This window comes from Hemibagrus wyckioides, linkage group LG01 (genome assembly GCF_019097595.1).
Source record: "Hemibagrus wyckioides isolate EC202008001 linkage group LG01, SWU_Hwy_1.0, whole genome shotgun sequence".
NCBI classification, from domain to species: Eukaryota; Metazoa; Chordata; class Actinopteri; order Siluriformes; family Bagridae; genus Hemibagrus; species Hemibagrus wyckioides.
Genome location: NC_080710.1, coordinates 14,814,910 through 14,916,331, shown reverse-complemented (window position 1 = coordinate 14,916,331; position 101,422 = coordinate 14,814,910). Strand labels below are relative to the sequence as shown.

Genomic DNA, 101,422 nt, shown 5'->3' with positions numbered 1-101,422 from the left:
TTTGTCAGTTTGTTTGTTTGTTTGTTTAAGCAGATTTACTCCTCCAGATAATGAGGGTAGGAGACATTGATGGCTATATGTAATGCATATTCTGCTTTGGAAGACTTTGCTCATGCAGTTGCCACAAATAGCCCAGAACAACAACGTGTATATGACCAGCTGTTTAAAACCTTCAGGTTTACCTCTGGACCTCTGGAACACTTAATCTGTTATATAGGTCTGGCTGCAGACATACCTAGACTATAGATGGATCAAGTAAAATAATTTATCAAATACAAAAGTATATTTTCCCTATATAAATGTTAAAAATGCAAACAAAAAGTGCTTATTCAGTTTTAGATTAAAACTTAAAAGTGCTTAGTCAGCTTTAAATTAATATTAAATTTGTGTCCAAACCTAAAAACATTCCATTCATATATGCTTTATTACAATTCAAATAAGAGAGTTTACTCATAAATAATAATGCTCACGTATCTGTCTTTGTATCTATGAGTTATTCTCACTTTTACTCATACTGTAGATAAGAAGAACTGGGCCAAGGCTTTACGAGGTCCTTGTCATTACAGTAGTATCCACTAAGTGGCGCAAAATGCATGCAGAATCACCCACAGGCTGAAACATAATGCTGTTGCACAAATTGACTGTGAAATGATGTCTTATTTCTTTATAACCTTCGTTCAATAGGAATTTGACCTCACTACAGTGAGAATATTACTAATGCATTAAATAAAGTGCTTGATTATTAGTTTAAAGCCAATGCAATTCAGGTTCCCGGACTACCAAAACCATTAGTCTCTATATCACTCATAAAAAATACACTGCTAGAAATTGCTGTTAATTTATGGGTTTTTGTTCCTTTGGTAAAATGACGTAAACAAAATAAAAAGGCACTTTACTGTATTTATTGCTAGGAGGAAAGAAAAGAGTACTTAACAGTATTTTGGAAACAAAACTGCAGTGAGTATAATTAAATACAATAAAACATTCCTCTTTGCATTTGTGTAGTTTCATTCTTTTATTATACCTTGCATAATAAATTTTATATGGGTAAAATCAGTTTTGGGAATTCTGGTATAATATTGGTCCAGTTATGGCTGTTTTGTGGACCCTCTGGATAAGTTATGGCTGAGCTCTTGGGTAAAGGTGGTGACATTTTGGCTCTTGTCTGGCTGACACATGTGGAATCTGGCACTGTTGCGGGCCAGTTATGGCTGATTTCTGGTGACATTTTGAAGTCGTGGCTGAGTTTTAGTCTGTTTCCGGTATTGGTCATTTTTTGGCAAACCGCGTTTGGGCCAGCATTGTGCTGTAATTCCATGTGGTATGTGGGCCAAACTTAAAGCTGAAACTCAGCCAGGTCTGGCCCAGAGCCAATTTGCTATCTGGGATATAAGCTTGCTAGTTTTATTTGAATTCCAAAACCATCAACCATTAGGCAAAACAGTTTCGGTCTTGTTGTGCTTCTCTAGGGTTTAGTACTAATGTTGCAGTTGCTTTGTTATTTAATGCTGTGGATTGAATCAATCCAAGTTAGTTTGATAGAATAAATTTAGGTGAAAGAATATGCAGTAAAGAATAATACTTATTCAAATGTTTAAGTGTTGCTTGTTTGTATTGTAATGTTCCTTTACCCAGCACAGAATGCTAATGTAAAGGAGTTTTGTTGTTTTTATTGAGATATTGTTTCATGCCCAAGGACTGTACATTTTGCCTTGTCAGCATGTTTCGGTGTCAGTTTTGTGGACATCAGTGTAGTACTACTGTGGCCTATGTGAAACACATCAGGATTCATAGCAATACCCCTAACTTATTTCTTCATTGTTGCATCAAGAGGAGGTTAAAAAAAATTAATTGTTTTGAAAATACATCTTTACAGACATCACCAGGAGTGTGTAGTGGTGCCTAGATCACATTTTTGCAGGTCTGCAGTAGACCTTGTATGCCATGTAAAGCCTTGTGTAGTGCCAAATGTGATATACTGACTCAGGTTTATTGTCGTCTTAAAGTGCACATTAAAGAGGGACAAACAGTGCCCCTTTAAGCAGTGTGATAAATCATTTGCAGTAATATCTACATTTACCTCTTACCTATCAAGAAAACATAAAATTAACTGTTTCAGTTGTTGCCACAGCACTTCAAAATATTGAAAGTGATGTGATAACAGATGAACATATCAGTGTAGTTTGATTGAGGCATTATTTCTGAAGAATCTTGCCCTGTTTTATCTGAAATTACAGGCAAAGTTATTGCTTCCATCTTCAGTCATTCAGACTATTGACTGTTGAATATATGCAATCAGTTCATGATCTTAACCAGTCACACTTACTTTGCAAACTAAATGAGAAAATGGTAACAATTGGGGATCCAGATGCTTTCATTAATGATGTCATGGACAGTCTGAAGGCAGACGATGTCTTATACAGTATAGCCACACAGATCAGCGCAAGAAAATTATGCTCAATAACAGTTTTAATTATGTTGAACTTATGCCCATTTATCTAGGACATAATGAAGCTGGCAAGGAGTGTTTTTCACAGTATGTCCCTGTAAGACAGATGATTGAGGCCTGTGAGTCTGTGTGGAAACAATTCATGGAAGTACACAGCCATATCCAGTTGAAGGATATCTTTGAAGATATGTGGGATGGGGAAAACATCACAAAAAACATGGCCCAGACAGAGGTCCTCTTTAGGGTTGATATGTTATCAAGATTCATTTGAAGTTGTAAACCAACTGGGGTCAGGAAAGAAAAAACACAAAATACAGATGCAACTTTTTCTTCTGTGTATAGAACAAGATTTCAAGTATTTTGGTCAGGAATTGATAAGACCTTCAAGATCTTGAGACCAATAACATAGTGTTCCCTGACGGACAGGTATGCAGAGGAATCTTGTGAGCCATTGCTGAAGACAACCTGGACTCCTACAACATCAGAGGTTTTTTTGAAAATTTCAGTAGCAGTAATTACTTATGTCGATAATGTAAAGTTGACAAAGATGCCTTTCAGGCAGATTCTCTGTCCAGAGCCAACACTCAGACACCAGAGTCATACAAAGAGCATGTTCAGAATCTTGATGAACAGTCTGCTCATAATGGAGGTATCTAATTTGAATCCTTATTCAACAGACTGTCTTTGTTTTGTGTCAGACTGCATTGCCTTCTTGTCTTGGGCATGATTTGTTTGAAGGTGTTGCCTCTGATCTTGCATTGTATATCAACCATCTTGTCACTGTTGATAGACTATTAGACAAATACATTAAATTGAATTGAAAAATCGATCAGTTCAAATATTTAGGTAATGACAATAACAAATGACAAACCTTGTGAGGTGAGGCCAGGAAGTGATACACTGAGTGGCCATGCTGTGCAGAAATGGTGTTTACTGAGACTGTTAACAGTGTTGATTGGAGAGAAAATTACTCCTATAATCTCCTTCTGACAATGAGATATGGCAATTGGTGTAACAACTGAGAGAAATTGTGGCATTGATTTGCGCACCAACCATTTCAGCTGAGCAGATAGGTTATTTAAGAGAATGAATACTTGTATTCCAGAAAACAAGCCTTTTTCCATTATCAGCTTAAACCTAAGCATCATTACATGAGTCATTATCCAGAGCTTATCATTCAGTTCAGGCCACTTTTGTGGACTTTGCTATTCGAAAGTAAGCACACATAATTCAAACAGTACACAAGAAAACTGCATAACTTTAAAAATGTGTGTTCAAGCCTTGCAGAGAGAGAGAGAGACATCAGTTTCTTCAAGCATATCTTAGTGCTGGCAAACTCTTCCCATGAGCAATTGTAGTAGAAAAGTTAACTGAGTTTTTTCCAAGTGACTGCAATGATGGCATCAGGACCTGAAAATACTTTCATTGCTTATGAAGCAACTGTAAAAAGAACCAAATACAAAAAAAACATGTTTGTTATCAGTAAGGATGAGAATGGGCTTGAAGCTGGTAAGATTATCAATAATAAATATTCTGCAGTCTACTTCATTACTGAAAAGTGTTAGGCTTTATGTCTACATGACATAGGTGTACACACCAGTTAAGAGCAGTTAATACTGTGTTCAGGTGGACCTATTGAATTATTAACCTCTATCTCAGTATACAATTTATGACATGGCACTTGTTCTTCTTCACCATTCTTTTCCCTCTTTGTAGTGCAGTGAGTATTGTGAGTGAAGACCTGAGGGGCATCATCCTCCATCAACCAAAGATATTCAACAGGCATTCATAGATAAGCTATTAAAGGACTGGAATCTACACAAGACCTGAAATATGTAACTCACAATGATATTGCTTATCTAATGCCAGCCATACAGCTGCGTAAGCTACTGGAAGCATTTAAAAAGGGTAATAAAGCAAATCATACAACATCTGTTTTGCAATATAAAGTGAATTTTTACACAGTAGCTCTGTCTGGCCTATTTTTTAAAGCTTTATTTACAGTACAGGGCATTGTTTTTCGAACATACACAGTTTTAGAAGTATATTTGTTTATTTCCAACACTTCCTCTATATTTACCTACTGTCTTTGTACATTTTTTAAATTATAAATTGAAATATGGTCAGTCCCATGCAGTGTTTATACTCTGCTTTTCCTATTTCAGAGACAGAGGTGGTCACTTTGGATCTACAAATACTTCCTTCCTCTATACCAGCAGTCAGCACACCTTCAGTCTTTTCTTTCTCCAGTCCATCAAGTGTATTCTCAGGCTCAAATCCAGAATCTATCAGTGCAGATTACTGTGGTCCATTCTCCTGAATAAAAAAATAACAAGCAAGAGACAGTCCAGGTTCCATGGACCATTATGCCTGTGGACATTCGTTTAGCAGTGGCAGATGGCAAGAGACCTTCTCCAACTGGACGGCAATAAATGGTCAGAATTTTGGCAGATGAGATAAGAAAGCATGAGCTAAACCCAACACGCATACACTGTCTGCCGAAACATCATCCACCAGTACCCTCAAACTTTTGCTGATCTCTGTGACAATGGTCAGTTACAAGGAAATGCATATACTTACTTACTCTTAATTACAATCTAAAAGCAAACTGAAAATCTGAACTGCACCAGCAGTTTTCGACAACACATGGACTAAAGAGAGGGCCTACTGATACGTATGGTATGGCTGCCCCAGATTCCAGCCTGACCTCTCTTAGAGGAGACAGATAAAACAGAAAAGCAGAAACGTCAGTGGATGGAGGAGATATACCGTCGACATGGAATAAATCAGCCTGAAAGAGCAGAAGTTAAGCAGCTCATGGAAAAAAGGTTGTTTGCTGTTTGCAGCATTAGCAAATAAATGCATTACCAGTACCAGCTGTTGCAGATTTAAGTGTGCAGTGACCATACCTTTTTACTCAGAAAGGGCTTTATGCTTATTTTGAGCTTCTAACTGATATTAAAGTGCCACATGCACTTGAGCTTGCCATGCAGGTGTGTGGAAGAGCCATTGTGGAGTTCCTCAGCAACAAACCTACCAATGCAGATATCCGGGCAGTCCTTTCACTGTGTTAAGACCTTGAGCTGTCTTTCTGCGTCATCCAATTTCTGATTCCTCACTGATGGAAAGGCTGATACTTTTTGTAAATGTAAGTTACTTTGTTTTATTTTGTACATGCTATTGTCCTGACATCCAAAATAGACATGCTCTTCTGTAATTTAAACATTAAATATACAAAGGTATTTTTGTTAGTGTGTTGTGTCCTTATCACATCCTTTTCATTGTAACTGTGTTATAGGCATCTTCCACTGGGACACATGTACTACCTGAAACTCCTGAAATGATACTCTTTGGTATGCACAGAAGTACACACACACACACACACACACACACACATATACACTACCAGTCAAAAGTTTGGACACACCTTCTATTTCCATGATCTTTCCTGATGTTTATTTCTTTCTACATTGTAAAACAATGCTGAAGTTAGCCGAAATACACAATAATGTCCTTTGAACAGTTGATATTGAGATATGTCTGCTACTGATGCTCTGTAAAGCCTTCATAACGTCTCTAATCTGAGGTGCTTTTAATTGGTGATTTCTGAGGCTGGTAACTCTAAATGAACTTCTCCTCTGCAGCAGAGGTAAGTTTTGGTCTTGCTTTACTGGGATGGTCTTCATGTGAGCCAGTTTCATCATGGTGCTTGATGGGTTTTGCAAATGCACTTGACAATACTGTTCTTGCAAGAACTATTCCAGAACACCTGACCTTCGTGTCTTAAAATAACAACTGACTGGTTTTTGTTGTCATTACATATGGATTACTTAAGTCCATGTGTGTTATTTCATAGTTTTGAAATCCCTAAACAAAAAACATTGAATTAAAAGGTGTGTCCAAACTTTTGAATGGTAGTGTGTATATTTATATATATATATATATATATATATATATATATATATATATATATATATATATATATATATATATATATATATATATATACATATATTACACTACCGCTCAAAATTTTGGGATCACTTGCATATTTCAGCTTGATTTCAGCTACAGAGGAAGACTCCATCAAGTCAATCCATCTTGTGGGAGATGCTCCAGGAAGCATGGGGTGAAATCTCTTCAGATTATCTTGAACAATTGACAGCTAGAATGCCCAGGCTGTAATTGCTGCGGTAGTGTGTATATATACAAGAACCACTGAGAAGCACTGAGGTTTGTTCTTGCTTGTCACACGTTTGAGCTTCCATTTACTATAGACCTGACTGGACATTCAATAGATAGACAGAAACACTGAAAGAATATTGAAAATATCTTCATTTGTGTTCTGAAAATGATTTGGAAGGTGAGAGTGAAGACTAAAAAAATTACATTGTCATAAATCATTTATAAAAATGGCAGTAACAATTTCAGAATCTACATTATACACCGATCAGACATAACATTATGAGCACTGAGAGGTGAAGTGAATAACACTGATGATCTCCTCATCATGGCACCCGTTAGTGGGTGGGATATATTAGGCAGCAAGTGAACATTTTGTCCTCAAAGTTGATGTGTTAGAAGCAAGAAAAATGGGCAAGCGTAAGGATTTGAGTGAGTTTGACAAGGACCAAATTGTGATGGCTAGACAACTGGCTCAGAGCATCTCCAAAACTGCAGCTCTTGTGGGGTGTTCCCGGTCTGCAGTGGTCAGTATCTATCAAAAGTGGTCCAAGGAAGGAACTGTGGTGAACTGGTGACAGGGTCATGGGCGGCCAAGACTCGTTGATTCACATGGGGAGCAAAGGCTGGCCCGTGTGATCCGATCCAACAGACGAACTACTGTTGCTCAAATTGCTGAAGAAGTTTATGCTGGTTCTGATAGAAAGGTGTCAGAATACACAGTGCATGACAGGTCAGGGCTGTTTTAGCAGCAAAAGGGGGACCAACACAATATTAGGTTGGTGGTCATAATGTTATGCCTGGTCAGTATTATTACATGTTGACCTCAGAACAAGGTTCTGTGACTGGATAAAATGATTTCTTGCATTTATTTGCAATCTGGCTATAGAAAATCAATACATTATGTGATTGCTGACATGGGTTTTTCTTCTGAATGGTTTAAGTGAAAAACCTGGTAGCTGCATTCTCTAATGGATAGTCAGTCTTGAAGGGCACATCATTTGTGTGGGCATCCGGCCAGCTTATCTACCTGGGCTTGCTGCTGTCTTTTGTACTTTACAATTTCACTGTGAGTACCAAGCTGAAGCTGCATGCACGATGGAATTCACTGAGGGGTTAGATGCTTACATTCAATTCAATTAATGTCTATTTGTGTACATATTGGTTCAAAGTAGCTTTATAGAAAATGCATGTTTTAATGTATCTACTGTCTTTGAACCACATTTATATATAAATTTACAGGTGAAAATATCAAACTCCTAAAAATATGACAGAATGCAGCATTACCTGAACCTAACAGTGAAGGGCAGTGCTTTTGATATAAGAATAGACTTTGCTATATTTATAATATCTCAATGAGTTAATTTTTCCCCTGCACAAATTCTAAATGTACACAACTTATTTTTCAGGCACTTTATTGGGATTAATCCTGAGAGAAGCACCAAAGCTGCACGAGTCCTATCAAAGCGGACAGGGAAGGTCACCCACAAAAAGACATCAAGTGTACTTTATTCTCACACACATACACACATACACACTCACACCATACACAAACACCACACACACATGCTTTTAGTATCTAAATTGCACCATTTTTTCAAGTATGTGTTGAAGTGTTGAATACCTACATTTTAAATCAGGTATTCATTCTTAGTATTTCTAAATTATAAATGTTTGTAAGTGTATTCAGTTGTTCACTGAATAAACTTTGCCACAGTCACAGATTTTGAGAATATTTTGTTTAAGCATTTGCTGTTCAAGAAGGTTTACAAACCTGTAATAAAAAAGATAGATGTTTTGAAGTGACAGTTTTAAGCTTCATTATTTGTGTTAAGGTTTCAAAGGCTGAATTTATACACTGTATTAAAACATTTTTCATTGAAAGACTGCTAAAGGTTAATTCATAAAATCAAAAGTATTTGAAAAGATATACTTAAAAAAAATATTAGCAATCCATAACTGAACAGACACTAGAATAACGTGTAATTGTACTTTAGTTTACAGTAGAATCCTGCAAAAACACGTTTTGTGAAGAAGTGCAAATTAACATTAATCAATTGTTAATGCTTTTGACAGTATTTTACTGTAAATGTAAAAAATAACAGCAACCGACTATAAATTTCAGCAACAGCAAGACACGATTAAATTAACAGTAACTTGCTGACAACCGCGCCGCCAGTTATTTACTGTGCTTTAATAGGAAAGTTTTTAACCCAACATTACTCCTTTCTTCCACCAGAGACTCTTTATCGTGTACTGAATTTAAAAATAATCTCACTGCAAATGAGACTGAAAGTCTGTTTTCAAAAATATTAAACAAATCAGACATATGCCTTATTTACATGTAAATTATTGGGGCCCATCTGAATACAGTGTGATGTCCAATTCCACAATAGTTAACAGTGTCATTATACTTTATATAACTTGAAACTTTAATAACTTTAGTCAGACAAATAAGTCATGTAATAGCATCAAGGCATTTTCAAGTATCATCACAACTTCAAGCAATATAAGGAAAGTATAATTCATTGCCAGGAGCTACCAGCAGCAAATATGCAAGCATAAAAAGTATACAAGAGCCTCATTCATGCAAGGAAATTTAAACGGCAACTTTACTAAACACTCATGGAAAGCTTCCTAAATGGCTCTAGGAGTAATTTCTTAACATTTGATTAAAAAAAAAGAAAAAGAAAATGTCTCCACAAAAAAGGCAGTCCTCATGGACAAGCTGCTGCTGTTTGGTTTTAGATGCTTGGATAACTCTCTACACTATAGTTTGGCCTTTATATACCATTCAGGAATAAAATATATGTCTTCAAAAGCCTTCTTTGTGATCTTGGTCACCTGCTGAAAATGTGATAATGCACCCCTGTAGGCTACCTTTTAATGTTGTCTCTCAAAAGTTATACTGCTTTTCACTGCAATTACATCAAAAAATAACCATTTCTACACTGTGGATATGCATCAGATAAGAAGTGAAAAAGATCAACAGCTGTTGCTAAGTGATGATTAGTGCAACAGGTCAGAAAGAAACACTATTTTATTTAAAAGCCACTAGAAGTGCTATAAACATGAGATCTGGTACCTCAATGACAATTTGGTTCTACTACTGCCTACCGAGGGAAAAGTCATAACAGACAAAGTACCTACAGACCTGTATTGTGCCTTTAGTTTATTTATTTATTTATTTTAAATCTGAACGCTGTCCATTCTAGGCTGACATATACTGTTTCTGTCTACTTCTGGTTTATATACAAACCACTCATAAATATATAGAGCATTTAAAGCAGTGGCTAAAATACTTCAGCTGTTTAGCCTCCACTTAAATAAAGTTAAGGTAGTGAATGTTGCTGTGAACATAAAACATGATGCATTACACTCACATTAATCAATGTTCTCCACACTGAGCAAAACTGGGCCCACAAAGACCGATATTAACCAGCACCTTAATTAAAATGTCTGTGGTTGTTAACTAGATAAATTCTGAGCGCAGACTTTAAAGCATGAACATGACATCTGTTATTGTTAATATTAATTCTATCTTATAAATGCTGAAGTGCGGTTGATGTTAATATTAGTTAAGTGAACTTGAGTGTAAATATTTTAGTAAATAATGGAATTATCTCATTATGGGATTGCATTTTATCATTTTTCTACTAGACTACTACTCTTAAATATGTTTGCAACAGATGAGGTACAGATGCTCCTAAATGCAGCTAAATACATACCTTCACCGGGAACTACACTGCTCAATAAGGAACCTTACACTGTAAATGTGGACAAGTTGTTCTTACTCAAGAAAATCTAGGAAACCGATTGCCTTAAAGTTCTGTTTACTTAATATCTACTTGTTATGTTTACTAAAATCTTTTTTTCACTTAATTGTTTTTTTTTTTTTTTAAGTTAAAATAACACCAGGTACACTTAACTTGTTCTCGTAAGTGTTCACAACTTAAGTCAATTAAGTTAGTTTCACTTAACTAAAAAGTTTAGTTTACTCAGCAGAATTTAGGAAACCGGTCAGGTTATTCTGTGTAAAAACAAAACAAAACAAAACAATTAAATCAAATCAACGTAGAAGCCTTATCCGAAATTGTTACCAAAGAGATGTTATTCTGTTAACTGAAATATGACTATTGGGGCATTTTACATTTCAAAATAAAGACAAATATATAAGACATCTGTTCTTCTGTTACCTGTAATAAAGCTGTAAAACTTAACTTTATATAACTGCAGAATATGGAGAAAACACTTTAACTGTATTTGTTCATAGACCATCTGAACCATTTTGCTTGTGATGTGTCCCTAGCCAAATACCAAACATTCAATCAGGCATCCCATCTTATTTAGGCTACTCATGACGGACATAAACCTTCAACCTGTATGATACAAATAAGAACAGTGCACAATGTGAAAACAGACACAACCAAAATCAACCATATATAACTGAATGTACATGTATGATTTATGCTGTGGATGCTAGTTTGAGTCTGACAGATAAATAGAGGACTACTGCAAAAGAGTGTTTTTCAGGCTCTGAAGTATTTGCCTCAGATTTCCTACTCCCAAGTTTAGCATCACTCGCTGAATGAAGTCAAAAGTATTCATCATTTTTGTTGGATAATCGAGATGAAGAGCATATCCAAATGTGAGGGAAATTGCTTGAGGCTGATTTTCAATACCATAATGATGTTACCTTCCAGTATTATACCAGTACTTGATGGTTCAAAGTGAAGTGCATTAGGACAAGGCTTCTGGGTGTCATCAGGTATTACTGTCAATACCCCAACAGGAACCTGTATGTGATCTGTGATGACATCTGAGTCCTGTAAACATAAAGGAATTTTGAGACAATAAGGTGAAAACTGACCACAAAGGCCTTTTGGTTTCACTTAATAAATGCCTGCTACATAATAACTACAATGCTTACAAAACACACTTTGAAGAATTCACTGCTGTCATCCATTAGATTGAGTTATTTAAAGAGATAGTTTAACAAGTTTGGAGAGTTACGTGTTTACATTCATACTACTGCCATGTTTGTAAGTTATATACACCCAGTTATCAGTTTATTAGTTGCAACTAGCTAAATTTGAGTCAATCTATCGATCCTGTAATAAATCCTTCATGAAGGTCATAATGTTCAGTTTTTCTTCAGACCATTTCAACTCATTATTTTGGAGGTTTTAGTTTGAGCTGCTATCAAACTGTATTTTATATCTTGCTGATATAAACTGGGCAGACAAATTAGTAGAAACACCTGTCAACAGTACAACAGCAGCCAAAATTACAGCCTCCAAAATAAGCATACAGTTGAATCAACACCTCTGAAACATTTTTGCAGGACTGCTGGATTAGACTGCTTTAGTTTGATGCACCTAATAGTGAAAAGAAACAAGAACTTGCAGTAGTTCCTGTACTTAAATGACAAGAATGAGAAAATAAGTATGTGTACCCTTGTTTCAATTCCACATTGGCGAAGTTTGGAAAGGAGATTTCCCATTTTGAATTTTAAACTATTTTTCCATCCGTACCAACCTGTGGTTGATCCTGGCTCAGCAAGGCAAGGGTGCTTAGCAATTAGTTCCCTGGCAACATCAGTGAAATGTTCATCTTGTGGATAAGCTGAGTACTTGTACATTTCCTCAGCTAACTTCTGCAGAATGTCATGCTTCATGTCTCGTGAAACTGACATACGTGTGCCATCTCTCATGTAAATAAGGTTTCCTTGTCTTAGCCTATATTCAATATCGACCGAGAAATATGGTGCCTCGAATACAGATGGCCATGCGTCACTTGAGGTCAATTGTGGGGTTTCCTCAGTGCGAGGCAATATTTCTGTGTCAGAAGAACTAGCTATAGACAAGGTGCTGGCTGAAGACAATGTACTGGTTGAACAAAATGTTAAACTGACACTTTCTAGAGAGACAATCTTAAGCGTTGCTCTATCAGGCAAGTCAGTAATATCAGTGAGGTTGTAAAAAGCATTGTTGAAGTCCGGGTCTTCATAGTGAAGCATGAAGTCATACTGCAGACTCAATTGACTTTTCAACTCTTCTATTAGTTCTTCCAAAGTACCAGGCTTTACATGGAAAATTACCTTTCTTATATCATTTTCACCAACAACTACTCTCACTGGCCAGGACTGGTCCATAGTTCTGGGGGGGAAAACAAAAAAACAAAACAAAACAAACAAACCAAAAAAAAACATTTAGCACAAAAGGTAATGCTTCAGGGTACAAACATCTTGCCTTTAATCCTGTAGGCAGAGAGTGGAAAACCATCATTAAAGTCATTTAGTTGGGTTACAAGCAAACATGAGCTACTTTTGCAAAGTTCATAGGCTCTGAGGTGTTCATGATACCATGCAAAAATTTGCCTACAAATGAAAAAAACACTGGTACCCAGAACCAAAACCTGTTGAGTCTGCCTGAATTCTGGTAGGCCTGCACATGAACCAACGGACACCACCATGTCCGCTGCATACCTGACACCATCAGTGTTGACTGATGTTGCTGAAAGCACTGTGGTGTTTGCAGTTCTTTCCATAAGCTGCTGCTGTACACTGACTGGAAATGAAGAAATCATGACACTCTTCACTTTGCCAAGTTCTAATGCTGGTTTAAAAAATGAAGCTGAATCTAAATGGTAAGCCATCATCTTCTGATGTCTGTCAGCCAAAGTTAGAGGTACGTTTTTGAAATTTTGGGCTTCACGAATCACTCTTTTAAAGAATCAGTGTTTCCCTTCAAATCTCATCGTCCACATATGTACAAGTGGTCCAAATACTTCATAATAATAATAATCAGATAGGGATAATGCTCCAAATAATGGTGCTTTGGACAGAGTCTATAGTTTGGGAATGCCTTTTGAAGTAAGTGTCTATGCTCTGACAATTTGAAATCTAGATAGTGAAGTGTCTCCTCAGTAAACCTTGTGGACATAACTATTTCAAGCACATCTTTCAAGCACAGTATCACTTCCCAAGTTTCATCACCCTCTGGGACATAATGACCAATCATCAAGTGAAACAGCCTGAGTAGGGTCCAGTTTTCATGGCCATTACCCCCAACTGTACCTTTGGTAAGAAATGCTTTAGAAATCACCTGAGGTTGGTTTGTTTTATCTGAGTGTGTGTAGGGAAATTCTTTAATGGCATTATTCAGCATGTCAAATGTGAAGAACTTCTTTTTGATGAAGTGCTCAAAGCAAAGACACAACTCAGAAGGGGTAACACCTTCAAGCAAATCATGGAGGATATCTGGGGGAAAACCATCAACAACATGAAAATGTTCCAAGTAATTACTAAGAGGACAGCTCCGTTTCACACCATATTGTTTTGACATCTGGGCATCCTGCTGGATTTCTGCAACATGTCTATCATGGGCTTGTTTAGTTCTCAAGCTGAAGTGACCAGACCTTACTTCAGTATCTGGTATTTCCTGCCGTGTAGCCATGCAAAAGTGGCAAATCTTATTAGACACAAAACTTTCATGGAATCCTGCCAACGAATGAGCAGCCAGATTATCTGCTGCAACATACAAAATGGTTCCTCTGACACTTGATCTTAATTTTTCCACATATACACCATGCTTCTAAAGAAGCATCAGATCTTGAAGGAGAGGACGAAGGATTTCAAAGTACCCACATTCTTTGACTGTGTTTACTTTACACAGGGGGGCTAACTGTATTGAGTTGAGAGAGGAGTGAAGTTTGGCTGCAATATTTGCAAATACCCAATATACTGCACAAATCTTATGTTTCTTTTTAGAGGTCCCCAAGGGGTTTGATACCTCAAACTCATCGATGTAAAGACCCAAGGCAATTCAAAATTCCTCTTCCATCAGTAAAGAATTTTCTTTGAAATGTGACCCATCCCTGAAGCTACTGTATCCATGCATATCATTATCATCAACACTGAGAGCCTTATCCAGGATTTTATCATTGTTTTAAAGTGCCTCGAGTATTTTAAGAACAGGTACATAAACAAATGACTGCTTATTTTGGTCTGTAACAAACACAACAGGTTCTACAATTTTAGATTCTTGTAGCATGTAAGAGGCTCTTCTGCAAAACGTAGACAGGGAACCAGCTTTCTGAATGTGTTTCAGTATGACATTGTTCTCCGAGATGCATTTCTCTTGCTATAGAGATGTCAGTATCAGGATAATGTTTGAGCAGCATTTTCTGAATTGCAAAAAAAGCAAAGGTTCTGACAGGTCCATTATTTGGTTTATTTGCTGTATGACATCTTGCAAAGCATTCACAGAGATATTAAGTATAGTCCGCATCCTGAGGAAAAGGGCTGCCAGGTTATGCTCAAGCTGCAACTCTAAATCATCAACATTATCAACATTCACGTCCTCTTCTTGAAAATCAGTTGTATCTTGAATGTCTTCATTTTCAGTGTGGGCAACATTCCCCACAGTTTCAGTATGTCAGTAAAAATCCTAGCTTGAACTGCAGCTGGTTATGCATCTGTCTGGCATTGTGGTTCCTGTTTTTCTGGGCATTAAAAGTGGTATAGGCACTTGTTTCAAAATTACAATCCTGAAAGGGACACTGCACTTTTTGGTGCATACGGATGTGAGTACGCAAATGGGAAAAAAAATTATTTTTCACATTTTTTTTGAGAGTGGAACGCATGTTTAGTGGCATGACTAGGATTATCACTGATCTGGGAGTGTATCCTTGATAGATGTAACTTAAGTGCATTGAAGGACTTAAATGTACAGAGATATTCTTCATGAAGACATGGTAATGGTGATGTTCTTGTGAAAGCACCATGTTTTAATCTGTAATGTTATAGTAACTGCCCTCTCTTCTCACATAAGAAGATGCAAAAACTTAAATTTCCACTGCATCAGTGCAGTACACAATTTCCACTGCATCACTGCATAACACAATTATGGTTTTAAAGATATTTAACACAATGTAACTATGACTAAACAAAGAGTCTCAGTTTGGCATTAGCTGACTAAATATAAAAATTACCATTCGTGCACGCAAAATAAACATTGTGCCCATTCAGCTTTTGATATTGATCTTATATGATCTTTTATGGAACCCTCTTACCAGCTGCAGTCGTTATTGACCAGTAGACTATGTTGTTTCAGTCTTACCTTTTGGTGCTTTCTACTTTCAGACGTTAACATCCAGAGTACAGACAGTGACGTGAGAAATTTCATGGGTGCTGTGCAAATCCCACAACTTGTAGCGCTTCCGGACTAATATAAACTTGCTGGTCTCATCAGGCAGAAACTATACTTCAGACTATACTTCAGATTAAGATAAAATTCAACAATTACGTAGCCATCAGGGGACCAGGCTATTTCCCATTTTGAATTTTGTAATATGGAGGATATGTTACCTGTCGTGTCGTTTGCAGCTTGAGCTGAGCGGATGTGACATTGTCATCCAAAAGGGAATTTTTCTGTACTAAAAAACAATTTAAAACAAATGTTTATTTTGCGTGCACAAACGAACTGATATGGTATTATCGTCACACATTGCACCTCTTTTTGTATGTATGTATATATGTATAATATATATAAGTGTCATGTACGTGCATTGCATATACAGATGTGGCATTTAAGAATGCGCGTCAGAGGGACAGGAATCCCGTGACGACTCGCGGTATTGTGCGGCATTGCGAGTGACGCTCTCGCGCAGGAAACACGAGACCAGTAGGTGGCAGTCGTGTTTCATGTACATTGAAATCGATCAACATAACGTGGCGCTGCGGAGAGCAATTGGCGTGTGATATCAAAGTACCACAAAAGCTATTAAAAGCATACGGAGCAGTCTGTTCCTGCAGTAGGCTACTTTGAATTGAATGATGTGCTTGGCCACGGAATTTCTCTCAGAAGCAGATTAAAACAAGCAACAAAGAAAGTAAACGTGTGGAATTCATATTTAACATTTTCTGCCATGAGTTTTCAATGTCATAACTTCATGGTGTGAGGTTTTATTGCGTGTGATGGAAGCGGGAAGTTGCCCTGCAGGCAGCTGAACACGGAATGCGTATATATGCAATGCGTAGAGGACACTTGCGTGTCACGAGTCTTCTGAATTTTTTTTACATTAAATTATTCTTTCACGTTTGAAGCCGTTTTACCTTCTTATGCCTACCTGGCTAAGGTTAATATTCGCTAACATTAGCTGTAGCCCGCCATAAGTTTTTACTTTGCCCCTAAGATGACGCTATAACGCTTTAGCCTGTATTTGTACAAAATTTAAAGATAAATTACTAAATAAAAACCTAATCATATTAAATATTAATTCATGTTGAATAACTTAAAAAGAAACCTATAAAAAAAGTTTTTGCTTCTAGACTGCAAATTCCAAGTCCACGTGGAAGGTTCCAGTGAGCGGAGACTCGTGCTGCACTACTGCGCGTGTGCAGACCTCAATTTGCTTTTTCTCTCCGGGAACGCAGTTTCACGTCCAGTTTACTTAATTAACTTAGTATTATAATTGTTTGATGTCAAATTAACAGGATAATGAGTTAGAAGTAAAGCATACTGATATATTTTAAGGAAACACAAGTGTTGCCTTTTACAGTGTAGAGAATATTGACAAAATGTGGAACGGAGTATCATCATACAATTTTGTAGTTTCATATCAACTTTTATTTACCTTGCTTATTTGCCACACACACACACACACAAAGAGAGAGAGTATTGAATATAAAAAATGCAAAGGAAGTGATATAGACTACTCTTTTTTTTTACAATGGTACTGATGAGATCTCACAGAATAGAGCATCTCTCTCTCTCTCTCTCTCTCTCTCTGCATCTCCCTCTCGCTCTCTTTCTCTCTCACACATCTTTCTGTTTAGGAATGTGACGTGCAGCCCGGCTTCCTCTCAGAGAGCTGAGAGACACGCGCACTCAGATCAGCACCCAGGTCCGTACTGCGTATTAAAACATCAGACCTTCACACATAAAGCACTGATTTGTTTTCCCCACAGTTTTCTTTACCCCTGTAGTTTTCAGGAGAAACTTTTCCTTCTGTTTACAGCATTCGATATTCACGCATTTCAGCATCATGCATCCAGCCATTCTTTGGGCAGCCCTGTTTTGTATAGTCTTGGCTGAAAAATCCCCTCGACTGAAATTTACTGTGCAAGGTAAGACCCTGCTTTTCTTTCCCACTTTATTTTCAAGTCGTTTTTAGATAAACATGATGAGCTACGTCACCTGTTTCGGTTCTGATAGCGCGCGTGCTGCAGGCGGACAGAAACGCCCCGTTTTCGCCATCATTGCCTTTGTATTGTGAAGTAGCCTGCTAAAATAATAAACAGCGCTCATTTTTATACTTCGCTGGGAAAATGTCTAGGTATATTGGAAATGTATTTTGTTCAGAAATAAACGAATACACGGATAAATGAATGATGGCGTGCCAAGCTGATGTTCACACACTTCTGGAGCGGCTTGCGTATAAGAAATTGGTATTGATTTACTGGCCCTAGTTCAGAGATTAAGAAATGATGTTTGCATTGCATAGACCCTGAATATATCAGTCAGCCAGAGATTTGTTCCATGGCAAAAGAGCTTGGAAGCCTAATGCATATCTTCAGTGTTAAATCAACACTTACAGTATACTTATATTTGTAAACATTATCGCCATATTAGAATGTGCACAGGTGGTAGGCACGTGCGATACGGCTGTATTAATGTTGCTGAAACATGTAATCGTTTTAAAATAGCTTATAGAAACATTGTATCTTACAATTTGTCCATCACAACACTACGCACACTGCGTCTAATTAAAAAAAAAATAAGTGAAATGCTGAATACAGTCATGCAGTGGCTATGTGTGTAGACTCCAATAAATAGGTGGTGTGTACTTTAACAGCGGATGGTGCTGTGTAGTGCTGTAGTCATGACATCTTTAAAGACGAACGGGATGATTCATATTTTTTATGGGTTCGTATCCATGGTAACGACATCTTGACATGCGTTGGTGATTACTAATAGCCTAGTTGTTGTTGGAATGAGAATGAAAGGCAGACCAGCCTACATGCAACCTACTGACATGAGCACGATTGGAAGAGGGTCGTGGCTTAACTGCAAAATACAATATTCAGCTGGCTACTGGTCAGGTTCAGACTGCCCCAAATATGTTTGTGTGTACAACATTACACCGTTTTAATTCTTGTGCTCTTAAGGGTATGAGCAGTAGATGCGCGAGCTGCAGCGCTGCATTGCAGGTAGTACGAGCTAATGCAGATGATGCCATTGCAGCAGCGAAAAGGCATTTCAGAGACAAAATAGAAGTACAGACGACCTAGTAAAGACACACGCACGCACGCACGCACGCACACACACACAACCATTAGATATTCTATGCACGCTCACGTCTTCTTTAAAGCTATCTCGGTAATGAGAGCCAACTGAGATGGGATGTTAGCCTGGATAATTATTTTATACAGACTTTTTGCGCTGTTTGAGTTCTCTTTCAATCCACTCTACTAAGAATTTGTGTTTTATTTCCATCTATTTTTATTTATATATTTATTGTTTCTTTTTTTTATTATTATTATTTTTTACATAAGTCTCCTAGTATGTGGGCTGTTTTGTGGCTGTCAGGACCATGGGTAGTTTGGCTTCTACTATTCAGAGCACGTCGGTATTCACAGAGGAGGGGCGATGCATGACTTCCACTGTGGAAATATATATCCTAGAGTCAAAGATTGGCTGAAAGCGTCATTTTACTGATCTTACTAACTAGATGTTACTTCTGATATGAAACACAGACCTGTTGATGAGTACTTTTAGATAGGAAACATTGCCATATTTCAGACATCAGTAATATAAAATTGCATGCACCATGTATTCATTTGGGCCACTGTACCAGAGAGTGTTCCATTCGATGTTGGCAAGTGTGACCAAAGCATGTGTCTTCAGAAGAACTGTGGGCAGATTCTCGAAAGATGTTCTGGAAATCTTATAAACCAATTTAATTAGAAAGCTGCACAAATTGTACCTAAGTCTGCTGATGTTTTTGTTGTTGTTTTTTTCAAAGCAAATGATTTTCACACTTCGTATATATACCGTCTGTGTGTGTGTGTGTGTGTGTGTAACTATGTATATTCATAATTTTTGAAGGCATCTAATATCTCTTGCATATGCATAAGGCTTTCTCACAGTGCCATATGCCAATATTGGTATTGTTGGTACAATACCAATCCCAGGTGCAAAATTTTAAGAATGGTCTGTACCTGTACACTTTTTATATCCATTATATGTGTCTCTGATCCTCTATAAACTACCTTTCAGAGCCTGCAAGGTTTCACTTCACAAAGCCAGAAAACTACATGACGATGTACCACCAGCAGGGGAGTAATGTTCTGTATGTGGGGGGGCAAGCTGTTATTTATATGATAAACTTCACCCAGAAAGGAGTGCAAGAAAAACAGGTATGGATCTTAAACTGACACTGAACTGAAACACTACCCTAATATAATAATATATGACAATATGTAGAAAAACTGGCTATAGAAACTAGATGTTGGAATGTAGACTGCTGAAGATTACTGTTATACCAAACATAGTGGTTAGTGGTTATGTTCAATTAAAAAAAGAAAGAAAGAAAGAAAGTATTCATTTGAACTCTATTTATAATGTTATTTATACACACAGATATCTGCAGTGCCTGATGAAAATTCCAGACAAAGCTGTTTTGCCAGAGCAGTATCTAAGGTAAATGAGACACATACAGTACAACTAACTGCTTACATTGTAGCATTTGTGATCATATCACACATTCACACATATGCTACATGGATAACTACATGAACTTTTAAGTTTTTTTATATATAATTATTACTGTATCAAAATGTAAACACGTCCAGTATGTTATGAGTATAGACCCCAATCTGGACTTTTCAGAAGGTTGAGTCACTGAGCTGTGTACAGTGGCCTCATTCTCATTCGACAGAAATAGTCATATGTGATGGGAAGCACATCACTCACAGTGGATTGAATGAGGTTATGTTTTAGGGTCAGTGACAGACACAGTTTTGCTTGGAAAGATTAAGTCTTTTTTACAAAGATCAATCAAACATTTGAAGAAAATCTGACTGTACAATAAATCTTGAAAATTTAGTTTTACAGATTTTAACACTGCAATGTGATTGTATGTGAGGAATGCATTACTAAACATGTACAGTCCAGAGGTTAAGTGCTCAAACATTCTAACTGTTATTATGTGTTCTTTCCTCCTGTAAAGATTGAGTGTGACAATTTCATCACTGTCATTGAGAAAGTCAATGACACCTTTGTGGTGTGTGGGACAAATGCCGGTACTCCAAAATGTTGGTTATTGGTAAGGGGCTAAATATTTAATTCTTCTGGTATCATTCCCCTAGAAGAAATCATTTTATTTGGCTATTTTATTAATACCTCACTATGACCATAACTTTTACCAAACTCACATGTTTAAAGTGAATTCATCCAGTAATGTTGCTGTTATTCCAAAGCCTCACACTTTCTGGTTAGATATATTTTTATTACATAATTAATATTCTATATTAAAAATGTTGAAAGTGTATAGATATATCAGATAAAACCTTGCGTAAAAAGTATGGTGAGATTTTTACTGATTTTTTTATATTGAAAGTGTCTAATGAGTCTTGCATACATCTTTTCATCCAGTTGAAGCTTTTTCTGTTTTTGCTGACACTACACCACCTTGAAAATGCTCATAACATCTTTTAGTATAATGCGGTGCAGGTGGTGTGAGTGCAATATATATGTTAGGATTTTGTATTCTTCTAGAGGGTGGCAAATCCCAAGTGGGAATGTGTATAAAATAAGCACAACAATTGCTTTGACTTAAAATTCTCTGACTTCAAATTTACATTTTTCTAGGTGAATAACTCTGCACTCACCGACCTACCTGATAATGTGCAGAGGATATCAGCCTCAGATATTTCCCCGACCATCCCTTCTCAACGCTCTGTCAGTCTCTCAGCAGGTAAAGAAAGTGGTGTGAGTGTTTACTGGTCATGAATGAAATGCCAAACAAATTAATAAAGTTGTTGATCTGTATATTAGTATAATTTTATTAGACAGCTTTAAATGCCCAGCATCTCATTTGAGCATTACATAATCAATGTTGCTGTTGCACAGTTCTCTCTCTTTGTGTTTTTCTCCCTTTCTCAGGTGGAAGCCTGTATTCTGCTTTGTCAGCTATGGGAAAAAAGCTTGGCTCTATACGTCGCACATACAGCTCTAACAAGCTGCTGAAAACTGAGAACAAATGGCTGTTGAGTGAGTGGGCTGAGGTGTTACAAACTGTATTAAAATGTGCTAAGGAAAAACCAAGCAGTTAAATATCTACAACCTGGTGACTGCTTAATGCACAGACCATATTTCAGAATTGATAATTATTCCCAGTGCAGTTCATGATCCTGCTATTTATATTCAATTTACAATATTTTTGTTGATAAACCATGTTGCACAAACTGCAGGAAAAATGATGATGAGTGAGATGAAAGGATCTGAAACTGGATATAATGGATATGTAGGGAGGACTTAGAGCTACTAGAATCTTCAATCTACCAATAGTACAAATCTACAGACATGATCAGGTTTTATTATACAAGTCTCATTAGGTTTTCTGTATATTGTGTGATAGATAGATTTTAAATGGGTTTACTTGACATTGCTGCCATCAGTCTACACACAATAACCAATAATAACAAAGCAATAAGCAATGTTTGGATATTTTCTAAATTTTTTTTTTTTTTAAAAACTTTTAATTATATAAGTCTCAGCTGGATAACTATAAAGACCCTTGACTAAAACACTTTGTCAAGTAACTAAGGAAAATTGAGCTCATGGTTCGCCATCATTTAAAAATCGAAGAAATCTGGAACCACCAGGACCATCCCTAGAGAAGGCAGTCTGGTCAAATATCTCAGATATGCAGACATCCATTACTGATTACCATTTATCACAACATCAAACAAAGTATCTAAATATACTTAGAACCATAGAACATCTGTGAAGAGACCTAAAGATGACAGGTCTAAGATATGAACCATGCAGTCTGATTAAGATTCAGAGAATATGCCAGGAAATCAAAATGTCAGTACCTGCAGAGATTTATCTAGGAAGAACTTCACACTGTATTATTGCTGCCAAATGGGCTTTTACAACGTACCGATGAAAGGCTCTGAACAGATGTATGATTGAGAGATTTCAGCTTTTGATTTTTGACAAAAAAGAGATAAAAACCTATTTTTGCATTGTCATTATGTGCTATTGTGCATAGACTGTTGGCAAAAAAAGAAATAAAATATTCAAAGAACTAAAACATTCAGATGTTCTACCAGATCCATTCAGATGTTTTAATTCTTTTGTCGTCTAGTTTTTCAAATTATTTATATGCTGAAACCCAAGGCTTTCCTCTTTCTCCATGGGTTTGTATATAAGATTGTGTGTAATTATATTCAAGGTAATCTGCAGTGGCATTAATCTGTCCTGAACTCCCTATTAAAATGTGTGTTTTTGTACATGATAATATGTATATCTTCAGGTATATTGACATTTTGGTTTGGAAATTTTCTTCCATTCTTCCTGGATTCTCTCAATCTTAATCAGACTATATATATACACATATAATGTTAAACTTTTTCTTTGACGGAAAAAATGCATCTCATACAATAATACAAATTGTATCATTGCACTGACCTTACCACAGTCCTAAAAAGACACTCTCTTACAATATTTGCTGCAATCCTTCATGTCAGAGGATTAGATAGCAGCTGAGCATTAGTGAAATAGGTCTCCTAGATATTTGGGAGAAGACAACAGTAGACAAGTCCAAAATGGATGCATCTGAATGTAGATTAGATAACAGTGGAGAAAGTTAGAATGTTTTTGTTTACACAAACAACATCAGCTTCTCTCTCTCTCTCTCTCTCTCTCTCTCTCTCTCTATCAGACCCTCAGTTTGCTGGAGCTGCTGTCATTCCAGCAACAGAGAAATTCAATGAGGAGATCTACATTTTCTTCAGTGAGATCAACAAGACAGCTGATCTCGATGAAGAACCATACAGGGCCCGGATTGGACGAATCTGCATGGTAGGCAAGTCTAGTGAATTTACTTAGGTTTACTGGATATACTGTGTTTGTTCCAACCAGCATATGTTTGTAATATCTATGTAATCCATTTAAAACAACTATTGTAATTTGAAATGTAAAAATAGTTAGATGCTAAAGGGTTTAAATGTAGCTAGTGACTGTTTAAAATTTGTGTATGTGTGTGTGTTAGAATGATGAGGGTGGCACAAAGACAGTGCTGCCTGACTCTTGGACTACATTCCTGAAGGCTCGTGTAAGGTGTGGGGCAGGCAGCACCCCTCAGCAGTACAATAACATCAAGCGAGCATTTGTGCTTATATCCCCACATCGTATTGGTGTCATGTATGGACTTTTTTCCAATGCATGGTGAGTGAAGTAGCACTGTCCAAATACATATAATAAACATATGCCAAACATTTTATTCATTTTAACTCAGCTCATAACAATTGTATGTGTCTTCCTTTGGTTTTGATTTTGCAATAGGGGCACAACTGTAGTCTGTGCATACTCAATTCAGGACATTGACCAGGTGTTTGTTAAATCAAAGCTTACAGGGTACAACAGCCCACTCAATGGAAATCGACATGGAATGGTACACAGTGTTCACTTTCACATCCTCAATAACTTCCAAGTTTACATATGCACAAGTATTTGCAAATACATCACAGTTTTACCTTTGCATGACAATTTCATTCTATACTTTACCATTTGAACCTCATCAAAACGACTGGATCTCTTCCCGCAGTGTGGTCCTAAGAATCATACAACAGCTCAGTACCCAAAAAGGCTGGAAGTGATCAGGGATCATCCTGAGATTGAGGATGTGATACTGTCAGTGGGAGAAGCTCCTTTGGATCTGCCCACTGAAGACCATTTCACACACATTGTGGCAGACAGTGTGCTCGCAGTCAATGAAGAACATTACATCGTCATCTACCTGGGCACAGGTGGGAGAAAAGACAAAAGCTGTAAAGCTCTTACAGATTTGCAGTCTTGACAAAGAAAAGTAACTGACTATTCATTTTCTGAAAATTATTCGACATATTGAAAGAGAATTGTCCTTGTGAACCATAATGCCTTGGCTTTCACAATGCAGAACATTTTTAAAACCCCACAATAAAAATTAATCTTAAGCATCTGAATGTTATTGTTTCTTGTGCCAATTACTGAAAGATGGTTTCTTTATGGACGTCACTAACTCACCGATTAAGAACGATTAATAAAATATGCATGTTTTGCTCTATTTTACAGAACAGGGAAAGATTTTAAAAGTACTCCACACCAATGAAGATGTTTTTATTATATCCCAATATTCTCTGTTCCACAACGAGGGGCCCATCATTAACATGGCCATCGACTCACAGAAAGTATGTGTTCACTTTTCTCTTTTGTAGACGAACATTTCTACCCAGAAAACAAGCCATTTTAAACTGTATCAAATTTTAAATACAGGTTGGAGTGCAGGATGAGAGTGTTGAGAGAGAGTATTTTTGACTCATGCACATATGTGAAAACTGTTTTAAAACAGCTTGCAGGGTTTTTCATACTTTAATTTCTTCCAGGGTCACCTTTACATTGGCACTGCGATGGAAGTCCAGCGCCTACCACTGGCTGACTGCAGTCGATACGGAGACACTTGCAGGGAGTGCATTCTCTCCAGAGACCCATATTGTGGATGGGACTTGACTAAAAAGCGGTGCCTAGCTATTCCAGCAAACTACAATGTCACTACTGGGTATGGTTATTGTTGCTCCTTGTTTAAGATAATACCAAACATGTTTTACAAGACAGTATTTATATATGTTCAGTGAATGTACTGTAATAGTTTTTTTCTTTCATACAGTGGACTCTTACAGAGTCTTGATCAATCCAATGCATCTGTTTGTGGAGACACTGCAGGTAAGCAATAGAAAAATGACAAGACATGATTTTGCATAAAAGCTGCCTATCTTTGCTGCTAAACACATATAAGCAGTTATGATTGCCCTCTTGTGGAGCTAGAGGGCTTCTTTGTGTTGTAGATAAAACATCATTTACGTCATGCACTTTCCTTACAATGCAAAAAATATATACTGCCTACTAGGCAAATCCAGGCTTCCAGTAAATTCCCTGGAGTCATCACTAGAATGCTTTTTCTCAGAGGTGATCTGAGGATCCACCACAAACTTTAATAAAATGTGACTATGCCCAGACTGTTTATTTCTAGTCTAATTGAATCAAAATTCATAAGTAATAAAAACTGTGGAGATTTGAGATTAAGTAAAAAGGAAAATGAACAGATTTTCAGTTCGAGTGGTGTAACAGCAACATCTTTTTTTTTGTCTTTACAAAAAACCTAATTGATTAATTGCAGTACAATTGTTAAATAACATTTTTTACAAAATGCTCTTCTTATTATGTATCAGCTTTAAAGATACGCAGTACAATTCCTAAGGAAGTGCAGATGCACAAAGATGGCCCGGTCCTGTTGCCATGTCCCGTTCGCTCCTACCATGCCACGTACAGCTGGGAGAAGGACAACTGTATTAAGCGATACCCCTGTACCATCTCCGGCTCATCCTGTGTGCTTGGCTCAAACCCTGATCTGCCCTTAAAGGAGGGTGTATTCCGTTGCATGGCCACAGAGAGTGGCCTGAAACAGGAAGTGGTGTCCTACAGGCTGGTGTTTAATGCTGGGCCTTCTGCTACTTCATCGGCTACCACACTGGCTCTGTCTCTACTGCTGGCCATGATCGGCTTCTGCCTCCAGTAGCCTGCTAACACACTACCTCAGGCTCTTAGTAGAGATGATTGGAGCATTATTTGATACCAAGGTTAGGTTCACATAGACTGTACAAGGCCTGTTTAGTCAAAGACAAGGAATGTAGGTTATAATGTGTAATTCTATCAGGTAAAGCAATTTTATTTTAGCATCAAAAAGATTGAAAACCTATCTGAATGTCATTTCGTACATATCAAAGATTGAGATTGAGTGAATAACTTAATGCACTGAGGAACACAACGGTCTCACTGCTTTGTGAACCTAACCTGTGGAACAAGCAGCAGGCCTATGTATTCTACATACACCAGATGCTTTATACTTCTAAATTATGGATCTGGAGCTGAAGTATCACTGTAATTCAGATATTCTGTTCAGTGTTGATTATGCTATTCATTTATTCTATTTATTTCTCTCTTTTTTGTGCAAACATCACAGAAATGACATATACAAAGCCTTAAAAACATGTATTGGGGATCTCCCTAAGCACAATTTACCATTTGAGCAGAAGCTACAGGATCTGCCTTGGCTTATTTTGTGTGCCATCTTTTTGCTGGGCAGGTGGAAATAAACTATAATGGCAGAAGACGGATCATCCAAATATGCCACTGTGTAAAACAGCATCACTTCAAACCTATACATTCTTTGATGTATACAGAGACATACAGCATTTCATACTTGTGTGAACTTCTGTGATAATTTTTTTAAATAACAATAAGCATTGAACTTTCAAAAGTTATGATATGATGGCCAAATATGCTTGAATAGTAGAATTACATTTTGTAGTTGATGTGGAAAAAAAGCTTGTGATTAATCTTATATCGATGTAAATTTAATGCTCTGCATTTGCTGATCTCCACCATTGCTGCCTATGTAAATGGAGGGAACACCTGACAGTTTTATAGTGATGTGAGTATTGTCTTTAGAGCATATCATGTTTTGGTTTAAGTGAATGTCTCAATGTTTGATCTAACTGTTGTTCATATGGGACTGTGATTATTATAAGCACTCAAACAGTCACTGAAGAGAGGAAGAGAGAGACAAAATTTCATTCATTGTGTCATTCCCAGAGCAATCTCTCCCAAAACAACTGACCCCATATGCCATTTATAAATGACTTTAACCTCATTCATTTTAACAATTATGTCCCAGAGATCAAGTAATACTAAAAGCATTAATTACTAATCTAAAAAAATGTGTAATGTGTGCTGATTGCTATCATTTAATTAAATTTTTATGGTTGATGTTAGTGTTGTTTATTTTGTTAAACTTTTTTTTCACATGTTCCACTTCTCTAACAAAATACAACTACCACTGAGAGGTCTCGAAACACAGATTTGACCTTATCTGAACTAAACATTAATAAATGTGGTTAAAAGAGCATTTGAGTGCATTTTTTTCTAGAACAGAAAAATGTTTGCTTTTAATTTTTACAGGTTCATACAATTAATTTGTCGTAACTCAACCTAAAACATCTGAAATGTTATTTATTGAAAATATAGTAACACTGACAAATTGCCAACTTTTTAATTATTCCAACTTAAAAAAGGGAATGTTGTCATTAGCACCACATTTTATCAATTTATCTCTTTTAAATAGAATGATGTCTCTTCCATTTTGAAGATTCATAAACTTTTATTTGTCTATATGAACTTATATTAGGTCTAAGATGACTATAGGGATGAGTCATTTGTTAATTTTGAATCATTTTACAGATTCTATTTTACATACATACATATGACAGATTAAAGGCAAAACAAATCATGTGTCTTAATAAGCAGATATTCCACCACAAGTCACCAGAACAGCTTCAGTGTGTCATGATACAGTCTGTGCTGCCGGAAATCATGAAACACCATTTTCCTAAAAGATAGCCATAGCATAAATTGAGACAGTGAAAAACATTAGAATAGATTATTATGAAATATATTATATATATATATTATATATATATATATATATTATATATATATATAAATTATTGTTATGAAATATCATTTAATCAAATGATATCAGTGATAAGATGTACATTTAATATGCAGTAAACAATATTGTTGGCAGACATGAAAGACGTAGAGCTTCTAAATGTCCTACACCTTAATTTAACCCCAAGACTTAATCAAATGTATTAAAAAACATACTGGATATCGTAGTATTCATAATTAAAATTCTAATGTGCATATTATTATTTTTTTTAAATATGCATGTGATTGTTTTTTATGTATCTATACTTATTTTGTGCAGTAATTTACTATGTATACTTGTATAGTTGCTCTATATCCTGACCCAGAGGTTTCACCACCAGGAATGAAGTGTCAGTCAGTTCTCCTACATTGATTGCCTTCAAATTGGAGGGACTACTCCAATTCGAGCAGAAAATAGCCAAACTGTTTCCAGAGCATGCTCCAATATGCAAGAAAATTCTCACCAGGGAGTCATCAAAGTGCATGCAATCAAAACTTGTGCTATGCACGTCTGGCTGTAGGACTTCATCTGGTGACGACATTACACAAACACTAATGGCAGGTATATAGCCCAACCTGACCTCTTTGTAATCAGATTAGTCAGTGTGCCAAGGAGTCTGAGAATGGGTAAGTTAACCAACCCAAACACCCCTGAATTTGTCAGTAAATTTCTTGCATGGTCATAACAGGTGCTCTGTGCAAAAGTGAATTTAATGTTGTGGGTTGTACTGCATTAGTTAACCTTATTCAGACTTCCAGCATTATTAGAATGACTGCCACAACTAGTTTAGACCCTAAAATTGCTGCCCAACTGGTAGATCATTATCATAGAAGACAAAGCTTAAAAATGTGGTTGTAAACATAGTATCCTTGCGATCATCTGATCAGATTGCACACTGACCTATATGGACAGCTATGTTAAGAAGCCCAGGTTTCAGCTCCTAAGTTATTAATTTCAGCAGAGCCATGTCTGCCACCAAGTCAATAAATCACCTAGAGAGTAACAGCACAGGTTTTCTGGGCTTCCTCTTATGCTGGCAGTCAACTGCATTACTTAGGCATTTGAGACCAGAAAGGTGGTTAGACTGATTTACATGGGCCAGATTTGAATTTAAGCCAGTTAGACACCACGAAAGTCAGAGTTAGTCAGTGCAGAGCTAACTTCACATGGCCTGGTGCCCATCTTCATCTTCCATGAAATTCAACAAACATATTCTGTAACACTTGCTTCCTTGCTGGAATCCCCACGTGTTAGACTGCTTTCCTGACATGTCTATAATTTTGTTAAATTCAGCCTCGTACCATGAAATGGATTTCATTTACTCTCATGTCTATTTGCTCTTATTGAACTTCAGTAATTCTTGTCTGTTGTTCAGGTTAAACTCAGTTTAAACATGTAAAATATTAACAGTCTATAAAATTACCCACTATTAACACTATTTTATATACTGTGCATCCTGAATAAAAAGTTAAATTGAAATAAAAATTCTAGAAGAAAGACAGAAACAAACAAATAATTTAAAATCCATTGATGTGAGTAATACATGTATTGCAGCTTCACTGACTGTGTACTGATGAAGAACACTGGTAATCCAGCTAATGTATTAAATAAAATTTTAATAGATTGGCATACATTTGAAATCACAAAGCTATTAAGAGTTAGTAAGAGTCTTCAAAAGGGCAAATTGTATGTTAAATCCAGACACTAAGTGTTTCTTCTCCCATGGTGGGGTAAAAATTAGTTCTTTGAGTACAATTTGTGTGAATGTGTAAATTGACTAGAGTGATAATGCTGTTGCCCTTTCTGTCTAATGCTCTACCCAGAAAAGTAAAGTCAAAACAATATAAAGCTAGACAAGTTTGGACCACAAATTTTATTTAGTCATATACTCTCTGAAAATACTGCACACTGTAAAAAATGTATGTGAAAATTACAGTAAAATACTGTGAAATAGCAACAGTAAAAGACTGTAAAGTCAAAAATAGCATATCACCGTAGAACATACATCAAATTACCGTAAATAAAGAAACAGTATGTACTTTTACTTTAAAGTATGTAATTAATACATTTTTACTGTCCTAATATGTAAAAAATACACATTGTTACTGTGAAAATAGAAAATTTTAGTAAAATTAACGGTAAAATGCCATAACTTCATAAACAAGTAATTACCCTAAAATGAAAGATATTACTCTGTCTAAATTACAGATTTTGCTGATATGTTTATTTAAATTTACGATATAAAACCTTTCACCATTCAGCAAAAACATACCTTCATTTCTATAGAAACAAGATGTCAAAAATATGGAATGTGTTTGTTAAATTAGGTTGATTTCAAATTAAAATGTTTAAATATGTGTTGAATCTGATAATTAATGTGCTAATCCAATTAAAAAGATTATAGGCTGTAATTGTTTGGGTGTTTGTGGTTGTTTTGTGGTTTTGTGTTTATGTTGTGTTTATTTGTGTCTGATATTGCCCCAGTTTATTTTTGTTGCTGCAACTTGTACTTCATTGAAGGCTTCACAGAAATGAACCACGTTGTTGATTTAAGTGTTTTGGAGATGGTTACAAACATATTTTGTAGATATCTATCGTTTAAGGTTCATTAAAGCCTGAGTTCATTTAAGGAAATGTTAGGTGAAATGCACACACACATGAACGGAACATAGTTTTGATTTTTTTATTTTAAATAAATTATTAAAATAAAAAGAATTTGAAGTATTTCACTAATGCAACATTTCATGTATGCATTTAAACTCCTGAGCGGTTATAGAATTGGAGGAAACAACATGCTGCCTGCTGTGATGACCAGGAACATGGTGAGATTCTAAACTCTTTATCCAAGAAGCAAACCATTTTTTTGTATTTTAAAGATTGTAATTTTCGGTGTGTTTTTTTTTTTTTTGGCATTTTTGCTTTTTTGGACAGTGGCAGTAAAAACACAGTGGAGAGGGATGGGATGATTTGCAGCAAAGTGCCTAAGCTGGAACTGAAGCTTGACTGCCTGAATAACAGTATGTGGTACAAGTTCTACCAGGTGAGGCACTTGAATAGCCATTTATTTATTTAATATAGCCATTTGATTGTAGTTTACAACCTACATCGAGATGCTTGAGATGATTTTACTTTCAATTAAGGCAATATATTTCTTACTGTCTTTGTTGCTGTCATCTGCCAGCAGTGGACCTCATCAATCTCTTTCCTGTTCTACAAATCCCCCCTTTTGCTCAGATGCTGGTCTTGTCCAGGATAAATATTGGTAAGTGGTTGTACATTTGACTGGTTACTGGTCAGTGTTGTAGTAAATTTGATTATTGCTTCAGTGGAGGCAACTGTGTTTAGACTTCATGTCAGCAGACATAAAATAAATGCTTATGATGACTTGTATGAAATGTTTCTGAAATGAGAACTTTCTCCTTGAGACCATCAGTTATAAAAAATAACCTGCAAAACTATATTAATTATTTAATTAATTAATAAATATTGCCTTCATTAATGTATAATTCATTGGAGCAAAGTTGAACATATTTGAACCAGTTACTGGACAACTAGAAGGCTGTTTATCTCTCTGTAGGCATCATGCTTAAACACTGCATCAATCTAACATGTGCTTTGTCTATGTTTTCTGGCTGCAGAGAGGATCATATCAGCCCACAGTGGACAACATGCAAGTCCTCAAGCTGAACTAGTGACAGTACATTCTGTAGCTTCCAGTTTCTCGAACATCATGTCCAATTCTATCCCATGTCTTCACACAAGTCTGGACTCAGTGACTTATTCCTCTTGTTCAACCAGGGCAAGTAAGCCCTGATACATAATGTTTATTTCACCATGGATTATCCATCATATGGACATGTGCTGTTTTTTCAAGATTTCATTACTAATTTGTGAGTGTTGGACAAGGTATTTGATTAATTCAAACTGTTTTTAACATTGAATATGTACATGTTTTCTTGCTTTAATCTGACAATGATATTTTTGTGCCTTGGTTTACAATGGACCTTATTCACTTAGTAATTAATCATAAAAAAGTTGTTGAGGCAACTAGGCAAACCAACTGTAATGCAACCACAGCTGCCAGTATTTTACCGTAAAATATACAGATTTTTTTTTATAGTGCAGGTGCCTGATTTTGACAAACACTAAATTGTCACTGGAGATATTTTTTCTCTCACACAATGAGTTGCAAGTGTACAAAATACTGAAGCTCATGCTGACACGGCTCGCATCAAATTTCACTGAGGTAAGAGAAATATGAGGCATCTAAAAATGTTTATATATGTGTGTTTGGTCACTTGTGGAGAAAATGCAGCACCTATTGGTCAAAGTCCAGGAAAACCATTGACAAAACCTGATATTGATTGTCACTTTGACTACAGTAGGCCATGAGGTGTGCTACAATATGTCTGTTGCCAAGTACAGTACATAGAGTATATTAAACACATCTTGACACAGTAGATTATAATTAAGTAATTGCTATTACTGAGAGTTATTTGTCAAGTCATTCAGATTCATTTTTATGACATTGGTTACTGTACTGGCTAATAATAATAATAATAATAATAATAATAATTTAGTTATGCCCTTTAGCCATTGGGGTTAAGGGTTCAATTCCCACCTTGCCCTTTGTAGAGTTTGCATGTGTCACAAAATGGAGGTCAAGGTGGGAGCAGATTAATTATTATATAAAATATAAAACGAACCAACAAAACTGTGAAAAAACAAGAACCATAAACTATGGGTTATGGGTTCAAGACAAAAACAAAGACTGCTAGCCATACTGTGGCATGCACAACAACACAAGAACATTACAACAACAATAACTGACAAATAGACACTGAAACACAGGATCTATGTAATGGTGCTAATCAGGGTGAGAATGAGGCACATGTTCAAGTGATTAGGACATGTGATATGTTGGGACTAATAGGAAATGTTGTTCAGCTGTCATGGCAGCATGTTCTCCCAGTGCTTCAGAGCTTTCTTCTGTGTACTCCAGTCTAAAGACATGCATTGTATGTCTTGACATCTCTAAGCTGTTCAAGGTGTGTGAACGGGTGCGAGAGTGTGTGTGACTGACCCTTACAATGAGTAGGCACTCCATCAAGGGCGTCCTCCACCCTTGTGCTCCAAGTGCCCTGGGATAGGCTTCAGGTTTCGTGTGACCCAGCATAGGATAAGCAGCACAAAAAATGAGTGGATGGATGATAGTTGCTGCCATATTGGCCACCTCATGCCTATTTTTACTTTATGCGTTTAATCATTTTAATTATTTTAAATAAGTCTAGACTGCTAATCCAAGGTGGCATTTTTAGGACACAGCTCTTATATTGTTGTGTACTACATTTATATCTACATCTAGATCTCAGCCATTGGAGCTGAGACGGGAAAAGGAAGGATTACACCCTGCACACAAAACACAGCATACATGAACTAGGCAGTGCCATACAGGACCGCACTTACTCACCAGTAATCCTTGTCACATGTGTGACGTTTTTCAACACACCGACGTTCCACAATAATTCTCAAAAAACAGAGAAATCCAAGGGTGCCAGGAAGTCGTCTTTTCATGCTGGTCTCAAGTCTTTAAGGCGAGTGTCCAGGCAAATATTTATTTCACAAAAGGATAAAGAATGCAAAAAGCTCCCTCCTCCCTTCAACTAATTCAGGAGTAAGTACAAGTAAGTGTTTTATTCATGATTCAAAAGGTTTTGTTCAAAATGTAAAGGACAAACACGTTCAAAGACTTGAGGAACGAGTAAAACGTGTATCAAAATTTAAGATGAGAACATGTATTCTGACTATAATAACCATTTATAAAAAATAATATATACAGGGTTGTTTCTCTGAGAGCCATTAGAACTGTATTCCATTCTATTCCGTTTTTTTTTTACTTTATTGTGAATTAATAATTTTATTAAATCGCCAAACATTATACCTGAGTGTCTTTCATACTATACCAAAAAGGTGGAGCATATGCTACTGACGTCTGCGAGTGAACATGGTGCGTACAGTAAACTGAGTGTGTATTATACAGATCTGTTTTAAAGGCTCAAATGACAGTTTAGTATCATGTACGCAGTGTATAACCTAAATTTGATCTAAACTTTTCTTCTACTGCTTTAATTCACTCGGTACATTTGTTTCTCCTGGTGGTAAGTATTTCAATCGTGCTTAAATCTTAAATGCTTGAACTATGTGAGAATACGTGAGTAAACTATGTGGTACTGATTTAGACAGAATGAATATTTTGTAAACAGATTAAATAGCATATTGTAGTCAAAGCTTTATCTGTGTTCCTTTTGACTTAATGTATTCTTTTTCAAAGATATCCATTAAAATAGAAATAAGACAGTTCATTTCATTCTACACACCTTTGTTTAATTATACAGTATAGATAGAAATGTGTCTGAGTGACCCAGACTGCTGTCTTCTGGACAGACAGAGACAATGCTAACATAAGATTTATTGCAGAAGAAGTTAGCAAACAAAATATTCTATTTTTTTTTAAGGTAATACATAATAGTTGATACGTGTCATATGTCATAGTTGCCATGCATCATTTTGACTGCAGGGTACAGTACTCTTATAATGTGATATTAAAAATGTATTTATGTATACTGTGTACTACAGTGTAAAGATATAATTTTTATAAAATTAATAATTATCATTTATTTTGTTTAATAATTATCATTCATTTATTATAAGAACCTTAAAAAATGAAAGCAAATGTAGGCAATAATTTTTACAATTCTTTAGTCACCCATCTAATGCAAGATTTGTAATAAATGTAAGATTTTACATTTTTATTGTTTGTTTTTTTTATTCTGTTTTAAGATGTATACAAAATGCTACAGTGATAAGACCATACAAACACCCTTTGATAATGTTTATGCAGTTTATGTAAAAATTACAAATCATGCCAATAACAACCTATTGTTATGTCTCTACACAGATCCAAATGGCAGATGTGAGAGTGTTCATGCTTGTGTTTGGCTTCCAAATATCACTCCTCATCTTACCATTTCAAGCTGAACAATCCTGTCTGATATCTGCTGACCAGCGCACCGCAGACTGCCGAGGCCAGCGATTGGAGCAAGTGCCTGTAGGGGAACTGCCTTCATCCATTGAGATGCTAGATCTCTCTTATAACTTTCTACAGGTTATCAGAAATGATGATTTCATTGAACTGCCTCTCCTCAGAGCCCTCTGGCTTCAGTTCAACAATATATCTTTGATTGAGGATGAGGCTTTTCACAAAAACCTACTACTGGAGGAAGTAAATCTGTACAATAACTCATTGACTTCTATTCCATCAAAAGCCCTTGCACCACTCAGCAGGCTGAGAATTTTAGAGATTGCAAATAATCTTTACAGCGATGCAACTCTGGATGATGTGTTTTTGAATTTCAAGAATCTAAAACTGTTGTCTTTGGGTGGTCCTGTACTCAGCCTTCTGAAAAGGGGGCATCTTGATGTGTTAACCAACATATCTCTGGAGAGGATTGCTATTAAAACTGCTTCGAGTCTGGACATTTATGATCCAGGATATCTCAAGAACATCCAGACTGCAAACTTGTGGCTGAATATACCCATTGATAACAGAACACATGCTCTTCCTCTGTTGCTAAAAGACCTTAAAAACAAAACATTTGAAGCCATTCGTTTCCGTAATCTCTTTGAGTTTGAGTACTATACTGACACAGAGGATATTTTCTATGGCTTACAGTATATAAACTCCCAGCAGCTGACCTTTCACTATGGGAAATTCAGCGAGGACCTGCTTAGAATGGTTCTTATGAATTTAGAAAAAAGTGTTATTAAAGCACTAGGACTGTTCTTCATTGACTTTGCCCGGTCGCAAACATTAGTGAGTAGTGAGGAGGGAGCCAGTATAACAAACCTAACACTGGATATATTGGTTTTGTCGTAAGTATTTTAGCTATTTGTTTATATGAACAAGGACATCTACCTCTTCTTAATATCCCAAGAGCATATAAAATTGCCAGAATGAACAGTTCCCCTGATTGATATGTTTGATTTTACAGGGATATCAGCAACCCAGACATCCTACGCTTTGACTGGAGTTTTACATGGTTGAACAAGATTCGTCACCTGCGCATAAACAACATGAATTTTAACATTGTACCCTGTGATGCGTGGGAGGAGATGAGAGGGGTCGAAATACTTGATGTATCCAAAAACCGTCTAAAGGACTATTTTCTCTTTAACCAGCAATGTGACTACACAGATGCAATGTCAGCACTTCACACTTTTAATCTCAGCAATAACAAACTGACCAGCCTCAGCTCCTTTGCATCTCTTGCTGGGAATTTCAAAAACCTAAAGGTCATTGATATCAGTTACAACCAGTTGGGTTTTAAAGGAAACAGCCCCTGCTCATGGAAACAGAACATCACTACAGTCATCGCTAACCACAACAGTATGGTTGTTGACAGTTTCCGATGTCTACCAACTACTGTATTATACCTCGACCTCTCCTACTGTAATTTAGACCAGTTAGATGTGAACTATTTCAGGAAGGCCATTCGTCTGAGGGAGGTCCACCTCAGTGGTAACAAAATTAAGTTCATTCCCTTTGATTGGAAGAGCCAGAGTTTAAAGTCACTGACTTTGGACGGAAACTCTTTTGGGGTTATTAGCATGAGGTCTTTCGAGGGAATGCCTAAATTGGAGCAACTCAGGGCAGGTAACAACCCATACCACTGTACCTGTGAGCTCCATAATTTCATACAGGAAACTGCAATCAAGGGCAGAGTTAACATCACAGACTGGCCAGAAAGCTACAAGTGTTACCACCCACAAGACCTGCTCAATACTATGGTATCTCATTACCTCCCTGGTCAGATAGGGTGTGATATCAGACTGGTCATCATTATCTCTGTATTCACCACAGCAGGAGCCGTATTAGTACTCATGCTAATATGTTATTTCTTTAATGTCCCTTGGTATGCTAAAGCTACATACCAAATCATCAGGGCAAAGTATAGGTCTCATAAAGAAGGACTAGCACATTCTGTGGACTATACTTTTCATGCCTTCATTTCCTACAGCCAACCAGATGCAGACTGGGTAAGGGATGAGCTGTTACCATGTCTGGAGGACTCCAAGCCCCCTTATCGACTTTGCATCCATGAGAGAGACTTTATGCCAGGAAAATGGATCATCGATAACATAATTGAGAACATTGAAAATAGTCGGAAGGTATGTACAGTTAAATTTAAGCACACAGAGGAAAGAAAACAATTAATTACAAGTCCAAATTATTTTATGCCATAAAAAAGTAAAATAATGCATACTGTACCTCAAATTATTAACTTACTTATTTGTTTAAAACCTATCTGAATTTATACAGACACACATAAGATTGTTTATCTAAACTGTAAGACTGTAAGACAAGTTGACAGATCACATGTATGAGAAGACTTTAATCATTTTGTGAAATTTTCTAACCTCCTGTTTCATTTTTAAGGTTATCTTTGTCCTCTCACAGCACTTTGTGAACAGCGAGTGGTGCAACTATGAGCTCTACTTTGCCCAGCAGCGAGCCATGGGCAAGAACTTCAGTGATCTCATTCTAGTGGTGAAGGAACCTATCGATCCAAACTCCCTGCCCAGCAAGTACTGTAAACTCAAAAAGATGCTGAGCAACAAGACCTATTTAGAGTGGCCTAAACAACCCAAACATCAAGCCTTCTTCTGGGCACAGCTGAGGAGCGTCATGGGAAAGCCTAATCTCACACAACAGTTCTCAACCTCCATGTGCAAGCGTTCCACAAGAATGAAAACGGTGTCTGTAATTGAGCTGGCCCAGGAGAATCAAAACTCTGCAGATTCTGGGCCAAAGATAGATGAGGCATCAGAGATTAAACTTCAGATTTTAGGAAATGCTCAAGGTCTTCCACAAAAAATCTCAGATTAATAATAATGGACATTGTGTGATGGTGAATAAGTTTGTTGGGCTGAGTGTATACCACAATGAAGTGCATCTTGAGAGACTTTACTATTAGTGCTTTTCCATTGGATGTTGTGGCACTGCTCAGTGTAGAAAACTAACCATGATCCCGCATGTTGTCGTTTTTCCACTGTCAAGCAAGCTTTGCTGCATCTAATTACCTGTGCTGAATTTGTTTACCATTCTTGCCCACATACAGTGCAAGCCAAGTTGGTATATATACAGAGAGCTGACAATTTAAAGGGAAAAAACAACACAAACCACTAGGTTCATTGTTCCTTGGCACAGATTCTACAAGTCTCTGGAACTGTACTGAAGGGATAAGCAGCATTTCTGTAAAGGATATTAGCTGAATTGGTGTATTGATGATGATGGTTAAGAGCCCTGTCAAACACATCAGTCCACAATCTCCCATATATGTTAAATTGCTTTAGATTAGATGACAGTGAAGGCCATAGCATTTGATTAACATAATTTTCCTATCCATTAAATCATTCACTTTTCTCATTCACATATCATTCAGATACCACACCCATCAGGATTAAAATGTCTTCTCATGGGTTAAATGTGATCAGTCAGAACAGCAGTATTTATTTGCAATGGCCCTTCCTTTTAAGAAGACAGTTGACCAAAACATGACAGCAAAATACTCTCCACAACATTAAAGAGCAACCACTGATTGGTCATCACAAACTTTATTGATTCATCCTGATGTCTCTAGCTAAAGTCACTTTTCTGCTAGCACAGACATTTTCAGTAGTGACTGACTTTCTTCCCCGTTTAAAATGTGTTTTATGATGCAACATTTTCTCTAACAGTGTACTGTATGTGTCTTTTTTGTCATAAATCAGAGTAATATTTTTTCTTTTGTCATATTTTACATTTCCTATTCAAGATCCGAGTAAAACATAGAATATAATTTAACCCTACCTTGTGTCTACATGCATAGTATGTTCTATCATGAATCATTGAGATTCAGCCATAGAATAATGTATACAGTCACTGGACAGTTTATTAGGAACATTATACTAATAGTGAGTAGGGTTTCCCTTTGCTCTCAAATCAGCTTCAATTCTTTGTAGCATGGATACCACAAGATGTTAGAAAAATGCCAATGGTGTTCTCTTGGATTCAGAACTGATGACTGTAAAGCCGCTAAAGAACACCAAATTCGTGTTCATGAGCATGGCCAGACTGTGCTCAGACTGCTTTGTGACATGGTGCATTATCCTGCTGGAAGTAGCCATTAGAAAATGGGCAAGTTGTGTTCATGAAGGGATGCACATTGTCAGCAGGGCCATGGTATTAACAGGCCCAAAGTGTGCCGAGAAAATATTCCCCACACCATTACACCACTTTCACTATATCCAGTTTTGGTTTGTTTGTGCCCACTGCAGCCTCAACTGTCTGTTCTTGGCTGACAAAAGTGGAACTGAAATGGTCTTCTGCTGTAGTCCCTCTGCCTCAAGGTTTGATGTGTTGTGAATACTGAGATGCTTTTTTGCTCACCACAGTTGTACAGAGTGGTTATCCGACTTACTGTACTGTGTACTGTCTTTCTGTCAGCTTAAACCAGTCTGGCCATGCTCCTCTGACCTCTCTCATCAACAAGGCATTTGAGATTGTTGAGTCTAGAGATTTTTGTGTGTGAAAATCGGAGGCAATTAGCAATTATATACTCAAACCCGCCTACCTGGCTCCGACAATTATGCAAATTATGCAGTCAAAATTCTGATGGTTGATGTCAACAATAACTGAAGCTGCTGGCATGTATCTGCATGATATAATCCAGTGCACTGCTGCCTCATGATTGAAGAGCCCTTTAATGTGCTTATATGTCTAATGTAGTTAGAAATAATGGTGTGGTACTGGTATTTTACAGTATATCTGTTGTATTCTATAAGGAATTAAAGCCTGGTATAGTGATCAGCAGCTTTAAGAAAAAACTACTGACACAGTAGCATGGATGACTAGTGAGCATAAGTCAGTGAGAAGTGTGTTTGAGAGGCTAGAAGCAAAAATGTATTATAAATATAAGCCTCTAACATTGATATATAAAAGGTAAAAATAACTCAACTAATTTTGTCATATTGGTCCTTACCCTAAACTGGCTATATATTAATTCAGGGTCTGGAAAAACTCACACTTCACTCATTAACAATCAGATTAAAAAGTGAATGAGAAAACCATTCCACATCTACACACTCAACAATCAAAATTAACAGGTATTGTAATAGTTGTTGATCCTCAAAATTTTTAAATTAGTTATTAGCTCTGCAGTACCACCATGACTCACTGGGTGGCCCCAGCCCACAGGCCTAATCTCTGTGTCACAGCAACGCATAATATAAAGAATCACATCCCATTGTATCATCATGGATGTGTGTGTGTGTGTGTGTGTGTGTTTGTGTTTATGTAAATCTTTGTGTCTTCATCATAACAGTGATAAATGAGACTGTGATGATGGATAATGTTGCCATAAGGAAATAAAATAGATTATAAAGAGAAGAGGGCCAAGAACAGATTTGCCCTAAACAGAGAGGGGGAATAGGGGAGGATATGTGTTTCTCACCTGAAATGAAATATTGTCTGTCTGCGTGGTGGGAATTAAACCAAGAGAGAGATAAAGTTGTGGTAACAATTGCTGACAATCAGGTAAGGAGTATGTCATGACATATGGTCAGGTGCCAAGCTCACATCAGGGATGATAAAAGAATAGTAAAAGCACCAGACACTTAGGGGTGTAGAAGGCCATTAACAATCCTGTTGCCTGAGTGCTGAGATAGGCGAACACCAGATTGAAAGTGCTCATAGTGATTATTGTAGACTCGGTGGACTTGTAACTGGGAAGCAATAACTCTTTTCATGACCTTACTACAAAATGGAGATTAAAGATGGGTTTGTAGCTGTTCCCAGAGTGGGATCTGGCTCAGGCTTTTAAAGAACAGAAGGATCTATTGCCTTCTTTAGTTCCAACAGAACTGGGACTGAGGCATCTGAACAATTAATAAAAGGAGGAAACTGAAGCAATCAGATGATTTTAACGAGTGTGGTTGGGTCAAGATCTAACTGACAAAATAATTGCATATAGTTGCATATCATGATTATCCTAATAACAGAGGATGGGTTGGATTGAGTAAAACTTGTCACAGCATGAGCGTGTGTAGAAATAATTTTACTTTGAAAGAAGTTAGGAAAGGTTTTACAAAAACATTTGCAGGAGGCGGGGTAAGTTTATTTGTGGCAATGAGGAGTGTTTCCAGCTTGCATTTAAAAAAAGAATTCTAATAGCAGAGGAGAAGTTGGGAGAGTGGGCGTCATTAAGGGCAAGCCTATATTTAAGCAGTATATTTTATACTGCAGAGTGAACAGAAAAGTTCAAAAGCAAAATGAAAATCACATGATCAAGACATCATGGACCACAATCGTTCATGGTTCAATACTAAAACTCAGATCCCTATAGAATATTGCATGCTAGGACGACTACGACTTAAAATAATTAACTCGTTTATATATATATATATATATATATATATATATATATATATATATATATATATATATATATATATATATATATACATACATACATACATACACACACACACACACTACTCACAAAAAGTTAAGGATATTTGGCTTTTGGGTGAAATTTATGGAAAATGTAAAAAGTTCACGCTACAGTGATATTATATCATGAAAGTAGGAGAATCATTTTCATCATGCTTTAAGTAGAAGCATTCAATGGTGAGGTTTTAGGCCTATGTTGTTCATGCAGGGGCACAATGACTGGATTAATGATGTTATTCATGTAGTATTGGCTTGTCACTGTACCATTCACAAGACGTAGGGCAGTTCTGTATTGAGTAGACACACCTGCCCAGACTGTAACACCAGCACAACAGTGGCTGATGGATAGTGCTCTCCTTGACATCTCCAACATCGTTGGCAGCCATCATTTCTTCTCAACGTGAATCGACTTTCATCAGAGAACAGCACTGAGGCCCAATGGTCCCTCGTCCAGCTGGCCCATGCAAGATGATGACGCCTGTGCCTAGTGGTGTGGTCAGTACCCTTGCAGGTCGTCTAGCACGCAGACCATGCTGATGTAAACGGTTTCAAATGTTCTTATGTGACACTTAGGTGCCTCTCACCTCCCTTAAATGTGCCTGGAGTTGAGTGGCATTCATCATCCGGTTCTGCAGGGCACTGTTCACAATGAAGCGGCCATCTACGTGGGATGTGGCCAAAGGACGTTCACTTCTATGCCTTTCTGTGACTCTTCCTCACAGCAACCTGCTGATGACACTCTGTGACACTCTAAGCTCAGTGGCCACTTCCCTCTGAGAACATCCTGTTTGAAGCTTCGCAATGGCGAGGTCCTGTTGATCAATTGTTAGGCGTCGTCTTGGTCTCATGATGTCAAAATGTGAGCAGCATGATGAAGAGGACTGTTTAAATACCAATTCTAATTTATCCAGAAATTTATTGGTCGATTCATGGATCAAACACCAGTTGTGAATTTTGCCCCTTGTTAGAGAACAGCAAGTTATGCAAAAAGCACTGAAACACTGAACAGTTGGACATGTGCATTCAAAAGTGTAGAGGTCAAATTAAGTTCACCTGTAAAGGTTATAGTGCATTTTAGGTGCATCCTGCAATTTCACCCGAAAGCCGAATATCCTTAACTTTTAGTGAGTAGTGTATATATATATATATATATATAACATTTGTTGACTTTATAATGTTTATTCTTTTTTAGAAGGCGCTTTAGAAGGCACCTATAGGGGGCGAGAAGTGACCTGGGGTCTGACACCGCTAATTAGAGCACGCAGGTGAACCAGCTGCCATTTAAAGCGAGAGAAAGGGAAGGTAGTGAATCTCCTCAGGTATCAGCTACAGCTTTTATTTTCTTGGTAAGATAATGCATTTATCCTTTCTTTTTCATTACTTGAAAATGCCACGATCAGAAATAATTTTTAGCCTAGAAAAAGTTTGCAAAGGCAGGCTAATTAATGTGAAATGGGTTATACTCGCGAACACTCAGGGGAATGAGTGCTACTCTCTTTCTTTGCTTTTCAACGGGGTTATAACTCAAAGTATCTATCTATCTATCTATCTATCTATCTATCTATAATATGGAAATTTTAAATTTAATTGGAGCACAAGTAAAATAAAGGTTTAATACTACATTACATGCACTGTTCTGGTTCAAGATGCATACTAAATATTGGCTATAATTTAGTTTATCTATCACTTTTCGTAGAGTTCATGTTTTTGGTAGTAAATTTGCTGTATATTTAAATTACACAATCTTGCCTATGTATGTACTCACACGTAGCCTAGAAGGATACAAAGCAAACAATTCTTAAATCATCTCATTTGTTGTAGGTTATGGCATCCTGTAAATGGCTTACTATTTTAAAAAATAGATTTAATTGGGTATTAAAGTGATGGGTGATTTTGATTTCTGCTATTTCCTAGTAGTACATTTAAGAACATTACTTAATTTTAGATGGTCATTCTCAACCTGTTAAACTGCAACAAAAGGTCTAGTTAAATATTTGATGCATGCCAGTCCTCCTATTCCCTCTGAACATCATCAGTCTACTGGGGCCAAACAACTTGTTACTCTGAGACACCGGATATCTCCATAGCGGTGAGAAACTGGTCAGTGGATCGGAGTTGTAAAGGGGTCAGCAGGTGTTCATAATGGGTAGAAGAGGAGAGGATGTAATAGTGGAACAAATATCCTATTCCGGTGGAATTACATTACTCTTTGAAAAGAATTACAAATGTTAAGTTACTTTGCCTAGGGAGTTAATTACAAATGTGAGGTATTAATGCACCTTCATTAATTTAGAATGTTGTCGATGAGAAATCAGAGCTAGCAGACTTGATTAGACCTTAATGCTTCATGTTTTACACAGGGAATCACTGTAGAAAAATGGTTTCTCAGTTGGAAAATGCAATGGACAGCCTTATCAAAGTGTTCCACACTTATTCGTCCAAGGAAGGGGACAAATACAAACTGAGTAAAGCTGAAATGAAGAGTCTTCTACAGGGAGAGCTAAGTGACTTCTTGGCTGTAAGTTTGTTTTTTTTTTTTTGTTGTTTTTTTGCCATATAAAAAACAAATGCATAAAAATATAAAATCTTGGCTAAAAGTAGTTTGAGACTCCTGCATTTGCATTCAAATCATTTCATAAATCTAGATTGTTATTGATAAAGTTTGACTCTCAATTTCATTCTAGGCCAGTAAAGATCCGCTGGTTGTGGAGAAGATAATGTCTGATCTGGATGAGAACCGAGATGGGGAAGTGGACTTCCAGGAATTTGTAGTTCTGGTGGCAGCACTTACTGTGGCATGTAATGATTTCTTTGTTGAGTGTATGAAAAACTGATGCCTGTTCAGGCAATCTGGACTTCCTATTCTGCTTTAATAAATGTGTTGCACTGAGCACATGATGATTCTTTTATATAAAACAATTTGGTACTTGTTTCTTTAAAGAATTCTTTGCTGTTGAAGGGACCTGGATGTAAATCCCTAGTATGTCTTCAGGAAAGCTGCTTGGACAGCTTTTTCCACCAAGGAAAGGTTAAACACATTGCTTTGATTTGAACTGAGGTAGCCATTGTTTTAAAATTGCTAGCAGATTGACAAATGCGTGTCATTTTGAAGGCAAGTTTAAAAATAAATAAATAAAATTGTGCTTACCTGGTCAGGATGAGCTGTTTGAAAAGTAAAAAGTGCATTTGCTAGCATTGCACACAGTTTTTCTGACCAAATGTGAAAAGCTTTCAACAGTGGGTACTATGAAACATATTACATGCATAAATCTGAGCTCATGGTAATCACACACATGCATATTTGGTGATTGGACACAGATTTCACAGCAATCCAGTACTGGTGCAAGTACTTAAGGATATAACGTTGAGGGTTCAAATTCCTGCACTGCCAAGATGCCATATGTTGGGCTCTTGAACAAGAATTTGCTTTGGCAGAGCATATTTTTAGCACTGTGCTCTAGAAAATGGGTTTTGTTCTGTACACATTTATGTAAAGATGATCTACATGATCTCAACAGCCCAAACACTTTTCTGGGTGTAGCTGAGACAAACAAAATACCCCACAGCCCTCATGAAATTTTACATAACTATTTAAAGGGGATCATTTAAAACCCCAGATTCAGGATAGCACTAATGCAGGTAGTTTGAAAGCTACAGTTTACTAAAATAGTCTTGTTATAGAAATTCAGTCAGTGTTTGTGTTGAAATTGATTGCAAATCATTCACTAGATCAGGAACACCAAACAAATTACTTCAAGCTTATGGAATGTGGAAAGATTAAGGGTTATGAAAGAAATTGTCTATCAATAAGCTGATTTAAGAATCTGTTGAGGGAAATGTTTTGTGAGAAAGCATGATTAGCAGATCCAGGTTAGTCAAGTAACAATTAAATAAACATATTAGGTGAGGCAAGTGGTAGGTGTATGAATTCAGTATTTGTTAATTGCAGTGTAATGTAACTGAGTTTAAACTGGTGTAGGTTCATGCTCAGGTTTCCCACTTAGAATGATGGTGTCAAAAAAATCTATTTCAGTGGTAATAGCGCCACCTTCTGGAGAATCTTAAGCTTGAACAACACGTGTGAGTAAAAAAATGCGGTGACGTGATTAAGTGTAAGTGAGGTCAGTTACAAAACCAAGACTATGTGGTGCCTCATATACCTAAAGAAACCCTTACATGGGGTAGCAGTTGTAATTGCTTAAGTTCAGATAGTATATGATTTTTGGAAAGAATCTGTTTTCAGCATTGTGCATGATATTTAGCACAGCAAAGCCTTTTACAATTTATTACTATTTATAATAGTTTCTGATACCTGACCTTGTAATAGGATACCGTTTTCACTGTAGCTGTGGTCTACGTATACAATTTATTATAAATATTTAGTATAGAGGTATGTAGCCCTTCTAATTTTTTAATTATCACTGGCAGTAGGAGGTGCTTAGTCCTATAAGGAGCCAAGGCAGAGGTGCACTCTGAGCCGCTGCCATTTAATGCATGAGATGCTAGAAAGAGGAGACAGTGAATCTCCTCAGGTGTCAACTGCAGCCTTCCCTTTCTCGGTAAGATAACAAATTTCTCAATTTGTTAGTGTAACTCAATAGACCGGATTACATTTGCTGAGATGTAGGCTAACTAGTGTGAAATGGATTAGATTCACAGAAAAAAAGCAAAGTTAATTGCAAATGAATTTGCATAGCATTTATTATATGGATTTGGCATTGTTTTACTAGTATTATTTAAAAAAATAAATAAATACAAACTACAGTAAACTACACAATGTTGGTTGTACGTTACTAAAAAACTATAGGTAAGACATTTTTCAAATTAATTTAAGTATGGCTTATGTGATACATTTGCATAATTATGTCTTGATGGTTTTACTTTAATAAATATCAAGAGCCATGTCTAGATGTTAAAAGGGAAAACTTTAATTTCTATTCTTTGTTTAAATTAGGCTACACCAACTTTGGATATTTTATAGATAACAATTGCATAAAAGAAATATCTTTTTTTTTTCTTAACTTTTATGTTTTATACAGATCGTCATTGTAGAAAACATGGCATCTCAGTTGGAAAATGCAATGGAGACCCTTATTAAAGTGTTCCACACATATTCGTCCAAGGAAGGGGACAAGTACAAACTGAGTAAAGCTGAGCTGAAGAGTCTTCTACAAGGAGAACTAAGTGTTTTCTTAGCTGTGAGTTTATTTTCCGAAGAATTTGCCTGGCTTGCTGGAAGCAGATTATTACTCTGAAACATACTAAATAGTTATAGGTAGTAACTATTAATAGTTATATTAATAATATTCTAGTCTATTCATGAACCAGATGGTTTAGCCTTTTGATAAATCCTTTACAAAACATTTCTTAACTGTCATTTAAATCTGGATTGTCTTAGATTTAGTGTGACTCTCACACTCTTTCATTCTAGGCAAGCAAAGATCCACTGGTTGTGGAGAAGATAATAAATGATCTTGATCAGAACCGAGATGGAGAAGTGGACTTCCACGAATTTGTAATTCTGGTGGCAGCACTTACTGTGGCATGTAATGATTTCTTTGTTGAGTGTATGAAAAACTGATGCCTGATCAGGTCATCTTGACTTTCTCTTCTGCACTGAAATATATGTGATGTATAATATTTGAGTGTTCTTTACTTATAAAAAATGAAAATGTATGTGACGACTTGTATATTTTTTCAGTTTTAGGCTTAACCTTACAAGAGTTCCTTTTCGGCTTTTGAAAGATTTGTTTCACAATCCTAATAACATATGCTTGACTGTGTTTCTCACCAAAGAAATACAAAAATGTGGGACATCATTAATCCAAACATTTTTAAAAAGCTTTAATCTGAGATGCAGCATGTACTCCTAACATGCTGAATAACTGATGGGAATGTAGATCATTGTTTTCACCAGCTCTGCTCTGTCTGCAGGTGAAATGGCAACCAGGAGTGGGTAATTATATTATAAATATGTGTTTGTTTGTAATATGTTCGATCAGGAAGATTAAACATCTGCAGCTATTTTTGTGATGAAATGCTGCTTTTACCAAACACTAAATGTACATTCACATGGCTACACATACAGTGAGAAGTGAGAGATCCTGTAATCCATACGTGATAACAATAAATTAGTTTTTTTTTTTCTTCCAAAACAGGCAGAGGAAGCAGTTTATTAAATAATCTTTTACTACCTCAGTTAAGCGGTTTCTTTGATTCTGCCTAAAACATTATAGTAGGTTCATATCTGTGCCGTTCTAAATGTTTTATGAGGTGCACCAGAGATCCTGAGCTCTGATACCTTCATTAATACTATTAGATCTCAGGCAGAGCCTGCTAGTCAAAGGCCACCCACTCAGCAGCTCTAATGTAACTGAATACACACATAATGGCTTAAGTACTCCCCATATGTTAATTGTGTATCAAGACTGGTAATTAATCAGAGGCATTAATGTAAAACAACCTGTATAACACATTCACTTAGGTAACTATGAAAGAACTGTTGGAGTCTGTACAGTTTCCTCTGTGGGCCAAAAAAGAGTTTTTTGTCCTTGATATTCACTAAGAAAAATGACAGACAGGCACAACAATGTGTTTTAAAAAGCTATATCAAAATAAAATCAATAAGATCACAGTCAGATGCAATTTAGACATAATTGACAACAGGCATAAATTTACAGGGAGATTTAAAATAAATATCTTTCCTGTTATTAAGGGTTTTTGCCAGTTATATTGAGTTCCAGACAAAGTTTTGTTGAATGAGGCTAATAAAAACATAAAATGTCAGTACAACTTAGTGGAAAAGACTTGTCAGCAGGTTTAAAAAGTTATTTAAAATTCAGAATGCTGAATTTCAGCAAAACAATGTCAAGAAAAAAAAGAAAAAAAAAAAAAAGAGTCCCATCAGTGCAATTTCCCTTTTAAGCAAATCCAGCCTTGGATATTTTGGGCATTCTGGGCAGTAATTGAAGAAGACTGTTGTGAACTGTTCTACTGAATGACCTCTTCTCCATCTTTTTTTGGTTTCACTGCCACCAGCACAAGATTTCGGGGCGAAAGTGCTGGATCAAACAGTGGAATCAGCTGGCTTTGAAAACCTGTGAATATTAATTTACACATATAAAACTGCATTTAGCCACAGGAGCATGCCACTGAGGAAAATATATATAGATCGTTAAATGGTGATCAATAATTATTATTGTAAACAATGATTTGAGCTGAGCAAAGTAGTATACCAAACTAGTTAACTCAACCCCCTGTCTGCCCTGAATGCTCACCTCTCTCCTGTAGAAAGAGCATTCTGTCTAGAAGAACCAGAGTCTCCACAACTGGAGCCAGCAGCAAAGCCAGGCTGAAATATACCACCACTCTGCCCTGTTGCTCCAGCAGGCCTTCCACACTGACAGGGTCAAATGTCAGGTCAGCAGGCAAGCCAACACGGGTGAGCCCCAGACGGGCATACCTATAAAAACAAGTAAGCAATAAGCTCTGTTGTCTCCAAGGATGGAAAACCCAAGACTAAAAATATCATGGCACAATGTCTCAGAGAAACCAAATACACTTGCACTACACTACACTTGCAAAAATCATCTTCAGCCCATGGTTTTTTCAAATGGTTATTTTAGTAATTAGTCCAGGTTACTGGATCTGTTGTACAAACTTGGTAGACATTTTCAGACATGCCAACCCTGAAGATGAATAATGCAGTCACTCCAAGGAGGAGGGTTGTGAAGGGACACTTTTGACTTTCGATATTGTCATTTCACACATCACTAGCCTAGAAGCTGGCATGTCCTAATATACAGGGTTGAAGTTGACCTCAAGCTCAGTGGGTAAAAAAGCTTTCTTTCTATTTTAGAAAAAAGGTTGTGCAGCAATTAATAAGAAAGTGGGTGTATAAACTTTACTAGTGTCCACAACATAACTAAAATAGACTAGAGGCTCCATGAGCTTAACTGCTTGACTGAGCACTGTCTGTACATGTCTGAAACAAACAGCCTTTTTAGCCTTTCCTTGATCTAGCCCGAAGAAGTGGTAAAATGTCATCAAGGTTACAGAAAAAGATCAATTCTGCTTGCCTTACTATTGCTACAAAATAACAAATAATGTTTTTGGAAAGATACTGACTCTGCGAAAGTTAGCGTATGGGCCTTTTTAATGGTCTGGATGCCTGCTCTGCGTAGCTGAGGCTTCTCTGCTCTGATTATACTCTCCAGGGCTGCTCGGTAGCAGTGTGTTTTCAGCAGCGAGCTCTCATCTCTCAACCTATGTAGATAGTCCTCGATTGCATGGCATGCTCCCTCACGTGCCTTATAGGATAGCTCATGTCCGGGCAACTGCCTCACCCACTCGCTCATCGGGTAGCCATATTCTGATTGTGATACTTCATTTGTGTTATCAGACAAACAGGGAAGGTTGACTCCAGGTGGTGTAGGGTTCTCCTTGGTTGTGATTTTCATATAGCAACAGGCTACAGAGGTGATTCCTTGAACATGGGGACAGTTAGCAAAATGGCGGAGGAGAGTAGCACTAAGGTCACCACAAGCATGAAGTCCAGTCAGTATGAAATCTGAACACACTGATTCTTTACCACTAGAGCAGACTTCAGGATGCATGGATGAAATCCATTCACAATCAGTTTGAAGGCGAAATTCGGCAGTCACAGTGTCCGACCGAGCTACACAGTCATCGTTTTCCCTTTCAGTCTGCTGAAGAACAGACGTAGCAGGATTCTCATCAACATAATCTACCAAACTGCAATCCTCTGTGCACAAGTGCTGGCTTCCACAAACAAGCTCCGTTTCAAGCTCACGTTCCTTGTCTGATGTCATCGATACCCGCTGTCTCTTTTTACATGGTCCTGCCGTGCCTGGGTAACTCTCACTGTTCTTCTCCCTCTTCCCCAGCTGCTGAAGGAAAGACTCCCAGGTGTCTCTGGGGTTAACCCAGCCAACAACATGCCGGAGTACAGGATCAAGCACTGTGTGAGTGATGCCTGTCTGAAAAAATGAAAAATTGCATATGCAGTTGACTATTTATTTCCCTCTGTTTACTTATAGATGAAACATAATGCGATGGTAAGTCCTTACAAACAATACCTTACGACTCTCTTTGGCCAGGGTCGACAGGAGCTGTCCATCAAATTTAGAAGCCATAGAAACTAGATTGGGATCAGCCTCAACACCAGTAACATCCATACCAAGTCCAAATGACAGGAAACGGGTCAAATGGCCCTGTGATGAAATAAGATGCTTATTAGGTCTCACCAGTCCAAAAGTATGACAGACTCAAAGGGCTGCTTTCACACCTTATTCACTCATTTCTACTACATAGTGGAATGTTTTTATGGAATGTTTTATTCATTTGGACAGCTTTGTTTTACTTAATGTCACATAAGCACAAGAGTGCTATTGTAGAACCACAGTGAAATAGTGAGTATGATATTACTTTGTCTCAACAGTTCTGTAAAAAAATAAATTAATAATGAGTAACTCACATCAGATGCAATATGGGTAAATATTTTGTTTTTTTTTTGCTCTGTCAACAAAAATAGTTTGTAAAGAAGCCACACTTTTATAGAGGGACAGACTGACATAGTAATCATATTATTTCAAAGTAATAAATTATTGCTAGAATTGTATTGTATAGAATTTAATCATGCTAAATACCATGCTAAATACCAGCACTCAGATATTTAGAACACAACTTGTCCAATCAAATCAGAAGACCAGAAATACTTGATGAATAAACTGGAAATAAATTTCAACTGCACCATATTGCTTTCAAATAAGGTCTTTCCTTGAGTCATAAGGAATTTGGGGGACATTTTATGAGTTTTCAAAGATGCTATATCACCTTTGTCAGTCATGCTAGTTCATATTTACAGGAGAAAATACAGAATGCTAGAGTGAAAAGTGAATACGCACTTGCTGTCCATTTTAATAGAAACCTCTGTATATCTGCTCATTTATGCAGTTCACCAATCGGCAAATCATGTGACAGCAACACAATGCATAAAATCATGCAGATACAGCTAAAGAGCTTCAAATAATGTCAGCCAAGAACTGAGGCTATCATGGGCACAGGCTCACCCAAACTAGACAGTTTAGAGTTTAGATATAGAACTACTATATCCTTCCTGGCAGCTCAAACCAACCTAACCATTTCCCTTTGACCTTTCTTATCAACGAGGTGTTGAACCATGCGATGAACCATGGCTCAGATGTTTGGTGAACATCCAAATTTTTTTTAGTACTAAAGTTGAGCAGAAAGAGATAGAAGATTTACCTGCCCAGACCCAACATCAACCACGCTGCTACACTGAGTCTGGTCACACAGCCGTTTAACCAACTGAAATAAAGTGGAGAAAAATGTTTTTTTTTTGTTCATGAAATAATAAATACACGTTATCAAATATATACTAGAGCCTACTTACTATGCCAAGTTTACGAATCTCATGTTGTTTCTTGGGTTTCACATGTTTGCGGAAGATATGGCCAAGCAGAGAGCTTTGACTGCTGTTCGAGTTAAATTCATCCAGCTTTCCTGTGTCCTTGGACCGGTGGGCTGGAGGCATCCGAGGAAATGCCAGTGTGTGAGCAGTGGCCCGCAGTGCCAGTAAAGATAAAGGCCATACAGAAGGGTAGCTTAAAAATATAAAAATATTATTAAACACTATACTGCAGCAAAAACATGTTTGATGTGGCAACAAAATGAAGATTGATGTGGGACAAAATATTGAAAATATTTTTGTTTAAACCAAAAAAGAAAAGAAAAGAAAAGAAAAGGCATTTTGATATACAACGGCATTTTAGGGAAAAATATTATATAAAGTAATCCACCTCATTCATGTACAATATACCAAATACACCTAGTAAAATGCAACCCTAATTCGCATATGTCTTTTCAATCAATTCTAATGGCATGTTATGGATGAATCAGCAGCATGACTCATGACATGACATTTCATTCTGTGTAATCACCTGACACAGCTGTCATCTACAATCTGGGCTAGAAAGAAATCAGGCCCACCAGGTAAAGCTGCAGCCTGGCCTGCCGCTGAGGCTATTGCACACTCAGGAGGAGTGATAATGTGATACTGAGTGCTAATTTCAGCAATCTGCAGAAGGAGAGAAGATGAACAGCACTAACAAGACTGTACATGGCTGGCGAGGACACACAAACCAAGTACACAATACTGCAGTCTTTTAACTGTGTTTATCTTTTAATGTACTATTATGATGCTTAAAATCAATCTTATAAGTGTGACCTTTATTATGGAAGAGTAATAAGGGCTTAGGTCTGTTTTCAAAAGGCTTTTCCATATTTAGTTTGACATTGTATCAGTCATGTAGTTGTTATTCGAATTTTGATATTATGCTATGCATGGACCCTATGGGTTGTATACATCACAACATAATACATGCTGAACAGTACATGCGCAATATCACTCCTCATGATTGCAGCAGCCTGATTATACACCACTTAGTATTTCTTCCAAAAAACCCGCTGGTGGTGCTGTTGCGCTTGTTCCCACAAAAGTATAGTATAGTCTAGGCCAGACCCAAGAAGTTTGTTAATGTGGACACCAAAAATTAAAAGCTGAACATTGAAACTGATGTCCTTTTTAGACAGGAGTTTTTAGGCCTCCTAGAATATACACTGATCAGGCATAACATTATGATCACTGAGAGGTGAAGTGAACTGATTATCTCCTCATCATGGCACCTGTTTATGGGTGGGATATATTAGGCAGCAAGTGAACATTTTGTCCTCCAAGCTGATGAATTAGAAGCAGGAAAAATGGGCAAGTGTAAGGATTTTAGCAAGTTTGACAGGCAAAATTCTGCAGCTCTTGTGGGGTGTTCCGGTCTGTCTATCAAAAGTGGTTCAAGGAAGGAACAGTGGTGAACTGGCGACAGGGTCATGGGCGGCCAAGGCTAATTGATGCACGTGGGGAGAGAAGGCTGGCCTGTGTGATCCGATCCAACAGAAGAGCTACTGTTGCTCAAATTGCTGAAGAAGTTAATGCTGGTTCTGACAGAAAGGTGTCAGAATAAACAGTGCATGACGGGTCAGGGCTGTTTTGGCAGACAAAAGGGGGACCAACACAATATTAGGCAGGTGGTCATAATGTTATGCCTGATCAGTGTATACACAAGTTTATACTTACACTCTGTTCTTGATCTCTCTTTCCAGCAGCAGGTCTGCTACCTGTGGTGGTGATAAATCTCGCAAGGCTTTCTGCCATCCTTCAGGTAGTGTTTCCCACAGGTTCTCACTGAAAAACTCCTGAGAACAAATAATACAGTTAAACAATGTTCCACAACCAGCATGATCTCAGATATAACCCATCCCATTTAAAGCACCACTGGATGTACAGACATTTAGCAAGAATATTATGATCTGGGACGGAATAAATGGAATAAATACATTTTTTAAATAACCGATTTTAATGAGTCTGTTTAAAAAGTGATAATTACAATGATATAAGAGTCGGATATGTGTTTATATCTCGACAGGAACGATACAAGGCACTTCGCCAAGTCCTTCTGCTGCTGCTCTGAAAGTGTAACTGAAAACATTTTCACTTCTCCTCCTGACAACATCTCCGATTCCTCTTCATCCCTCTTGCTTTTTCATTAACGGACTTTACACCAAGAATCTAGTTTACCATCCGAAAACCATAGCTAGTTGCTAAAACCACGGTTCAATCCGATATTGCGCCCTACTGGCTCACATTTATGCACTACGTAGGCTGTATACCATAACGCATCTAGTGCACTTACATAAGGAGTAAGGACTTATTTGGTATTTGGCCGATGAGGAAGCCTGCTCTCCAACCCGGAAGTGTACTTTAGCTCGACCTGTGCACATGGAAAGGTACCGTGGTTCATTTAAAATAGCTTAAGGTCGAATTTTGTCTATGTTTTATTTTATTGTAAAACTGAAGCAGTGGGGTACATCGTTTAGCAGAACAGACATAAACAGATTATAAATTAGCCTGAGAGCTAAACATACAGAAAACAATCGAAAGATTTGTTATGTAGAAACTAACCATTAGCCTGCCTGTGTTTGTGTTTATGGTTTGTTTAGTTAACTCCTCTTGGGACTCTAGATCATCTCTTTTAAACCTAGTTAGCTAACTGGTTCAGTTATGCAAGACTAACTTAATAATCATTCAGCCAACAATAGTTTTACGCTTTCGTCTATAGACTTTGCTGTAAAGTTGATTGTCGTTGTTTCACACCCGAAGTATTAATTTGTTGATTTTAACACGCTTTCTAATTGTGCTGCATCAGCATTCATTTAGATGTTCATGTAATTACTTCTTGTCTCTATTAAATCAATACTCATGATGTGGATACCGTCAATGGACTGCCGTTACATCTGTCAAGGAATTAGTGTTAAGTCTGTACACTACCCTGTACAAACTACACTGACCTAATAGTTCCTCAAGAGCTCTTGGTTGAAGTTGTAGAAAGGACAGTATTTACATTTACATTATTTTACTGTCCAGTGTCACCCAAATGAGGATGGGTTTCCTTCAGAGCCTGGTTCCTCTGAAGGTTTCTTCCTCATATCATCTCAAGGAGTTTTTCCTTGTCACCGTTGCCTCAGGCTTGCTCATTAGCGATAAAATAGAGATAAAATAATTACTTAACTTTAAACTCTCTATGTTTCTGTACTTCTGTAAAGCTGCTTTGCGACAATGTCCAATGTTAAAAGCGCTATACAAATGAATTGAATTGAATCATGGCGAAGAGCTCTGTTGAATGATGCTGCTGATGACACATCAGTAATAGCGTTGTAATGCCTGCTCCCCTACACACCAATTTATCTTTTTAAGGCTTTTGTGTTGACTTGGTTACAATATACTCAGACTAGCTTTCTACAGTCCTGCTTAAAGATAGCACCAAATAAATACTATGTTACATTTAACTGCTTATTAATGTCTTCTCAATGTTGTACTGTTATTTCTTTTCAAGGTGCACAGATTGTCCACATGCAGGGGCTAAATAAGCAGTTCAGCTAAGCATCACCACTGGATTTCACATTTCTACCCTGTAATGAAGATAACTTCCTGAAACATTGCAGTTATTCCTCTGGAAAATTCTTCTCTTTTTCTCTTTTTTTAACTATGTCCGAAATTACTCTTAACTTGAACTTTAGTGGCCCTGGCCATAATGAGAGCCAAGAGAAAGACAGCGGAAATGCCAGACATAAACAATTTGTTAAAAAGAGGCGCTACCTGGAGCATAAGGGTTTTCTGAAGAAAAAGCAAAACAAAAATAACAGTCACAAAGGAGGAGATAAAAAGGACAAATTGCAAAAAGAAAGGAAAAGAAAGGACCATTCACAAGCCAATGCAGTTTTCCCCAAATTTACTACTCTTCAGCCTGACTTGTCCACAAATCCCTCCAGTTCCATGCAGTCCCACCATGGAAACTCAGCGACCATCAAGGAATTCACAGTGCCTTCAAAGTCAACATCTAAAACAGGGTCCAGTTCAGTATTGCACAATCCGTTGAAATATGTTGCCCTTGACTGTGAGATGGTAGGGACAGGGCCCAAAGGTCACTGCAGTGAGCTAGCCCGCTGCAGCATAGTCTCCTATGATGGTAATGTAATTTATGACAAGTTCATCAAGCCGGTTAATCCAGTCACAGATCTTCGTACTCGCTGGAGTGGAATAAGATGGAAAGATCTCCATAAAGCAACACCCTTCAAACAAGCCCAGGGAGAGGTACAGAAGTAAAGCTTCTTAATTGCTTAATACAGTAATCCCCCACTATATCGCTATATGTTTTCTGTGTGTGTTTAAAGAGTGTGGGTGTAATTTGTGGCTTAAACAGTAAAAAAAAAAAAAAAAAAATGCATTTGGGGGTGGCGTCCGTGTATCATGGATTTTAGTTTATCTCTGGTGGGTTTGGAACGTAACCCCTGCGATAAACGGGAGATTACTGTAATTGCCAACATTATAAACTCCTGCACTTCTCCTGAATTGTTAATCTGCAGAAAAGTAATTTCAAATACCTATTTGCCCACAGATTTTAAAGATCCTCACTGGGAAAGTGGTTGTGGGCCATGCTGTTCAGAACGACTTAAAGGTTTTGCACTATTCTCATCCTATCCACCTCTTGCGAGACACCTCAAGAATTCCCATTCTGAATCAGAAAGCTGGTCTCCCTGAAAAGCAACCTGCCTCCCTGAAGACTCTGACAAAGGTTCTGTTAAACAAGGAGATACAGGTTCGTCAGAAATAAAAGAAACCAAAGAATATCCTGACTGTTAGTTCTGTCAAATCAATTAAGTTGCAAATATTTGGGGATAGTTATAATCAGTCACTTTCAGTTTTATATATATTCAGATTTGCTACCTCTGCTACTGTTGGGTCTGTGTAGTGTTGATAGTTTTTCATGTGCTGCTTTATCCTGTATCACTACACTAATTCAGGAAATACAGATGTTCTTATCCTCCATCCAAATGATGCAGAATTAGCTAAAACTCTTGATCCAGCTAGACGTATAGATTTAATTTAAAGTTATATATATATATATATATATATATATATATATATATATATATATATATATATATATATATATATATGTATATATATATATATGTATATATATATATATATATTTATGTGTGTGTGTATATATATATATATATATATATATATATATATATATATATATATATATATATTTATATATATATATATATATATGTATATATATATATATGTATATATATATATATATATTTATGTGTGTGTGTATATATATATATATATATATATATATATATATATATATATATATATATATATATATATATATATATATATATATATATATATACACACACACACACACTCTCACTCAGGACTGAACTGTTCTACACTCTCTCACATACACACTCTCACTCAAGACTGAACTGTATATTAACACTCTGTCTCTCTCACACACAGATACACACACTCTCTCTTAACTGTGTGGACGCGCACACACACACACACACATAATTTATACTGTTCATTACTTACTGCACTACCTCTACCTGTCATCCGCTGCTATAGTTATATTTATGTTTATTCTATTTGCACTACCTCAACCGCTGCTGTGTATTTTTGCACAATATTTTTGCACAATACTTTTTTTTTTTTTACATCATTTCACTTTATCTATTTTATTTCACTTACATTCCAGTACACGTTCTTTTATTTCTTTTTGGTGCTAAGTGTCCTGTGTTCTTTTGTGTTGTCTTTATTGTATTTATTGTCTTTTTGCACTGTCTTGTCTATGCTCTGTTTGCACCTAGCTGCACACTGTGCACTTTACGTGGCTAAGACAAACTTCTGTCCTAGCTCTGTGGTGGTGTTTGTTGTTTTGTGTTGAACTTGTTGTTGTATGTTTATGTAGCACCAGGTCCTGGAGAAACGTTGTTTCATTTCACTATGTACTGCGCCAGCTGTATGTGGTTGAAATGACAATAAAAGCTTCTTGAATCTTGAATTTTTAAAATCTTTCAAAGCTTTAACTAAAAAACCCTCCCTTGTGTCCTCAGACTGGAAAGAAGGGCCATTCATCAGTAGAAGACGCAAAAGCCACCATGGAGCTATATAAAACAGTAGCAGTGGAATGGGAGAGGACTTTGGCTTCAAGTACTTCTTCCTAGAGAAAAAAAAACTGCTGGGTGATGCCAGGTTTTCTTCTTAATTAAAGTTCAATGTTTTAAAGATGGGATTTCAGTCTTTAAACTGTACCTAGTTTTAATTATTGCAAAAAGTTTTACAACCAATTTTTAAACATTTTTATGCTACTTCCATATTTTGAAATGATTGTTGTTTTATAAGACATTCTTGTTTGTTAATCCACATTTGCAACTTGTTGTTTAAAAAACAGTAAACTATAGTCAGTGAAGATCTGGTGAACTTTTCTTTAGTCATCATTCAGGTTTCCAGGTTTGTTTAATCTATTTGTGGCAAATACATTTCTGCATGCATACAGTTAGTGTGTGTGTGGGGGTGGGGGAGTTCGGAAGCAGGTTGTTAGAACATCTGGAAAGGAGGTGGTGCTGGGAAAGCAGGATGGCAACATGTCTGATGGCACGTCTGGAAACGTCTGGATGGGTTTGTCTCCACACCCGTTCTACCTCTCTCTTTTTTTTTTTTTTTTTTTTTTAAGACTGTGGCTTGCATTTTTCTAGCTCTCATAAATTCTGCACGAGAGGAGTAAACTACATTCAAAGACTTCATCACCAATCCTTCAATAGATCATTCATGCAGCTCTCCTGTCCTCAAATCCTACTCATACATCACTTAATTATTTGTTCCATACCATGTATCACTGTCTTTTCTGCTTTGATTTTTGGATAAGAGTCAGTTTGTGTAGAATGTGGTTGCTAAACTTTTCTTCACAATTGGCAAATAGGGTTCTGAGTCAGCTATTGGCCATCAAGTTTCACAGGGTGGTCAGAAAGAAAAGGCTGTTCAGCATTTTTTTCAACACACAGTACACTAAATTGTAAGTTCTACTTGCCAAACTGTTACAAGAGGGAACAACTGGATCATATATTTAATATCACAGTTTGTGTAATGAATGTCTGAAGATTGTCTTATATTTCCTTTAGAAGAATCAAATGATTTTGCCTGGAAAGCGTCTGGTGGAAGATGATGGCAGATACAACTGTGCATGTGGTATGCTAAAGCAAGGCGCTTTTGATGGAAGTTCATACTTTCCTAGTAGTGGTTTGGAAACAGCGGGTGCTGATGGAAAGGTTACCAGTTAGACGTACCTATTTTTAACCGTGCACCAATCTGAATGGTGTGCAGATGTTTTGGCTTTGGTAACTGTCTGAAATAAGCTAAATGTTACCTAATTAGTAATTTTGCAGAGATTATGTTAGTATTTTAAAGCTAGGCTTGTTACCCCTGAAATCATGTAGTTTTTCAGCATTCACACTTGCACCACTGGTAAGATGGACACTTACTTTTGAATTGTTTTAAGGCTGTGCTTTGGTTTTAAAACTATGCTTTCATCAAATACAGTGCAAGATATCAATTACGGGAATGTCTTAATAGTAATTACTGATATAAGATAATTATATTAATGTAAACCAATGTGAGCTAGCATTACATACCATTTAATAATTCATGATTTAAAAAAAAAACCTTTAAACCTTCATAATAAAATGGGGAGCTCTTTAATTTCATGGGACTATTATAGTGTGGCAAATGGTGAACAATAATGAATGTCTATTATGAGTTAAATCAACTGAGCCACAAAGTGGTCCAGAGCAGGGCTGCAGTTTCAAAATAGAAAGTCTGAAAATTTGCCTGACCTTGGCTGAAACAATCAGTACTGTGTTCCAAGTGGCTTGTGCAAGCAGCATCAGCGCAATAACTGTTCGTCCAGAGTTAAACAACGTTGGTTTCCATGGCTAAGCAGCTGCCCAGAAGCCTAAAATCAACATGTACAATTCCAAATGTGAGCCAGAGTGGTGTAAATTATTGCCACTGATTTATTGGAAAGACTTTTTTCTTCTGCAGTGATGAATGGTCTAGTGCTTCACTTCTCAACAGTCTTCCGTACAAGTCTGGGTTTAATGGATGCCTGGTAAATACTCTCTACCTCAATGTATAATGCCAACTGTAAAGTATGCTAGAGAGTGTTTTTCCAAATATTGAAGACAATGCAAATCTTTCAGTGAAAGTGAAATAAGTGGTTTATCTGTTCAAGAAGTAATGCATTTAAATTGCAGTAACAGTCACTCAAATTATAGGTCCAGTATCATTTGTGAATAGTCATCACTTCAGATGTAAGGAGTGACTTTTTCCAGCAGTGAAACACATTAGCAACAATAATTATAATCAATAATTCAGTAGCCACTTTTTCCTTGGTCAGGGTTGTGATGGATCTGGAGCCTGTCCTGGGAACACTGTGAGTCAGAAATATACCCTGGATTTGATGCCAGTCCATCACAGCACACACACACAAACACCTAAGGAGCAATCTAGTCTAACCATTCCTGCATACATTGATGTTTTTGGGAGCTGGAAGGAGACCCCAGATAAATCCCAGGGGTAAAAAAAAATAACTTTGCAAGGAAAATAGCCCAGGCATAAGATCTTAACCATAGGCCGTAGAACTGTGTAACTCAGCAAGAGCTTTAGCGAAGATGTATTGCAATAAACTTGGGATATTTAGGGAAAATATGGAATGTCATTCCTTAAACAGACTAATAGAAACCTGAACGGCAATTATGTATTCAGAAGCACTTTGCTTACACAGCTGGAAGACTTCTGTCTGAAAAATTCAGTTTCTACCTTGTAAATTACTCTACTTTTTCCAGCCTCAAAGTGTAAAGGTTGTGATCTCTTGAGAGTATGCACCTGGCTGCTTAGCCTGGTTAAGGGCACTGCTGACAAGGAAGCTTCCCTGTCCTGTTAGCCTTCCTGTCTAACACTGCTTAACCTATATGTTAAATTCCTCTAGTGTCTGATATTCAGGCTGCAAGATTAAGGATACAAAGCTGTATTCACCCTCCTCCTTCTTTTTGGGATGACCCAGCTGCAGCCAGGCAGATTCACCCTGCTGTTTCATTCATTCTATTTGTCACTAGATACCTCTATTTCCACAGACATGAATCACGAATGGATTTCTTTTTTTCCACATTTGCAGACATGAATCTCAAATGAGTCAGCAGCTGGGCATCAGCATGAATGTGAATTACATACAGATCAATGGATTACATGCTTCTGTTTCCCCTCTACTAAGATGCATGATTATTTTTTTAAAGCCTGGCAGGGTATGTGGACAGGAAGATGTTGGTGTGTACATGATTCTCTCATGTAGATGTAATGATCCGGGTTTGTGTGCTTTTCTGACAATGACTGATTTTCACTGATGTGTTAAGACATTTGTAGGATTTGTGACTACTCTATATATAATTGTTTTCCTGGCAAGGAATTTGAAATATCCTTGACATACTATGCACATGACAAATAAAATAAATTGCAAAGGGTCTAAGGGGCTTTATTGTTTTTGTGTGTTTACTTGTTTTTTGTCATGGGATATGTTTTTGTAGATTAACAGGAACCTTAAGTGTCACACTTGCAGTTGTTCAAAAAGTACTACAATTAGGGCAGCATGATGGCACATTTGTGTGGCGTTGCTGCCTCACAGCTCTCTCACAGCAGTTAACGTGCATTTGAGTTTTGTGTGTTCTAGAGTCTGCATTGGTTTCCTCCTGGTTCTCTGGTTAACTCCCACTTCCTAAAAACATGCATGCTTGGATATAGTGTGTGAATGTGTAAGTGCATGCTGAATTGGACTGGCATCCCATCCAGGGTGTATTCATTCCTCATTCCTCCAATTGGGATGAAGTGGTTACTGAGTGGTTAGATAAAAGAATATATGCACTTTTTTAAAGGAACGTCTGAACACATGGTAACGCCTGAAAACAAAAATATCCAGTGAGCAGCAGTTCTGCAGGTGAAAAAGCAGTAAAACATCCCAGAAAGCACAACACACCAAACAGAAGACCACAGTAGGTTGTACTGTCAGATATGAACAGTAATCAGAGGTTAAAGTGGGCAAAATTTTCACCTGGGCTTTTTCCACAAGAATTTCAGTATGCAAATATCCTTGTCATTCTGTGCATATGACAAATCAAAGAAAGATAGCTAAGTAGGCCTATTTGTTTTTACTGTTTTGTTTTTTTCCCATCAGGATTTACTTTGTGGTGGGTGATCAATAGGGACCATTAATGTAATTAGGGCTTGTCATTGCTCGAAGGAGTTGCAAATAAATAAAGTCTCAGTGATTTTGCTGAATTGCCCCCCAAACATTTGCCATATAACAAAACCTGACGCCTACAGAGTAGATCAGATCAGATCGTCTGAATTACATCAATATGACAAAAGTCATGCTTGATCTAGGCGTCGTTTGCAGCTCCTCAGGTAAATGAATATTTCCCCTATTTTGCAAAATAGTATGGTCTGCTGCGTTTTAATGGTACGAGCCTGAACGTTGAAAAAAAACTAGCTAATTACCGACATTTTCTTCTATATATAGCATCTCTGGGGAGTAGTTATTTCTATTCACGCAAGTGTGGTAAAGTGTCAAATAAACCGGTAGCTCAAAAAAAAAAGGTTAGCCCAATTAATGAAGTGTATGGGCAAAGTTTTTCTTTTTTTTTTACTTTGCAAATGCAAATCGTTTTATGAAGAGCAGTAATGTCCTGTTATTCATTGCCTGAGGGTCAGCATCAGCTTTAGTGAGGATGCGCTTTCTGAATTTTATCCCTCAGTTCAAAGCATGCTCATCATCATCATCATCACTCACTTGGAGACTGGATGAGCTCACCTGCCAGAAACTAGCTCTCTTTGAATCGGCCGCCTTTTGGACCTTTTTGTAGCTATCCGACCAACCCACTCCCGTCCTACTTTTCCCGAGAGAGAGAGAGAGAGAGAGAGAGAGAGAGAGAGAGACTCCACACTTCTCCCTACGTGCTCTTTTCTCCTGCTTTTCTCTTCTCTGCTCTCACTCTCCGGGTTGTGCACACACAGGGCACAGGTTCACCTTCTTTCGCCTTTCCCCTGCAGAAAAGCACATTACTGGACCAAGATTATAACATCGTATCTCTAATGCAGATTGTATAGGGATGCGGTAGGTAACTGCTTATTTCTTTTCTTTTTCCTGATCCCCTACCCGCACAGAGTGCAGAAAGTTCTTTTACTTATTATATTATTATATTTAAGAGTGCATTTTTAAATAATATGTTTCAAAGTAGACTATTATATTATACACTTTTAGCATGGTGCACATTATTCTCATTAGTTCTGCCTGCATATTATTAATTTTCGTTATATTTGCTTTTGATGGGGTTGTTGTTTGTTCTAGTAAGTTTTAAAAAGAAATACCTGATATGAGATGATATTAGTCTGTGATTAGAGTACTATTGTAATTACTGTAAAATTGCTACACCATTTTATAAGCATTCCTTAACCACTTGAATCTCTTTTGCTCTTTTTGGCTTTTTGATTCATTGCTAAAAAATTTTTTGCCATTGCTTGGGTTATTTATAGGCTTATGTAGGTCATAGTGTGGAGGCTATTCGAGAGCCTGTCAGTTTTGCTTACAGTTAAATGCTCAGAATCAGACTTTTTAGAGAGCGGCCATCTGTCCTTGACATTTGAGAGTGAAATGACCTTACATAGATTGTCCAGCTCTTCAAAGCTGTCCAAAACATCTGCAGCCAAATTAATCTATGCCAACTATCCACTGCTTGCATGTTTCCTATGTATTCCTGTAATTAATATCTTGAAAGTTTTCCCCTTTTTAATAGTGCCCAATATTTTAGTGCAATGGCTCCTAATGTGAAATAACTGGGATATTAATTTCTCCCTCATTTTCGTCTTCCTTACACATGGTATGGCCAAATATTTCCTGGCCATTACACATATATACATCACATATGTGATCTATAAGATATCTCTGTATGCTGTAGCATTGCAGCTTGCTTCACTGGAACTAAGAGGCCCATACCTGTTCTAGTATGACAATAACCCTGTGCAAAATGCAAGGTCCATGAAGACATGTGAAAGAATTCTGCACAGAGCCCTGACCTCAACTCCTATTGAACATCACTATTAGAACGCTGAACGCTGACTGCACCCCAGGCCTCCTCACCCAATATCAGTGCCTGAACTCATGAATGGTCTTGTGTCCAAAATACAGTGTGGTGTATATAACACAGCACAGGGGAAACTACATCTAAAATAGGATATTCCATCAGCACATATGGATGTGATGGTCAAGTGTCCACAAACCTTTGGCCATATTGTGTATCTTCTTTCACAAAGCCCTGCTTATAAGTGTATTTAGCTTAGGTTATTGTTTTGAGTCTATATGATAGAATGCAAAAAAACAAAATGACAAGTCTGCCTCAGCATCTTATTGCAATTCTGTTGCTCTTTCAGATGAAAGAAAAATGACTACATTACAGAAACAATAATTTTGTTGAAATAATGTGTTTATGAAACGGAAGCTGGAAAGGATGGACAGGGATTCATGAGGAATTGCCATGGCTAGGATGGATTGAGATTGAGAATGCTAGCAAAACAGTACACAAAGCTTCATTCCACAGTGTTAATGGCACATGGAGAGCTTGTGTGCTGCATTTTATAACACTCCATTGAGAGAATAAGCCGTGATATTTAACTCGGTATATAAGGCTTTTTGAGAACTGTCTGGTGGCCTTGTGTAGGAGATATAAGTATTATATCTGATGTAATGGCACAGCAATACTTCTCTTCCCCCTATTTATTTCTTTGCTCATCTTGCTCCTCCTCTTCTCTCTGATGACCCTTTAGGAAAGTCTGGGCTCTATCATTGACTTGCAGTTTTCCAAAGTCATTCAGTATTCTGTCTAAATGCTCCTGAGGTTTTTGGACTGTGCTTTCCCCCACTAACCCTCTGAACAAGCAGTCTGGCTCCTTTTCTCTTGGATTATGGAAATGTGGTCATGGCTATAGGCCATACACTGAGAGCATTGGGGAGGAATGACTTTCAAGAAAAAAAAAAGGTAGATCAAAGCTGACCGCGCTAATGCTTTTATTAACAATTTAGAACCAGACAATCTTGCAAATGTTAGACAGACTGAGAAAGAAAGACAGAGGAAGCTGCACATTTTGTTGGGAAATAAATTGAGATAAATGAGGAGAGAGCTGGCAACATGATTGTAAGTTTAGGTGAGTCTCTCCTAGCATTTGGTTTTTTCTCTGAGGCTTTTTGGTAACTGGCAATGAAAATTACATCTTCCTCTTTAATTTTCCCCCAAGCCCAAGCTGGGCATTAAATCCAAGATTCACTCTGGTGAGGACGACTATAACACACCCAATGATTTTCTGCTTAGAGCAGCACTTTCTTTCTTTTTTTTTTTTTTTACTTTGTTAATGCCAGTTTCCAGTGTTCTTAGACACTAACTCCCTCCCTGTTGTCTACCCCTACTCTTATGACCTGGTTTGTCCACATCATTTGTAAAGAGCAATATGATGTCAAGATGTCCTGCCTGAGGTTTTCTAGTGGGTTACTCTGGGCTTTGTTACTGACTCACACAGCTCCCAGTATCTGGTTTCTTAAACTGTGGCTTATTAGGCCCTGTCCTGTAATTTGAAGCAGTATTGTTAGTGTAACTATAAGGATTTGTGGTTAAAAATCATTTCACTATTATCAGAAGCAGAATCATATCAAATGATTTTTGTCCTTGATGTAGTGTGATTCATAAAACAGACCCAACACTTTAGGCCTATTAAATAAATAGTAAATAATAAGGCTGGGATTCAGTTTTTTGCTCACAGCAGCAGTAAGATGTGTGACATGTTATCAGAACCTCCCTGTATTCCTGATCCCTGTCTTTTTGATTAATTATTACTCAGGCTGATCAACTGAATTTAAATCCAGTGACTTCAGGCAATATTAGCTTGCAGTATCTCAGTCTACTGGCTCATCTTTTCCCTTAAGTCTTTAATTTCACATATGGTTAGTTATACAAGACTGCAAGAGACAGAAAAAAAGAAAGAAGAGTAGAGATTAGACTTCTATAATTACACTACATGCTACTGTAATTATTATACACTGTTGTAATTATGCTGTACAGTATATTCATTCTCGGTTTAACTACAGCCTAAACTGACTGACCTGTCTCTGTTAGTGTATGTTTCATGTACATAGAAATGTAGACAAATGTAATAACATGAAAGTTTACATACTGTAAATGTTGCGTACTGTGCTAAAATTATCATTCATTATCCTACTTATATTTATCTATAGAATGTAATATAAAAAAAAAAACCACAAAGTTTGTAATCTGTTAATTTACATTTTTGAAATGACTTATATTTATTTTAAATTGCATATCCACCAGGATATGTCTAACCTGGTTTTCAGGCACTTCATTTTACAGCATAACCATGTAGTTCATTTGCTTTTTACAAATGCTAGTGTACTCAGACTGGCAGGTGGTCCTTTCTTTATTTTGTCCAGTCTTCCGTAGCAACTACCAATGTCTGATTTAAAATGTCCCCCTGACTGTTAGAGATGTATAGTAAGGATGCAAGATAACCTATAAGAAGTATTAGTAGAACTGCAGTGAAGAATAGAGAATAAAGACATCTGAGCCAAATAACAGGTTAAAGAAAAATAACTAGTTTCATCATCAGAATTCTGCTCACACCCCAGAACACCAAAAGCTCACTGAGTCCAGGCTGATGCCAACTGGAAAGCACACAGGGTTGCCAGGTTCATTATCCAGTAATCCCCAACTGCTGAATCAACAGGCATATATGAATGTAAATATTATTCAAGATGAAAGCTTTTAAAGTAAAGCTAAACACACTAAATGATCCAACATAGATGATACCTTTGCAAAGTCCACTTCTGTAAAGGAAGACCACACATAATGTGAAGAGGGCTGCTATTATGAATGTCTTGAGCCAAGTGTATTTTTACTGTTTCACTGACATGCATGTGTTCAGTTCAGAATTTCATTTAATACAGAGCAATGATTAAATTATATAAGTTAAATTTGTCTTGATTAGTGTCAGATGTACTGGAGATCAAATTTAGGAATTGCTCCAATCTGGCAACAGTAAAGGGACAAAGAACACACACTTAGTTTAGCTCTCTGTTCTCTCTTTCTCTCTCACTCTGGACCATTGCATGTGAAAGAATGCTTTAGTTTCTTAAATGAAAATGCTATTACAAAGTAGAAAAGATCCAAGTTGAAAAATGAGTGTGTAAATCAGTGTGTTTGCATCCTTTGAATTAGCCTGAAAAACTGGATCTTATTTTGAAGTTCTATTTTCGTTAAGTGACCCAATTATTCTTTCATTTTTTATATGTTCCGCAAAATAGGCATTACTTTGCTTGGAAAATGTTTGACTTTATCTTTGTTCTTCCCTGTTCCCTTCTCAGATCAATGATGTTCCTATCTCTACTGCTGTGTGCCATCTGTCCCTTTGTCCTGCTGTCCTCTGCTGTCCCTGTACCAGGAACAGGTGTGTCAACTCCACACACTAAGTAGGCTTTGATTAATGAGGCTCAACACATTATGCATGGGAGTGGAGATCACTATTTTACTGCTTTGCCTCCCCAGAGGCTATGATATATGTTTAAGTCTCCTCACAGTAGGAGCTAAAATAGGAACTTCAAGGTCAGAGCTGAATATTGTCACTTATCAGCTATGAATTTGCTGAAATAATGCTGTTACAGTCACTAGGCTAGATCTTCTCCAGCTTTCATTTGTCAATCAGTTCTCAATATTATGATTTTTCTTATTACATATTTAGATCCAATTGGTGTTTTGAGGAATTGGTAGTAATTTTTTTGTGTTGTCATATATCACAAGTTACATCATATATTTTTTTTCAGATGAAACAAGGCTCTTGAAAGTTACAATCCCTGACAGCCATCCTGTGCCTGCCGTTTTGGGAGGATCCTTAACCCTGCAGTGCATTGTGTCACTGCCACCAGCGTCCGTCTTGGGCCGCGTGGCTGGGAATGCCAATCCACGGGTAAAGTGGAGCATGATCTCCACAGGACGAGAGACTGAGATCCTTGTAGCACGAGGGGAGAGGGTGAAAATCAGTGAGGCTTATAAAGGTAGGGCCTCTCTGCCAAACTATGACTCCTCTCCAGATGATCTGACACTCCAGCTGGACAGCCTGAGACACAATGATACAGGATTCTACCGCTGTGAGGTCCAGCAAGAATTGGACGATGCTCATGATCTGGCTCAGATCAAAGTAAAAGGTAATCACCCCATGGCCACTTAGAACCATAAGACATGTAACATAAAAATGCCTGTTAATTGTAATCTATGAATATTTTACCTGTGTACCTAATAAAAGTAATTTTCCACATGAGCCCACAATAAAAGAAAGATTTGCTACATCTGCGCTTCATCAGACCTAGTGGGCTACATTATATATGCTAGGTCTAAAGCTAGTATTATAATGGATACTATTAATATTCATAACACTTCAGAGGGTCTCTGTTTTTAACATTTGATATATGATATCCTTAGGCGTTGTGTTTCACTACCGACATGCCTCCAGCCGCTATGCTTTCTCTTTTGATGACGCCAAGAATGCATGTGAAGGCATTGGAGCTCAGATTGCCACTCCAGAGCAGCTTCTGGCAGCATACCACAGTGGTTATGAGCAATGTGATGCTGGTTGGTTAGCAGATGGATCCGTCAGGTCAGAGGATGACTGTATAACTAATTTTGATTACCATATAACTATTTTTTAATATCTTAAAGCATTTTTGTACCAGTATACTTAAACAAAGGTGTAATTTTAACAATAACACAGATATCCTATCCATATGCCTCGTGAGGGCTGTTTTGGAGATATGGATGGCCTGCCAGGGGTCCGGAACTATGGCATGTTGGAGCCTGATGAGCTTTATGATGTTTATTGCTATGTTGAGAACATCCATGGTAAATAATGCTATTTAGTTATTTTCATTTTTTAAATTTCCTTTTTTGCCTAGTTTCTGTATTGGTTCTATATTGTTTCTACTTCAGGTAAAGTGTTCTATGGATCTACCTCAAAGCGATTTACACTGGCTGAGGCTGAAGCATATTGTGAGCAACAGGGTGCTCAATTAGCCAGCACAAGTCAGCTATACGCTGCATGGAATGATGGTCTTGATCACTGTAGCCCAGGTTGGCTAGCTGATGGTAGTGTGCGCTATCCTATTGTAAACCCAAGAGAGCGGTGTGGAGGGCCTGAACCTGGTGTTAAGACAGTCTTTCGCTACAGCAATCAGACTGGCTTTCCTGAACCTCACACTCGCTATGATGCCTACTGCTTCAGAGGTAACAAGCATGTCTTCATTTTAATATTGTTTTTTGATTCAAAAGACACACATTGCAAATACTGCTAATTGTTGTGTTTTGGTGCAGTTATATAGTATTTGAATTTCGTTGTGCTTTTTGTTATTTTTTTCACAGGAGAGCTTAGTTCTCAGACAGTCAACCCATTTGATTACATGGCCACAGAGCCAGAGGACATTGTGACTTTAACTGACACAGAGGAAGAGTTCAGTCTAGGTCATGCGACCCAGAAGACAGAAAATGAGGCTCAAGGGGCTGTTGAGATTTTCTCATTCTCCAGCAAACACACAGTTAAGACAGAGGGGCATGACCCTACACCATCCCCATTTGATAAAGTTCATACAACTGCTGCTAGCAGAAATATTCTCACCACTCCAGGAGTATATGGACAGAAACCTGAGCCGACTCAGAGCTCCTGGCAAGAAGTGCTTATAAAGCCCACTGACTCTGAAGTAGTGCCAAAGATACACCTGCAGCCTAGCTGGAATCAACCAAAGTTAGCAGACGACCAAGATAAAGAGAATACAACAGCCGATTCAGAAGTGAAGATGGACAATCATACATACTATCAACCAATGCCAGACACCAGCCTGGAGCCAGTAGAGCAAGTGGAATACAAAACATTTACAGAAAGTAAACCAAACACAACCACTGACAACTTGGAGCCATTGTATGAGTTTACAGAGATAAAAATATCTAAATCCATGACTGAGACCAAACTTGATCAAAATGGAAGCCATGTGGATGAATATTCAACTGTAGTAGAAGCGCAAGCAGGTAACATCACTGTGGGCCTGGAAACTGATGTCACTGTGGAATTCAGAACTCAGTCTACTTCTTCAGAAATCACTGAGGGCTCAGGAAGTGAAATGACTACAGAATTTGCAGGGTCGATTAACCCCAATGTCACCCTAAGTCAAGAAGATTTGTATGAACATTCTTCAGCTGAAGCCACAACAGAGAGTTCTTTGCTGGAAGATCTAAGTCACCCTACACTGAGTAAGTGGAAATAAAAACAAGATGCATTAGATCTTTTTCCTTTTTGAATAATGACTTGGCAATTGTGAGTGAAAATAACCATTTTTTATTTTGTCTTTTGTATTAGCAATGCCACAATAATACCGTTAAATTGCACAATGATTAAAAGGTTTTATTTTCATGCCACTTTACAGGTTTTCCTCAAAGTCTTGAGCAGACTGTTGCAACAGACACTTCCAGTACTATAAATCAAGTGGAGCAAGAAACAGGGCATACTTCAGCTGAATCTCTAGTAGTATCTCTTGGTTCAGCTGATAATGACAGTGAGTCAGAAGTGACTGCGACACCTGTATATTTACCTGAGAAACAAACAGAGCCCATTGATGGTTCTGGTGATGATGACAATGTGCTACTGTTGACTCGTCGGACTACACAAGCACCTCACTTGTTAGACACATCTATTTCCCCAAAGCCACTGGATATCGGGCTGGACTCTCCTGTTCCGGAGAGTAGTACTCCATCTGGGATCACTATCATAAACGAGGAGGTGAATCAGTTTGTGCATGAGAGGGTGGAAAAAGCACCGGTCCTGCATACCACGGCAACAACTCCACTGACTGAGACTAAGACAATGTCAAACAAAGACAACACTGGCGATGAAGATAACTCATCAGGAGCAGAAAACTCTTCTGGAGGGGGATCTTTGGTAACAGACCTCCCCCATCTAAATGCTGCTCCAATCATACCCTTTAACTCCACAAACCTGCTTCTCCTGAACACAACAAAGGTTAATAATAGTGAAAATGTTTCCAGCACCACTCATTTTACTGTGGAGGTTACACTGATCCCAGACATGACAACACCAATCTGGGACATTGTGACTCCCCCAACTCCACCACAGGAGTTCCGGGCAGATGTGGAGATCAGCGGTGATTTCCCAGTAACCACAGATGACCCTAACTCCTCAGACGAGTCAGACTCTACTGCAGCTCCCACCACTGAGAAACCTAGGGAGACCCAGAGTCTGACATCCTCTATGGCAACCAATGACAAGGAGCATGAAGATCAAGACTTGACTACCACCCAGAGTCTGACATCCTCCATGGCAACCAATGACAAGGAGCATGAAGATCAAGACCTGACTACCACCACAGAATCTCCCAACAGCAAGGAAGAGGATGAACTGACAACCCAAACCCACCATACATCCTCCTCACCCCCCAGACCAACTGATAAAGTGTTGGACAGAACAGGCATATCAGGTCTGAGAATTTTAATTAATGTTTATTTATTCTATAATTTAATATGTCTAGTGATTTCAGGTTACTTCACTATATATGCAAATTGCCATTCCCTAATATAACACTGGATGCTTAATACAAATATTACATTAATAAATAAAAAATAATGCATTAGCATTTTCCACTTCCTAATTACAGTAACCTCTGTAACTCCTTGTAGAAAAAAAAGAATGACCAAACTTCTTTCCAAAATACTAAGAGTTTTTGCTTACAGTTTCACCAGCAATTTAATGGTTCCACCTAGTGGACAAACTAACACTTACTGTAGCTCTACTTTCAGCTCACCGTTAACTGCACGTTATACACACGTTTTAAACCAAACTAGTTCAATACTCCCATTAATCCTGCTGTTATATTGGGCAAAACAAGTCAGTATAAAAGTAGGAACTGTGTATTTTTAGATGGTTGTTTGGAGAATCCATGTTCTAATGGAGGCACCTGTGTAGACATCAGTACTACTGTCAAATGTCTGTGTCTGCCAACCTATGGGGGAGAATTCTGCCAAATTGGTGAGTTGTGTATAACAAAATTTTGTTCAATTTTTATATCTGCTTTCTATATCTAACCACAAAATTGTTAAAGACAAAATTTTCATTGTCCCTAACCTACAAGTTGAATGGAATTGCTTAAACGTATACTGCAAAAAGCTCTCAAATTCAGACCACAACCTAAGAGGGAGATAATCATAATAAGATCTTCACAGTGAATGCTGATTCTAAAGTTTTATTTTATTTTATTATCTTTCTTAGATCTGGAGCAGTGTGAGCTAGGCTGGGAAAAATTCCAGGGCAACTGTTATAAGCACTTCTCAAAACGTCAGAGCTGGGAGGTGGCAGAGCAGCACTGTCGGATGAGCGGCGGTCACCTGGTCTCTGTTATGTCACCTGAAGAGCAATATTTCATCAACTGTAGGTCTAAACTGACTTAAGGAAGTGTTTATTGTACCTAAAGTGAAATTAATTTAGTTAAATTTTTTTTGATATTTTTTTTTTTTAGATGTGTACTTACTTTGCAGTTAATTTAGCAATTTATGACAATATATCAGTTTGCATTTACTATATTGTATACTAAGCTCATGGAACTGAATGTGTGTAAGATAGGAGTTCCAGGCAGTGGAATTGCTCCAGATGGCAGTCACATAAACTGTGGAAGTAACACACAAATGAGTTTAAAGTTTAACTGCTGCAAATAATCTAACCATAAAAAAAGTAGTTGATAATAATTTGACACATCATATTCAGATTGACTTGTCTGAACTTACAGAATTGGACCAGATTCCACATTCATTACCCCAAACCATCCTGTCTGCAACTAAACACTGGTGCTTGATAATCCTTAAAAAGACTCTGAAAGTTATAGTCTTTAGGCCTAAAAAAACATGATGATAATGAGGCATTTGCTGTGTGACTCACATCCAGGCTTTCTTCCACAGATAAGTACAGGGAGTACCAGTGGACTGGTCTTAACGACAGGACCATTGAGGGTGACTTCCGTTGGTCTGATGGAAACCCGCTGGTAAGCTTTGTATAGCCTTAACTGTTAGGGAATTGTGATGCTAACCCACTGGCGCAGCATACAGACTTCTCTGTTAATTGGCATCAGTGTGAGGTGCTGGGAAAGGTGCTTGTAAACTGCTGTGTTCAGAGATTATAAAGTCTGATTAAAACCCACATCCTGTTCGATAGCAGCTTTCATTTAGTCTTATAATGTTGTCACAAATCCCTGGTTTGGCTTTTCTTTCTGCTGTATTCCTTCTTTGCTACTGTTGTACTGTTCCCAAAACACAAAAAGCAGACATACTGTTTTTACAATACACAGACACTGTACACTGCACTGCAAAGAAACCATTAACAGGTGGACAAAGAACTAAATAAATAAATAAAGCTTCATTGCTTTCTATCTTTATCAGGATTTATATAGCTAATGTCTTTATCACATATACATATATGCATATAAAGTGGAAAAAATATGTCTGCCCTTTTAGCTCAGTTGTAGGACAGTAAACTGGTATTCTGTTGTGGCAACAGTCTTTACAGGGCTGTTCTGTCTTTACGCAAGTAGCACCCTTTTCACCTAAAGTGTTTAGTAAACTTGTATGGTATCCTAAGCACTACTTTTAGGTCTTCAGGTATGTACAATATCAGTGGGTGCTCACTGTTTGTCGTGTAGTCAACAATTAACATAGCCTATAGCCAAGGTCACATTGAAAGGTCACATGTGGGCAAAAAAGGAAACCTTGCAACAGTTCAAAACAGTTTATGGCCATAAATCTCATACAGAAGCATTCAATTAAGCCTTTACTCAAGACCCTATGAAAGCTTTTAAAAACTCTTTTACTCAAGAACCTATGAAAGCTTTTAAAAACATGTTTTATCGCTTTCAGCACCTAGCAGCATGCTAGAAAAATGTTTTTCTGAAAATCAGGCCAAAATAGCAACTTGTAGATAAACATCTGCTTTTGGCCAGGACCACAAATTGAGAAAAATTCATGTAGTGTATGAAAGGCATCTTTCATACACTACATAACTCTACTGTCTTACATTTTAAACATGCTTTCTTAAATTAGTGCTCTTAATCTAAGGATTTTTCACACTGTAGTCTAACCACTGCTTATGAGTGTGGAAAGAGTGTGGACAAATTTTTGCCTTTATGGCACTACCAGTGTAATGAATATTAATTGTTTTCTTTGTCTTCTCTGTCTCAGCTGTATGAGAACTGGTATCGTGGTCAGCCTGATAGTTATTTCCTATCAGGAGAGGACTGTGTGGTGATGGTGTGGCATGATGATGGCCGCTGGAGTGATGTACCCTGTAACTATCATCTGTCCTACACTTGCAAGAAGGGCACCAGTAAGTATGCCACCCACTGAAGTTGCACATAAAGCTTTAGTTAAGAGAGTTTTGTCTCTTCCCATATATATGGGAATTTAGGGAACTCAACTAAGTGAACAACTTATATGTAACTTAAACTTTATGATATATATACACTACCAGTCAAAAGTTTGGACACACCTTCTAATTCCATGGTCTTTCTGATGTTTATTTCTTTCTACATTGTAAAACAATGCTGAAGGTGGCCGAAATACACAATAATCTTGTTTGAACAATTGATATTGAGATACACTATATTGCCAAAAGTATTCGCTCACCCATCCAAATAATCAGAATCAGGTGTTCCAATCACTTCCATGGCCACAGGTGTATAAAATCAAGCACCTAGGCATGCAGACTGTTTTTACAAACATTTGTGAAAGAATGGGTCGCTCTCAGGAGCTCAGTGAATTCCAGCGTGGAACTGTGATAGGATGCCACCTGTGCAACAAATCCAGTCGTGAAATTTCCTCGCTCCTAAATATTCCACAGTCAACTGTCAGCTGTATTATAAGAACGTGGAAGTGTTTGGGAATGACAGCAACTCAGCCCACGAAGTGGTAGGCCACGTAAACTGACGGAGCGGGGTCAGCGGATGCTGAGGTGCATAGTGCGAAGAGGTCGCCAACTTTCTGTAGAGTCAATCGCTACAGACCTCCAAACTTCATGTGGCCTTCAGATTAGCTCAAGAACAGTGCGCAGAGAGCTTCATGGAACGGGTTTCCATGGCCGAGCAGCTGCATCCAAGCCATACATCACCAAGTGCAATGCAAAGCGTCGGATGCAGTGGTGTAAAGCACACCGCCACTGGACTCTAGAGCACTGGAGACGCGTTCTCTGGAGTGACGAATCGCGCTTCTCCATCTGGCAATCTGATGGACGAGTCTGGGTTTGGCGGTTGCCAGGAGAACGGTACTTGTCTGACTGCATTGTGCCAAGTGTAAAGTTTGGTGGAGGGGGGATTATGGTGTGGGGTTGTTTTTCAGGAGCTTGGCTTGGCCCCTTAGTTCCAGTGAAAGGAACTCTGAATGCTTCAGCATACCAAGACATTTTGGACAATTCCATGCTCCCAACTTTGTGGGAACAGTTTGGAGCTGGCCCCTTCATCTTCCAACATGACTGTGCACCAGTGCACAAAGCAAGGTCCATAAAGACATGGATGACAGAGTCTGGTGTGGATGAACTTGACTGGCCTGCACAGAGTCCTGACCTCAACCCGATAGAACACCTTTGGGATGAATTAGAGCGGAGACTGAGAGCCAGGCCTTCTCATCCAACATCAGTGTGTGACCTCACAAATGCGCTTCTGAAACAATGGTCAAAAATTCCCATAAACACACTCCTAAACCTTGTGGACAGCCTTCCCAGAAGAGTTGAAGCTGTTATAGCTGCAAAGGGTGGACCAACGTCATATTGAACCCTATGGATTAGGAATGGGATGTCACTTAAGTTCATATGCGAGTCAAGGCAGGTGAGCGAATACTTTTGGCAATATAGTGTATGTCTGCTACTTATGCTCTGTAAAGCCGTCATAACGGCTCTAATCTGAGATGCTGTTAATTGGTGATTTCTGAGGCTGGTAACTCTAAATGAACTTCTCCTCTGCAGCAGAGGTAAGCTTTACTGGGATGGTCTTCATGTGAGCCAGTTTCATCATGGTGCTTGATGGGTTTTGCAAATGCACTTGACAATACTGTTCTTGCAAGAACTATTCCAGAACACCTGACCTTCGTGTCTTAAAATAACAACTGACTGTTTTTTGTTGTCATTACATATGGATTACTTAAGTCCATGTGTGTTATTTCATAGTTTTGAAATCTCCAGTATTGTTCTAGAATGTAGAAAATAAATCCCTAAACAAAAAACATTGAATTAAAAGGTGTGTCCAAACTTTTGACTGGTAGTGTATACATATATATATATATATATATATATATAAATCTAAATATATAAAACATATTTTTTCCCAGCTGTATGTGGCCAGCCACCTCTGGTATTGAATGCTAAGCAGTTTGGTGAACGACAAACCCGATATGTGATTAACGCTCTGGTGCGTTACCACTGTGAGGAGGGTTTCCTTCAGAGACACAACCCTGTCATCAGGTGTCAAAGTAACGGACAGTGGGAGGAGCCACAGATCACCTGTACACCAAGTAAGAAACTGTTCCATCAGTGATGGCTACTGTTTTAGTCTACTATTGACATGGTGTATGGATAGTAGGAATTGTTTTAATGCCTAAATTTCTTTACACCTCCATCTGTGATCATTGTGTAAAATTATGTATTGTGGATTTACTGCTAGTAATAACTAATTGTTTTGTTTTTCAACAGAACCAGTGGATTTAAATAGAAAACAAGTTACTTTGCCCTCTGAAAAGAACCATGAAGCCACTAATAAAGCAAAAGAAAAATGGTGGAGCTTTTAAACCAACCATCTTCTTTTTTTTTTATTTTTCTTTCTTTCCTTTACCTTTCCTTTAAGAGACCTGCATTACTCATCATTCATACTGTCACTGTTTCAGACAAAACTTACATTGTTCTACTCCAGTCAGATTTTTTTCATACAACTTTTCTCTGTAGAAAATGACACTGAATTACATATTGTGTAATTCTATGACACACAGACATAACTTTCGCCCAAATTGTAAGTAAATACAGATCAGAGTTTCCAAACACTAGAGGTTCATATTAAAGCACTAGCAAACACTGCAAAATGCAAATGCTATTTAACCTCAGCTGGTCTGAATTAAATTGTTGCCACTGTCTCATAAAGACTTAATTTCATCCTACTAAAAGTTGTCATTACTGCCCCCTGAAGGCAGAACAACATAGACAGGGAGAGGGTGAACAGAGAGGAAACAGCACATTGTTGAGTTCAATCAGATGATAAACTGAAAAGATAACAAATCATTTTGATCTGTATTAAAACCATTCCTTCAGCATCAAATAGTATTTAATACAATTCATAGATTCCATACTTTAATCTAAGGGAATGTGGAAAAAGAGGGTTAGGAGAGGCAGGCCCTGGCCTATTTCACTTAACCCAGTAATGGAAATGAGGTTAATAGTACTGTCTGGCAGCTGTCATTCTGATGTTTGCACACAGTAAATCCTGTGCTCCTCAGCCATGCAGAATACAGTTATAATCAACTTATTTGGTGTTTAGAAATCAATTACCTAATTTCCTATTTTACTGCACAATTTAGTTAAAATCTCTGACCAGGAGTCATCAAATCTGGCCTACAGATTCCCAGACAACATGCTAGTTTTACTGTGGTCTTATACATCTCTTGATTGAGAGTCTCTGTTTCTTACAGTACCAAAAACTAGCTTGATATTTCAGTATCCAAGCTTTAAGAGAACAATAAGCCCTTTTAAGGCTCTTTAAGAAAATATACATCCTTAGATACAGTGAGATGAAATCGATTTTGTAAAAAAAAAAAATCCTATGTGTGGAATTATTTGTGCCTGGCTGTGAAACACAAGCTTTACATTTTCTAGTAATTTGGTGCTCAGTTGTTTTCAGGTCTCTTATTTGCTCTGGGGAATAATCAGTCCTTTATGAAAGCTGTTCCTAACATCATAAGAAGTAACAATGTTTTTACTGACCTAAAGATTTTATTTCTTTATTCTGCATTTTTGGTGACATACTGGTTGAGTGTACACTTTTTTGAGTGATCATATCTTTCTGCTTTTTCTTTAAATGTTTCATTGTTCTTCAGAAATATTTGATTTAAGTCTAATCAAATTCAGATTCAAAAGACAAGGCAAATTTGTCTAACTCGGTATAAAATCCACTATCCTCACTAAACATGGGAAAATAATAGTTAGTTTTAGGATGACAAAATGAAGACTTTTGGATGTATGTTAGTGAATCTAATTGGCTGTGAAGCATAGATCAATGAATGGGTTACTAATACACTAATCAGTGCCACTAGGTCCATCATTTAGATTTGTGAAGCACTTTACTGATTTTGTACACAACTGTTTTGTGGTAATTTATTTTACAGCTTGGTTTTTCCCCTGGGAAAAAATAGTGTGGAATAAAGCCTGGAAGAAATAAAACAAAGACTTCAATTACTAACTTCACAAAAATTGTCATAAAAAATTTTATTTATCTGCTCATTTTGTTGTGTTTATGTTTTTTTTAAAAAAAAAAAGTCAAACCATCTGGTATATGGTGCCATACTGCTACAATTTGTAGGATTCTGTATTTGACCTGGAGTTTTATATAAAACAAATTATAATAAAACCAATTTTACTAACAGTATATGTCTTTTTTCCTTATATTGTTATTTTCGTTCATTTAGAGTTATGAGTCACACATATGAGTAAGTTCATAAGGATCTATTTTCTAATTGCATGTAAATGCATGTGTAATAAATACAAAAGGGTTTTTAGATTATTCACAAAATCTTATGAAAGGCATGTACATTTGGTAATTATTTACAAAGTTGGTTAAGAAATATCTGCTGGTGTAGAACTCAATTATTAATTAAATTATTTATATATTAATTGTAGGATCACCTTTGAACAGTATTCACTGATCTCATAAAGAAAATAACAACTTAGAAAATTGTGAGACTCATATGAATGTTAAAGCTTTTGGACCAAATCCTACATTCCCACGGAACAATTCTAGTCTTGTCACAATATCACATGTCAAAACATTATCTCATATTGCAGAAAGGGAAAAAAGTATTAATTCCCAGGCTGCATGGGAAGTGTTACAGTGGCACTTGCAAACTTTTGTCTTGTACTAGTGTAAACCTTTCTTGAATCATTTATCACTATGTTGGTCTTTATCTGTAACAGTATGCCCCATAGAGAGTAATAGTCTTTTTAGGAAATCCAAAACTGTGAACTCCTGGCTGTGGGAGTCCTCCACAGCGCTTTTTAGGGGTAATGATGGGAAAACGCACACTACCATCTTGTAGCCAGCCTCCATCACATTGCTCCAACCCTAGAAACTTCCAGGAGGAGTAGAGTTGTCCCACAAGGGCCAGGCTTGCTCCTTTCTCGTTACAGGCATGAGCTGCTTGCAAAAAATTTAGAGGCCCTGGTATATAGAACACTGAACCTACATGAAGGGGAACATAAACAGAGACTCTTCACGTGCAGAAGTGGAGACTTGCATACTTGTTTGCATACAATGCAACTCACATTATCACAATATACTATACACAGTCAATAACCTATTTTCAAAATGTAATGAAGACACAAATTATATGATTCAGATTGTGTGCTTTTTGTGAGTAGACAATTTAAATTCTGATTTAAAGAAAACAAGTGAGTTCTCTGCTAATGTCAAATGATGACATTTTGTAGCTGCCAAAATTATACTGACATAGCAGGAGCTCAAATGTCACCACAGAAACAATTTCACTCTAACAGACTCTCTCCTGTCTACTCAAACAACAGTGCATTGTCTATCTCCTCTTCTGTTCTTTACAGAGCCCACCATACCTCCTGCATGTGTTTCTCAAGCCACATTCCTATCACTACTTTATAAAAAAGTCTAAACACTGGATGGATGGATGGATGGATAGATAACTGGATAGATGGAAGGATGGTTGGATGATGGATGGATTGTTGGATGGATGAGTAAGGTTGTTAGCACACCATATTAGAGAAAGAAAGAGTACATAGTTAGAGTGCATGAGTATAAGAATAAATATAAAATTCTATAAAATAAATAAAAACTCATAATTTTCACTGGACACATGCAGCAAACAGATGAGTGTCTTGTATTAAACTTTTTTTTATACTAGAATTTTGTGCATTAGAATTGTTAAAATAATCTGCATAGCCGTGCATTTGCTGACCCTCAGTGGTAGAGGTGAAGCAGAAGGCATCGTAATGCTCCTTGGTCTTGTGCCGGGGCCCATAGCTGCGGATGCCTGGAGGAAGGTCTTTCCCACAAGCTGGGCGTGGATTCAGAATGGGGTAGTGGACAGTCCCATCATGTAGCCATCCAGCATTACACCACTCCAAACCATCTGTCCATTCTATAAATTGCATATATGATATCAATATATGAATGTGCTGCGATCGTAGGTCACTTTTACATTTAGTGAGGAAATATTCCTAAAGCTGTGTTCACTTCTAATAGTTTAAGATTGTGTGTTCTATTAAGTACAGTGGATTTGATACAGAATATTATTGGTTTACATTTTAGATATTAATTGTTACCCCTGTAAAGCTGTTTGTATGTTGCCAGTGTTGCATCCTGCTCTTCACAAGCTTTTTTGGCATCAAAGTACGTAAACTTATACCGTCCATGGCTGCTTTGATAAGGAAACACAACCCCTGAAACATATGCAGTGTTAATATTGTTATTGTTAGAAGATGACAGCTACTTTTAGCATATGTAAGGACTTAATATTCAAGATATTTACACATTGCTTTCCTGTACCTTCAATGCTTAGAGTAATGGTGACATGCTCATCTTCCATGCCATTAATTAGTTCACACCGGTACAGACCATAATCTTGGAGTTCCAGCTTGGTGAGGCGGAGAGAGATGTCCAAAGCATGCATCCGTCGAAGACTTGCTTTAGACTGCCATGTACCATAATGTTTAACATCATGCCCATTACTGATGAGAATATTTTCCGATGCTGTATGAAGAGGATCAACTTTACTCCACTTTACTTTGTAGTTAGAAGATACAGTTCGCAGAACACATGGCAGGGTTGTGTTCTCTCCCCGGCGTGCTTTTATCTCAGCATATACTGGTGGTTCTGTGAGATACTGCAGTGCTTTATCTTTGTCTGAAAGATTAGAGCAAAGTAACAAAATGAACAAAATTGGAATTGTTACAAAGTTTTTACATTAACAAGTCACATATGGGCTTTAGCATTACCTTTATTGTAGTAGCGATTAACAGCATCAGTCCAAAAGAGAAAACTGGTAGTCACCACCATAAAAGCCACACAGTTCATAATTTAGTGCACCTTTTCCTGTGTAAAAACATTTCCTTCAGTGGTTGCAAGCCAAGAAAATCCACATCCAGTCTAGTGGTACCAAAGGTCTAACACAAGCAAGTCAAATTAAAGTTATGAAATAATATATTTATCTACATTAAAATCCATTTAGCTAACTTTTATGACCGCTAGTTTTGATTTTACACTGAGTCCCTATTAAGCAAAGAGAAATAAAATATATGCTCTATATATATATATATATATATATATATATATATATATATATATATATATATATATATATATATATATATATATATGTATATATATATATATATATATATATATATAGTAATAATAACTAATAAGAAAATTGTCAAACCTGTTATGCCTTTTGTCTTTTGTCTCTCTTTCTTTAAAGTCCTAAATTAAAGGAATTCAGCTATTTTTTTTAAAAAAAAAAAACCTTGTCAGTCTTTTGAGCCACTTCAGCTAATACAGTATAATACAGAGTTCCTATCCAATCAATAGGATGCTCTCTCTCTCTCTCTCTCTCTCTCTCTCACTGTCACAGTAGGCTGGTCCATCCCCTTGGTTCCAGATGTTTCATTCAGACAGACATCCATTGTTCCTCTCATCACTTCTCAGAATTTAATAAGTGCACCAAATGTAAGTTAATGAACAATGAAGACAACTATTGCCATTTTTTTTAAATGTAATAAAATGCAATTTAATAAGTTTTTTATAACTCAATTTCTTGAATGTTTTATTCATTCATTCATCTTCAGTAAGCACTTTATCTGGATCAGGGTCACGATGGATCCAGAGCTTACTCTGGCAACCTTGGCTACAACATGATAATATACTCCCTACAAGACCATTATCAGTCCATTATCAGGCAAAGGGCAGAATATGTCCACATATTCATTCCCACCTACAAACCATATGGCAAATCCAATTCAATTACCAGCTCTGTGTTGGGAGAAAACCCAAATGAAATGATGATGAGAAAAGGCACAGGGGAACGCCACACTGTAAATAATCTGCTCATGGTCTTAGAGCATAATCTTTCAAGTATTTAAATGCAACACACACAATCTGATGACAACCAGCTGTGTTTACTCAAAGAAAAGAATCTAGAAATAAGTTTATTTCACTGAAGTCCTGAGTATGTGGACAGTGGACATTTTCTTCTGCTTTCTTTGCAACTCAAAGACTATGTTAACTATGGTATCATCACACTGCTTGGTTCACTCTGCTGCCCAGTTATTTTGTTCCAATTCAGGAAGTGACATACAATAATCACTTTGTCATTAGCTTCTCTTTCCATCCCACAGACAACAGCAGATAAACAATGCAGAAAAAAAGAGGCTGGAAAAAATCTAATAATGAGATTCCAGTGTTTCCTCCTGGCCTTCTTCATTGTGCTGATTCATCAATAGAACCCTTTCTAAGCCTGCAATTAGCATTCATAAAGGCATGTCTAGGTGACAGCAAGCTCTTTCTCTCTTTTCATTATTCCTTTCTCTCTCATTCTTCACTGTGCTTGAGTGAGTTGCTGCCTTTCACTTGCTTCTCTTTAGCCAGTCAACCTGATGTGTTCACTCACACAAAAACAGAATATGTAATAGAATTTTTTTTAATTTTGGGGGTCATTTAGAAAGGCAAAGACAAAATCAAATGAATCTCTCTATTGGTGAGTAGAAACAAAACAAGGACGGTTTTGGCCAAAAAAAACCCAGCATTTCTCACAATGGAAAAAGCTTTATATCATCTGCAAGATTTGTTCCCATCCATTATCAGTAATAGTATCAGGACAGAGCATGCTTTTGATTTATTGGGATATCACTTTCTATGTAGAACTTGTTTAGTAGCTTGGTAAAATGAAACTGTTTCAGTTTAGCTAGTTTTAAATGAAGCTTGAAATCTTGGCGCTGCTGCTTTAGTTAATATTCCATTTAATATTTATATATGAAAAAATGGCAGCACTTGACGGATGAGAAAAGTATTCTGCCTCAAACCTGAACAATATTATTTCTGATTTAAAACATTCTTCACAAAATATATGCCCCTCTTAGAGATAGTATTGTGGTAGGCATGGACTTGAGTTGGACTTTTAATTTTTCATTTAATGTGTAACTTTATGTCTCAGGAAAAAAGGTTTGGTGCATATTGCATATTGTAAATAACGTGCAGAAATACATTTAGCCTTGGGTTTGGAACGTCTTAGCCTCAAGGTAACCGCAGAGTTCAGAGCTAAGATGATCAATTCTGCTCCTGAGAGCGGCATCTGTAGACACTTGACAATTAGCCTGAAGGATAACTGCTGTGCATAACTTTAATGTAATGTTGATACCTACTCCTTTTCATTCAGTCATCCATTTAAATGTTTGAGCCATAGGTTGATTGATTACAGCATTTTTTTTACATTAGGAAAATGTGTAATAATGTACAAAAAGTAAATATAAATGTAAATAAAATAAATAAATAATAATAAAACAATAAAACAAGTGCAATAGATAGGTTTCACTTGTGACAATCATTTATAATCCCAACTAGAGCAGAGCGGCTTTAAGGACAAACCTTAAATCAAGTTCCGACAAACACAGTTCCTTGAATGCACAAATTAAATTTCCAATTTCTGAAACCTTTAATGAAGTTCTTTAGCTGATTAGTTTCACTAGTATACAGTCTTTTTTGCTTACTCCGTTTATTCATATTATATTAGGTGGATTTTTTTTGCATAAGTATGAATGAATGAGATATAAGACATGTGATTCAGTGTGACACAAAGAGTAAGTCACCTGCTCTATCAGTGATCTCAAACTGGCATTCTTTATGCTGTACTGCTTTTGACACAGATGCCATTGTGGCAGGTTGTTAACAGGTCGGTCAAGCTATATCAGTAGCAGATTGCACTCAGGTGTGGCCATGTTGATGTAAAGTAGAGTTCAGGACAGGGTCATTTTTTAACTCGTACCCTCACAAATAACACCAGACAGGTTTGGACTAGCCAATGGAGACAGTTCTTAGAGAGGAGACGATGATATCGCATTGCACAGAACTCTTTAAACATGATGTTTGAAAATTCTTAACTCAAAGATTACCTGCATTTCTGAAGAAACTCATATGCAATGAAAAAAAGCAAAACTGTTGATGGAACTGCTTTTAGCTACTGTATATAACAGGAATAAACTTGCTTCACAGATGTTCCACTACTCTAGGATGATAAGGGCCATCTGTTCTACTTTGCCATACCTGAAGATAACCATCTCTGCAAAGACCTCCTTTGTAGCTATAATAGTCTCCACTCTTTTGAGAAGAATTTCCATAAAATTTTGAAGGGTGTCTGTGGGAATTTGTGCTCATTCAGTCAGAGTATTTATGTTGTCAGGCACTTCTCTTAAGCGAGGAGGCCTGTGGTGAAGTTGGAACACCGAATCATCTCAAAGGTGTTCATGCAGTTTGAGGTCAGGGTTCAGTAAGGCCCACTTGAGTTTTTCCACACCAACATTGTTAATCCATGTCTTCACATACCTCACTTTGTACAGAGAGGCTTTGTTATGCTGAAACAAGTTTGTGGGGCCTCTTGGTTCCTTAATGCTACAGCATGCAAAGACATTTTAGACAATTGTATTTGCAGATTTGTGCCAACAGATTGTCGAAGAACTGGCTGCGATGGAAAGGTGTCCACATACTTTTGGCCAGTGAGTGTATATGTGTATACAGTATACTGTATGTGCATATGCAATATTTTAAAAATAAGTAAATAAAACTACTCTCCTATTATATAGCTTTCTCTTTGTCCTAATGCATTCCACCTTGTTACAGTGGAGTACTTTTATGTTTATGTACTTATGATATAGAAATTATAGCACATGCTGAAGATTTTCAGTTACATACAGTATGAAAAGCTGATAATGGAAATTGTAAGGTTTATCTAAAACCTGTGTGAATGTCTTGATCTGAAGCTGTCACCATGGTAGTTGGAATAACTTAATAACAAACCTTGAAAGTCCTGTCTCAGGGCCTCATTTCACCACCACCACCATCATCATCATCATCATCATCATCATATGAATGAGATGTTATCCTTAGCTACTGATTTTTGTCTTAATTCTAAATTTCTTTTGCATTGTACAGAACACATTGGTAGGATTGTTGGTCAGAAAAATTCAGTGCTTGTTGAGATCCAGAGATGTAACTACAGGAAAGACATAAGACAAGGTGTAGAGGCTGTATCAACCCACGTCACCGCTCTGTTCACATGATTACTCAGCACACCATGCATATGTACAGTGTGATACAGAAATGTTCACCTGCATTCTACAGCCAAACCCTGTTTGATATTTTTTCCCCAATTTTTCTTTGATTTTAGCTTGGACTTCATGCTATGTCCACTTTCCAGACTTTCCAATAACAAGTCTATTCATATCAAGATCACCTGACACTCACACGGAGTGGACACAGGTGCAGTCCATTCAATAATATTAAAAATAATGTGACTATTGAGGGCAAATATTTGCACCAGAATTAATAGTGGTTTCACAATAACAAGGTGAATACAGTTGAGTTCCTTTTAGATTATTGTTACTAATTAGATCCATCATTTGGTCCAATTTTTTATCTTCTTTTTAGCATACTATATTTTGCCTGTTATTTACTATCCTATTTGCAAAGGTGTCTTTTTTTCACTATAATACTCAAATCTTACATAAAAATGTAGTTGGGAACACTAAAGTTTACAATGGTACACTTTTGTGCGATTCACTGTAGGTCACATGCCATTAGTCATATTTGCCAAATTATGTTTTGTTACAGCAGTATACCTCTTTATTTAGACAGTTGCTTGGCATTAGTAAGCATGAAAGTTAATGTTCAGTAAAGTTCAGTATTCTATTTGCACTGCAGATAAAGATCTCACTCTTTCTCACGCACTATCCACCTTCAGGGAGACTGAAATGTTACTTAAGTATGAGTGTAAGAACTTTTATTCCTTCTGTTGGCAAGCATATAAACAGATAGACCCCAGGGAAGTGTAAGGTTCTAACCTTTGAGCTTGTATCTTGATCTTATTGTTCATCATGTATAATGATTTTCATATCTATATTTTTGTCATATTTTTCCTCCAAGCAAGTTCATCATTCTAAAAAAACTTTTTTTTGCCAATTCCCCATCAGCTGTGACCCATAGGATATGTGAATCTTGATTAATTTATCAGCAAACGATATAACATTTATCATGCTTTATGACAAGCAAACTTAGAGTCTGCATGATGTTTCCACACAAAATAAGTAGAGGTTTTAAATTTAGATTCATCTATTAATTTGATAGATTTAGAGTAATAAGTAATAACAGTTTGTTTTGTTTTTTTATCTCGAGTAATATTTGATTTCATTTAAAGATGGCTGCAGGATAATTCCACTTTTGAATTGAATATGATTTTTGACACATTCTCTATTCTTTGGTATCATTTCTTTGTATTTTGTCTTGATCATTCTCTTGTCTAAACCTAAATTTGGTGTGTCTGATTGACTTATGGCAGACATGTGTAACCTCCTCCAGGTAATGCCTACGGACAGATGGGCTGGTTGTTTGCTCCAGCCACACCTTCAGCCACACCTTGTAGCATATGACACAAATGAAAATGTGACTGGCAGCTATAAATCAAAATGGCATTCAAGTTGTCATTTTCCTCATGAGGAGTTACACACCTAGCATAGTTTGTATATTAGAAGGCTGCTTAGAAAGAGGAAGTGAACCTTCACAAACTGTTTATGTGAACAGAAATGAACTAAATAACAAATCTTTTTGTTTCTCACTCACATTAAATGCTACATTAATTTATATTGCCTATAAATGGCAATTGCATAATAGACAGGTCCAGTCTTGTGTTTATCTCATGATCTTGGTTGGTATTTCTGGTTTTTTGAACAGTATGTATCTGAGCTGACTTCCCCCAACACAAACACTTGCATGCCCCTACAAATTAGCTGATCACCTGATTGTCTTATCTAGTACCAGGAGCCACTAGAGAGATAAGGTGACAGGCACACACTTTTTAGACACATGTGTATGCATAGTTGAAAAGCAGGTATTCAAGTATTGGATTTCACATGCAGTGCTTGTTGAACTATAGAGCCACAGAATCACTTAGACTAGAGGAAGGATATGATTTTATATCCTGTACGAGGCCTGGCTTGGCTCTGTGCTATATATTTACAGTAAGGATAATGGAAAAATAGAGATGAGATTAGTTGACAATGTTAATGCATTATAAAATAGGGTCTTAGTCATCCAAATTGATCTATCCTTTACAACATACTAATGCCTGACAGTAAACTGGTAAAGGAGTGATTTTCAGACACATATTATTTATATACCTACTTTCTTCCTTAGAAGATTTTTATGTTTTGAGTTCTGCAAATCTATATTCCAGTTTTTTGTTATTATCTGGGGCTTTATGCTGGCTGCACTGGTGGATAGGTTATTTAATACTAAAAGGATAATTAATACAAATATTTAACATTTAAATTTTGCCATTTGTGTCCAGGAGTCCAACAGTACAAAAGTGGCCACGTTATCAGGGTGAAGAGAAGGTACACTAAGCCAAACGTTGGCATCTGTGCACTCATGTATGTGGAAGTGGGCAGTAATGATTTTCCTCTGAGTGTGTTGTACTGCCCTGTGATACAGCATGAGCAGCAGTTTTGGAAAGAAGTGTTTGACTGGTTCCATGTGTCTACTGTGCTCCCATCTGACTGTAGGGTGGCAATTAGGCAAAACCAAATCATGGAGGAAATTTGGGGGTGAGGGGTTAAGGGTAAAGGATAATGACTTTAGCATCTGCTTCCAGTCAGAAAATGTACTTGTAATAAATAAATACTACTGATACCCACATATAGAAAACCCATCTTAGAAAAGTGTACTGTGACAAAATTTATTAAGGTAACCTTTTTACAGAGGCTACCAAATGAAGCTACAATAAAAAACGATGAGGTGATGATAAGTTGAAAAATAAAAATAAAAATAAAAAAAAAGTTAAGATGTCCTGAATTGCACATTTCACAAAATTTCAGGGCCTAAAGATATGTGGCTGTTCTTTTAGATTTTGACATGATTCTTTTTCAGTGACACCACACTATGTATTTATCTAAAATTCAAACATGCATAATCATCTGCACTGCTTGACCACACCAACTGCACATACAGCTAGTTACTGTACACCAGCTATGCCCTTTTCAGAGCAGAGCTAGGACTATGGCTTCAGTAGTCCAGGGTCATTCACCAATCTAATGATGAATAACGTATGTTGAGTCACAGGAACATAAACTATTTTTGTTCAGCCTGTGTACAGATTGATGAATGAATGGACATGATGGAGCTTGTTGCAGCACAAAGCAATTCGAAGGTTACTGACCCTTCCTTGGAGTGTTTTTACTTTAAACACTGACAAAGCTGACAATCTGTCAAAAGCAAAATGTTTCCTTCTAAAGCAAAGATAAGGTTAAACCAGTTTGGAGTTTATATCTGAGGTGTCATGTCTCCTTGCAGTGCATTCAATGTTCTATTTTAGACCCTATCTGCCACTTACATTAAATTTTGATTTGTATCTATGTAAGGTAGAATACACATTAATGCAAAGTGTAAGCATACATGTGATGAGAATGTGACTGTATCAGCTACACCTATGATCAGACCTCAGGCAGAGCTGTCCAGGTAATGAGATATGTGCAGGGTTTTGACCTTAGCAAGGAAGTACAAGCTCACTAAAATGCAAGCTCATCAGATTACTTGAGAAGCTTTATGAACTCTAACCTTTGCTATGCCACCCCTTCCTAAAGGCAATAAGCGATAAAACACTTTTAATTTCATGCCTCCTGAATGACATTTGTCAAATGTAATCCCTACCATTATAGGCAGAAAAAGAAACTGATCTTGGATTTTTGTTTTTACATATTTTGAAAGTAAAAATTGCAAAAGTTGCATGTAAGACTGGATTATACAGAAAATATCCATCAGGTAGCTTACCCTATGAAATGGCTAAAATAAATCTTATAGATAAAGTCAAAGTCAACTGTCACTGGAAAGGGCATTCATAGCACAAGTCATTATGGGAACAGACATAGTGCTGCCAAAAAAGTCATCACTTTACAGTGTGACTGACATTATAGACATAATAATTTAAACATAGTGCTGTTATTTATAACAGCTTCAATATACTGAACAATATATCAGACACTGATTTCTTCTTCACGCTTTTCATTTTTCTCTTATTTTCAGTTTTCACACTCAGATAAAAACACTTTTGAACTCTCAGATATTAATGTGAAATTCTTCCAGACTATAATTGCATTAAAGCAGAACACATCCTATAGGTAAAGAGGAGCCAAATGAGAGATGAATGTCAAGATAGAGAATGAGAGACCCCACAAGGGATGGAGATGTGTTGAAACATGTAATTGCTCTCCTCAGCTCTAAAAAAGTAATCCATTATATATTTATTTTATGTCTATTAGATCTTTTACTCTTTTTTTTGAAAAGGCAGAAATGCTCCTCACATCTGTTTCCAGACATTTTACATGCCCTTATATAAAACTTTAGTTAAGCAAAAAGAACCTTCACAAAAATTGTCTGTCTGTGTCTTTTCTGATAATAGTGGCAGATAAGGAGTTCCGTACAAACACAGACCTTCACACTTTTTAACTGGCCAATGTTTATCAAATACCATGGAGCACCCCAGTGCCATTCCTTCTATTTTGTAAGCACATGTTGTGGGGTATTTTGTGTGGGTTTTTTTCCAATTAAAGATTATGTCCTACATAGACAGTTCAAATAATGAGACTTTCTAGAGGTGAATTATAAAGAGCTGTGGGATAAGGGTGTGTATGGCATATTGGCATATTTGGCCGGTCAAGGAGTTATTTCATAGTGGCAAGGTAAACAGAGTTAAAAATTGTTTTAATGTACCAGGCAAGTCTTTAATCAATTCAGTGTCATTCTAGATAATAGTTAATAATTTGAGATGGGTTCACTACCATTACCATTACTATTTAAACCTTATGCCTGCCAAAGTTTGGTGTAATAATGCAGTAGCCAAACAGTGGACCATTACATTTTACTCCCATTTGTTGGTGAGGGTGCTGTGCACTTTGAGTAGTATGTGATATATTAATTACCAAGTTCAATTTGTCTCTGAATAATGGAAAAGCTTAAAATTTTAAAAAAGAATTTTAAAAATTCTTAAAAAAAGAATTCATGAGTACCGGTACTAATAACAGCAGTCATATTGGTATTATAGTCAATGTTTCTATAGAACACAGAATTAATAAATATGTACAGTATATATATGAACAAACAAATAAATAAATACTGGCATGCTGGAGTGGCATGGAGCCACTGAATTGAAACTGGCCTCTGATATGAATTAATGAAGATGTGTGTGTGTGTGTGTGTGTGCAGTGATTGACAGGAATCCCTCAATAGGTTACTGAAAATGAATGAATAAATGCTACAAAATCAATAAATCTTCGTAGAATTTTCTTCATCTACAATTGCTCTAAAATTTCTGACAAATTTGTAACATACATGTACTGTATGTCATTGTGGAAAATGTTGTTCATTATAAAGAAATTAAAGAAGCCACACACACACACACACACTTACTACAGAAACTGATCAGGTGAGATTGGGTGGGGCTGGGGAGCGGGTGTGCTCACCAATCATCAGAGCACTAGATGGGCGTTAACTTGCACATTGGGCAGATAAACTTAACTATGTAAAGAGATGCTTACTGTAAACTACCTTGTCAGTCTCCTCACAGCAGTGCAAGAAAGAGAGAGAGAGAATTAACCAAGTTTCACAATGACAGATTATTCCACCAATATGCGGATGAGACTGCCGGTGGTTTGTATTGTGTTGGAGGTCATCCTCATCATCCTCTTTGGCATCCTTGTGGAGTATGACGGTCACACTGATGCCAAGAAGTGGCACAACAACAAAACAAATGACATGGAGAACGATTTCTACTACCGTTATCCCAGTAAGTGTGTGTGTGTGTGTGTGTGTGCACCTTTACAAATAGAGTTTACTCCAGGACTTCCAGGGGAAAAAGGTGTAATTCATTGCACTGATTAGGCAATTAATGTAATGCATTGAAAATGTACCAGCATTTTGTGCTAACCTAATACCCTTTACAGTTAGGCAAGTGTACAGTCAACAAATCACTTCAGAAATGCATGAAATGCAAATGTTGATATATTTGACAGCTCTTTCCTAGGTTATGCCAAAATGTTAAGAACAAATATTAGGCATGGACTATAATTTTGCAGAAATATTCAGTGCAGCAGTGATTCTAATGGTAAATACATGCCATTGCTATTGGTGAAATAAGCTTGAAGTTGTTCAAAAAAAAATGTAAAAAGTAAAAAAGTTTTTTTAAAAAAATTTGTTCTGAATAAGTTCTGAATTAGCCTATCCAGCTTGTCCAGATTGTCTGCGGTGTATTTTAGACATACAGGCATTTGTGCTGTGTTGTAATCCAAGACTTTATTAAAGAAAATCTTACTATTCTCTATTTTGACTATTCTAATCCCATTTTAAATTACATTTGGAATGTTTAGTACAAAGACAATAAAAAACGAGATAAAAATATACATTTTCAAGGGTGTTTTTATTGTAAATTCTGGTACTCATAAAGAAGACTAGAAATGAAGACTAGACTGGAATGAAAAAAATGAAAAGTAAATTATTTGCTTTGTATTAAACACATGCACATTAAATTACTTAATATGTAGTGTTAGGAATTATTTACATTTTTAACATAGTTAAGCTGTCTCTCCATTATGGATGAATGGACCTGTGAATGAGTATCAGGGTCTCAAGACGTCCACCTGTGCTTGTCTCGACTTGCTGGGTTCGGTTGATGGATGTTATGATAAACACATCTAAAGAATTCATCCTGTGCTGGTCTTGACTTATTACTTCACACATGAAGGACACCAGTCCCTGTATACACACACCTGCATAACATTGTCACTGAGGGAAAAGGGAGAGGTTGAAAGATGAAAGATGAGACTTCTGAAATGGCTCAGTGAAGTCTGGCTGAATGCCAGATGTTTTAAACCTTAAGTGTTCATTTTTTGTGTTTTTTTTTCAGCATGTTTCACGTTTGGTGGGAATCTATAATGTATACTGTTGTTACTGTCATGCAACCCTGCAAACTAGGAAAGAAAACATTCCCACAGACAAACTGACAGGCAAACATCAAAACACTTTATATCTTTTAACTGAGGAACTGTGTCTTTAAATGCTGTGCCCATGTTGTGCAACAAGGACATGTAACAGGTCTGACACGTTAAGAAAATGTGCACGGTGAAATGACTGCAGTTGAAGCCTAGATCTTTTGAATTAGAATTGAAATCATTTCGTTACCAGACCCCTTATCACATAATGTGTCATGTTTGCTCAAACATTTAAAAAAAATACTGCATGACTGCATGTGAAGACCCGAAGCTCAGTGTACTCTGGATAACAACCAATCATGTAAACCTATAATGTAATATAGTATATATCAATGATGTAATGTATGTGTTTGTTTGTTTGTTTGTTTGTTTAGGTTTCCAGGATGTACACGTGATGATTTTCATTGGCTTTGGGTTCCTCATGACATTTCTGCAGCGTTATGGCTTCAGTAGCGTTGGCTTTAACTTCCTCATCGCAGCCTTTTCTCTGCAATGGGCAACAATCATGCAAGGCGTCCTTCATGGCTTACATCATGGCAAGATCCATGTTGGAGTGTTGAAGTATGATGCAGAGTTTGTCTATAACTCTATATCTGTGTCCTCTTATCCCTCTCTCTTTAGCTCACTAATCTTTCCCATGTGTATACATTAAAGCCATTGACTGGGTAACTTTTTCCTGCAGCATGATCAATGCAGACTTCTGCACTGGCTCTGTGCTGATCTCATTTGGGGCTGTGTTGGGCAAGACAAGCCCAATCCAGATGCTGGTAATGGCCATATTTGAGGTTACATTGTTTGCCGTAAATGAGTACATCCTTATCGTACATCTTGGAGTAAGTCAAATTCTCTAATCCTTTGTTTGCTTAAACTGTCAAGTTTTTTAATCTGAGTTCTTAACATTTCACAGATGGAATTAGAAAATACTGTTTTTCAGTCATAATGTTGAAGTAAAGACATTTTATAGATGTGACATAACAGTTTATAGATGTGAGGTTTTATCATTTAAGTTTTTCAAAGTCAAAGTCAAAGTCAAAGAAGCTTTATTGTCACTTCAACCATATATAGCAGATGCAGTACACAGTGAAGTGAAACAACGTTCCTCCTAGACCAGAGGTGCTACACATAACACAGACAAAGTACAGTGACGCAGACAAACATAGAGCTAAACATAGAGATAAAAAATTAAACTGTAATTTAAAAATTAAAATTAAACTAAAAAATTAAACTATACTTAAGGTGCAGTCTTTAAGAACCAGACATACAACAGAAGTGCACAGGAAGACAAGACAAGACAAGACAAGACAAGACAAGACAAGACAAGACAAGACAAGACAAGACAAGACAAATAACATATAGGCCGACTTTGTGCAATGAACAAGACAGTGTGCAAAGGACAGTGTATACAGTGATTGTAGATATTAAAGCGACACATGTAAACAGGATTAATATAAATATATATAATGTAAAGTGGCATGTTCGTGCAAACAGGATAATTTAGTGTGTGTGTGTCTGACTATGTCCAGCACAATTCAGTTATTCTTTTTTTTTGGGGGGGGGGGGTTAATTTGACAGTTGGATTTGTTTAAAGAGTTTAAAGCCTTTTCTGGCAGTTGGTATGTAAATTATGTTAGACAGTTGTGTAATAAATTATGATCAAAGTGAAAATTTATTTTCTTATTAATGAGGCATTTTCGGCTCACAAATGATGCAACAAAAAAGTGTTCAGGATTTTAAATCCTTTAAATTCTTGTAGTAATCTTGTAGCCGTTCATGACAGGGAATCCATTTTCTGAGTGAATGGATGGTGTATGTATGTAAAAGAGGGCTGATTACCTCAGAGTATGTTTAGATGCCATCTAACATGCTATGAGCAGCAACTGTCATGTGAGAAAGGAGAGTTAGCTAGTAGGTAGGATTTGGCAAATGATCAAATTATTCTTTTGATTAAAAAGCACCCTTTTAATGCCTGTTTATCTTTGAACACCTATAGGCAAGAGATGCTGGAGGATCCATGACCATCCACACATTTGGAGCATACTTTGGACTCATGGTGACGCGTGTGCTGTACAGGCCCAACCTAAGCAAAAGCAAGGATAGGAACTGCTCTGTGTATCATTCTGACATCTTTGCCATGATAGGTTAGTTAAATTATTTGCCCAGACCCAGGAGCAAATTATTATGTGGCAGAATAATCCCTTCAGGTTTTGGACAGTGTAAATCAAATTAGACAAGGCAAATAGTTAGGACTGGACATAAAGTTTCTTATGTTCTGATTATCTCTTTCCAGGAACCATCTACCTGTGGATGTTCTGGCCCAGCTTTAACTCGGCCATCACGGCTCTAGGAGATGTCCAGCATCGTACTGCACTGAACACATACTACTCACTGGCTGCCTGCACACTAGCCACATACGGTTTCTCTGCTCTTGTCAACCACGAAGGAAAACTTGACATGGTGAGTGCCCCCAACTGGCCTAATTGGGTTAAAGTGTTTCAGTTGGCTGGACCTTCATATGTGTATTTTAAAATCACTGCACAGTTGGCTTTATAGGCTTACAAATAAGTGCAGAGCAAACACTACTGAAAATAAGAAAGGGGCATCTAATAACTGAGTCTAAACCTATTAGATATTCCTAATGTAACACATTCCTAATGTAACTAACATGCCAGTGCCCTAAGTTCAGTTAGTTATCTTATTTTATTGACATCATACATTCTCTGTCACCTGACAGGTGTAATCTGTCCATCATCCAATGTGTTGATTGTTATCTAAAGAGGAACATGTTTCAGGATTGTGACATTTCAACTTTCAGTGAAGTTAAACCACATTGCTCTTGGAGAGATAACTTATTTTAAGGATTTTGTTTGAATACAACACATACAGTACTAATCTTATCATGTGGGTCTTTTAGGTGCACATTCAGAACGCTGCACTGGCAGGTGGTGTTGCTGTAGGAACTGCTGGTGAAATGATGCTGACTCCATTTGGTTCCATGATAGTGGGATTCCTGGCTGGAACAATCTCCGTGCTAGGGTACAAGTACCTCTCAGTGAGTAGTGCACTCACATACTATGTTAAAACTATGAATCTCTTACATGGGTCTTTTATTATTAGGATTATATGCCACTTTTAGGATTATTTGCCACATTTGACAACCAAGACATCAAAAACTCAATTCAGTTGATGATACACATGCTCAATAAATGCCAAAGCTAGCAGCTTTAAAAATGTTAAGAAGATTTAAAAAATAATGATGCACAAGACTGGGTTATAATGTTTAAATATAACGAACTAATTAGCATATAAACACATAATAAAGCAACTGGATTTTTTCAGTCTCACTAATCAGAAATGTATTTGAGTAGGGTAAATGTGCATAAATAAAATTATATCAGACTACATATGCAATATACAAGACACATGAAGTGAAGGGGTGAGTTTAAGCATCAATTAATATGCTTAAATTAATATTGTAGATTTCTGGACAAAAAATTGTCACACACTTCTTATTGTTCGGTGTCAAAAGGTTTTACACACAGATGAATGCATAGTAGTGTAAATCTGCTACATCAGTTGTTAGCCAGACTGTGGTTGCCCTTTGTGTTTCATGTCCAAGAGAGACACAGCCTGGATGACAACGGTAAGATGGAGTGTACAATCAGTGAATATGATGGAACACTGAGACACTTTGCCCAGCTTGCACAATTACTGGACCTTAATGATATAAAATGTTTTAGAATTATCTGGAACAACATCTGAACAACACCAAAATAGGCCCCACAAATTTGCCCAGCAAGTCAGTGGAAGAGTGGACTAAACTAAAACTGACCAGACAATGGCAGGATTCTTAACTAACAAGTCTGGGACTGTTATTAAAATAAGGTAGCATAGCCATGTTTTGGAGGAATATGGCATACATACCATTCAGTTTTCTATTGTTTTGCATTTCTCTATATTAAAGGTACTCTTATTTTGTAGCCTATTCTGGAGTCAAAGCTGAAGATTCAAGATACATGTGGTGTTCATAACCTCCATGGCATGCCAGGAGTCCTGGGAGCAATTGTTGGCGCCATCACTGCTGCAGCAGCAAGCTCTTCTATATATGGCCAAGGGTAAGACCTTTTTTCATGAACTATAAAGCTTGCTATATGACAATACAGACAAATTCAACTTAGATATTACTTTGAGACTTTTAACTGATGTATTAGGAAAAATAGATTGCATTGTCATATATATTTGATAAGCAAAGCATTTTATATTTGTTTAGAATGAATATCCTCCATGTCTTTTAGAGATTATAGGTGAAAGGGCTAAGTTCACACTGCTTCCATCTATTGTTTCCATAGGATTGTAGATGTGTTTCCTGATATCAATGATGAACATACTGCATCCCAACAGGCTTTAATGCAAATCGCATCGCTGGCTGTCACCCTGGGTTTTGCCCTTTTGGGTGGGCTTATTGTTGGTAAGAATCAAGGCACCAGTATTACTTCACAATGAAATTCAAAAATTATGATGTGATAAAATATGTGAGACCATAAAATATTTTTTATTCTCAGTGGTAACATGTTTTATAGACATCACCACTGCTGAAACCTGGGAGCTGTAACATAGTTACAGGGTTATAATGCTATCTGCCTATAGTGATCATTATTAAAGCATGTGTAGAAGTGTAGGACCCTGTGTAAATACCCTGTGTATGTTCTTAGGATTCATTTTAAAACTGCCTATTTATGGAGCCCCACCTGACACTCTCTGCTTTGAGGATTCAATCTACTGGGAGGTAAATGAGTTACTATTCTGTAGTTACTGTAAAAAAAATTTATGAAATTAATTTGACCGAGAGATACAAATGTAAACTAACCTGACTTTACACCAATTCAACACCAAGTCACTTATTTTTCCATATTGTGTCATGATTTCATTAGATGCCAGGAGAAGAGGAGAGCCATGGAGAACTGACTACTGTGAAAACACCCGAGGAGACAGAAAAACTCAATTAAATTACATGACTGCTTTTGTGAGTGAGTGCTTGTCAATATACATATGTGTGTGCCTTACATGCCAAAACATGCAGGATATACACTCAAGCTGAATATCATCGCAACATTGTCTGTGGTCCACTCAAAACGTATAATTTTTACAAAGACTTTGTTTTTTAGAATGTTGTGTAAATGTGTGCGGTTACAACAAATCAAGGCAGAGGAATGTAAACGTTTTTGCTTATTGGAATATATCATTAAATAAAAATGTAAACAAATGTGTTTACTGTAAAAACTAACCTTATGTATGTATGTGAAGACTCACTGAGAAATGTCCCAATCTAGTGTTTGCATAAAATCCTGATTGCGATATGTAACATATATGGATTATGGGCCAAGATATCCAATAATTCTGTACTAAGAAATAGGTACTGCTATCACAAAATAATTATTCTGGTGTCTACAATGCTTAGATAATATAGTTCCCCACTTTAAAATGCGTACAGTCATTAACTGTCGGCCATGTGACGGTAACATATTTCAAACCAAGGTTCATTTGCTGTGCTAAAGTGTTTCCTTCTACAACATAAACACCTGCAACACTACACAGGACAGCAAAGCAGAAGCAGCAGCAGCAGCATCCCACACTGTTATGAACATGGTGCCATAATGTTGCCTACCCTGTCCTTCACATTATAGTGTTCCTGCCTTAACATTCCCATTTCAACGTAGCTGTAATTAGCTGAATGAGGTGTGAGAAGAGTGGGAATGAGTAGCAAAACACTAAAATGTTCAGTACAGGAATTGCTCCAAAGTAAAAAATGAACTAATTCTACACGACCACCAGATGGCGCCATTGAGCTGTTGACGGAGCTGCAGTAGCAGGACGGTAACTGGTCAATTAGTGCTAAACACTTTGCTTGGACAGGAGTGATTTGGAATGAGGTTGAATATGGCCCATATCTCAGTGCATATTTCAGGTCTAATTGCATTTTGCAAAGGACATTTATGAGGCAATTGTCTTTTATTTTATCCCAAAATGTTTAATCGTAATTCTGTTAAGAAAACACATCTATGTTACATCAAATCCTTAATAAATATCAATTGTAATGCCTTAAAAAGTGAAGTGTCAGTTAATTGGTTTAATTTTGTCTCGCAACTTGCTTGTTCTTATTTTGGGAACGTTTATTTATGTTTAGAATCGGACATAAAATAAAGGATTTCTGTTTCCAGTCACGTTTAATATTAAAAACACAGCTCCTCCCCGAGCCTGGGCATGCAGGTGTGTGTAATCAGGTACGGGTGCATGGAGGTAATGCTACAGGTAAACATATTTATTTGCTTTTGATGGAGTTTATGTATAAAATAAGTACTAATAAAAAAAAACCTCTACCTAAATAAAGAGGTATTGATACGGTAGTAAGCAATATATAGGTTTTATTGTTTTATAAAATGTGCTTACGGCAGACTTTCATTTTTTTTCCCCTCCTCGCTATGACTAATAAACAATAATGTAAATAATTGTATGTAGCTCTAGATGAAGGCGGGGGGCTTTTAATTCGCATGAACACTTAATGGCGCCTCCAATTACCGTGGAAGGGGAACACCGAGTCCAGATGGTCTCCGCCTCGTAATTAGCACAGTTTCACTTTCTGGGATCAAAAGGCGAAAATAAAGCTGGAGCGCTTTTATGTTGATACCGTGATTTTGCAAGCGCCCGGAGCTTCATATACCCAGTGTGAGTGGGAATAACACCCCACACCCACCCCCCGATTCAGAAAGTGTGGTTTCGTCCTGTTCTGGTGGCGTGTCGGCGTGAAGCAGTGCCGTGGGTTTTTCCCATGCTTTAACATGCAGACAGGTGAGCAGCTGTTCTTAACAATGGCTGAAGGCTGTCAAGTACTTAATCATCTAATCACAGTTACAATGATGAAAAGGCTAATGGAAAACGCTTTCTATAATTGGTTAGTTTAGTATACAAGACTAAAAAAAGAACCTGGGCTACTATTTGATTCTCCTAGGAGATTTAGCATCATTTAACCAAGATTGTTTATTGGCTTTTTTTAATCTGAAGCAGTTGTATATACTGGATACTAAACAGTTGAATGTGGTCCAAAATAGTAGGTCTCTCTCTCTCTCTCTCTTTCTGTGTGTGTGTTTGTGTGTGTGTGTGCCTAACTCAGGTAGACAGGCCGGCCCACTGCAGGGTGTAAAGCATGGCCATGTAAATGAGTCAGTGGGAGTGTGTGGAGTGGGTAAAGTCTGCTGCTGCCTCTCTGCATGAAGAGAGTGCCTTTGCTTTAGCTCATTTTAACAGGATTACAGGCAGGCTGTGTTCAGGGTCTGCCAGCTCTTTCAGCTTGTGTCTTTCCTCCAGGCAACCTTCACATGCTCCTCACCAGCCTGCTGAGAGACAGCAACTGGGAGGGCCGTGTTCGCGCGACTATGATAAATTCACACACAATGCAAATACAGTATACACAGGAAAAATTCTAGACATGTAATGATATTCCGGACCGACAAAAGTAATGCGTCTGTGATAATGCGCACAGGGCATATTGTCCCTGTGCAACTCTCGTCAAAAAGAGCAGAGCAGAGAAGAGCTTTACACTTGACATATTCCTGTGCTGTTCTCAGCCCTTGAATGCAATCGACCACAATAAAGAGAGAGCTTTTGTGTGAGATGGTCCAGTTGACACCTGCTTCCCCTGAGAGCAGTGAATTTCAAGTGCCTCATTCAAAAAATACCTGACTGAAGAAAGAGTAACGTCACACTGGAGGCAATGCAGTCTAGACCATATTTGTTTTTATAATCAGTTCTGACTACTAAAAACTATATCTCACTTTAAATGAATGGCACTTTCATGAACAGTGTACCAATATTTTTTTAGCTATTTCACTGGTTATAAATGTTACGATCCCACTCTGCAAACACTCTTTAATATGAAGTATTTTTGGGGGGCAATTATTAAAGAGGAAAACCACTAAAAGCTTTATAGTGTTAACAGGTTAGACATGGCAAGGACAAAGACGTTGACTAGCCCCCCTTGACCCTGTCACATCCTCATGCACTCCTGGTATTGTGGGAAGCATGACCCTGAGGTCAGAGGTCAGTCTGTGTCAAGTGGGGTGACTCTTCATGCAGTCTTAATTGAGTGTGTCCTGTTAAAGGAGCATGTGAGAGTACTGGGGCATATGCACCACACATA

The 101,422-nt window shown here is 37.2% G+C and overlaps 9 protein-coding genes and 1 long non-coding RNA gene across 14 annotated transcripts; 8 read left to right on the top strand and 2 right to left on the bottom strand.

Annotated features, from left to right (window-relative positions):
• Positions 1-17,430: 17,430 nt before the first annotated feature.
• si:ch211-113g11.6 (uncharacterized protein LOC559008 homolog) lies at positions 17,431-27,866 on the top strand. Its single transcript, XM_058400179.1, has 15 exons — positions 17,431-17,539; positions 17,654-17,762; positions 19,915-20,054; positions 20,278-20,337; positions 20,867-20,962; positions 21,508-21,613; positions 21,802-21,909; positions 23,588-23,727; positions 23,918-24,093; positions 24,211-24,319; positions 24,473-24,674; positions 24,979-25,094; positions 25,290-25,462; positions 25,571-25,626; positions 26,133-27,866. Exons 2-15 carry the CDS (start codon positions 17,681-17,683, stop codon positions 26,477-26,479), a joined length of 1,911 nt encoding a protein of 636 aa, XP_058256162.1. The 5' UTR covers positions 17,431-17,539; positions 17,654-17,680; the 3' UTR covers positions 26,480-27,866.
• Positions 27,867-28,536: 670 nt separating this feature from the next.
• Positions 28,537-32,826, top strand: LOC131360108 (uncharacterized). 2 transcript variants are annotated; one of them, XR_009205851.1, is made up of 4 exons: positions 28,537-31,272; positions 31,382-31,490; positions 31,635-31,712; positions 32,089-32,826. It is a non-coding gene; the product is annotated as an uncharacterized LOC131360108 (long non-coding RNA). The 2 variants fall into 2 exon arrangements; XR_009205850.1 differs by having other exon boundaries at positions 31,632-31,712.
• Positions 32,827-34,470: 1,644 nt separating this feature from the next.
• On the top strand, positions 34,471-39,221 carry tlr18 (toll-like receptor 18). Its single transcript, XM_058400166.1, has 4 exons — positions 34,471-34,608; positions 35,409-36,382; positions 36,502-37,678; positions 37,947-39,221. The coding sequence occupies exons 2-4, from the start codon at positions 35,415-35,417 to the stop codon at positions 38,394-38,396; spliced, it is 2,595 nt and encodes an 864-aa protein (XP_058256149.1). The 5' UTR covers positions 34,471-34,608; positions 35,409-35,414; the 3' UTR covers positions 38,397-39,221.
• Positions 39,222-43,245: 4,024 nt separating this feature from the next.
• LOC131357574 (protein S100-A1) lies at positions 43,246-45,019 on the top strand. Its single transcript, XM_058396635.1, has 3 exons — positions 43,246-43,345; positions 44,360-44,517; positions 44,684-45,019. The coding sequence occupies exons 2-3, from the start codon at positions 44,377-44,379 to the stop codon at positions 44,831-44,833; spliced, it is 291 nt and encodes a 96-aa protein (XP_058252618.1). The 5' UTR covers positions 43,246-43,345; positions 44,360-44,376; the 3' UTR covers positions 44,834-45,019.
• Positions 45,020-46,470: 1,451 nt separating this feature from the next.
• Positions 46,471-47,580, top strand: LOC131352339 (protein S100-A1-like). Its single transcript, XM_058388365.1, has 3 exons — positions 46,471-46,558; positions 47,039-47,197; positions 47,431-47,580. The coding sequence occupies exons 1-3, from the start codon at positions 46,490-46,492 to the stop codon at positions 47,578-47,580; spliced, it is 378 nt and encodes a 125-aa protein (XP_058244348.1). The 5' UTR covers positions 46,471-46,489.
• Positions 47,581-48,591: 1,011 nt separating this feature from the next.
• On the bottom strand, positions 48,592-54,737 carry mettl25b (methyltransferase like 25B). Of its 2 annotated transcripts, XM_058388340.1 has the most exons (9): positions 54,482-54,638; positions 54,172-54,290; positions 52,982-53,118; positions 52,435-52,645; positions 52,287-52,349; positions 51,098-51,232; positions 50,127-50,998; positions 49,277-49,461; positions 48,592-49,096 (listed from the first exon to the last, which is right to left on the bottom strand). In XM_058388340.1, exons 2-9 carry the CDS (start codon positions 54,247-54,249, stop codon positions 48,990-48,992), a joined length of 1,788 nt encoding a protein of 595 aa, XP_058244323.1. In that variant the 5' UTR covers positions 54,250-54,290; positions 54,482-54,638; the 3' UTR covers positions 48,592-48,989. The 2 variants fall into 2 exon arrangements, with proteins under 2 accessions (XP_058244323.1, XP_058244315.1); XM_058388332.1 differs by lacking the exon at positions 52,982-53,118 and having other exon boundaries at positions 54,482-54,737.
• Positions 54,738-56,139: 1,402 nt separating this feature from the next.
• On the top strand, positions 56,140-58,685 carry isg20l2 (interferon stimulated exonuclease gene 20-like 2). Its single transcript, XM_058387197.1, has 3 exons — positions 56,140-56,745; positions 57,050-57,250; positions 58,575-58,685. Exons 1-3 carry the CDS (start codon positions 56,140-56,142, stop codon positions 58,683-58,685), a joined length of 918 nt encoding a protein of 305 aa, XP_058243180.1.
• A 4,834-nt stretch (positions 58,686-63,519) lies between these two features.
• bcan (brevican) lies at positions 63,520-79,277 on the top strand. 3 transcript variants are annotated; one of them, XM_058388311.1, is made up of 14 exons: positions 63,520-63,679; positions 67,988-68,070; positions 68,444-68,824; positions 69,099-69,273; positions 69,388-69,515; positions 69,603-69,896; positions 70,032-70,913; positions 71,087-72,154; positions 72,595-72,702; positions 72,943-73,101; positions 73,626-73,708; positions 74,898-75,042; positions 77,034-77,216; positions 77,395-79,277. In XM_058388311.1, exons 1-14 carry the CDS (start codon positions 63,675-63,677, stop codon positions 77,487-77,489), a joined length of 3,789 nt encoding a protein of 1,262 aa, XP_058244294.1. In that variant the 5' UTR covers positions 63,520-63,674; the 3' UTR covers positions 77,490-79,277. The 3 variants fall into 3 exon arrangements, with proteins under 3 accessions (XP_058244294.1, XP_058244286.1, XP_058244302.1); XM_058388303.1 differs by lacking the exon at positions 63,520-63,679 and adding an exon at positions 65,431-65,597; XM_058388319.1 differs by lacking the exon at positions 63,520-63,679 and adding an exon at positions 67,751-67,878.
• Positions 79,278-79,446: 169 nt separating this feature from the next.
• hapln2 (hyaluronan and proteoglycan link protein 2) lies at positions 79,447-82,512 on the bottom strand. Its single transcript, XM_058388353.1, has 6 exons — positions 82,371-82,512; positions 81,928-82,024; positions 81,479-81,835; positions 81,256-81,372; positions 80,889-81,071; positions 79,447-80,143 (listed from the first exon to the last, which is right to left on the bottom strand). The coding sequence occupies exons 2-6, from the start codon at positions 82,004-82,006 to the stop codon at positions 79,866-79,868; spliced, it is 1,014 nt and encodes a 337-aa protein (XP_058244336.1). The 5' UTR covers positions 82,007-82,024; positions 82,371-82,512; the 3' UTR covers positions 79,447-79,865.
• A 9,262-nt stretch (positions 82,513-91,774) lies between these two features.
• rhbg (Rh family B glycoprotein) lies at positions 91,775-98,512 on the top strand. The gene is made up of 10 exons (XM_058391544.1): positions 91,775-92,030; positions 93,606-93,792; positions 93,914-94,064; positions 95,222-95,369; positions 95,519-95,685; positions 96,143-96,280; positions 97,210-97,343; positions 97,578-97,696; positions 97,941-98,014; positions 98,160-98,512. The coding sequence occupies exons 1-10, from the start codon at positions 91,853-91,855 to the stop codon at positions 98,232-98,234; spliced, it is 1,371 nt and encodes a 456-aa protein (XP_058247527.1). The 5' UTR covers positions 91,775-91,852; the 3' UTR covers positions 98,235-98,512.
• The last annotated feature ends 2,910 nt before the right edge of the window (positions 98,513-101,422 follow it).

Excerpts from the sequence above, each read along its gene's own strand:
- isg20l2 (XM_058387197.1), top strand. The coding sequence starts at position 56,140 with ATGTCCGAAATTACTCTTAACTTGAACTTTAGTGGCCCTGGCCATAAT. Across the intron at positions 56,746-57,049 it reads TCAAACAAGCCCAGGGAGAG|ATTTTAAAGATCCTCACTGG; the intron begins GTACAGAAGTAA and ends ATTTGCCCACAG. Across the intron at positions 57,251-58,574 it reads TGTTAAACAAGGAGATACAG|ACTGGAAAGAAGGGCCATTC; the intron begins GTTCGTCAGAAA and ends TTGTGTCCTCAG.
- LOC131357574 (XM_058396635.1), top strand. The coding sequence starts at position 44,377 with ATGGTTTCTCAGTTGGAAAATGCAATGGACAGCCTTATCAAAGTGTTC. Across the intron at positions 44,518-44,683 it reads AGCTAAGTGACTTCTTGGCT|GCCAGTAAAGATCCGCTGGT; the intron begins GTAAGTTTGTTT and ends ATTTCATTCTAG.
- LOC131352339 (XM_058388365.1), top strand. The coding sequence starts at position 46,490 with ATGCATGAGATGCTAGAAAGAGGAGACAGTGAATCTCCTCAGGTGTCA. Across the intron at positions 46,559-47,038 it reads CTGCAGCCTTCCCTTTCTCG|ATCGTCATTGTAGAAAACAT; the intron begins GTAAGATAACAA and ends TGTTTTATACAG. Across the intron at positions 47,198-47,430 it reads AACTAAGTGTTTTCTTAGCT|GCAAGCAAAGATCCACTGGT; the intron begins GTGAGTTTATTT and ends CTTTCATTCTAG.
- tlr18 (XM_058400166.1), top strand. The coding sequence starts at position 35,415 with ATGGCAGATGTGAGAGTGTTCATGCTTGTGTTTGGCTTCCAAATATCA. Across the intron at positions 36,383-36,501 it reads CTGGATATATTGGTTTTGTC|GGATATCAGCAACCCAGACA; the intron begins GTAAGTATTTTA and ends TTGATTTTACAG. Across the intron at positions 37,679-37,946 it reads ACATTGAAAATAGTCGGAAG|GTTATCTTTGTCCTCTCACA; the intron begins GTATGTACAGTT and ends TTCATTTTTAAG.
- hapln2 (XM_058388353.1), bottom strand. The coding sequence starts at position 82,006 with ATGAACTGTGTGGCTTTTATGGTGGTGACTACCAGTTTTCTCTTTTGG. Across the intron at positions 81,072-81,255 it reads ATACAAACAGCTTTACAGGG|AATGGACAGATGGTTTGGAG; the intron begins GTAACAATTAAT and ends TGCAATTTATAG. Across the intron at positions 80,144-80,888 it reads CTTCACCTCTACCACTGAGG|GTTCAGTGTTCTATATACCA; the intron begins GTCAGCAAATGC and ends CCCTTCATGTAG.
- bcan (XM_058388303.1), top strand. The coding sequence starts at position 65,575 with ATGACTTTCAAGAAAAAAAAAAG. Across the intron at positions 73,102-73,625 it reads AGAGCAATATTTCATCAACT|ATAAGTACAGGGAGTACCAG; the intron begins GTAGGTCTAAAC and ends TTTCTTCCACAG. Across the intron at positions 77,217-77,394 it reads ACAGATCACCTGTACACCAA|AACCAGTGGATTTAAATAGA; the intron begins GTAAGAAACTGT and ends GTTTTTCAACAG.
- rhbg (XM_058391544.1), top strand. The coding sequence starts at position 91,853 with ATGACAGATTATTCCACCAATATGCGGATGAGACTGCCGGTGGTTTGT. Across the intron at positions 94,065-95,221 it reads TCCTTATCGTACATCTTGGA|GCAAGAGATGCTGGAGGATC; the intron begins GTAAGTCAAATT and ends GAACACCTATAG. Across the intron at positions 97,697-97,940 it reads TTTGGGTGGGCTTATTGTTG|GATTCATTTTAAAACTGCCT; the intron begins GTAAGAATCAAG and ends GTATGTTCTTAG.
- si:ch211-113g11.6 (XM_058400179.1), top strand. The coding sequence starts at position 17,681 with ATGCATCCAGCCATTCTTTGGGCAGCCCTGTTTTGTATAGTCTTGGCT. Across the intron at positions 21,614-21,801 it reads CTCTGTCAGTCTCTCAGCAG|GTGGAAGCCTGTATTCTGCT; the intron begins GTAAAGAAAGTG and ends TCCCTTTCTCAG. Across the intron at positions 21,910-23,587 it reads TGAGAACAAATGGCTGTTGA|ACCCTCAGTTTGCTGGAGCT; the intron begins GTGAGTGGGCTG and ends TCTCTCTATCAG.
- mettl25b (XM_058388332.1), bottom strand. The coding sequence starts at position 54,607 with ATGTTGTCAGGAGGAGAAGTGAAAATGTTTTCAGTTACACTTTCAGAG. Across the intron at positions 52,646-54,171 it reads AGAGAGATCAAGAACAGAGT|CTACCCTTCTGTATGGCCTT; the intron begins GTAAGTATAAAC and ends TATATTTTTAAG. Across the intron at positions 49,097-49,276 it reads GCTCTTTCTACAGGAGAGAG|GTTTTCAAAGCCAGCTGATT; the intron begins GTGAGCATTCAG and ends TAATATTCACAG.